Source organism: Cibotium barometz, chromosome 51 (assembly GCF_041138505.1).
Source record: "Cibotium barometz isolate CiBa-2024 chromosome 51, ASM4113850v1, whole genome shotgun sequence".
Classification (NCBI taxonomy): domain Eukaryota; kingdom Viridiplantae; phylum Streptophyta; class Polypodiopsida; order Cyatheales; family Cibotiaceae; genus Cibotium; species Cibotium barometz.
Window position 1 is genome coordinate 2,919,101 of NC_141096.1, and position 144,179 is coordinate 3,063,279.

A 144,179-nucleotide genomic window follows, 5' to 3' on the forward strand; every position below is an offset into this window, starting at 1 on the left:
GAAGAGAGCTTGAGCTCTTGCAAGCACACACACACTCACAAAACCCTAAAAGAGAACACACAAGGTGAGAGGCTGAAAATCTTCTTCTTCTTCACACAACACTCAACACACCATATACAAAGATAAGAGTACACACCATATGAAAAGGTACTCAACCAAATACATACTAGGGTTCTCTATAGTGTGAACCCAACTAAATGAGCTGGCGCTATAACTATGCCAGTCTCTAGAATGACTGTCACACAGCCTGTCATCCCACTGGCCGTATATCACACATGATCTCACCAACCATGCCAGTGGTGTAAGTGTGGGGCCTATCCCCCAGCCGGGTCATCAGTGTCCACTGCCTCACTAGATGAGCTCGATATCTCAACATGCTTTGCATGCTTGCTTCCGCTTGTTTTCGGAAGATCTACAATGATTTCTCATGAGCCATCCTCTTTTTGTTCACCTTGCCTTCTCTCTATTTCCTTAGTAGTTTGAATCCTCACCTTTTCCTATTCTTCCTAGTCCACAGCTGCCTTCTTGCAGGCTTTGGATGAGTCTTGATTATTAGCAGAGTTATTACTACACCAAATTCATTAGCTTTAGTCCTTGTTGTGACTGCCAAGATGTCATGAACCTCCATCTGTATGTCATCTGTTTGCATTATGTTAGCACTTGGTGGATTTTCTTTGAGCTGCATCAATTCTGCTTGTCTTTCTTTATCATGCTTTTTCTTCGTGTCACATTCCGCTTTGGTGTGTTTGGACTGTTTTGAAAATAGTAGCATGTGAAGGTTGTAGAACCATCGGCTCATCCTTGGCATCTTCTTTGTGAATAATTTTTGAAACCTCTATTTCCATACCTTCCTATTCCTAGGGGTCTTCTTTCCACTCCTTCCATGATGTTCACCATGGGAGCTTTATTTTTCATGCTGTACCTATAGTGCCATGTGCTATGATTGTACATAAGCTGGTGGCACTATGCATTCCTCCTTGCGGCGGTGACCTTCTTGTTTGCATTGGGAGCAAAACACATTTTTGTGAAAATCTAAGGCTTTTCTCTTTTTCATTTCTTGCATTAGCTACTTTACCTGTATCATCAATTCTCTGGGGAGCTTTCTTGTGCCTTCCCAGTTTTCTTCTTTTTTTCTTTCTTTTTCTTTACCACCACTGGAGTGTCTTGTGAGGAGTCGCTTGAATCGTCCTCTTTAGTGGTGACACTCTTCCTGGGCTTCCTCTTTTGTCTTCTTTCTCGATTTCTTATTTCTGCTATTTTGGCCAGCTTAACTAGTTCCTTAAACTCCTCTTCAGTTTTCGCTTGCTTTGTGCTGTGACTGCTGCGTGAATGTATGTCTTAAGCTCAGCAGCTTTATTGCATAGGATTCCACATCCATGTCCTCTTATCATCAGAGCTCTCTCATTTGATCACAGAATTGAGTTGCAGACTTTACCTTGCAAAATCTTTCCAAAAAAGAAGTCATGACTTCCTCATAGGTTTGGACATGGTTATCTTGATATCTTGACACCCACTTCGTGGCTCTGTCTTTGAAGGTATTCATGAAAGCATCTCTGTGGATTTCACTCAGCTCTGGCTCTTCCACATCCCGAGGTCTGGCTACTTTCCAGTATTGCTCAAACCTCCTCACATGCAGATTTGCATCTTCCCCTTTCTCTCCTGAGAACACCGGGAAATTTTTGGCTAATGATGCCATGGCTCCCTTGAACCTTTTCCGCGGGTTTTGTTGTGGTTGTTCTTCTTGGTTTTGTTGTTTCTCCACCTTTATTGGGCTTCCTGGATCTAGACTATGCATAGTTTCTCGCTCTTGGCACTCCTTTTCTTGGTCCAAATTGTGCATGAATTATAACACTTCCTCTTGCTCGTGCAGGGTTGCAGAAGTTTCCGTATACTGACCTCTTGATTATGATGGGTGGTGCGAGGCACTCCTAGCTGCGAGCTTCCTAGAGGATCTCTTGGAAGGCATTACTTTTTACCATCCTTAATTTCATGAACATGCAGAAAGCATGCCTGATTTTGGTTGGGTTGTGTGGTGAAAGGTTCTCCGTTCTGACTTTTTTGGAAATTTTCTTCCATGTTATGGTTTCTTTGCAGACTTGTTTTAAGTGGAGCCACAACTTTCCTTTGCCTCAAGGTGCAAAATGCTACTCAGCAGAGGTTTTTGTGCTTACGATTTCCTCAACTTGAGAGATTTCCAGCTAGGATGCTATAGAGTTTCTTCCTGATTCACATCACATCCATTCACATCTCATTTTATCCATTCACATCTATCCCGATTCACATCACATCCATTCACATCTACCCCGATCCACATCACATCACATCCATTCACATCACATCTCATCCATTCACATCTATCCCGATTCACATCACATCCATTCATATCTATCCCAATCCACATCACATCACATCCATTCACATCTATCCCGATTCAGATCACATCACATCCATTCACATCATATCTCATCCATTAACATCTATCCCGATTCACATCACATCTCATACATTCACATCTATTTACATCACATCACATTCACATCCATTCACATCTCATCGCATCCATTCACATCCATCACACTCATTGCATCCCCAACCCATCACATACATTCCATCCACATTACATCACGTCTACATCTATCCACATCCACATTACGTCACGTCCACATCTATCCACATTATATCTCATTCATTCCGTCCACATTACATCACATCACACCCATTCACATATCATGGTATCTCTTCACATTCACATCCACATATATTCACATCACATTAAATTTCATCCACATCTCTCATCACATTCACATCTCATCACATCACATCCACATCCACATCCATATCCATTTACATCACATCACATCTTATCCCATCCACATCCACATCCATTTACATTACATCGCATCCTTTCACATATCCTCACATCTCATTCTCATCTCTTCATTCACATCCACATCCACATCCATTTACATCACATCACATCCTTTCACATATCCTCACGTCTCATTCTCATCTCTTCATTCACATCCACATCCACATCCATTTACATCACCTCACATCCACATCCATTTACATCACCTCACATCCCATCCACATTCATTTACATCACACCACATCTTATGACATTGTATTCTCATTTTATTCACATCGTATTCACATCCATTTTACATCACCTCACATCCCATTGTATTCTCATTTTATTCACATCGTATTTACATCATTTTATTCACATCGTATTCACATCCACATCCACATCCATTTACATCACCTCACATCCCATCCACATTCATTTACATCACACCACATCTTATCACATTGTATTCTCATTTTATTCACATCTATTCACATTTAGTAACATTTTCTACTTTCGATACCGATAGGACTTTTTCTAAATTTCTGCCAATTGCTTGGTCTAGTTAAAGGTACTTTTTCTCGATGGATATTTTCATATTCTTTCTCAAATTTCTCAAGTGAAATATATTCAATATTCTTCTTTTGAGTAAAAGATTCATGGGATTTACAAAAATCAATTCTACCCATATTTTCCAATAATGCTCAAAATTTCACTTTTGATAAATACCTGTAATTTGAATTATGCTAAAAATTTCTTTTTTTCCATTTAATTTCTTAGATCTCAAATATCATGGGAATTTCTCTTTTTGCATTTAAATGATTGAATTCCAAATATCATGGGAGCTCCTCTTTTATCATAAAATAAATTTATCTAAAATTCTTCTTTTCTTTAATAAGAATATCCATTATTTCAAATATGCCAAGAATTCCATTTTTACCATTTAAATGATTGAATTCCAATTGTCATGGGAATTCCTCTTTTATCATTTAAATTTTCTCATGCATAAAATAAATTTATCTAAAATTTCTCTTTAAATAAAAATATTCATTATTTTAATATACCAAAATTTCTCTTTTTCCATTTAATTACATGGATCTCCATTATCATGGGAATTCCTCTTTTTGCATAAAAATAAAAATACCAAAAAGTTCTCTTTTCTTAATTTAATTATTTATGCATAAATACTAAAAATTAGTTTCCCATGAATTTGATGAAAATCATTCTTTTAGTATAGGATGTCCAATCCTAGAATATGGTAGGAAGTCCTCTTTTCACATTATGCATAAAAATGAGTTATGTATTAATTTTTAAAAAATTTACCATAGCTTTGCTACTGATAATTTTTAATATTTCTAGAAAGAATAAGACTTTGTAATACAATTAAGATAGAATAACTATCCTTAGACTTAAATCCAATTTATGGAATTAAATCATAAGTTTACCATAATTTTATTAGCATAAAAATCTATTTTCTTAACCTCTAGCTTAACAAGCTTAGAGATTGATTTTGAGTTAATAGGAATGACTATTCTTTTGGGAGAGAGAGAGAGATATACATAAAAAGCATTCTAATTAAGCATAAAGATTAACTTTTTTGTGATCAATCATTAGAATTCTTATAGAAAGCTTGATTTGCATTGAAAACAATTAATTTGAAACTTCTCAAGCTTGAGAGGGGTTGAGAAGTGAAATCATTGAGAATATTAATGAAAACCATGAAATTACTTCTTACCTCTAGATTTGGCTTGCTTCTTTATCTTAGAAGGAAGCCCCCAACCAATCAATTGGTTTAGTATTTTGAGAAGAAAGATCCAAGGATTGTTGAAGAGAGAGAGAAGCTACAATCTCTCCAAAAGTAGAGGATTTTTAAGGGATAATAGAAAATATCATTATTTTAATGTAATACTGGCATGGTATAGTTCACACATTTTTTTACAAAATCCTAAGGATCTATTTATAGGTGGGGGATGCCACTAACTGAGTCCAACTAAGTTCTAGAATTTTCTAGCTTCAATTTGGCTGAATTTGGACCAATTTAACTCTCCTTTTGATCCAATTTGATCGAGGAGAGAGGAGAGATAAAAATATCACAATTTTTTACATGTGTGAAATAGGCGCCTACGTCAAAGGTCTCCCCCTTCTTACCAAGGTGTCAAAAATTCATCATTTCTCTCAAAAATCTCATTTTTTAGTAATATCTCTTAATTTTTAACTAATAGGTGCCTATGTCAAAGGTCTCCCCCTCCTTACTAAGGTGTCAAAAATTCATCATTTCTCTCAAAAATCTCATTTTTTAGTAATATCTCTTAATTTTTAACTAATAAATCTTATACTCAGTCAACTCTTCATCTTATGTGTTTTGGGTCAATGAATGTTACATATAATACATGCAACCACCCATAGACATAGTTTTTGCAGGACCCCATACATCTGAATGCACCACATCTAGTACATTCCTACTCACATTTCTATCATGTGGAAACACATGCTTTGTTTGCCAAAGAGCCAAAGATCCAAAGCAAATCCACGTACAGGTATGTAATACATCTTTCTTATTTACATGACTCAATCACCAAAAGAAAGAAAGCATGCTAATATAAGCCTAATCTTAGATTAAATGACTTGCTAATAGATTATCGACAGTTTAATGAAATGCATTAATAAATAGTGATAGATTAAATGCATTAATCTCACAAGTTAGTCAAATTAGTGACTATGAATGAAAAGTTAGTATAATCAGTTTAATTAGTGATGAATCGATTTAATATATTAATTTTGAATAGTTAATAAAGATTAATTAAGTATAATTACTGATATAATGAACTTTAAATATAGATTACTTAATTAAGATTCATTAATGGTGCACAGCTTCCCTTGTTGCTGAAAGATCCCTACCTCCTCCGCGCAACGAATTCGGGGGTGCTAGCAGCAGGAGTAGCACTTCTTGCACGGGGTAGGGTCCCTCACTTGGGGCCTTTCCCATGGATATCCGGACAAGAGACTAATCCCTCGGTTCTTCCAAAACCGAACCCGGAAAAACTTCCCTCGCGCGGAAAGCATGGGCGATTCCTCCATGATATTTTTACTCTAACGTAGTCAAGGTCATCACCAACCAAACTGATCCGACCGAACTTGTAAAGACACTCGATCGGATCAAGGAAGAAACTTGCACTTGGATCATAGAGACCAACGCTTTTTTCCTCATTGAGAGGCACAGCCGTTGATTCTTTTCCATAGAACAATTTTTATCCGGGATTTACTTCATCTATCGTACCATAACAGAATTGAAAATCATTTTAGGGATCCATCAGTCCAGCCTAACCCCATCCACTCCCATGGGTTAGCCAACCGCCCAACCAGAGGTGAGCCTCTGTGGGTGAAAGGACAGAGAAGAGGACTTAAAGGACAGCCAATTTAAGCAAATTACAGCAATTTACAGCAAATTGCAACAAGGGTTATTGGTACATAACGATGTCTGAGTCCGGCTCCAATTCACTTGGGCAAGGGCCAAAGGATCCAAGGGATGCACCAGTTGTTGAGGTGTCCTCTGTTTTACGAGTTGTAGAGCCAAACATTGATTACTTACGTGAAGCACTTTATATTGATACCTTGTTCACCCTGCTATGTGGAGAAGGGCTAAGTGAAGATGAGGCAGATGAGCCAACAGAGTTGTTGCCATAGATGGATATGGTTGATGCTGAATTCGATGCACATGTTGATGGGACTGATGGTCAGGTAAGACTACAGGCCTTCCCTACACAATTTGGTTATTGTTATTCTCCTTCATGGTTTTCCTTAAGAATTTTGTAGATTTCTTCCTTCCAAGGTACCTGTCGCATTGTCAAGTCAATTCCCTTCAAATACAAAGCATCACCAACCATCACATACCTTGCAGCTTTCCTGATGAAACCATATTTTTTTGATTTTTCAATACCATTAGGAATCATTCCTGTTAACAAAAACTCTTCAATATCCTGCAAATTCTCCCTGCCACAATAAAATGATGCACGAGCTTTAAGAACAAAAACTTCACCAATCATTCCTTGGGCTGCTTCATGAGCCTCCTCATTATGGCCTCGATCCACATGCTTAAGACTCCAAGCTTCAAATTCCTTCAACAAACCTTTAATTTTGAAACACATTTCTTTGAGTAACATATTCTTTGACTTCCAAACTCCCAATACCTGTTTTACCACAAGCAATGCATCTCCTCGAATGCGAATCCTGTGTACACCATGCTTCAAACATATTTGCAACCCAACTTCCAAAGTCAGATACTCTGCTTCATTGTTGCTATGTGCATCCACCATAACACCCTTTTTAGAACCATCAAAATATAATAAGTGTGCATTCACTAACTCAGCCGCATCCTCAACTGGCTTCTTAATGGTCTCCTCCTTTATAAGAAAAGGACTCTCCTTATATGTCAGTAGATCAGCTAAGGTAGCCCTGGTACTCTCCTCCACCAAGAATGAGAAAGTAAATTCCTGCAACTCAATCACCCACTTCATCATAGCCTTAGATAAATTTGTGCCATTTATCAACTGAGGCAAAAAAGTGTAGCTCGTCAAAAACACAAAGGGGCGAGGCAACAAGTAGTGGCGGAACCGCCTACATGCATACATCACACTAACCATAACAAGTTTCACCTCTGATAACGACCTTTCTCTGGCAAGTTTTACCCTGCTAGCACAGTAGACTGGTTGCATATAATGTGATTCTTTTCCCTTCTGTAACAACATAGCTCCAATTGCATCTTCACCTACTGAAGGATTGACATAAAATACTTGTTCCCAATTAGGCGCCTGCATTGTAGGAATAGCACCCAACACCTCTTTCACTTTTTGGAAAACTACCTCACACTCCTCCGTCCAATGCAAAGGATCATGCTTTGCTGCTTGCTGCAAAGGATATAACAACTGTGAAGATAGAGAGATGAATCGAGCCATATACTTCACCTTTTGCACAAAAGTAGCCAGTTGCCTTGTATTCTTTGGTGTAGGAAAAAGAAGAAGAGACTTGACTTTATCAGGATCCGGATCAATACCATTCTCTGAAACAACATGGCCCAAGAGCTTCACCCTCGGTTGAGCCAAAAAACACTTTTTTGGATTTAATTGACCACCACACTCATCATCATAACGCTGAAAAACTGTAGCCAGCTTATCACAATGCTCTTGCCTGGAGCTGTATATACAAAAATCATCAATAAAATCCTTCACAAACTTGTTCAAAAAAGGAGATAATACCCAATTTGCCCTTTTCTGATAGTAGGCTGGTCCATTCATCAATCCAAAAGGAAGAACTTTGTAGCAGAAACACCCCCACGGTGTAATGAAAGTCGTCTTGCGCTGATCTTCTTTTGCAATTTTTAATTGAAAATAACCTGAATACCCATCACAAACACTATACCTTTCATATCCAGCTACAGTATCCAAGATCTCATCCAAAAAAGGTAGGGGGTAAGAATCCTTCTTTGTAGTAGCATTCAAAGGCTTGAAATCCACACATATATGCCACTTGCCATCCTTCTTTGGACTCACCACTATAGGACTTACCCACTCAGCTGTATCCACTGGTGTAATGAAACCTGCACTCAACAGCTTATCAACTTCCTCTCTCAGGGCCTGCATTTGTTCTCGTCCCATCCTGCGAAGCTTTTGCCTAACTGTTTTTACACCTTCTTTCAATTCAATTCTCAAATCTGGCCCTTTAAATCCTCGAATCTCTCTATAAGAGGTGATGAACAATTCTGGAAAATGAGACAGCATATTAACATATCTAACCTTTTCTCCACTCGAGAGATCCGGACTCAGCATTCCTTCAATCAGCTCCTGCTTCTTCTTCACTTCTATCTTTGGCTGCAGTAATTCCTCGATCACTTCATATGATCCCATAGTATCTTCTCCCTCAGTACCCACTTCATGCACTTCTTTATCTGCATTACCTTCTTGCTCTGATATCAGGAAAGCCACATCTGCCTCTTCTCCACTAGAAGCAGTGGTGGTCGATGAATCCATCTCTGATTCAGAAGTAGTGGTGGTAGTTTCCTCTTCACTTGAATCCTGTGGCCTCTCCCACACATCATTCAAAGATCTCCTACTATGCATCTCAAAAGATTTTTTATTACCCTGCTTATTATGCAAAGAAATGGTCCCATACCTCCAATCCTGTACTGCACCCACCACTCGCAACCAGGGTCGTCCAAGAATAATTGGAAAAGCACCAAGACCCGCAGGCATCACATGAAAATCTACGGTAGCTTTGACATTAAAAGCTTCAATTTCCAATTCCTTTATCATACCAAGACATTTTACCTTTTGATGATTAGCCATCCTGATTCGAAAACCAGAAACCCCAGACACTCTCAAGTCTGACTGCTCCACACATGATTGGGTAATTACACAGATTTGAGCTCCTCCATCTATATATGCTTGACCAAGGTTCTTACCTTTACTCCATACCTCCACAATAGGGCAAATATTTGGAAGCTCTTCTAAAGATAGTACTTTGACTGACTTCTTCTCTAACTCCTTTTCCATTGGATTCACAAGTCTCTTCCATTGCCTTCTTAATTTTGGCACCATCTCCACCAACTGCCCAAAGGTGATGTTGGCCTTCCTGTTCACCAAATCAGATTTCAAGTCATAGCTAGTTTGCCCATCCCCCAGTGGGAAGTCTGACACCTAGAACCTTCTACGAGGCTTCTGTTTCCTTTTAGCTTTCACATCTTCTCCTTCCTGTTGCTTCCCCTTCTTACGGCTAGGTCCAGCCACCCCTTTTCCCTCTCTTTCATCCGTTGCGCGCTTGCCAACAGGCATCACATCCCCTTCTTCTCTCACCTGAACATTCTCCAGAGTAACAACATTCATGACCTTTGTCTTCCCCTTCTCCTCAGCTGTGATTCCACTGGGGCTTGCTTGATCCCTGGTATCAATACCATAATCATTTGACCTGTCAGGTAATTGTGAAGGTAGTGGGTACATGTCACCACCCATTCGCTGAGGCTTATCACAATCTGTACTCAGATGACCAAGCTCACCACAGTTCCAGCATGTAGGGATAAAACGACGGCCCCTACCGCGACCACGTCCATACCCTACTTGTCCATCCCCCCCTTCATGATTATTGCCTCGGCCTCTACCACGTCCACCACCTATACTTCCCACTAAATTTAAGCTCAAATTCTTCATAAGATCAACCATCTGTTTCATATCCTGTCGCAATCCCTCATCAGAACCTGCAGGAACCATAGGTACTCCTTGACTAGCTTGTGGCACCATCTGCATAGCTTGGCAATCACTACTCATGGGTGTAGCCTCCACTCTACGAATCTCTGGCTGTGCTACAATTGGAATCATCCCCAGCTGATTCATCCGCTGCAGCTTCCAATCTTTTGATTTAGCAATTTCTACCACATCCTCATAAGACCTGGGCTTCTTCAATTCCACTTTCCAGCGAATACTCCTCTTAAGCCCAGCTACAAACTTGTTTTTCTTCATCATGTCAGGGGGTACTTGGTCTTCCCCTAAAGCCCTGCATAGAGTCTCCCATAGCAAAGAAAATTTCTTCATATAATCATCTAATGATTCAAACTCACCTTGTGTCAGAGCTTGCACCTCATGCCAAACCTTGTCAGGGTCTTCTACCTTCTTGAACCTGTTGCTTAGTGCTGTCTTTAATCCATTCTCAGTCATATCAAGATGTGGAACAGCAACCCTCAATGACTCCTCATAAGCTCTGTACCAGGTCCTTGCATCCCCTTTCAAACAAATGCTCAGTAGCCGCAACACCTGTACCGACTCATTAATATGGTTGCTTATGCATGCAACCTCCATTCTTTCCAAGAAGTCTGCCACATCCTCATCAGGGCTACCATAAAATTCTGGATAAGACATCATTTTAACCCCCAAACTTCACCTCAGATCCAAGGAAACTCCTTCCCTGAAACTCTCAATTCCTAGGGCACACACCCTGATAAACTGAAGAAAATAGCAGAGCAATCCTCAGTCAAACAATGCCAGAGCAACTCCTCAGTGGAACACACGCCCTTCTAGGCAAAGAACAACGCCAGAGCTATCCTCGGTGGGGGCACCAGAAAGATGTGAGGCAGCTCAGGAACACAAGAAGGCCACTATAGCTCGCCGACTCACCACCTTTGGAACACTCACAAGCACAAGGGGCACCACCAGTTCTCTAGCTGGAAAGAAAATCAGCAAACAAACCACACCTTTCCTCATATCCCTACTCCTATACCCTCATCCATTCACCACTATCACACACCACAGGCTCAAATCGAAAAGCAAGACACTTCTATTGCTTAATCTACAACTCAATCGGCGGAGTACAGAGGGAACTTACAATTGTCCAAACACAAACACAAAAAATAGTGATAGAAGCTTGTTGAGCTCCAGCTTGATCACATCAGCAGAGGCGAGCAATCACACAAAGACAAGTTCACAACTGCCACCACTTCTGTTATTAACACATCACACACTCCCTCTCATAGCTCACACAGCATCACTTGCCTTGCAATCTTGCAATAGATTTGTTTCCCTTGTCTGTGGCTGTAGCAGCCACAATCACCTTCAGTCCCCTAGCACACGCTACCCCAAACACCAGACAGCTTCTCTTGACGGCAGCCGCTGCACACTTCACCGAAGAAGCCTCCTGATACAAAGCGGGCACCTTCCATGCTAGACAGCCACAATGAACAGCCACAGGCGGCTCCCCCAGTCACCTCTTGTCCCTTAGAGCTCGCCAGTAGCCATACGCAAAAGCCTCTTGTCCTCTGGCAATTCTCCCCGTGTCAGTCAACTGTGCTACCCATTTCTCTTCTGCGCATCCAACTGTTGCTCTGCCCACAGTCACCTTTGCTACCATAGATGGCGCCCTCTGCGACTTCACCAAGGCGGCCTTTAATCCCTCACACGTTGGTCAGCTACACGACCACCAGTGCCAGCCCGTCACCAGTCCTTCTGCAGCAATCACGACGTCCGCACCCTCTCTCCGTGTGTTGCGAACAGCAGTTACGCCAACCATCAAAAAACCTGGGACCCTTCCTTTTCCTCCTTTCACCTTCTGGCCACCGTCAACCCACTGGCTCCCTCTTTTTTTGCGGCCACTCTTCTCTTTCTCTCCAATCGGCTCTCCCTCGTCTGTGCAAGGCCCTCTCTCAAGGCGGCTACTTCAGACCTTCTTTCACGCCTGCAGAGCCTCTGCAAGGTGGCTACTCACCACGTCGATACTCTTCGTTGCAGCCACACTGTCACACCCTGAGTGCCCTCAGCTGGTCCTCTCTCTTCGCCAGCCTCTCAACACACAAGGTAGCAACCTCCTCCCATGCGTCTAGGTCTGTGCAATCACCCGCCAGCCCTTCACGTACAAGGCGGGAACCCTCAGCTCTTCTGTAGAAACACCAGCAGCTTCACTCGCTTTTCTCCAGGCGGCTAGCTCTCCTCACGCCTGTCTGTTGTAGCGTCCCTCCAGGCAGCCCTCACTTACTGTGTTGTCTTTGCCTCACACACTCTGCAGCAAGCGTCTACACAAGGTCCTTTTTTTTTCCTCTGCTGCCCACGGTTCCCAGCTAGGCGGTCCTTCCTCCTTCCTTCACGCCTTCGCCACCTTCTGGATGGTGTGTTGGCATCCAATCAAGCTTCCACATGGCCATTTATAGGGTAGCCACCTAACCTTCATATATTTTTTATTTATTAAAGCTTCAAAGCCTCAATAATGTCCACCCACTAATGCTAAAAGAGCCCCTCCTTCCTTCACTTCGGATCATCACGCCGCGTCCACAGCTTTCCAAAACCAGTGCCAGAGCTGCCCACATCTTACTGGTCAGCAGCATCAACTTACCAAACCAGCCATTTCCCAGTCGGTGCCCTGCTTTTAGTAATAACCCGCACACCATATTGTTGCCATAAAACTTCTAGACTCTAGCATTCGCTCCCAAAAAAACACGTGCATATACCAGACTCACTGTAAAACCACTCGGCCTGTACACTTGCCAGGGCATTCAGGGCAAAGTTTTATTGCACACCACACATCCCATATGTACACGGACTCAAAACACCTTTACAGAAAAATGCCTGACAGTCAGCACCCTCTAGGATCCTTCGCAAGTCACCTAGCGCTTCACTCATAGGCTGCTTCCTTGGTCCCTCATCCACCGTATCGGAAGCTCACCATTTTAATCGAACCAAGGTTGGTCAAGACCTCGGTCGACCTTTCTACGCGAGACATCCTCCATTGACTCTCCATCAACTGTTGTATCTTTATTTGCTAGGTCTCCACGACCTCATTCATAAGACGGACAAAATGCTTCCCCAGCATTTTTGACATAAAACAGTCATTTAAAAATAGGTCATAAATACAGTTCCTATAATGAACTCTCGTCTTTCACATTGTTCCACATACGTCCACATTACTTAATCCATATCCAATTCATATGTATACCCATTCTCATCCAATCACATCATTTTGGACCATCTCATCATATCTTTTCTCATTTATTCTCATCACATCTCATCCACTCGCAGCATCAACCCATATTCACATCCCATCACACCTCATTCATTTCACATCTATCTCAATTTGTTGAGATATCGAGCTCATCTAGTGAGGCGGTGGTGGACACTGATGACTCGCCTGGGGGATAGGCCCCACGCTTACACCACTAGCATTGGTGAGATCATGGGTGATATGCGGCCAGTGCGATAACAGGCTATGTGACAGCTGTCAGGCTTTTTCTGTAAAGCTGTTTTGAGTCAGTGTACATATGGTGTGGATGGTGTGCAATAAAACTTTGCCCTGAATGCCCTGGCAAATGTACAGCCTGAATGATTTGGTTGAAGGTCGTTTTATGCACGTGTTTTTTTGTTGGGAGAAAATGCTGAAAATCTAGAGCTTTATAGCAATTGTGTGGTGTGCCGGTGGTTGCTAAAAGCAGAGCACCGAGACTGGGAATTTGATGGCTTGGTAGTTCTGAAGTTGATGATTATGGTTGTGAGCAACCCTAGCATTGTATTGGAGTGTTGTATGCACCATATACTTAGGTGAAACTAGTAGTAAGTGGTGTGGTGGCCGTTAGTGTGGTTTGGGGAAAGAAGTTTTAAAAAAATATATAAAAATAAGTGGCCAGCTTGAAGAGATACGTGGAGGCAAAAGAGGGCTGCCAGCTTGCTTCGAGAAGGTGGTGGAGAGCTGGAGGGCGAGAGAAAAACGGTCGTGGCCGCTTGGAGAATGAGGGAGTCGTCGCCTTCGCGAAGGGGGTAGCTAGAGAAAAAAAGAAAAAAGGAGCAGCTTCGAAGAGGAGAGAAGGGACGCCGTGTGCAGAGTGTGGAGGCGAAGACAGCACTGGTGTGGCCGCCTTGTGCGAGACGAAGTGTTCTCTGCTGGTGATCGTGTAGTGCCAACGACGAGGGGGAAGCCATCTTGGGGACGCACAGTGGCTGTTGGGGCAACTGGGAGACGCCGACCCGTTGGGAAGCCGACGGTGACTGAGCAGAGAGGGTGGTTTTTTTTATTCGTGTGTGGCTAGGCACACGCAGGCGCTCTTGTGAGCGGGCAGAGCAAACATAGAGAGGGTGGTCGAAGGTGTGAGTCGCCCAAGGAAGTCGAAGACGGTCGCCAGAGGTGGTCGCCAAAGTAGCCGAAGGTGACAGGCTGTAACAGAAGGGAGAGGAGCCGCTTTTGCTGATGTGCGGCCTGGAGTGTAGGTGCAAGAGGAGAACAGCCAACGTGAAAATGGGCTGAGCCCTCCGTGTGAAGAACTAGGGACCTGCACAGTAGACGACTGGGAGCAACGGGCTGGTAAAAAGGAAGCCTGGCTGAGGTTCTAGAGAGAGGTGGGGAAAGTAGGTGGCCGCCTCTGGTTTCTGTGCAGAGCCAACGCAGGTAGAGGCTTTGGGGTGATCTGCAGAGGAGGTGGGCGGCACTTGTGAAGAGCCAGAAGAGAAGCGGAGAGCGTGTGTTGCCGCTTGGGTTGATTTTGACGCTGGTGGTGGTTGGTGACGACGGTGAGAGAGGGAGAGCTTGGCAAAAATCAAGGGGAGGTAATGCTATTATGGTATTACTTATTGTTGCAATTGATACTAGGGTGATTCGTGGGGCAACAAGAAGGTGATGATGCTATGGTAGCATCTCCTATTAAGCTCAGGTTTTCTTTGAAAAGGCACTATGGCTCTGGGCATGGGCTCAAAACATGAAGCTATTCTGCTGGTGGGTCTTGTTACAACTTGTGGTATTTGGGGTCTTCCTCATACCCCGTCGCACACTCCATGATTCCTTTTGTTTGGTGATGTAGTATTGTGATCTATGCATCTATGTTGCTAAAATGAATGGGGGACAACCTTGTGAGTATACGTCCTTTGTGTTGATGTGAAGGTGTTGTGTATGTATGGTTGTGTGAGGTAAAGCTTCTGTGTCAGAAGAAGCTTGTATGAAAATGTCGATTGGAAATTCAAAGATGAATGATACTGGTGATGTATCTGGCTATGGTTGTGTGTTGGTATCCTGTGTGTTGATTTGTAGGAGAAGGCGTGATTGACGTGTTTGGTGGTGTAGTCCACGGGTTTACACTCTCACAGTGCACTTTGTGCCAGCTTTTGATTACCTCGTCATGCACACAGTGGAAGTGTAGGTGTTGCTGGGTGTTTACTTGATTATGGTGTCCCTGTTTTGTATTGTTTGTCTGCTAGTGTGGGTTGAGCAGTGAGTGCGGATTGTGTTCCAGCCAGAGAAGCTGGTGGTGCCCCTTGTGCTTATGAGTGTTCTGAAGGTGGTGAGTCGGCGAGCTATAGTGGCCTTCTTGTGTTTCTGAGCTGCCTCACATCTTTCTGGTGCCCCCACTGAGGAGTGGCTCTGGTATTTCCTTCAGTTATCAGGGTGTGTGCCCTAGGTGTTGAGAGTTTCAGAGAAGGTGCTTTCTTGGGATCTGAGGTGAAGTTTGGGGGGGGAAAATGATGTCTTATCCAGAGTTTTATGGTAGCCCTAATGAGGATGTGGCAGACTTTTTGGAAAGGATGGAGGTTGCATGCATCAGCAACCATATTAATGAGTCGGTACAGGTGTTGCAGCTTCTGAGCATCTGTTTGAAAGGGGATGCAAGGACCTGGTACAGGACTTATGAAGAATCATTGAGGGCTGCTGTTCCACATCTAGATATGACTGAAAATGGATTAAAGACAGCACTCAGCAACAGGTTCAAGAAGGTGGAAGACCCCGACAAGGTTTGGCATGAGGTGCAAGCTCTGACACAAGGTGAGTTTGAATCATTAGATGATTATATGAAGAAATTTTCTTTGCTTTGGGAAACTCTATGCAGGGCTTTAGGGGAAGACCAGGTGCCGCCTGATATGATGAAAAAGAATAAGTTTTTAGCTGGGCTTAAGAGGAGTATTCGCTGGAAAGTGGAATTGAAGAAGCCCAGGTCTTTTGAGGATGCGGTAGAAATTGCTAAGTCAAAAGACTGGAAGCTGCAACGAATGAATCAGCTAGGGATGATTCCAGTTGTAGCACAGCCAGAGATTCGTAGAGTGGAGGCTACACCCATGAGTACAGTGATCGAGAGGATGAAGCCCACTGAAGCTCAAGCTATACAGATGGTACCTCAAGCCAGTCAAGGAGTACCTATGGTTCCTGCAGGTTCTGATGAGGGATTGCGACAGGATATGAAACAGATGGTTGATCTTATGAAGAATTTGAGCTTAAATTTAATGGGAAGTGCAGGTGATGGACGTGGTAGAGGCCGTGGCCACAATCATGAGGGGGGAGATGGACAAGCAGGGTATGGACGTGGTCGCGGTAGGGGCCGTCGTTTCATCCCTACATGCTGGAACTGTGGTGAGCTTGGTCATCTGAGTACAGATTGTGATAAGCCTCAGCGTATGGGTGGTGATATGTACCCACTACCTTCACAGTTACCTGATAGGTCAAAAGATTATGGTATTGATATCAGGGATCAAGCAGGCCCCAGTGGAATCACAGCTGAGGAGAAGGGGAAGGCAAAGGTTATGAATGTTGTCACACTGGAGAATGTTCAAGTGAGAGAAGAAGGGGATGTGATGCCTGTTGGCAAGCGCACCACAGATGAAAGAGAAGGAAAAGGGGTGGCTGGACCCAGCCGTAAGAAGGGAAAGCAGCAGGTAGGAGAAGATGTGAAAGCTAAAAGGAAACGGAAGCCTCGTAGAAGGTTCCAAGTGTCAGACTTCCCACTGGGGGATGGGCAAACCAGCTATGACTTGAAATCTGATTTGGTGAACAGGAAGGCAAACATCACCTTTGGGCAGCTGGTGGAGATGGTGCCAAAATTGAGAAGACAATGGAAGAGACTGGTGAATCCAATGGAAAAGGAGTCAGAGAAGAGGTCAGTCAAGGTACTATCTTTAGAGGAGCTTCCAGATATTTGCCCTATTGTGGAGGTGTGGAGTAAGGGTAGAAACCTTGGTGAGGCCTATATAGATGGAGGGGCTCAAATCTGTGTGATTACCCAGTCATGTGTGGAGCAGTCAGGCTTGAGGGTGTCTGGGGTTTCTGGGTTTCGAATCAGGATGGCTAATCATCAAAAGGTAAAATGTCTTGGTATGATAAAGGAATTGGAAATTGAAGCTTTTAATGTCAAAGCTACTGTAGATTTCCATGTGATGCCTGCGGGTCTGGGTGCTTTTCCAATCATTCTTGGACGACCCTGGTTGCGAGTGGTGGGTGCAGTACAAGACTGGAGGTATGGGACCATTTCTTTGCATAATAAGCAGGGTAATAAAAAATCTTTTGAGATGCATAGTAGGAGATCTTTAAACGATGTGTGGGAGAGGCCACAGGATTCAAGTGAAGAGGAAACTACCACCACCACTTCTGAATCAGAGACGGATTCATCGACCACTGCTTCTAGTGGAGAAGGGGCAGATGTGGCTTTTCTTTTATCAGAGCAACAAAGTAATGAAGATAAAGAAGTGCATGAAGTGGGTGCTGAGGGAGAAGATACTATGGGGTCATATGAAGTAATCGAGGAATTACTGCAGCCAAAGATAGAAGTGAAGAAGAAGCAGGAGCTGATTGAAGGAATGCTGAGTCCGGATCTCTCAAGTGGAGAAAAGGTTAGATATGTTAATATGCTTTCTCATTTTCCAGAATTGTTCATCACTTCTTATAGAGAGATTCGAGGATTTAAAGGGTCAGACCTGAGGATTGAATTGAAGGAGGGTGTAAAAGCAGTTAGGCAGAAGCTTCGCAGGATGGGACGAGAACAAATGCAGGCCCTGAGAGAGGAAGTTGATAAGCTGTTGAGTGCAGGTTTCATTACACCAGTGGATACAGCTGAGTGGGTAAGTCCTACGGTGGTGAGTCCAAAGAAAGATGGCAGGTGGCGTATATGTGTGGATTTCAAGCCTTTGAATGCTGCTACGAAGAAGGATTCTTACCCCCTACCCTTTTTGGATGAAATCTTGGATACTGTAGCTGGATATGAAAGGTATAGTGTTTGTGATGGATATTCAGGTTATTTCCAGTTAAAGATTGCAGAAGAAGATCAGTGCAAGACGACTTTCATTACACCGTGGGGATGTTTCTGCTACAAAGTTCTTCCTTTTGGATTGATGAATGGACCAGCCTACTATCAAAGAAGGGCAAATTGGGTATTATCTCCTTTTTTGAATAAGTTTGTGAAGGATTTTATTGATGATTTTTGTATATACAGCTCCAGGCAAGAACATTGTGATAAGCTGGCTACAGTTTTTCAGCGTTATGATGAGTGTGGTGGTCAATTAAATCCAAAAAAGTGCTTTTTAGCTCAACCAAGGGTGAAGCTTTTGGGCCATATTATATCAGAGAATGGTATTGATCCAGATCCTGATAAAGTCAAGTCTCTTCTTCTTCTTCCTACACCAAAGAATACAAGGCAACTGGCTACTTTTGTGCAAAAGGTGAAGTATATGGCTCGATTCATTTCTCGATCTTCACAGTTGTTATATCCTTTGCAGCAAGCAGCAATGCATGATCCTTTGCATTGGACGGAGGAGTGTAAAGTGGCTTTCCAGAAAGTGAAAGAGGTGTTGGGAGCTATTCCTACAATGCAGGCACCTAATTTGGAACAGGTATTTTATGTTAATCTTTCAGTAGGTGAGGATGCAATTGGAGCCATGCTATTGCAGAAAGGGAAAGAATCACATTATATGCAACCAGTCTACTGTGCTAGCAGAGTAAAACTTGCCAGAGAGAGGTTGCTATCAGAGGTGGAACTTGTTATGGTCAGTGTACTTTATGCATGCAGGCGGTTCCGCCATTACTTATTGCCTCGCCCCTTTGTGTTTTTGACAAGCTACACTTTTTTGCCTCAGTTGATAAATGGTACAAATTTATCTAAGGCAATGATGAAGTGGGTGATTGAGTTGCAGGAATTTACTTTCTCATTCTTGGTGGAAGAGAGTACCAGGGCTACTTTAGCCGATCTACTGACATATAAGGAGAGTCCTCTTCTTATAAAGGAGGAAACCATCAAGAAGCCAGTTGAGGATGCGGCTGAGTTGGTGAATGCACACTTATTATATTTTGATGGTTCTTACAGGAAAAGCCATGATGCAGCCTCAGGGGGTTTGGTGCTTTATGATCCACAGGGTTGCCTGGTTTTTAAAAAGGGTGTTAAAGTGGATGCACATAGCAACAATGAAGCGGAGTATCTGACTCTGGAAGTTGGATTGCAAATATGCTTGAAGCATGGTGTACACAGGATTCGCATTCGAGGAGATGCATTGCTGGTGGTAAAACAGGTATTGGGAGTTTGGAAGTCAAAGAATTTGTTACTCAAAGAAATGTGTTTCAAGATTAAGGGTCTACTGAAGGGATTTGAAGCTTGGAGCCTGAAGCATGTGGATCGAGGCCATAATGAGGAGGCTCATGAAGCAGCCCAGGGAATGATTGGTGAAGTATTTGTTCTTAAAGCTCATGCATCATTTTATTGTGGCAGGGAGAACTTACAGGATGTGGAAAAGTTTTTGTTAACCGGGATGATTCCCAATGGTATTGACAGATCAAAAAAATATGGTTTCATCAGGAAAGCTACAAGGTATGTGATGATTGGTGATGCTTTGTATTTGAAAGGAATTGATTTGATAATGCGACGAGTACCTTGGAAGGAAGAAATCTACAAAATTCTCAAGGAAAACCATGAAGGAGCATGCGGTGGACATTTTGCATCAAAGATTACCTTGCATAAGGTGTTACAGGAAGGTTATGTGTGGCCAAGTGTGCATAAGGATATCAATCATTGGTGCAGGTCATGCAAACAATGCCAAGCTCACAGTAAACGGATTTTAAAGCCTGAGATGAGGAAGACAATTCTTGCTTATGATGTTTTTGAAAAATGGGGAATTGATGCTGTGGGACCATTACCTATTACCAGCCGAGGGAAGTGTTATATCTTAACTGCAGTTGATTACCTTTCTAGATGGGCGGAAGCAAAGGCAGTTAAACAAATTACTGCTAAGGAGGTAGCAAAATTTGTATATCAAGATATCTGTTGTAAATTTGGTGTGCCATTGGAATTGCTTTCTGATCAGGGTCCAGGATTCAGAGCAGAGCTTATGGATTATTTGTGTACAAAAATGAAGATCAGCCGCGCAGCTTTACTACACCTTACTATCCACAGTGTAATGGCCTGAATGAGCGGTTCAATGGTGAATTGATCAAGATTTTATCTAAAGTGACAGAGCAACAAGGGAAGATTTGGGATCTGGAGTTGCCTGCTGCCTTGTGGGCATACCGAACAGCCATTAAAACTGGTACGGGTTTCACTCCATTTTGTCTTGTTTTTGGAAAGGAAGCCTTATTGCCTATTGAGGTGGAGATACCAGCTATTAAAATGTTGGGAAAGCTTTTGGAAAAACCTGAAGATGCCTTTAAAGAGCGGCTGTTATATTTACAAGAAGCACAGCTGAACAGAGATAATGCTTTGAAGCATTATGAAGATATGCAGGCAAGGACGCTGGAGAAGTTCAACAAGAAGATTAAAAGCAAAGGAATTATGAAGAATGATCTGGTGTTACGCTATAATAGCAGACTGGATAATGCCTTTCATAAAAAGTTTCAAATTAAGTGGGAAGGACCTTTCTTGGTGATGCAAGGATTTACAAATGGCACTTATCAATTGGCAGATTTAGATGGGACTTTACATGCTTCCAGGGTAAATGGATACAGGTTGAAGAAGTATTATGCACGTCTGATGGTAATTGTGCAGGATGCAGTGTCTGAAGATGTTATTCCAGATGAAGGGCAGTTTTTGGATATGGATTTAAGTCTGGAAATGCTTTTTGCTGCTGATCATGAATGATTCAGCAGGCTGGGGTTTGGGCAAAGTATGTCAGGCTTTTTCTGTAAAGCTGTTTTGAGTCAGTGTACATATGGTGTGGATGTGTGCAATAAAACTTTGCCCTGAATGCCCTGGCAAATGTACAGCCTGAATGATTTGGTTGAAGGTCGTTTTATGCACGTGTTTTTTTGTTGGGAGAAAATGCTGAAAATCTAGAGCTTTATAGCAATTGTGTGGTGTGCCGGTGGTTGCTAAAAGCAGAGCACCGAGACTGGGAATTTGATGGCTTGGTAGTTCTGAAGTTGATGATTATGGTTGTGAGCAACCCTAGCATTGTATTGGAGTGTTGTATGCACCATATACTTAGGTGAAACTAGTAGTAAGTGGTGTGGTGGCCGTTAGTGTGGTTTGGGGAAAGAAGTTTTAAAAAAATATATAAAAATAAGTGGCCAGCTTGAAGAGATACGTGGAGGCAAAAGAGGGCTGCCAGCTTGCTTCGAGAAGGTGGTGGAGAGCTGGAGGGCGAGAGAAAAACGGTCGTGGCCGCTTGGAGAATGAGGGAGTCGTCGCCTTCGCGAAGGGGGTAGCTAGAGAAAAAAAGAAAAAAGGAGCAGCTTCGAAGAGGAGAGAAGGGACGCCGTGTGCAGAGTGTGGAGGCGAAGACAGCACTGGTGTGGCCGCCTTGTGCGAGACGAAGTGTTCTCTGCTGGTGATCGTGTAGTGCCAACGACGAGGGGGAAGCCATCTTGGGGACGCACAGTGGCTGCTGGGGCAACTGGGAGACGCCGACCCGTTGGGAAGCCGACGGTGACTGAGCAGAGAGGGTGGTTTTTTTTATTCGTGTGTGGCTAGGCACACGCAGGCGCTCTTGTAAGCGGGCAGAGCAAACATAGAGAGGGTGGTCGAAGGTGTGAGTCGCCCAAGGAAGTCGAAGACGGTCGCCAGAGGTGGTCGCCAAAGTAGCCGAAGGTGACAGGCTGTAACAGAAGGGAGAGGAGCCGCTTTTGCTGATGTGCGGCCTGGAGTGTAGGTGCAAGAGGAGAACAGCCAACGTGAAAATGGGCTGAGCCCTCCGTGTGAAGAACTAGGGACCTGCACAGTAGACGACTGGGAGCAACGGGCTGGTAAAAAGGAAGCCTGGCTGAGGTTCTAGAGAGAGGTGGGGAAAGTAGGTGGCCGCCTCTGGTTTCTGTGCAGAGCCAACGCAGGTAGAGGCTTTGGGGTGATCTGCAGAGGAGGTGGGCGGCACTTGTGAAGAGCCAGAAGAGAAGCGGAGAGCGTGTGTTGCCGCTTGGGTTGATTTTGACGCTGGTGGTGGTTGGTGACGACGGTGAGAGAGGGAGAGCTTGGCAAAAATCAAGGGGAGGTAATGCTATTATGGTATTACTTATTGTTGCAATTGATACTAGGGTGATTCGTGGGGCAACAAGAAGGTGATGATGCTATGGTAGCATCTCCTATTAAGCTCAGGTTTTCTTTGAAAAGGCACTATGGCTCTGGGCATGGGCTCAAAACATGAAGCTATTCTGCTGGTGGGTCTTGTTACAACTTGTGGTATTTGGGGTCTTCCTCATACCCCGTCGCACACTCCATGATTCCTTTTGTTTGGTGATGTAGTATTGTGATCTATGCATCTATGTTGCTAAAATGAATGGGGGACAACCTTGTGAGTATACGTCCTTTGTGTTGATGTGAAGGTGTTGTGTATGTATGGTTGTGTGAGGTAAAGCTTCTGTGTCAGAAGAAGCTTGTATGAAAATGTCGATTGGAAATTCAAAGATGAATGATACTGGTGATGTATCTGGCTATGGTTGTGTGTTGGTATCCTGTGTGTGTTGATTTGTAGGAGAAGGCGTGATTGACGTGTTTGGTGGTGTAGTCCACGGGTTTACACTCTCACAGTGCACTTTGTGCCAGCTTTTGATTACCTCGTCATGCACACAGTGGAAGTGTAGGTGTTGCTGGGTGTTTACTTGATTATGGTGTCCCTGTTTTGTATTGTTTGTCTGCTAGTGTGGGTTGAGCAGTGAGTGCGGATTGTGTTCCAGCCAGAGAAGCTGGTGGTGCCCCTTGTGCTTATGAGTGTTCTGAAGGTGGTGAGTCGGCGAGCTATAGTGGCCTTCTTGTGTTTCTGAGCTGCCTCACAACAGCCATTCTAGAGACTGGCATAGTTATAGCGCCAGCTCATTTAGTTGGGTTCACACTATAGAGAACCCTAGTATGTATTTGGTTGAGTACCTTTTCATATTGTGTGTACTCTTATCTTTGTATATGGTGTGTTGTGTGTTGTGTGAAGAAGAAGAGGATTTTCAGCCTCTCACCTTGTGTGTTCTCTTTTAGGGTTTTGTGAGTGTGTGTGTGCTTGCAAGAGCTCAAGCTCTCTTCTCCCCTGCATCTTTTCATGGTAGCAGAGCCTGGTTCATGCTTAGGGATGAGCTGCAAGCAAGAGAAGCACAGGAAGCAGTACGAGGGTAAGAGCTTCAACTACTCTTCCCTGTTTGTGTTGGTGACTACACCCTTGTCGGGAGCTCTACGGGAGGCACCGGCAAACGATCTCTGATTGAGGAGCTTTCTTTGCGGGAGTAAAGCTATAGGGCAACTGTGCTATCGGACAGAATTTTTCAAGCCGAAAATGTGTTTTGGGCACGTTAGGACCTCTGTTTTTCAGAAAGCAGGTGATTTCGAGCACTGTGGGGGTAAGTCATCGTTTCTATGCAGAACTCTATTTTAAGAACTGCGAATAGGTAATCAGAATTATTGCCAGCAGCAACAACAATCCCAAAATTCACAACAACAACAACACGCAGGTGAAAGAGGCCAATTCAGAGGCAGGGGGAGTCAAAGAGGTCATGGAAATTGGCAAAGCAGTATAATGATACACGTGGATGCTTTTATTGTGGTAAGCCTGGACATGTGCAGGCAGATTGTTATAAGAAGTAGGCTGACATGCAAAATGGAAAATTGCAGCAAAGGCAGTATAATGATACACGTGGATGCTTTTATTGTGGTAAGCCTGGACATGTGCAGGCAGATTGTTATAAGAAGTAGGCTGATATGCAAAATGGAAAATTGCAGCAAAACAACTATGCATCCTCGAGCAGAAACAATGAGGATAATGAAAGGTTGTTTATTATGCAGCATGTCGTTAATGCTATGTGTGAAAATGTTGAAGCAGCACATAAAGATGATGTATGGTATGTTGATTCACGTGCTTCGAACCACATGACAAGTCATGGGGGAGTGGTTTAAGGAGATGAAAAACCTTGAAAGACCAGGTTTTGTGGAAATAGGGGATGACACTGCTCATCTAATTGCCCATGTTGGAGATGTGCCATTGTCTATGCAGGATGGCAAAGTGAAGTACCTTGTAGATGTACTTCATGTTCCGAATATAACAAAGAATTTGGTTTCAGTTGGCTAGATGATTGAGTAGGGTTTGCAGGTTCAGTTTAACCCTGATGGTTGTTATGTTGAAGACTTTAAAGACAAGTGCAGGTTGGTTGCAAAAGGCAATAGAGTGGGTAGAATGTTTACATTGAATGTAAACATGCCTGAAGTGAGTGCTGCAATGTTTGCAAATGGTTCAGGAATTATTGCAGACACAGACATTTGGCATAAAAGAATTGGACATGTGAATGTGCAGAGAATGAAGTCTATGCAAACTAAAGGAATTGTGACAGGGCTGCCAAAGTTTAAAGTTGAAGGTATGCAAAAAAATATGTGAAGCATGCCAATTTGGAAAGCAAACAAAGCATCTATTTCCACGTGATAGAAATGTGAGCAGAAATGCACTACATGTTGTGCATTCAGATGCATGGGGTCCTACAAAGACCATGTCTATGGGAGGCTACAGGTATTATGTGACATTTATTGATGACCACACAAGGAAAGTGTGGGTATACTTCATAAAGGAGAAGGGTGAGGTGTTCACTTATTTTCAGAATTTCAGAGTTATGGTTGAAAAGCAAACAGGGAAATATGTAAAGTGCCTAAGGTCAGATGGAGGGGGAGAATACTTCTCCAATGAGTTCTCTGAATTTTTGAAGAAGAATGGTATTCAGAGACAGTTTACATGCAGATACACTCCGCAACAAAATGGAGTTGATGAGCAAAAAAACAGGCACATTGCTGAGATTGCGCAAGCATTGATGGGAGAGAAGAATATGCCACATAGCTATTGGGCTCAGGCTATTTCTACAGTAGTTTACATCATGAACAGGACTCCAACTGCAGCCATACATGATGTAACTCCAGAGGAGAGGTTTACTGGGGCAGTAAACCTGATTTGTCTCATCTGAAAGTCTTTAGATGCATTGCATATGTGCATGTGCCAGATGAGCTGAGAACTAAGCTAGATCCAAAAGCTGAAAAATGTATGTTTATTGGGTATTCCCTTGAGCAAAAGGGATACAGGTGTTATAACCCTGCTACTACACATGAGTTGAAGGTAAGCAGGGATGATGTTTTTGATGAGATGAGCAGTTGGTATGCTGCTGAAAAAGAAGCTGTTGGGACTGATGTGAGTGGAAATGTGGTTGCACAGAATGCAAGTTAGCAATCATAGTCTTTGAGTGGACCAAGAGAGTCCTCATCTAGTGGTTCAATTGATAGACCATGGAGTGGCAGGCTGCGTCATAATACCAGTCTTGCAAATGTGATTAGTACATCACATAAAGGCAAAGAGAAAGTGATTGAGCCCCTTAGTATGCCTGACGTTTCTGCAAGGCATTCTCATGTTGATGGAGAGTCTAGTGGCTCAGAGATGAGCCTTGATGAGGATCTTGGGATACCAGCTATGAGAACACCTAGTGTAAAGAAGGATATGGAAGCCATGAATTCAAAGCTGCGAAGATCTGGGAGAGTGAAGAATCATGTGGAGAGGTTTACCTATGTTGGTTATGTGGCACATCACTATGCACAAAAGTTAAACAGGTTGTAGAGCCCACATGCATTGATGAGGCTGTGTGTTGGGAGAAAGCTATGGATGAGGAGATAGATGCACTATATGGAAATGAGACTTGGGATTTAGTGCAATTGCTTGAAGGCAAGAAAGCCATTGGATGCAAGTGGGTGTACAAAGTAAAACATAACAGTGATGGAAGCATAAGCAGGTACAAGGCTAGATTGGTAGCCAAAGGATATGCGCAGACATATGGCATTGATTATGAGGAAACTTTCAGCCCAGTTGCCAAGATGGCAACAGTGAGAGTTGTGATAGCAGTGGCTGCGTCAAAGCAATGGTCTTTACATCAGATGGATGTAAAGAATGCATTCTTGCATGGGGATTTGCAGGAAGAGGTGTATATGTTATAGCCACGTGGTTATGAGGATGTGAGTCACCCCGAGCATGTTTGCAGGTTGAAGAAAGCCTTGTATGGCTTAAAACAAGCACCAAGAGCATGGTCTGACAAGATTTTTGAATATCTTATCACTATTGGCTTTCATGTAGCCAATGCAGATTTCTCGTTGTATGTGAGACATAGTGATAGAGGGGTTGTGCTTGTTGTCATCTATGTAGATGACCTGATCATTACGGGGGACCATGATGCAGAGATCTTTGATGTAAAAATCTTGCTTAGACAAAAGTTTGAGATGAAGGATCTAGGGGAGCTCAGATATTTCTTGGGTATTGAGGTGATTAGGTCACCACATGGTATTGGATTACTGCAGAGACAGTATGGCTTGGACATGTTGTCCAAGTATGGTATGATAGGCTGTAAGGCTATCTCAGTGTCATTGGATCAGAATGGCAAGCTGAGTGCAGAATGAGGAGAGATTTTGGAGGATCCTACTATGTATAGACACATAGTAGGAAGCTTGATCTACATGACGATCACTAGGCCAGATTTGAGCTATGCTATTGGGTTGGTGAGTCAGTTTATGCAGGTTCCTCGAAAACTGCATTTGGATGCATCATACTAAGGTATGTCAGGTCTACTTTGCATTGTGGACTATTTTATGAAACTGGGACAGAGATATGTGTACATAAGTACACAGATGCTGATTGAGCTGATAGTATCTGAGATAGAAGATCTACTAGTGGCTTCATGTTTTCTTTGGGGAGTGCTGCTGTGACTTGGGGCAGCAAGAAGCAGCCCTACTATTTAAATTTATCTATGCAAAAAGATAAATTTAACTAAAATTCTTTTTTAATTTTTAAATAAAATATACATTATTTTAGCATCCCAAGTTTTCTCTTACTTCATTTCAATATAGGGATTTCCATTGTCATGGGGATTACTCTTTTAACATAAAAATGGATTACTAGAAATTTCTCTTTTTCCTAATTAACTATTTATGCATAAACATAAAAATCAAATTTTCCATGATTATAATGAGAATCATTCAATTAATCTAGGATGATTAATCCTAGAATATGGTAGGAAGTCCTCTTTTCATATTATGAGTGAAAATGATTTATGTATTAATCAAAAATTTTACCATAGCTCCTCTGCTATTACTGATAATTCTCAAAAATTTGAAAACATAAAGCTTAGTAATATCCCTATTTGGATCAATATCCAACTATGGACTTTATTCTTAATTTTTCCATAAATTAAATAGCATAAAAGCGTTAAAAAGCCACTTATTTGGCCTCTAATTTGACAAGCATAGAAATTACTTTTAGATTAGAGAATTGCTTCATGAGAAGCTTCATTTGAATATAGAATAGGTCATAGGAATGACCATTCTTTAGGGGAGAGAGAGACATGCTTTAAAAAACATTTAATTTAAGCATAAATAGAAATTTATGTGTTTTATCACCACAATTCATTAAAGAACTTCAATTGTATTAAAAATCCATTCAATTGAATGCTTCTCAAGTTTGAGAGGGGTTGAGAAGAGAGAAATATTTGGAGATTAAAGAAAAAAGACCATAAACTACATTTTACCTCCTTTGGAGATTAAAGAAAAAAGACCATAAACCACATTTTACCTCCTAGATTGCTTGATCAAAGTAGAGGCCCCCAACCAATCAATTGGTTTGGTATGTTGATGAAGTCTCCAAGGAAGATTGAAGAGAGAGAGAAGCTCCAATCTCTTCAATTTGTAGAGGATTTTTAGAGGATAATAGAAAATATCATTATTTCAATATAATACTGGCATGGTATAGTTCTCATAATTTTTTTACAAAGGGCTAAGGATCTATTTATAGGTGAGGGAGGCCTCTAACCAAGTCCAACTAGTTTCTAGAATTTTCCAGGTTCAGTTTGGCTGAATTTGGACAAGATTTGGACCTCGTTTGGCTCCCTTTTGATTTGGTTTGATCTAGGAGAGAGGAGAGATAAAAATATCACAATATTTTTGAGTTTAAAACTCCACCACACATGTGAAATAGGTGCCTTCTTGAAGAGCCCTCCTTCCCTTACCAAGGTGTCAAAATTGAATCATTATACCCAAAATATCTCATTTTTTTAGTAATACTCATAGTTTTTTACTAATAAACCTTGTCCTTAGTAAACTCTTCATCTTATGTGAGCATTTACTCATTTTTGGGGAGTTTTTCTTTTATAAATTGGATTTATCTCCTCCCCACACTTGGATTGATCCTATTAGTCCATAGGAACCTTAATTGGAGCATAATTCAAAAATTTCTAAAAATCTGGACCCTTAGGCTAAGGTCCTTTTTACCTATTTTCAATTAATTCCAATTACATATTGGAAAGTTCTTTTTGAATTTTTATTTCAGGGGAAACCATTTTAGACACTAGGAGGATTTTTTATATCCAAAAATATCTCAATTTTAGATTGCCTCTCTCTAGACATTTTTTTCTCTCTAGGTCAAAACAGGGTAAAAGAGAATCTTTCTTTTATTTCAAAGAGGGAAATAATTACAAGATCAGAAGGGGAGGTAATTACACCTCAAAAGCTCGAGGGAGGAATCTTACAGAAGAGGGAAATGTCAATAGAACTTACTGTTTGACATGATCATGATATCCTTGAAAAAATAACATGTATTTTGGCTAATATCATAATGAAGCAAACTCCAATGGTTGCTGAAAAAAAGAAATAGGACATGTGTTATAAAAAAAACACATATAAATTACCTAATATATTTCAATCTATAACTTAACATGAAACTCACTCTTCATGATAAGACACGACAATTATTCTTGCCAGATCAAGGTGCCAGATCAAGGTTGACAGTTTGGAACTAGCCCATGAGATCCAAAAATGATGTTTGGTTATTTTTCAAGTGGGCCAATATGAGGGGATCAATGACACAAGTACAATTTTGTACCACTTCTAGTAGAAGTGATAAAACATACCTAAAGGAAAAAGCGAATAAAAAATAAAATTAGAATTTGTGAAAAATTAGTCCACTGATACTTACAACATAATCATGCATCATACCATAGTGTCACAACAAGTACAACTTTGTCTGTAACTTCTATGAACCCACAACAATGCATAACATGCAAATCCTATGAATCAATGCTGGTAACAACTCGTGTGTCCTAAATTGTAAACACCACTCTCACCAACATAGCTCTTTGTAGATGATTTAATTCTCTGGCATTCTCTACTTCTATGGCATTAATTTCAATCCGTCTCCTATAAACTTCTCGGGCTGCATCAAGATCTGCAGGATCTTCATTAACATTTTCACCTTCATTGGCATCTTCCTTTGGTTGTGGCTGTGCGGCATCTGCCTCCGATTGTGGTTGTACCTCCGTTTGTGGTTGTGCAGCATCTTGCTATACAGTTGTTGTGCGTCTACTCTTCTCCTTGTCTGAGATTGAGTGTCCCTATCCTAAGCAGCTTGGTTGTTCTCAACTGCCCTTACAGGAGGATGGAGAGGCGAGACAATCAGGATCTCCCATGATCGCTAACAAAAATAGGTACTAATTTCCAATCAAATTTGTACCTCAATGTCCAAAGTGTGTTAAAATCCCTTGGCATTATTGTAAGCCTATAGGCATGGGCAGTGAGGAAGTATGAATCTTCAAAAAATTCGATTAGCCAATCTTTAGTAATTTCTTGGAGACACAAAATTGCATATGCTTGCCAACGCATGCCAATACCCCACTGTTCACAAATATCACGAGAAAGCCTCTGAAATGGGAGCCTAGATATTGCAGACTACATATGATGCTCTATCTGCCATAGCTCTTGCAAAACTGGTGTGTGGGCTTGATATCTTCTCCTCCTATCTTGCATGTCAGCGACTCTGTAGTTTGATCACTTGTCCCTTGCCTTCGAGAAATTTTCTTGGCACGCCATCTTTTAGCTTAACTCAGTTAGAATGACAACGAAAAACATTGCTCAGAGTCAGTACGAAGCGATAACGGACTAGCCGGATGCCCACGAGTAATGTATCGCTTTTGGTACTGAGCCCCGCTAACAAGATCTTATTGGGGGTCCTCGAGCAACATGACCCTAAGGGGGGGTCAATTCCAAGTGATATGGGGCCAACAAGATGCCAACGAGCACTTGTTAGTACTGACCCAGTGAGCAACATAGCCCTAAGGGGGGTTATTACCAAGAGATATGGGGATAGCAAGATGCCAACAAACCTCTTATCGCCGCTTGATACTGACCCAATGAGTAACATGATGCTAAGGGGGGTCAATACCACGCAATATGGGGTTAGTAGGATCACAATGAGCCTCTTATCTCTTGGTATTGACCTCATGAACAACATGACCCTAAGGGGGGTTAGTGCCAAGCAATATGGGGCCAACAAGATGCCAATGAGCCTCTTATTGCTTGGTACTAACCCGGTGAGCAACATGACGCTACGAGGGGTCAGTACCAAGCCATATGGGGCTAGAAGGATGCCAATAAGCCTCTTATCACTTGCTACTAATCCCGTTAGCAACATGACCCTAAGGGGGGTCAATTCCAAGCAATAATGTACTAGTAGGGTGCCTGTGAACAACTTATCGCTTGGTACTAACCCCCACTAATAAGATGTTATGGGGGGGTCCATTCCAAGCAATAATGTACTAGTAGGGTGCCTGTGAACAACTTATCGCTTGGTACTAACCCCCACTAATAAGATGTTATGGGGGGGTCCATGAGCAACATGATCCTAAGGGGGTCAATTCCTAGCTATATGGGGTGAGGCGGATGCCAACGAGCCTCTTATCGCTTGGTATTGACCCCGTGTGCAAAATGACCCTAAGGGGGGTCAGTACCAAGTGATATGGGGCTAGCAAGATGCCAACAAGCCTCATATCACTTGGTACTAATCTGGTGAGAATCATGACACTAAGGGGGGGTCAGTACCAAGTAATACGAGGCCAACAGGATGCCAATGAGCCTCTTATCTCTTGGTACTGACTTTGTTAGCAACATGACCCTAAGGGGGGTCGATTGCAAGCGATGATGGACTAGCGGGATGCCCGTAAGCAACTTATTGCTTGGTACTAACCCCCACTAACAAGATGTAATGGGGGGTTTGTGAGCAACATGAACCTAAGGGGGTCAATTCTCCAAGCAATATGGGGCTAAAGCCTCTTATCTCACTTGGTACTGACCCTCTATGCAACATGACACTAAGGGGGCCAGTTCCAAGCCATAAGTTGCCAACAAGTCCCTTATCACTTGGTACTCACCTCGTTATTAGCATGTGAACTTAACAGATTGTGATACCTTTAAATAAGTTCAGTACCAAAGCAATAAAGAGCTCGTAGAATGCCTCTATGAGCCCCTAATCGCATGGTATTAAGTCTTGAACGACCCCTAAATCCTAAGTCAAAATTTTTTAACAATACCTACAGATTCGAGATGTAGAGGGGTCAGTGCAGGAGACCACGAAGGAGATGCTAGCAATGAACCCTCAAAGCCAGAGGAGACTGTTGGCAACGGTGATGCAATGGTGTCTGATGGCAATGGCATTGGCTGATATAGGGGAGGTTGCTGAGGAGGCAAATGGCAATGGCAATCAATGCAAAGACAAAAGAAATAGGGCACCGTCCATAAATAAATCAAACACATGCTGGAGAGGAGTGAGTAACTACCATTCTAACGTGCCATTCATGTGTTGCCACTTATGATCAGTGTACGAGTGGTTCTAAGACCACGTGGTATGAAAAAAAAAATCAAACACATGCAGGAGAGGAGTACCTACCATATTTACATGTCATTGATGCATTCGTTCATACTCTCTCTCTCTCTCTCTCTCTCTCTCTCTCTCTCTCTCTCTCTCTCTCTCGCTCTATTGCATATTAATGATCTCTCTTTAACTAATAGGAGCCAATAGGAGAGGAGTACCTACCATATTGATGTGTCATTCATGTGTGAGACCTTATAAATGCCATTTTTGATAAGTACACACTACACGTGTGGTTCTAAGACCACCACAAGGGTCCAGAACGGCCCAAATCTCCCTCAATACATTCATTCATGTCGATTTTCCTAAGAGCCCTCCCATTGCCTTGGTGTCGATTTTCCTAAGAGCCCTCCTATCGCCTTGGTGTCGATTTTCCTAAGAGCCCTCCCATCGCCTTGCTGTCGATTTTCCTAAGAGCCCTCCCATCGCCTTGCTGTCGATTTTCCTAAGAGCCCTCCTATCGCCTTGGTGTCGAGCTCTCTACCCTTCACGTCATCCCTCTGCATCACCGTCCCTCTACATCGTCATCCCTTTGCATCACCATCGTCGCTCTGCATGGCCATTGTCTAACCTCTTTCTTGCCATTGCCTTGATGTGGAGCTCCCCTGCCACCATTGTTGTCACCATCACCAAAGCAGATATTCTTGTAGTACCTTATAGCTTGTTAAACTGACCCCCTTTTCTTTTGTTTTGTTATGGAGGTCAGTACCAGGCGGTCAAGGGCTCGCAAGCATCGCATAAGCCCCGTATCACTAGATACTGACCCCATTTGTTTCCTTGTTTTTGAGGTTCGTACCAAGCAATAAGGGGATGACCCCTTTAAGTCTCTTTTGTAAAAGGGCTAAGTAGCACCAAGCGGTGAGGGGCTTGCGGACATCGCGTAATCCCCCTACCACTTGGTACTGACCCCTTGAAGTCTCTTTTAAGTGCTAAAGGGATATTGACCCCCTTTTCTTTGCTTTAATACACAAGGTGTCAGTACTAAGTGGTAGGTGGCTCGCACCATCGTGTAAGCCCCTTATTGATACTAACCCCCTTTTGTTTTCAGGGTCAGTACCAAGCGACAAGAGGCTCACAAGCATCGTGTAAGCCCCTTATCCTCGCTGATGCTGACCCCCTTTTATGTTATTTTGTTTTCGAGGTCACTACTAAGCTACAAGGGGCTTACAGGCATCGTGTAAGCCCCTTGTCACTTGATACTGACCCCTTTTGTTTTCTTTTGTTCTTAGGGTTAGTACCAAGAAACAATGGGCTTGTAAGCGTCACGTAAGCCCCTTTATCGCTTGGTATTGAACCCATTTTATTTTCTTTTATTTTTGGGGTCAGTACCAAGTGACAAGGGGCTCACAGACATCGTGTAAGCCCCTTATCGCTTGGTACTGACCCTTTGTGTATTAAGTGTGCTTGTCCTAATTGACTGAAATGTTTCTTTAGGCATGTGAGCAAATGAGTTGGAGATTCTCTTGTATTCGGATGACGAGGCCAAAGAAACTTGCATAGAAAAGCTATATATGTTCTTATATAATGCTCATGCCCACCATCGTACTTCTAAACTATCCTTAATGTTCAATGCATAATTTCCTTTTGAGAACATCATCAAGACCTCTCAGATTGTTCTTGGTGACCGGGAGCAGGATTATGAAGAGATTATTTTTGGCAATATTGTGACGTCAGATGGTGAATGATATATTCATCCATCTGATTTTGTGACAGACAAAGTCATGAGGAGAAGGGTTAACCATTATCTTGAAAAGATCCTACACCATTAGAGTAGAGGAGAAATGCCCAATACACTCAAAGAAGTGTTACCTTCTCCAACCTCAAAAGACCCAAGTGAAAATATGTTATTCTTTGACTGAACACTAAAATATCTTGTATCATCCTTTTTCATTAGAGTGATAGTAACCCTCTCCATTTTTTTGTTCTTTAAAATCTCACATTCATCCAGTTTTAAAACAAATTTCAGAACTCCGTTGCATTTTTCTTGCATTCTGTTTGAGCTTGCTTTCCTGGTTGTATGCTTGCAGCCATTCGTGGCTCGCATACGGTGTTCGGCAGCAAACTGAACTACATACCTTTGCAAAGCTTCATGATCAAAGATGTTGTTGTGATGGTTAAAGACTACCTCTCTATCTTTAGCTGTTGCTTCAATATGTATTGGTGAACCAAGCTTCTCAAACACCTTTGAGTTCACATATTGGCTTGTAGACTTTACTTGCATTGGTTTTGGTAGTACCGAGCCTTTATGCTTTTTACTTTGACATTTATCTGCTAGTGCTTTAAAAAAAAATTTATATCCTTTCTGAGATGCCAATCTCATCCAAAATCACATGCACCTGAGTTGCATTAAGATTGTTCTTATTCATAAAGAAAGACACGTGCTTCTCATTGATTTTTTGAAACTTCTTTTGATCTAGCATCTCTTCCACTATTCTTTCTGGTACCAAATGACTGTAATGCACTCCTGCTTTGGAATGTACATTGGACTCTGGATGAAGTAATGCACTCCTGCTTCAGAATGTACATTGGACTCTTATTCATAAAGAAAGACACATGCTTCTCATTGATTTTTTGAAACTTCTTTTGATCTAGCATCTCTTCCACTATTCTTTCTGGTACCAAATGACTGTAATGCACTCCTGCTTCGGAATGTACATTGGACTCTAGATGAAGTAAAGATCTATAAATAGAACAACATCACTGATTAATAATACATACTTTCAAACAAACAACCTAATTAAAAAATAGTAATATATATGAAATGATAGTCTACATTACCTCGCAGAAGTCTGTACTCACTTCTTCATCCCTCCACTTCCAACTTTCATTTTCTCTATGTTGCTAAGACGCCTTCTCCTGTTACATGGCCCTAATGCTATGTCCTTTGTCCTCAAAGTATTGATTCTTCTACAAGTCTTGAATTGTTTCTTTGTTTGCCATAAGCTTCTGTACATACAACCCATTTAGTTATTTTATTTTGGTACTTTTCTTCTATAGTAAATCCCTCTATTTTTCTATAACTATTGCTTTTGCTTCCAAGTGTTAATCGTAACCCAATAAACCATGTCTACCATTACCCATGAAATGTAGTAGGTTAGTAATGTTGGAAAATGAAGGTTGTGCATTTGTAAATGGATCCTTGGGATACATTGATCCATTAGTCCACAAGTCCAAATGGCGGTCTCCATGGTTCCTCCTTTGTTATTTTTTCTCATGGGATAAATAAAATGTCTTGTTGCATTTCTGTAATGGTGGCTAGTACTCAGATTGTATGTCTACATGAAGATGGTAAGTATCATATCTTCTTCTTTGTGCACCATTTCTACTAATGTTAGTAAGTACTTAAGTGTCTCCATGTGTCGATGTTGGATTAATTGGAATCCCCAAATTAGGATTAATGTTCTCATTTGCAAAGCTAGTGTCCTCTATTCGCAATTTTTAAGATTAGCGAGTTGAAAAGGGAATTAGTTCAATCAGTAATAAGGACGCTTTTTGAAAAAAACCCCATGGGTGCAAAATTCTTTTTTGGCAGATGAATCATTGAAGCTTCCATGCATGACTATCTCAAATCTATGAAATCTTCATTCTGACAAGGTTTACGTACATCCAATCAAACATTCAAGAGAATTGAATCATTGAAGCTACATTTTCACATTATGAATGCAACCAGATCAAAAAACTAATAGAAAGTAGTAGTATTCTATGTGTATTTTAATGTATGGAAAATATTTATTATAATATTAAAAATTTTGATGAAAATGAGCCAAAAATGAGCTGAATTTTTTGATGAAAATGAGCCGAAATGCAATTTTGGATTTTTTTTACCTTTTCAATTACCTCTCTCTAAGCTGAGCCGGCACTTCTTAGAGGGCCCAAAATTGACTCCAAGTTTCTCCTAATGAGGGCTTGATGATCTACATGAAACACAAAGTGATTTCCTAGCAAATAATGACAAAATTTATTGACTGAGTAAATCAGTCCCAGGGCTTCTCTTTTAGTGGTACTGTAATTTTTATCTTCATTCAACATCTGACTAGCATAATAAATGGGTATGTACCACCCTTCTTTTATCTATATCATCAAGCACACTTCTAATTGTTGTGTTTGATGCATCCAACGAATACATGGAACGCCTTGTCCCATTCTAGATGTTGGATTATCAATGCCTTGGCAAGAATTTTTTTCAAACTTTAGAAGGCACTTTTGCGCTCTTTAGTCCAGAGGAATTCTGCCTCCTTCTTTGTTGTGAGGTTGTACAGTGGTTGTGCCACATCAACAAGGTACCGAGGAATTGGTTGTTGTGACATTTGATTCATCCTAGGAATCTAGTGAGCTCCTTTAGGCTTTGCAATGGATTCAGCTTGCTTATCATCTTGACCTTGGCCAGATCGACAGCAATCCCATCTTTAGAAACTATGTGTGTGCTGGTGCAAATGCACCACACACCTCCCGAAGACACTGAAATCATCTACAAGCACACACATGAATTCAATTAAGTAATCAAATAAAATTTCTTGTACCATGCGTTGGAATATTGTGGGTGCATTCCGGAGTCCAAAGGTCATGATGTTTGACACAAATGCTCCCAAGTCCATGATGAATGCAGTCTTCTCCATGTCTTTAGGTGCCATTCTGACCTGGTTGTATCCACTAAATCCATCGAGGAAAGATTAAATTTCATGGCATGCTAAACATCCAGCATAGAGTTTGTGAAGGGAAAAGTAAATGGGTCTGGTATGGTCGTTGCATTCAACTTCCTGTAATCCACACAGACTCTAAGCTTGCCATTATTTTTGGGCATGATCACAATGGGGTTAAGCCACTTTTTCTATTGGTTTTTTGAAGAATCCAACAGTTTGTTGATTTCCTCCTTGACTTGCTTAGTATAGTTGGGATTCATCCTGTACCATTGTTGCTTGATCGAAACTGCATCTTCCTTTAGGTTTATTTTGTGTTTGTCACACAAGACCCTTTTGTACTTCTTGAAAAAATACTTAAAAACTCATAAAATATATCAAAATTTAAAAAAAGACTTCAATTAAATTGAAATCAAATAACAGTGCATAACACAAAGCAAAGGAAATAAAATAACATCACCATCAAGACAAAATTGGGTGTAATCTCCCCCCCCCCATGCCATGTAGCTCCCACTTCCACGACATGAGTATTTAGAGAATTTTTATTCATAAAAATAGCCCAAGGCTCTAATAATAGATGTGCCTACAAATTGGGCTTGCTTGTCCTACTTTTGGGGTATTTTTTTTACATATTTTTAACCATATGAAGTCTCCTAAGGTTTGTACATATCAAAAACCTTTGCCCAAATATAATTGCTAATGGGCCTTGTTACATAAAATAACTTTGTGCACATTTGCACATATAATAATCTTGTGCTCATTTGCACATTCCATTAAGCTGAATCCTGCACAAATAAAATTAAGCATATTTTTCTACGATTATTAATTCATCAAAAATATGATAAAATATATACCTGTACAGTCCTCCCGTTTGAGGAAGCAACTGTCCTCAGTTGTATAAGAAAAATATCAAGAGAACAAGATTATTAATGTCATAACCTACAAGGTAAACTCAGAGGTACGAACATGGCTCAGAGGCACAAAGGCATGGCTTAGAGGTTCTTATGGACATGGAATACCAACAAGAAAAACTCGTGTGACACCAAAATTGGTGATAGTCACACTAATAAAAAATAATAAGTCTAATACATAATTCATTAAAGAAAAATGATCATGATCTTCACACCACCGCTCAATCCACCAGCCATACGATACCTCAATCGGTACCCTCGCACATCTCATGCACTGCAACACCTCAATCGGTACCCTCGCACTTCTCGTTGCTATTCTCAGACATTGTTCACGTTAGTTAAATAATTAATTGAACACATCAATTAATCCCAACATCGTCTTGAGATATAGACAACCCATAAATATTCAAATAACAGTCACACATATATTTGCCAAGCATAAGTACCCCGTGAATCACCCCTCCATACGAACCAACTGAAACAAAAAGTGGAGGCCACAAAGTATGCCATCATATACAGGCGCATCCCCGATATACAGTTGCATAAATGCATGAGAGGATGGCTTCATGATTGGTGTGGAAGACTAGAGCACATAATGCATATGCAAAATGCATATGCAATGAACCAATCAAATGAATGTATGTAAGACTAGTCTAAGTGTCCCATACCACATAGGTGCGTTACACATACACACATAGGATGGTAAAAGATAGAAGACATAAATGTGTCTGGGTTAAGTATATGAAACCAATTTGATGTCCCATACCACCAAATTAATTCCATACATCACTTCCTTCAGAATAGAAGTTTGAGGCGGAGTGGCCAATTTCCTCTGAAACTTAAATTCTGACACAAATTTTCTCTATCTAGAAATTTTATTTAAGTTATTGAACTTGAACTAGTCTTAATGTTGAATCTAAGGTTTATTAATTAGGTTCTTAGTTTTTAAAAGTATTATAAAAACTCATATGAAAAAGTCTTGTATATAAAAGTGAGTATATACATACACATACCTCCATCGTTGGTGTCATAGAAATAATCTGTCAAAAACAATATTAACACTTGAAAGATATGTGAATCGTTATTCTTCTATGGATAGGGTATATATAAAGTTATTAAACAGAATCTTATGAGAAACTTAACATTATAAGAATAAAAGTTAAATTGGTTGTGGATATAAGGATAGGAAATACTAACCTTGAGTTGAAAAGTTGTTTAAGTAATGGATAAATTTGATAAAACACGAATGACTAGTAATGATTCTAACCATCTTGATTAAGTGAACAAGTCGAGATGATGAAAAATTAATTTGTATTTGTAGTTGAAATAGATTTAAATAATAAATATGAAATTGAAGCGTAAGAGGGTTGTACCTTTTATATATCCGATTGTAATGATGTTCTACATTGAGAAAAATGAGAAACAATGCGAACGGATTGAAATATAATTATTCTTCCAAGCGTAACTAGGGTTATATTAAATTACGATTTTATAAGAAATAGAACTTAGAGTAGTATGAATTGAAATTATATGCGTAATTATTTAAGCATGATCATTAGTATAAAGATGTAAAGGAGAAACTTACTTGGAGGGTATTTGAATCACTATCTGAAAGATAAAAACTTACATAGAGATGTTGGAAGAATTATTTACTAAATTATGGAGGTTAGCAACTTACTTGCAAGTGTCGAATAGCTCTACTACAAAATACATCATTAAAAGGTCACAAATATCGCAAGTATATGTGATGTTTTAATTATGGAAAATGGAGAAACTTACTTGGGAGTGCTGGAATCATTTTGAAAGAGAAATATTACTACACATGCTATATGGTACCAAACAACTTAAAAGTAGTTCTAGGATTCATATACCTTGAATTAATTATTGTTAATTTTAAGCACATAATGCAATTTATGAATGGATTGAATACATACTCATATGATGTTGGGGAAACACATCTACATGGTAAAGTCTTAGATAAACAAATGTAGATATGACTGGTGCAATTAATATTCACCGATAAGAAAAATTTACCACAATGTATGATGAGTTGAGGATAAAACAATAAAAGTGGTGTTCAAATATCATTAAAAAAATATGAAAACTCTTAAAGTTTCGCGCATTGTTGTAGATATCCTGAAAATATTATAATCTTTGCATCACAAAAATAATTAGACTCTGGAACAAAGAATTTAGGGTCTCTTCTAAGCCTGGAAGGAAGGTCTCTTCTAAGCCTGGAAGGAAGGTCTTGGAGCAACTTTGGCATTTTGTGAAAAAATAATAATACTATAATCATGGGAGATTTAAGTTAGATAAAAGTTAAGAAATAAAAACATTTGAAAGCCCTTGAATTTAATTTAAAGAAATTGCAATATAAAACTCTAAGGCTTTAAAACTCTGATTATAAATACATACATATATATTTCAAACAATGAAAAGAGGAGATAGAAGCTTTTATCAAAGCCTTAACCAAACCTTATCAAAGCTTTAACTAAAGGCTCCATTTCAAGTGAATTGCAGATGGCCATGCACGACGCACAACACACCCAAAAAAAAGGAGAATTCTACCGAACGATGGATTATTATTATTATTATTTCCAAACCTTTTAGCAAGGAGTGAAGGTGAGGGTAGGTATTTGAAGCTTGTAAAATCTTTCAAGTCTAAGATGTAGGTTGAAAAGCTTCTATTGTAAGCTAAAGCCCCGATATATCTAGGGTTTAGATAGCTACTTTATGGAACAAATTATATAACTATATTATAGGTTTAAAATTTAAGCTTTTACGAATATAATAGAGGACAAGGCTTAAACTAAAGCTTTATCTTAAAGAAAACTAAGGTTTAACTAAAATCTAAATTTAAGGTCTTTTTTTTTCTTTTTGAAGATGTTAAATAAAAGATTTCTTGTAGAACCCATAAGAAGGAGCATGAGGCTTATATATCTATGAGCTAAGCTTTAACTAAGTTTAGTATAAGGCTTTTAAACCAAGCCTCTTCCCAGTACGACAAGATCGTGCAGCACTCAGACAAAATTAAAGCTTATTTTAATCAAAGCATTAATCAAGGCTTTATAATAAAGTTATATATATATATATATATATATATATATATAAGAAACCATAAAATTAAATATATATATATATATATATATATAACTTGGATCTTTCTCCCCTTTCATGAAATGGACACGCGACGTTTTCTCGCAGAAGGATAAGTTTAAAATTCTATAATTTGCAGTATTTATATTAGCCTTCCATTATGGAATTCAAACACTGCTACTAGTTTAGCAATCCAATTGTGGGTCTCTATGCTTCTTCCCTTGCTGATTCAATCCGTACCGACGGATTATGAAGAGAATTAGTGGTTTTATGGTTTTGCAAACCCACGAATGGTTTTCCATTATGGAATTCAAACACTGCTACTAGTTTAGCAATGATTTGTTGGTCTCTATGCTTCTTCCCTTGCTGATTCGATCCGTACCGATGGATTATGAAGAGAATTAGTAAAATTAAAGGTGGTTTTATGGTTTTGCAAACCCACTAATGGTTTTCCAGGTTGCTTTATCCTTTGGGAATTAGATTGATGGAGATTTTTTATCTAATGGTTAAAAACAAGCCTTCTTTCAACCAAAAAACAAGCCTTCTTTCAACCAAAAAAAATTACCAAAATTACATGTGCCTTTGTCTCTTTCACCTCTTTGTCCACAAGTCTTGATGGCTTCAAGAAGATTTAATTAAACCAAAGCTCTGATACCACTATCACACTTCAAGAAGATTAAATTAAACCAAAGCTGTGATACCACTATCACAATGGACCCTTTTGTACTTCTTGAAGAAATATTTAAAAACTTATAAAATATATCAAAATTTAAAACAAAGCCTTGAATTAAATTGAAATCAAATAACATAGCATAACACAAAGCAAAGAAAATAAAATAACATCACCCACATCAAGACAAGATTAGATGCAATCTCCCCCCCATGCCTTGTAGCTCCCACTTCCACGACATGAGTATTTAGAGAATTTTTATTCATACATAGTCCAAGGAGATAATAATAGATGTGCGTACAAATTGGGCTTGCTTGTCCCACTTTTGGGGTATTGCTTTACATATTTTTAACCATATGAAGTCTCCTAAGGTTTGTACATATCAAAAGCCTTTGCCAATTCCATCACTGTCTCAAGATGGAAAAAAATTTCAAGAATTTTTTCCTTGTTTCGTAACACGTTTTTGAGGATGTTCCAAAAGAAATTTTGAAAAACTCTGTATGAGGAAGTTGTAGTATTTTTGGAGTACTACAACTTTGTTTTCCTAAGTCATCCGTGATTTTATCGTTTGGACCCTCAAAAAGTAGCCCGAGTATGGCTCGTCGTCGTTTTCGCACTGTTTTTGGTGATTTTTTCGTAGTTAGGTTGTTTTTTGCCTTGATTTTCGGGTCGAATTTTGAGGCTGTTGGTCAGAGGCCAAAATGGTCAATTTTGACTTCGGACAGCTAGGTCCAAAGTTGAAGAGCTCGATGTCAACTTTCCGATGAGTCCTAGAGCGCCTTCATTGGATATACGGTTTAGGAGATATGGGCCTCCAAACATGGGGTGTTTTCCAGAGTCCCCTTTTTTTTGGCCGAGACGGACCCCTTTTCACGCTAACGGACTTCACGGGTTTTATAAATTTTGATTTTTTTAAAAAAAGGCCACGTGAATGAAGAGTCTCATGCCATGAACCCTTATTGGTTCACGTTGTGAATGAAGAGTCTCATGCCATGAATGAAGAGTCTCATGCTGTGAACCCTTATTGGTTCACGTTGTGAACCGGACTTCACGAAAAAGTTAAATTCGTTTTTTTTTCGCACGGTTCTCGAGGACGTGAAACCTTGGCCCGTGAAGTTGTAGAAAATGGTTCACACCGTGAACCGGACTTCACGGATATTTTTTTTAACGCGCGGTTCTCGAGGGCGTGAAACCTTAGGCGTCGTAACGTTGTAGAAAATGGTTCACACCGTGAACTCTGCAGACTTCACAGACCTATTAAATTTGATTTTTTTTGCGCAGTTTTCGAGGGTGTGAACCCTTAGGTTGTGAAGTTGTAGAAAATGGTTCACGTCGTGAACCGTACTTCACGGACTATTAAATTTGATTTATTATTATTTTTTGTGCGCGATTCTCGAGGGCGTGAACCCTTAGGCGTACTTCACAGACTATTAAATTCAATTTATTATTATTTTTTGTGCGCGATTCTCGAGGGCATGAACCCTTAGGCTATGAAGTTGCAGAAAACGGTTCACGCTGCTTCACGGAACTATTAAATTTGATTTTTTTTTGGGAGTCTAGTGCGGGAAATACGAATTTCTCTTTTTGGGGAGGATATTTTTTGAATTTAAAATGAAAGGGATATGGCCATTTTCCCAAAAAGGTAAGTGTGAATCAAAAAAGTCAACCTTTTAATGACACCCCTTACACCCTTCATAAATGACCCCCAAAAAGGACAAATTGACAACTCATGAGCATCTACTCATTGAATGCTCATTAGCCTTAATGAGTTATATAAAAAAGTGATTAAAGATTAATCTAAGATTAATCTTTTCACTAATCTTTCCCTCTTTTACACTAATCAAGGACTCTAATTAACCACACTAATCCCAAATTAATTCACACAATTGAGCATATCATTGGATAGAGCAAGGGGAATGCTAATCTTTATGCATCAACAAATGTGTAAATTAATCTAAAATAGGAGATTAATTCGACTCTTAGTTATGGTCTCCTCTTTTAAGGTAAAATTAAGCAAAGAGAGTTAAATTTTTCCAATTAATGAAAAAAATGATGTAATTAGGTGTTTTGATGCATCTAGATGCTCTCAAAACACTCAAAAACACCAATTTCACTACTCATATGATCAATTTAGACCCCGATTAACACATTTTCTAATTTTTTACCTCTTGAGTAAGATTAATCACCCTTAATGATAAAAACTAGTCCATTAAAAGAAATTAGTCAAATTCAAGGGTTTTTTGATGGTTTTAAGAAATTTTTTGAAAGATTAAGCTACTCCTAATGCTTGCTAACACTCTAATCCAAACAATTTTAACAAAAAACAAACAATTAAACTAAAATTAATGATCTTAGTTCTATGTTTAACATTAAAGAGAGCTAATATTCACTAAAAATTGCATTCTATTACATTGTTTGATGCAATGGATGCAAACTTAATCTAATACAAACTATGTGCAAGCCCTAAGAACATGAAAAACCATAATTTTAATAAAAAACAAACAATTAAACTAAAATTAATGAGCTTAGTTCTATGTTTAACATTAAAGAGAGCTAATATTCACTAAAAATTGCATTCTATTGCATTGTTTGATACAATGGATGCAAACTAAATCTAATACAAACTATGTGCAAGCCCTAAGAACATGAAAAACCATAATAAAAACAACAAAAACAACAAATTAAGCTAAAAATTAAGCAAAAAGCATTCTTTACCAAAACAAAAAGAGAGCTTTTCTATACCAAATCACACACAAATCACCATCAAGTCCACATCTTTTTCATGGGAAACCATTAATCAAGATAATGGGCAATGGGTAATGCGTAGATTAGAGGAAAAACGATGGAAAAAGCCAAGGGGGATGGCTCCTCGGTAGCGGTGCCAAAAATGTTATGGGTCACCCTAACCCTCCTTAAAACACATCCAATAAGAGATTACTTGGTGAACCGCAACTGTTGTGAGGATCTTTCCAATGGCCGAGCTCATAACCCTTCAGGTCTCCAAGCTCTATAACTCCTTGAGAAGCAATTCCACCGCGCCTCTCGTGAGCGTTGTCACATCGTCGCGTTACACTACAGGTACTCGTCCCTCCTCTCACCTCACCTCACTCACACATACTCACTAGCATGCATTAAGGAGATAGATTAGCAAGAGCAAGACTCAATTGCACAATGGGAAAGTATGTTATATTATGAGAGATATTCACTTATGTACATAGTTATAAGTGTTCACACTCACTTAAATTGTGGCCAACCGGGCACTTTAGGCTCATAAGAGGTTTGATGGTATTACAATGACTACTCTCATAATATATCCATGAAGTAAATCACTTAGGAATTCATCCTAACTTGCTACCACACGCTCTTGAAGCGCGAATCACCATAAATACTCCGTCACACCATTACAGGAGCCCGTCCAAGTTGTAGCTTTGGACACTATTGCTTCATATCTTGAATGTATGACCCTTTGGTGTAACCCTAGAATTGGGTTAACAATGTTTTCCAAGTATGGTATGACACGTTGTAAGCTTATTTCAGTGCTATCGGAGCAAAACACTAAGCTTCCTATAGATTCAGATAAGCTTTTGGAGGACCCAATATGTACAGGCAAATAGTCGGTGGCTTGATCTATTGGCGAATAGTCGATACCTTGATCTACATAACCATTACTAGGCTAGATTTGAGATATGTTATTGGACTTGTGAGTCAGTTTATGTAGGCCCCTAGGAAGCTACAATTGGATATGGCTAGATAGATTCTTCGATACATAAAGTCCACTGTTGATTCTGGACTTTTTCTATGAAGCTTGCATAGAGATACAATTACATGGACAGATGCCGATTGGGCTGTTAGTGTCTCAGACAGGAGATCAACCAACAGCTTTATGTTTTCTTTTGGGAGTGATGTTGTGAGTTGGAGAAACAAGAAACATTTGGCAGCTACCTTGTTGAGTATAGAGACAAAGTACAGGGTGTTGCTAAGGTAGCTTGGATTCAGACGTTACTTAGTGATATAGGTGAGCCTATGGTGGATAGGACAGTTATCATTTACTATGACAACATGAGTAGCATACAGTGTTGCGCCTACTAACCTAACCTATCATGTGCTAGGACGAAGCACATTGAGATACATTATCATTTTTTGAGGAAGAAGGTTCTAGCACGTGATGTGGATTTGGTATATGTCAACATAATGGATCATGTGACTGAAATCTTCATGAAGGCATTAGGTACAGAGCAGCTCCGTAAGTTTAAGAGCTTACTTGGAGTGTAGTCTGTGGAGTTGAGCTTACTTGGAGTGCAATGTGTGGAGTTTAGCTTGAGGGGGGAGCTCAACTAATGTTGTGGACATTAAGCTTCTACACTTACACCACTAGCGTGGTTAAGATATCGAGCTCAACTTGTGATGACCCGCTTGGGGAATAGCTTATGCACTTTATGCCACTGGCAAGTCTTATCTTTCTTATCTCACTATTCTAAATTAATTATACTTGAACTCTATTAGTGCAATAACTTGATATAGTGTTGAGATAGTTACTATAGTGCTTTGTTTTATTGAATGTCATGTGTTTTTACTCTTGTTCCCCTTAGCATGGGACTACCTATCCTGGGTGGATATTTGATAATCCAAAATTGATGCCATTGTACTTGACTAAACCCAAGTAATAGTAGGAAGGAAAATGGTCCTAAAATCAGATAACTAACTTTCGAGGACTTGCTCCAATTTGGTAGACTGCATTGTCAACATAAGGTACTGACTATAACCTTTTTGAAATACAATTTTGATTCATGAAATTTAATATAGCACAAGAATTTTTATGAATTAATTGAAATAGACTAGAAAAATAACCATGCAATATAAAAATGACTTGAACAAGGTACGGGTACACATCGTGATGCATCTTTTCCAACTTGTGCTATTGCATGATGTTAAATTTATGAAGTGGTTTCACCTTTGTAAAAAAGCACATCTATTTCTCGTGTAATAAAGTTTAAAGTGTATAGTAAAAAAGTATTCCTTTTGTAATATACAAATGAATCTCCAAATGTAATAATAGCTTATTCATAACTATAACATGTGCACAATGTAAGAAAAATAGGAGTAATAATAAGAGGGCATGATGAATAAAGTGTCCATGTATATTTTTTAGGATCTTATCAAAAAGCAATGGTGAGATCTTCTTTTTGCATTTAAAGAGCCCTTTCTTAAACCTGATCCATACAAAGAAGTTTGACCTATACTAGGATAAAGCTTGGAAATTTTGGCCTTAACTTGTTCGCATTTCCTTCTTTAGGCCTCATAAACTTAAAAGAATTCATGACATATAAATTTTTGCTTCACCTAGGATTTGACTTCACCAAATAATGGTGAAAATATTTTATTTTGTTAAAATGTTCAAACACACATTCTTGAGAGGAGGTCATCATGAAATAGTCAAATAAACTTGCCTACTCCATGCACATAAGTTTCAAGAATCCAAACATTAGGGTTGCTAAAAAATGTTAAATGTGAGGGGAAAAGAAGTAATACTTACAAAAATAGACATTTTAAGGCTTGTGAGTTAGCAAAGGCTATAAATATTTATGCTTGTTAAAGTAACACCTATGTTAAGAACCAAGACAAAGCTTTTTAGTGGAACGGAGAAACTCAAATTGATTATTCCTATCAAACCATGTGATAGAGTAGGTAGTGATATAAGACTTAATCCTGGAAAAAATTTGTGTGGAAAACAAGCTGATTTTGAATGACTGGAATTTTATAATTGTGAATGATTAATTCTAATTTTGAATGATTGGATTTTGATAACTGTGAATGACTTAAAAGTTTTCACAACTCCATGCACCTCTTCTCTTTATACACACAAGGGAAACCCATAAATAAATGTTACAGTTGAGGATTAGCTTAGGTTGTGCCATCTTTGCATATACAAGGCTTTCTCATGTTTGAAAATGGCTCTTACTTTTCCTTATCGACATTTCTTATTTTATCCTTGCAAGGGGTGCATTATTGTAAAGCTCAAAATCTACAAAGAAAGCCAAACTTAAGGTAAATTTTTGGCAGAACAAGGTTATTAACATCTACATGAAGAGTTCTAATGGTTTGCATTGTGCTTTTGCACCCATCATGGGCAAACCTTGTTGTAACATCCATAACCCAATTAAGCGGGAAAGAAATGCTCAAATCAATAATTTGACTAGGCTTAATTCCCCTCTTAGTACATAATACAAATTTACTCTTTCATTTAAATTTGGGGCTTGATTGTTCTTGTATGCATATCTCGATGTACTCTTGCAATGGTGCAGCATTGGAGTAATTCCTATGGTAGACCTTTAAGGTAATTATTTAGAGAATACTAAAAACATGGGCAGTTAGAAGTCTTATGGAGCTTCACACACAAATGTGTTTGATACCAAGGTGTGCCCAACATTACCTCAAATTGTTTTGGTGTAACATGTAAAATTGAGCAAAAGCAATTTGGAAGGGTTGAAAGTTTGGAGGTGTGCTATTCTCACAAAAGAAGGTCTTTATGCCTCCTCAAGTTTTGCAAATAGTGATTCTCTTCCTTAATCAAGGGCGAGCCTTGCTTATTCTTGTTAACCAAGTCTAGAGCTCATACAATCATTCCAGTGTGCACTCTTTCCTTACAACAAATGAGATGGTTGGCATGCCCAGGCAAAGAGTATGAAACCTTCGAAGTGTAGATTTAAGACATACATGCCGGAGAAACAAAAAACCAACATTCTTATGAAATGAAAGTAAGAATGTATAGACTTCAAAAACCCTAACAACTGGGCCATGCGCTGTTCAAACCCCGGACTTCAAAAACCCTAACAACTGGGCTATGCGTTGTTCAAACCGAGGCGGCCGCTTGAGATGGTGCCTTGTAAAGATGGGGTGTGAGAGTTGTAATTTCTAATTGGCCAGACTTGAAGAAAAAGGAAATAAGAATGTAGGATTGAAAAGTGGTGCCGTTGGGCCATGTGACCCACTTATGTGTGAGAGAGACCGGCTACACTTTTGCCTGCTATGGTGTGTGCATACACATTATTCTTAAAGGGACTGACGTTCTGTGCCGCCGCCGCCTCCTCCTCCTCCTCCTCCTCCTCCTCCTCCTCTTTGTTCTTCTTCTTGCTGTTGAGACAATCACACTCCCCGCCCCCAATTGTGATCTTCCCAGGTAATTTTTCGTCCAATTCGGAGGAGTGGGGGTGGTGGGTGAACCCCCCACAACCACCCCCCTCCGCCCCCCCCCTTCTTGTAGCAAAGAAGGAAATTCTCTTCTATCAAACTGTTTGATCTCACCTTCCTTGTTTGTGTAGCTCTTCTCAAGAAAATATCAATCGCCCAAGTGTTTAGCTCCTCTCTTTGTTGCACCGAGCTCACACGAGGGCGATCTTCAGTGGGTGCTTTTTGCTTTTTTGTTGTTTGCCCCAGTTCCATTGGAAAGTCTTAATCAATTCTTATTGCATAATCTCTTCTGTATCATCTGAAACGGTCTTAAACACCATGCTTTGCAGAAAGCTAATCTGTTCCTCATACCAGCTTTATCTGAGCCATCCTTTAGACTAAGCAATGGCATCTGGAGACCAACTTTCCAAAGAGATGCATGATATGAAGTTGCAGGATGACAAAGGAGACGCTCATGGTGATGATAAGGTCTTCTATCACATATTCATACCTTGCATAACTCATTCTGTGCGTCTTTCATTTCGTCTCTTACAAGGATTTTTTTTTTTGCATGTGTTCAGGAATCAGAAGCGACTGTCATTGAAGGCAATGGGACAGAAACGGGCCACATAATTGTCACAACTATTGCAGGCTCACATGGACACCCAAAGCAGGTAAATCTACACAAGTGCAGATGGCTCATTTAGTGGAGGAAAGTGTGTTTTAAGTTTGTTGTTGAGGACTTTGACTATGTTACCACTCCTCCCGAAACAAAATGCCTTGGGCCCTGATTCTCTCTTGTCAGAGCAACAGAGACTTCCTTGTAGAAGAGATGGGGGTAGGGGAAATGCATCAACATGATACCAATGGAAGAACAAGCTCTTGTCTGAGATGTGGAGAAAGGTTGCCTTGTGTTTCTAAGCAGCCCTGAAGTCTCCTTACATGTGTTCCTGTGCCTGCGGTGGGAGTCAGGGAGATTGATCCTAATTGCACTGGGCTTTGCAGGGGGAGTAAGCTGGCCCTCTATGATATATGTGCATATGATAAGTATTGATGCTGCAAACCATCTCATAATTAGAATCATGCTGACATTTAGATTGCCAAACTGTACCCTGGAACTAGTGCTGGCATCCAGTAGGAAGAGAAGTGAACAACCGCTGACATTGTCTCCATGACCAAGGCAATGGGGTCATAAATAAGGTGCTACAAGAGTTCCATTCATGGAGAATGGCAGGGCATCCACTTGGCAGCCTGGTGATTCCATGGACAATGTCGCAAGGATGGCCCTCGGGCTTGCAGCAGTAGCAATGCTTTACATGCGCAGAATGGTTAGTCAGCAACTAAACACTTAAAATTGACAAAGGCTCACTTACATAAGCGACACTAGGGCTAAGTCCCAATGTTGCCCCCCTCCTCCACGCTTGCTGAGTATTTACCTCACCATTACAAGAATACAAATGTACAAAGCTTGGTGCCTCAGGCTGGGAGCAGAGGAACAAACTGAAGTTTTTCTCCTTCAAATTGGAATTAAGAAGAAGGTATTGAGGATTTACTGGGTTTTGGGGCTGATCTTGGAGGTCTTTTGGCTGTCGAATTTTGCTCAATGAAGGGCTGAAGGCTGAATGAGACATGAATGCTCAGACGAGGGTCTGAGGCTCCTTTTATAGGAAGTTCTCTCATCTGCTTCATCCATACAGCTGGTTGACTTGTTGGCCTGCTGTAGGTGACCCCCTAATTGGTTTTGGCCCCTGGTTGGGGCTGCCGTATGGCTGCCAAGGCTTCCCAACTCCCAAACCTGCACATCGTTTTCCAGGCCAAAATCTGCCTGTGACACAGTTCACCTTTGGTGCCATGTGGCAGCCACATGGCAGGCGGGTAGGAAAGAGGGCAAAGAGTGTCATGTGCACACACGTGACTTTGTCTGTTTGGTGCTTATGACCTGGGCGACTGGTGGGCTGAATTTGGGGTCTTCTTCTTTACCTGCCATAACCTAAATCTAACCTAGATTTTCTGCCTAATCAGGGATTAACTAGGAGACCAGCCATGTCCACAGGTGTGCACACGTGACAAAGAGGGCAGTGGGGCAGCAGTTGGACAGATGTGCGTCTGGTTGGACAGGCCCTGGGCAGCCCCACACGCATGAGCACATAATGTTTTATTGCTCGTGGATAGTTATAACAGGCCGACAGTGATTAGGGTGGCCGACCAGCACAAATGTATCATATATATACATGGGCAGAAAATTTGATCCATTGGTTGCTGGGCGTCCAAGGCCCCTCGCCGGGTGAGAAGCTGCGGAGAGATATAGCTAATCAAGAAATCCTTTGACCGGTTGGAGACCGCACACAATCAACTTGCCCAAGAGGGCTCTGCTTTGATTGGTTCCTCTCCATCCTCAACTGCAAGACGACACCGGCTTCTTCGAGTTCAGGGAACCCTTTTCCAAAGAGGGTGACCTTTAGAGAGTATGATGGTGTGAGGCTGAGAAAGAAAACAAAAAAACATGTAGATATGTATAGAGCCTTGGCATTTTTGTGCCAAGCAATGATAGTTGGCTTGTGTCTAGAATAGGTGTTATGGCATGTTTGTTTTACAATGTAGGGAGCATAGTAGCAACGAAACCCGTTTCAAATCATATGAAACCAATTGAAACTTTTAAGAAACGTTTCAGAATATGAAACTCGTTTTTTATTCACCTAAAATTTTTAAGGCCCAAAAACCTTACATGCCAGTTTCATACATACGCATTTCCGAAGTGCATTTTTTCTTGTTGCTTGCTACTTGACTCGCACATGCACGTCCTTTCTTGCCTGCCGATGACTGGCCAACTATCTTGAGAAGGACGCTTCAGCCTTGGCCATGGCCTAAATACATATTTTCATGTATATTATGAACATATATTTTTTGCATTTTTTGTATGAAACTTTTTTTTGACGTTTCTTTTTTGCTTGGTAGTGACTAATTGACCATCTCAGCAAGGACGCTTGAGCCTTGGTCATGGCCTAAATACATATTTTCATGTATATTCTATATTGTAAAATATATATATTTTTGCATTTTTTGTATGAAACTTTTTCTGGACGTTTCAAAAAAATATGAAACTTCTGAAACCTTTTTGAAACCCGTTTCAAATCAGGCGTTTTTGAAACTCCTGGTAACTATGGTAGGGGGGTGTGTGCTTTGATTTGCATCATTACATTTTGTATATTCATATCATGGTGTTTGATGCTTTGTGTGTGTGAGTGTCACAGCTCAAGAAATGATGATGTGTTTTGCCAAGAGCTCTCCATGTGCTTTGAGCTCAGTGGTATTGGCAATTTGGCACCTTGGTAACACTACTTAGAGATAGCAAACTCTAGAAATGGTTGCCCGTGAAGATTGGGTGCAATGGCTCAACGCCTTGGAAACTTGTCAATACGGAGGCTTTTTTGATTTTGACTGATGTGATGAGGAGTTGGAGATGGCCGAGCATAGGTAGCATGAAGGTATGGTCAAATTGTTATAGGCTAGTGGTGGCATAGGAACAAGTGGCTAGTAGTGGTAGTGGGGAGGCCCTCTTAACATGTGAGTAGGCGCATGATATGAAACATCAAAAATTTTAAAACTAAGGTTTTAAAACCTTAGTGGCCCATGGAATAAGGAAGGTGGAGCATCCAACGGCTGACGTGGAAATCAGTATAGCATGGCGTATCAAGGTTGATGTGAGCAGGGAAATAGTCATAGAGGAGTTTCTCGATTGCTGAAAGGAGGCGAAGAGGCAACATTTAGTAAGCACGTGGATACATCTTGAGGATGAGCCAGTCGCCTATTGAGGGTTGGATCAGAACAGCATGGCGTGGGTGTGAGGAAGCTGGGGCAGCCAACGATATAAATAGCAAGAGATGAACGAGTCGCAGCAGAAAGATCTCGATTGTGGGAAGGAGGCGAGAAGATGTTATTTTTAGCAATCACATGGGCTGAACGTCAGCAGCGAACCTGTCGTAGCAGAAGGGACTTGAGTTGGATCACCATTTAAGGACATGAAGGGTGAAGCTTTGAAGAGCTTTTTGCCATAAATTAGAAGGAGATGTTGCTGGTTTCACTCCAAAGTGATGAGTGTGAGTGTAGTATTAGTATAGTTTGACATTGTTTCATGCTGCTCACACCATAGTCACATGGGATGCGAAATGGGGACGGGGACGGAAAAGATTGAGAATGGCCATTCCCTGTGACTATAGAGTGACATGGGATGGGAATGGGAACGGGAAGATGCTGCCATCCCCAACATTCCCGAGTCTAAAAATGCCCATTCCCTGTGACTGGCTCACACCGAAGAGTGAAGCGAAGAGGCTCTGATGCTGTCATAGTGAAGGTGGTGGCTTTTTAGAGTACTATCGCTGATGATCAATGGGTGAAGGTCGGGATGCTGTTGGAGAGAGGGCAAAAGGCTAAGATAAAGACCTCTTTGTGAGGATAATGAAGATGATGAACACCATGGAAACCTGAGGAGTTCGTGAAGCTCTGATCAACCTCAACTTGTCAAGGAGCTATCTTAATTCTAGCTAGCAATATTCTTGTTTGGTGATGTTTTTGTGAGCTGAGTACTATCATTCTCATATTTACTAGTATAAGGGTTAGCACTAGCAAGAATTTATGGTGCTATTTTGGCTTGCTCATTCATAGCCGGTGGAGCTTGTGTTTGTGGAAGAAGCTTGTTTCCTGAGCTTGAATCTAGCTGTTTGTGTGATGTGTTGTGTGGTGTTGTGAGAGTGCATTCTCTGTGTAACCACTTCTAACCATTGTATTGAGCGTAGTATGGGTTAGCAAAGCCAAAGCCAATTCAAGGAGTGAATGGTTTGGCAATTATTAGAGTTCATGGTGAAGGTGAATGTGTGGGTTTTTAAGAGATTGTGTTATAAATGTGTTCTTAATGTGGAAGTGAAGGGACAAGGGCAAGTTTGCACTTAAGTTGGAGTCACATCCTACTGAATTTTCTCAACTTGTAACCAATAAAGTCTTATATGTTGTATGGGTGTGTGGGGGTGATCAAAATATTGGCATCATGATTTTGTCCCTTGTATTAGAACCATGGATACAATATATCTCAACTGTGGGTTTTCCACTTGTAACATGCAGCGGAAGTATTCGTATTGGAGGATCCTGTCACAAAAATGCTCACATTGTCTTATGTATACTGAGTTTCGCGAGTTTAGCAATCCACTTTAAGACTTTAAACTTTAAGGAGAGACGAGAGAGAGAGATGAGAACTATACACCGGATGGGGTCTTGAATTACCCATTGAAGGGCTCCTGTCCCGTTACCGAGATAGTATTTGCTTTATTATCTTTAAAGAGACTCACAGTGTGACTGACGATAAGCCAAACGCAAGACCTCTGACGACCAAGTGTTGGGCTGAACTGTACATTGTTGTAGAAGCACCAAAGATGTCCAATCTCGAGTCTATGCACTCTTCCCAATGGAATGAGAAGGGGATACAAAGCTGAGGCTGAGAGAGGGGCTGTTTGGGACTGTTCTAGACTGAGTATGAATGCTGTAAATGCTTATGAATGTTGCGTTTTACCTTCACCAAGTGGTTGGAGCAAAACGATGAGTAGATGAATGCTGAAAACTGTATGGATGCAGAAAACGCTAGATGAAATGTTGGCTGAATGCTGAACTGATGTGTTTTGCTGATGAAGAAGTGTTGAATGCTCATGCATTTGAGGCGCCTAGGCCTGTAGGAGATAAACGCCGAGGGCTGGTGGCTGAAACTGCAATCGCTTTGCTCCTTGTATTGAAGATGCCAAGCGCTTGATTGCTCTTATTCTGAATATGATTGAATGAATAAATGAATATGCTAGGGCTCTATTTATATGGACACAATGAGCTAGTCGGTTGGCTATAGAGCTGGCCGACTGCTCATGTCCACATTAAATGCATAAATGATGTGTAAAATGCTGAAAATTATGCGAAAAATACCAGAAAAATCCTAGTAAATATCCTGATAAATACTAGATGATATCTGGGGTGTTTGCCATGGTCTAGATGCAATGGATGAATGATGTGCGATATGCAGAGTGCTTTCTAATGCAAACCCTAAGGTTTCTACCGACTGTATATGCATGAATGCGTCTCCTTAAGTGGGTTAAGGGACTTAGACTGACTGACTTGCTATGGCTCAGAATGACCTACGTTGCTCGTGCCTGACTTATCCTAGACTGAGGATTACAATGGGGTCACGACGTACGACAAATATCATCCTGAATGGTACTAAGATTGTTACAATGTTGCACTGATGATGATGAGCCTTTAGAAGATGCATTACCTTTCCCTGGCTGTGCAGTGGATTGCTGCTGCTGGGGTTTGGTACTTGACTGGGATGACTGCTTGGGCTTGCCTCCGTTCATCTTTATTTCTTCATTCTGAGTGAGAGTTAGAGCCCGGTCATATGTATTGGGTTCAAAGTTACGAACTGTGAACCGAATGTTAGGATCCAATCTACGAATGAATTGCTCCATCTTGGCATGCACAGATAGTCCTAACTGTTGTGCTAAAGTAATAACCTTGCCGGAAAATTGCAGCATTGGGGATCTGTTCTGTTTGAGTCCATAGAACTCATCTGCCAGACCAGTCATGTACCGGGGCGGGAGGAATCTGGTCTTCAGGTCATGGACAAACGTGTCCCAGCAAAAAGCTGTGACACCTATGGTCTGGTCTATATAAAGATTAGACCAATGCTGCCACTAAGTGACTGCCTCACCAGTGAGATGGGGAGCCGCTACATGGACTCTATCTTGAGGATCTGTGATCCTAGCTAATGGAAAGTGAGTAGTAAATTGATGAATAAACTGATTAACTGCTAAATGATCACACTTACCATCATACTTACTGAAATTTGGTTGACTGCGAATGACGGTAGTTGATGTTGTGGACTGCTGGCTGGTGGCACCTGAGGCGGGGGACGCTGAAGAGAGGTGCTGGTATCTAAGATGAATGGCCTCCTTTTCCCTTTGGTGCTCGAGTAACATACGTTCTCGATCGAGCTCTCGTTGGTGCTCCCGAGCGGCGAGTTCAGCCTAATGCCGGTCTTCGTCGATTCTGCGTTGGGCTTCCTCATAGTCCCGTCTTTTTGCTTTTTCTTGTTGTTTTCTCGCGTCTGCTTTTGCTTTTTCTTCTCTCCTTCGGGCCTTGTGTTCTCTTCTTTGTTGTTCCATCTGAAAGAAGAGGGAGATGTAGTCGGGGGCTGCTGGAGGCGGAGGAGGACGTGCTGCTGTTGCCTCCAAGAGTTGGAGATGCTCCATAAGCAGCTGGTTTTGAGCTCTAAAAAGAGCTATGGTGTCTGCTGTAGTCAGAAGAGCAAGGTCTCCTTCGAGAGAGACTTCTTCCGGCTAATGGGTATTCTCCTCTGTAGACATGATGCTGAAGTCGGTGGTCGTGCCGGAACGCAATCGGACCATCCAAGGATGCCCTCACGCTAGGATACGGTGCGTGTGGACAAGGTGAATCTGATACCAATGTAACATGCAGCGGAAGTATTCGTATTGGAGGATCCTATCACACAAATGCTCACACCGTCTTTTGTATCCTGAGTTTCACGAGTTTAGCAATCCACTTTAAGACTTCAAACTTTAAGGAGATATGAGAGAGAGAGATGAGAACTGTACACCGTATGGGGTCCCGAATTACCCACTGAAGGGCCCCCTATCCCGTTATCGAGATAGTATTTGCTTTATTATCTTTAAAGAGACTGACAATAAGCCAAACGTAAGACCTTTGTGACGACCAAGTGTTGGGTTGAACTATACACTGTTGTAGAAGCACCAAAGATGTCTAATCTCGAGCCTATGCACTCTTCCCAATGGAATGAGAAGGGGATGCAAAGCTGAGGCTGAGAGAGGGGCTGTTTGGGACTGTTCTAGACTGAGTATGAATGCTATAAATGCTTATGAATGCTGCGTTTTACCTTCACCAAGTGGCTGGAGCAAAATGACGAGTAGATGAATGCTGAAAACTGTATGGATGCAGAAAGCGCTAGATGAACTGTTGGCTGAATGCTGAACTGATGCGTTTTGTTGATGAAGAAGTGCTGAATGCTCATGCGTTTGAGGCGCCTAGGGCTGTAGGAGATAAACGCTGAGGGCTGGTGGCTGAAACTGCAATTGCTTTGCTCCTTGTGGTGAAGATGCCAAGCGCTTGATTGCTCTTATGCTCAATATGATTGAATGAATGAATGAATATGCTAGGGCTCTATTTATATGGACACAATGAGCCAGTCGGCTGGCTACAGAGCTGGCCGACTGCTCATGTCCACATTAAATCCATAAATGATGTGTAAAATGCTGAAAATGATGGGAAAAATACCAAAAAAATCCTAGTAAATATCCTGATAAATACTAGATGACATTTTCAACTTGGAGGTGAGAGAATAGTTGAAGGTAGCAAGCAGAAGCAGAGGAGAGACTTGGAGCAGTCAGCAATGATCCAACACTTGAGCAAAAATGATGAATAAATTATATGGCCAAAAGCTTGTTCTTATATACATCATGAAAGGGCTGGTCGGCCAGCATAAAAACCCATGACTGAGGACAAAGTCCACGACTAAGAAAAAAACACCTAATAAAAGGTGGGAAAAATACCCTCACTGGCCGGTCTATTAGATGGATGTCAAGTTGGCCTTTCTCAACGGTGACTTTCTCAATGGAATGATCATCTCTAGCTCCGTTTGATCCATTTTATCTCCCCTTTTATTCAGCATATTTATCTGATATTTTTGGGTATTTTTCTCGCCTTTTATCAGGCGTTTTTTCTAGTCGTGGACTTTGTCCTCAGTCGTGGCTTTTTATGCTGGGCGACCAACCCCTTCATGATGTATATAAGAACAAGCTTTTTGCCATTTAATTCATTCATAATTTTTGCTCAAGTGTTGGATCATTGCTGGCTGCTCCAAGTCTCTCTGCTGCTTCCGCTTGCTACCTTCAACTATTACGAGAGCATAATACTTAAAGGCAACAAGCAAAAACTGAGGAGAGACTAGGAGCAACCAGCAATGATCCAATACTTTAGCAAAAATGATGGATGAATTAAATGGCAAAAAGCTTGCTCTTATATACATCATGAAGGGGCTGGTCGGCTAGCATAAAAACCCACAACTGAGGACAAAGTCCACGACTAGGAAAAAAACACCTAATAAGAGGTGGGAAAAATACCCAAAATATCATATAAATATGTTGAGTAAAAGGGCATAAAAGGGATGAAACGGGGTTGGAGATGATCTTATTCCAACACCTCCTCCTCTCAGCTATTGCACAGTGGTCCGACTACCATACGAGTAAGGAGCTGATCAATAGTATCTCGAGGAAGAGGTTTGGTGAAGAGATCAACTAGGTTGTCTTGAGAGGGACAATACTCCAGAGAAATGATGCCATCAGTGACAAGCTCATGAACAAAGTGAAAATGAACCTCAATGTGCTTGGTCCTGCCATGAAAAGATGAAGTACGTGCCAATGCCAAGGCACTCTGGCTGTCTATAAGAATGCAAATGGGAGAGTCCGAAAGAAAGCTTACTCAGCATCTGCATCAACCATAATAGGTTGCAACAAGTATCCAAATAAGCATGGTACTCAGCCTTAGTGGAAGAAAGAGAAATTGTAGTTTGCTTCTTGGATCTCCAAGAAATGAGGCCGGAACCTAAAGTGAAGCAGTAATCAGAAGTGGAACGCATGGTATCTTGATCACCTGCCCAATTAGCGTCAGAGCATCCAACAAGTTCAGTACCTCCTGTGAAAGGGAGACCATAGTCCAAGGTACCATATAAGTATCAAAGAACCCTGAGAGCAGCCTGCCAATGAGAGTGTCAAGGAATGGAAGAGAATTGACTGAGATTACTGACATTGTATGAAATATTGGGCATGGTATAAGTCTAGTGAATAAGAGAATCGACAAGCCTTTGGTAATGCGTATTGTCCTCAAATATGGGGGTACAATCTTCTCGGGAAAGCTTGGAGTTAGGATCCATTGGACAGGAAAGAGGACAACACTGTCGTCCCAAATGTCTCGAGGAGCTGCTGTAGATATCGGTAGTAGCTAAGGAAAACTCTATCAGGATTGTGATAGACCTCCATACCAAGAAAGTAGTGGAGAAGTCCTAAATCAATCATCTCAAAAGTGAGCTAAATCTTGCCGGAGCTGTTCAATCTTGGCAAGATGAGAGCCAGTGATCAACAAATCATCAACATATAAGACGATCAAACATATCAAAGCGTCCTGAGCAAAGACATAGAGATTGTTGTCTGCAAAGCATCTCTGAAAGCCAAGGGAAAGAAAGAATGCATCAATCTTATCATACCACGCTTTGGGTGCTTGTTTTAAACCATAAAAGGCTTTGTGTAATCTGTATACCTTACCCTCGGAGATCGGGAATCATTGGACGAGGGCTCAACAAAGTGAACATCGCAGGAAATCACTAAGGACTTTGTCTTCGGATCCCATAATTTGTAAACTTTGGATTGAGAGCTATAACCAAGGAATTTGCACTTCTTGGATTTGGGATCAAATTTGGATGTGGTAGAATCAAGGATATGAGCATAGGCATCACAGTTGAAAACCCTAAGATGTGAAACTAAAGATTTTTGTCATGTAAAAGCCTCCTTTGGTGTCATATTAGCAACCACCTTTGTGGGAGAACGGTTGACAATTTGGACAATGAAAGAGAAAGCACATGCGGAAGCATAAAAAGTAAACATATGAGAGAGTGCAAAGGAGATAGAGAGAGTTGGACAAGATCACCTTTTATAACAGCAGTAAAGCTTTACAATGGCAATGGCCAGCAACTGAATGTTGAACTATGTGCAAGTGGATTGGATGAAGAAGTGAATAAAGGGAAACTCCTTATATAGTGCCTCAGTGAGCTGGCCGACTGCTCACAGGACAAAATAGGAGAAATACAATAAAATGACCAGATAAATGGTAAAAGCCCTAGAACACTGAGATGCACAATTCTAACACTCCCTCTGCAGCTCATAGTGTGCAAGAGTCAGAAGAAGATAAGTCGATGAAGATGCAACCATGGACCCTCTAGCACCGCGAACACTGGAATCACCTTGGAGAGAGTACCCACCAACCTGTTTCCTCGCAACGAGATGCCACCACGAACAACAAGGAACTTTGCTTGGCCACGAATTCCCACACAAGTGTGCAATGAACTCCAAAATAGATGATGAGCTGCAGGACACACCGTGCCCATAATCCCTAACAGTGGACGGAACACATCACGTCCCAAAAGCCTCAAACAATGAACTTGGAACAGATCCAGTTCATAATCTTTGCTGTACCAAAGATAACCATGTCCTGCTAGATGTCTAATGCTTGGAACTCCGAATCACGGTCCCCATGCACGAGTAAGTGGAGCTGTAATCAGCCCCCTCTCCCGCTCACAAGCCTCTTCTGGCTGGAAGCACATGGGGGGAAACTACATGTGTACTAGAGAAGCACACCATGTGGGGTCTCTTGAGCCGGAAGCGCCTTGGGTACCCTAGAAGTGGTACTAGAATCTGTATCACTATCCTGTGTCGTGTCTTTGCCTTTTCTTGAGATGAAGCCTTGCCCTTGGTCTTGTCCTTCTTCTTGGACAAACAATCCTTGGACAGATGTCCTCTTTTCTCGCAAGAGAAACGACTCCGACCTTTCTTCTGAACTGAGGAAAGTGCCTGGTCAGAACTGTTGACTGACGCCTTCAACTTACCCTGTGAGATGAGAACGGACTCCTCCAAAAGTAGGGAGCTAAGATCATCAAAATCCAACTGAGTGGAAGTGACCTGGCACCGCAAAGATCGAGAAATAACATCACAGTCCGGAGGAAGCTTGGTGAGGATAAGAGCAGTCAGCTAAGAAGAGGACAAAGCAACACCCATAGCCAGTAACTGGTCATGGATAACCTTGGCCTTCATGAGAAAAGACTGCATGGAATTGCCTTCAGGAAATAACAAACCGTAGAGTTGCCCTTGCAAGGTAACTACCCTCATCGATGAATCTCGTGCGAAGAGATCCTCCAACTTTGACCATACCTCATGAGCACTGGTGAGAGTTTGCACTGCCAGTGAGACCACCTCGGTGATGGTCCTCGCAAGCACAGAATGCCCCTTCGAGTCCCGATTCTCCCAGTCTTGTAATTCCACAGCAAATCCATCCTTCTTATCTCGAGTCCACCGCCTAGAGTTTTGAGGACGCTCGGGCTTCCTTTCAGTGCCCTGAACAATGTCCCACAAACCCTTGTGGATGAACCAGACCCGCATCTGAAGCTTCCAATGAGCGTAGTTGGGTCCTTTCAACTCGTCATCTTTGTTCATACAGGGGGAGCCCTATCACATCAGCAAAGAACAAATCTCAGCTCTCAAACACTTCTCTCAAGTGCTTTCCAATGAAGTGAGGCACCAGGAACAATCAGCCCCCTCTCAAACCGTAGAGAGAAAGAGGCAGGACAGCAGCAAAACAGTCCAAGATCCACTGGGAACCTCCTACTGGAAGGGCAAGGACTCGTGGAGGAAGAAGAAAATGTACAGCCACTTGTCTGGCAACTCCACATACAAGAGAACTCACTAAATCTGATGCCGGTGCAGAAAACACAGCCACAACTCCAACGTTTGCCTCTGTAGAAGAAAACGCACCCACCAAAACTGGCCGGATAGCCTCTGTAGGAGAAAACACAGCCAAAACACTTCAAGATCTGCCTCTGAAGACCAAAACACAGCCTGTAGGGCTGGCCGACAGCAACTAGAAGAGGGCTGGACCAGAAATGCAGCAAGGTACTGAAAACGCAGCAGCTGTATGGACTGATCTGCAGACGGAGAAGTGATGGAGGAAAAACGCACAGCAGAAGTGGGCAGATTTGCAGGGTTTGGAGCAGCTTGGACCTAAGCGTATGATACCATGAAGGAGAAAGCACAGGCGGAAGCATAAACAGTAAACATATGAGAGAGTGCAAAGGAGATAGAGAGAGTTGGACAAGATCACCTTTTATAATAGCAGTAGAGCTTTACAATGGCTATGGCTAGCAACCGAATGTTGAACTAGGTGCAAGTGGATTGGATGAAGAAGTGAATAAAGGTGAACTCCTTATATAGTGCCTCAATGAGCTAGCCGACTGCCTCTAGGGCTGGCCGACTGCTCACAGGACAAATACAATAAAATGACCTGATAAATGGTAAAAGCCCCAGAACACTGAGATGCACAATTCTAACAGACAACAGTGGTCATAGCTTCTCCCCAGAAAGAAAGAGGAAGATCGGAAGAAGAAAGCATGGTACGGGCCATCTCCTGAACAATCCTATTTTTCGGTCAACCACACCATTCTGCTGTGGAGTGCCAGATGTGGAGAACTGATGGCTAATACCTTTTTGTGAACAAAAGTTGTGGAAGGCTTTGGAGATGAATTCTCCTTCCTTGTTTGAACGGACTCGTTGAACCCTTTGTGTGGTCGCATTCTCGACCAGAGCCAGCCACTCTTGGAAGCGGGAGAAAGCCTGAGATTTTTCTCCCAAGAGATACACCCAAACTTTCCGTGAGAATTCATCAATAATAAGCATGAAGTATCTGGCACCACCCTGCGTAGTACTCCGCATGGGACCACACAAGTCCATATGGATAAGCTCCAGGATGTGAGAAGCCCGATGAGTAGCCAAGTGAGGAATAGACGCTCTGTGTTGCTTGCTATGCAAACAAGCCACAGAAGTGGAGTGGGAGGGTTTCAGTTGCGAAGACCCTCGACCATCTGTTTGCTGAGAATGTGTGAAAATATACCCAAAACAGGCATTTATTCAGCCCAAAAAGAGCCGACTTCTATGTTGGCTGACTTCTATGCTGGCCACTAAAAATCTCATATAAATATGAGGCCCTTCTCGTGTTCACCACCACCAACCTATGTGGACTGGGCGCATCTGCATTTTTCGTCATATCAGTCTTTCATTGCTTGTGCCCTGGTCGCCTCACATCAGCGTTTCATCGCTTGTGCCCTGGTCGCCTCGCATCAGTGTTTCATTGCTTGTGGACTGGTCGCCTAACTCAACACATCTTCCACGTGGACTTTGGCGCCCTGCAACCAGGTTGCGTTTCTCTTCTGCATTTTCATCACCTGCTGGACTATTCGTGGACTGCGCCTCACTGTGTGCAGCACCACCTCCTGCTGGTCAGAATACGCTGCCTTACTACAGGTTCATCTGCTGCGTCAACTACTGCTGAATTGGCCTCCTAGATCAGCCTCATATCAGTGTTTTCGCAGCCCACTTCAGGTTCGCCTACAGCGCCTACTGCTGCTGGACTTCATCGCCTACATCAGCGTTTACATTGCCTACATCAGGCTGACTTCATCGTCTACATCAGGTTGTCTTCAGCGTTTGCATCAGGCTTATATCAGTGCTTTCATCAGGGTCACTCCAGCTCTGTTAACTGCGTTTTATGGGATAGCAGCTCTCTCTGCTTATTCGGAGTCTCACATAGAGCTCCTGTACTGGACTTCATCTTTTATATTCACATCACCATTGCATACTTTTATGGAATACTGCCTGTCATGTGCACAGTGTGTATCTACCGTGTGCTACATGCACACAAGACTAGCTTCGAGGTTGGGGAAGCTTGGAGCTAGGCAGGCTGATTGGCGAGCTGAGTTAGGGATAGACTAACGGGCGGGCACCCAAGTATGGACGGGCAGGCGTCCAAGTGTGGATGCCCGATGACCGGCCAAGAGCCTATAAAAGGGTGGCCAAGGTTAGTCATTATTCATTTAGAGTCTCGTGTGTCTTTGTGAGAGCTCTATGGTCAGGAGCCTGGATCTAGTGCAGACGTGCACCTGCTTCATGCAGCCGAGGCCGGCAGTAGTCTCGAGGCCCGCGAGGGTAGCTTCGTGGCGGTATGGGACGTCATGAGGTAGAGATTGGTCGGTATGTGCATCTAGTTAGCTCAGCTCGTGGCTCGGTGGGGACAGCCAAGACTTGTGGGCTTGCCCACGGCTGTCAAGGTTGGGAGGTGAGTCAGGCCTGCACCCCCGTCATGTTTGCTTCGTTTGTTTGCAGGTTTCGAGTCTTGTACCAGGAGCGTTCTACGAGGAGATCCTACGGGGATTTGACAGTGGTATCAGAGCAAGCCTCGTGAATGAGCAAGTCGGTCCTCAACTGCTTTTACCATGGCGTCAATTCCTCTATGACCTGCATACGGTGGAGCATGACTTTCAATCATAACCTTGAGTCGTAATTGCCTGGTAACACACAATCTACCATGCATCAACAAAAACCCATCTCTGAGAGTATAATGATCATGCCGCTGACCCTCAGACATCTGATCATACAACCTTCCAAAGTCCTCATCATGGGCATACTGCTCTTTCATCTCATCAAGCTCATGATGATAAGCAAGTGAAATTGCTGAGACCTGTGGCTTGCGTGACAAAGCATCTGCCACAACATTCTTTTTGCCTTCCACATGCACAATCTGGAAGTGGAACATAGACAAAAAGTTGGCCCATCGTATATGCTTCTCAGAAAGTTTAGTTTGCGTGAGGAAATAACGCAAGGTCTGATGATATGTCTGCACAGTGAAATCAGCCCCAAGCAAATAGTGTTTCCATGTAGAAAGAGCATGAATTACAGCCAACATCTCTTTCTCATAAACCTATAAATGCTTCTCGGCATTCTGCAATATTCGACTCTCATAGGCTATCACATGTCCTTCCTGCATGAGAACTGCCCCAATGTTTCCACATGCATCACATTGGACAACAAAAGCCTTTCGGAGATCCGGTAATACCAATACTGGATCCGAAGTAAGCTTTTCTTTAAGCTTTTTAAAGGCTGTAATTTCTTGATCAGCCCATCTAAACGGAGTTGCCTTCTTTGTTAAGGCATGAAGAGGCGAAGCAATCTCAGCAAAATACCGTATGTACCGCCTGTAGTAGGAACACAATCCCAAAAAGCTGCGTACATCATGCACAGTCCTCAAATCTGGCCAGTTAAGAATTGCTTCCACCTTAGAAGGATCCATACGGACTCCATGCGTAGACACAATATGTCCCAAGAAGTGTATCTCTTCCAAGAAGAACTCACTCTTCTTGCCATTAATGACCAGCCTATGCGTCCGGAGTTCTTCAAACACAATGGCCAAATGCTTTCTATGCTCCTCCTCAGTGTGTGAATGCACAATCATATCATCAAAGAATGTGCCCACAAACGCTCTATGAGGCCGGAAAATCCTATCCATCATTCTGTTAAATGTGGCAGGTGCATTTGTCAAACCAAAGGGCATAACCAAGAACTCATATAACCCAAAAGTGGTTCGAAATGCTGTCTTATGCACATCCTCGGGTCTAATACGTATCTGATGATATCCGCTTTTCAAGTCTATCGGACTAAAGACTGTGGAGCCCCGTAAGCGGTCCAAAATGTCATTGATCCTCGGAATAGGGAATCGATTCTTGATGGTATTCTTGTTTAGCGCCCTGTAATCAATACACATGCGCCAAGAACCATCTTTCTTTTGCACTAAGAGTACAGGTGAGCAAAAGGGTGATGAGCTAGGCTGTATCAACCCTTTATTCAACAGCTCCTGTACCTGACTCATAATTTCTTCTTGTTGGGCTACACTAACACGGTACGGCGGTCTATTTGGTGGAGTACTCCCCAGGATTAGATCAATAGCATGATCTTCTGGCCTTTCCGGAGGAAGTTCCCCTGGCAATGACTCGGAAAAACAATCTTGGAACTCACATAAGAAATCAATCCTGTCCTTATCTAACGTAGACAGATTAGATTTAGACTCATCATCTTTTGCATCCTTTACATAAATCAAGTACGTGGAAAGATGCTTTTTCATTACTGATGAAATTGCCGAAGCTGATACAATAGGAACAGATTCCCCTTTTAGCTTTACATCCAAAATATGTTCTTTCCCTCTATGAGTCAAAGTAATCTTCCTATTGTATGTATCCACCACCGCATGTACTCTATGGCACTATGGCATACCCAACAAAACATCACATCCATCAAGTGGCATGATGAAAAACTCCTCGCTGTCCACATAACCCTGCACATGAAGCCTGAGCTTCCCAATAATAGGAGTGACGGGTTCTGCATACCCAGGACAAGCCATATTGGCCTCATACAAAGGCCCCATCTCCTCTGCACGGATCCCCAATCGGCCAGCCAAATCTGGTGGAATAAAGTTGCTCTAGCACCTGTGTCAAAGAGAATCAAGGCATTTTGATCTCTCACTTTGCCCCATGCCCTGCACAACTCAGTCTCTTCACCATCTGGCTGTTCCCCAACAAGATCAGGAACTAACCCTGCAGAAGGTTTTGGTTTCTTAGACTTGGGCTCCCCTTTAGTGTCAGAGTCCTTTTGGGACTTACGCTTGGGACAATTAAAAGACATATGTCCCTCCTCTGTATAGTAAAAACATTTCCGAGCATCCATCACAGCCTGTCTCTCCTCAGGAGTTCTCTTGGGCATTGGTAGTTTCTTATACCACTTCTCTGTAGACCCTTTTGCATCACGCGAAGCATGCCTTGACTTTTCAGATTTCTTGCTTGAGCTTTTACTTCCTTTAAATCCAGATGAGACCCTAGTGAGTAACGCATTTGCTGTCATAGCATTCTCTATCGTTTGTGACATATTTGTTACTCGAGTCTTTATGCAATAGTCACGCACTTCCTTGGGCAACCCACAACAATACTTCTCCACCTGCTCAGACAAAGGCATTGCATGATAAGAAGTAACTGGGAGTAAAGCTTCCCAAAACTTCTTATTATAATCCTCAAGATTTTCACACTTTGATGCATCCAATTTGTGCCATGCTGTCATTACATCCACCTCAAAAGTAGATGTGAGCCATACGGAAGAGAGCACCTACTTAAACTGTACCCAAGTAGATGGTGCTATGCCTTGTAAAAGAAGAGTGGACCACCACTGCAATGCATTGCCCTGAGAAAAGTCGCAGCTTTTCTCACCTTAGAGGATTCCGTGTAATTACCACCAGAAAAAGCAGCATCAAACTACTGTAAGAAGGTAAGTGCCTTTCGCTTATCTTTGGCCCCACTGAATGTGTCAAATTTCACAGCAGCTCCTCCTTCCTTATAATCCTTCGCCTTACCCATAGGTGTTAGATTATCGTAAGGAAGTGGCTTCACAAGGTTGCTACCCCCAGCATTTGTTCTTCCTCTTCATTATAAAAATATTCGTCTTCTGTGTCTGACATGGTGCTGAATTTTTCAGCAATGACTTTCCTTGAGGCAACCACAAGCTCACCCCCTTAAGAAAGTTGATGATGGGTCCCAGCAACGGAACCTTGAAACCGGCCTCTGGTAGAAACCAAAGTGCGGTAGACTAGCAGTCACCCTTCCAATTGTAGTCCAAATAAAATAACAAATCAACAGGAGCTAGAATGCCCCAGAACTGAAAGGAAATCGACACCTGTTGGCCCCAAAGCTTGGTGCCCCTTTCGATATTTCTTTATTCAAATTCAATGAAATGTATAACTGAGTACAACAACGCCAGTCCAGGAAAGTAAACCTGCATGTCCAATCTGGCAGCCCTCAAGACCTCTTAGCACAGAGGATTCACACACAGATCTGTGTCCCACAAAAGCAACACACTGTGCTTCCCTCTAATCAACCAAGACAATTCAACAGGGCAGCCTTGAGCACACATCTGGCTGTTCCATGAACATGGTTTCAACTCAGTTCAAATACACATCCACTGTCCAATCTCTGTTTCCACCCTTCAAACTGCCATACCCCTCCTCTCACAAGGGGCCAGATGACACAACTTTGCAGCAGACATAAGCCAGTGGAAAGAAAGAAAGATTGATATGTTCAGAGCTTACCAATTTTAATGCGTGGTTCTGCACCAGAGGGACTGACCGTACTCGCCTAAACCTGCAGCCGCCTGCTGTCCATACCCTGGTCGCCAGCGCCGCCTGAACCAATCGGTGTGCAGCAGCCTGTACCTGCTGTCGTACAGCAGCCGCCGCCTGCACTAGCTGTACGGAACTGCAGCCACTTGCTCTGTCCGTACAGTTTTCGCCGCGTGTACCTGCTAGACAGGGTTGTCCTTGTCAGCCTGCTCTGTACGACCTGCAACCACCAGCTCTGTACGGCCTGCAGCCACGTGGTCTGTACGGCCAGTTCTGTACGGCTTGTTCTGTACGCAACAAAACCAGCAAAAATACACCCTCTCCAGCTAGCTTTCACGACTCCTCCAAAAGCAAGAGAGAAAGAAAGAAAGAAAGAAAGATTTTATTAACGTCTTCCAAAAGATCGAACTCGGCCTATGAGACAAATCGGAGTACCTGTATGGGGTATCCTCTGTCATCCCAACAAAATGAAAAAGTACTGAACAAAAAAAAGCTGAATCTGGGTGTGTAGGGGATGGAGCTCTACTACTAGGAGAATGCAGAGCTATATGCATGGAGTATACAATCATGATATGCAACCTAGCTAGCTCCATCCTGTACCATACTGGGGGTATAAAATGGTATACATCAATGAAGGGGGTGTCCACAGCTCCCTGAAGAACATGCCTGGGTGTGCTCTAAAGCGAGCCAGTCGCTCCGCACCCTCTCTGTGAAACTGAGCTCTGATCTCTGTCATCTCTCTCTGGTATAGGCGTGGTGTCCGAAAGCCAGGTGTCCTCTGTCTCCTGCGGGCTCTAAGTGTCTCTGCTCTCTGGAGAGTAATTCCCTGCCGTGTAGGGGCTGGGAGGGGGATGGATCTCTGAAAAAATGTAGTAATCTGTGTCTGTCGTCCCCCCTCTGGAGCTATCTGAGCCTGTAATAATGTCTCTCTGTGGCGCTGTGTGTCTAGAATGTATCTCCCCAGTATGCGCTGGTCTGCTGCCTTAAAGATCTTTGTGGGATCTAGGTTAGCGCGCAGTTCGGCACCGTAACCCGGCTTTCGGTTCATCCTGCATCGCCAGTTCTGCTTACCATGGCGTAGGGAATGTGGCTCTCTGAATAAAATGGGATATCTCTCTCTGATGGCTGTATATGCTCTGCATCTGCATACATAATGCTCCTCACTCTCCACCTCCTCTCTGCACAATCTGCATACCCTCTCCTCTCGGGGGATCCGTGCTGCTCTGCCAGTCTCAATCTCCAATCGGTGTGATGAGACTTTGAGCTGACCAATAGCCACTCGGGAGCTGTGATGAGACTCTGAGCTGACCAATAGCCACTCGGGAGCTGTGTGGTAAAAAGCCCTCCATGTATCTAGGCCTCTCTATAAATCCATCATCAGTGATACTCATGAAGTGATCTCTGTAGTATAGCATCTTCGGTGGAAGAGGCTGTGTAGGCGATATCCATGTCTCTCGTGTATAGAGCTGCCATAGATCCTGTCTCAATACTCTGTTCCTCTCACTATGAGAGAGACGGATATGTGGTGCATCCCTGTCATACTGGAATGGTGGTAGATGATCCATGTCTAGGCCATGCTGTGAGAACCAATGTGTGACCTGTGCATACCATGATCCTCTGTCTCTTGCCTCAGCCAGCTGTCTAAATGCCTCAAAAGCTCTGTATGACAATCTGTCCTGTGGCATCTCTCTAAGCGTGTGGCTGCTGAGAAGGTAACCCCTAGGTACACGTATGATGTCACCACCTCCACCTGGCATCCTGTGAGAGTGATTGTCAGCTGACTCCTGCCCTGTCTCGATGTATGAAAGACCATAACCTTGGTTTTCCCAAGGTTCACAGTAAGACCCCTCTGTGTGTAGAAATCATCGAGTGCATGTAGATGCTGCTGTAGACCACCTGGAGACTCAGACACTAATACAATATCATCAGCATAGAGCATAATATGTACTGAGGTACCTGCTAAATCAACTCCATCTCCGCCTCCCCGTGTAATGAAGTCAGCCACCTCATCAATGTATAACCCAAATAGCGTGGGGGAAAGTGGGCATCCTTGCTTCACACCAATGGTGCTAGCAATAGTCTCGGACATACCTCCTGGACATCTGACTCGCCCAAAAACCTGCTCATATAATGCATAGATGCCCCATGTCATATTTGCTGGTATGCCAAGAGACTGCAGGCGCTGAAAGAGCCTCTCTCGTGGTACTGTGTCAAATGCCTTGCGGAAATCCACAAAGCAGCAATAGAGCTTTCTCTTCCTCACTCTGGCGTGATCAATCATACATCTCAAAGTGAATACATGGTCAGTGGTAGAGAAAGCTCTCCTGAAGCCTGCCTGCCCTGATGAGCGTAAACCTGCTCACTCAGCATATAAGCTAAGCTCTTGCTCCAGCACTGCACCATAGAGTTTGGCCAACCATAACCGTCCTGTAGTTGCTCGGATCGAGCATATCTCCTGTTTTGTGAATCAACACAATGGTGTGCATCGTCCACTCCGCAGGCAAACCCTCTGCTAGTGCCCTGTTAAACAGGTGTGCAAGAAAAGGAGCTAAAGAATCTACTGCATATATGAGATGCTCACCCTGCAGGCCCATATGGTCAGCGGCCTGTCCATGCTGTAGGCGGCGGATAGCTTCCTGTACCATCGAGTGGGTAAAGAAGCTAGCTGTGGTAGGTCGAGGCTCCTGTGGTGGCTGAGGTATAGGTGGCTGCTGTGGGGCATGGTATAGACCCTCTGCATATGTGTGCCATGTCTGTGGGTCTGCAATAGGTGTCGGGGTCCGGGGCTCTCTGAAGTGCCGCCATGAGACAGGGCTATCTCTACTCATGAAGAAATGAAAGATCTCTAGCTCTTGTATCTCTGCGAAGGCCCGCCTTTTGCGGCGAGTAAGTCTCCTCATCTCTCTCCTCGACTCCTGCTCTGTGATGGCTCCCAAGGCTCTCTGTATGCGGAGCCGTGAGTATAGGGCTCTACACTCGTCATCATACCATCTGTTCTGGGGCATAGTCCCAGGTCTCGCAGGCTCTCCTGAGTGTACACGATGTGGGAAGCTCTGTAATGCAGCCGTGTGTAGGAGTGATGCCAGCTGGGCTGTAATGGTATCCATAGATGCCAGGGGATCCATGAGTAAGAGCCCATCCTCTACTCTGCTAGTGTATATGTCTGCCATGTCATGTGTGAAGTAGATGGTAGTGTGTGGCATTGGTATGTGGGGGGCTGGTGATACTGGTGATCCGGCTAGTGAAAATGCCAAGTATGTATGATCTGCCCCAATAGGACGAGGTGGAATGGAGAATGAGGTGACAAGCTATGATGCCTCCAAAGACCCCATAATGTAGTCTACCACCGTGCCTCTGGTCCGTGTATGACCCCCATGTGGGAAGCATGTCAGCCCTCCTGATCCCGGCCACTGTAGCATCCCGTTATAAATAACGAGATGAGAGAGAGAGAGAAGAGAGGCATATAATTCCCAAAGTGGAGTTGCCCCTTTTCCCAAAAATATCCTAGTGGCCCCTTTCTAAAGTTTATCAAACTTACTAAGGGTCACTTATGCCTAGGGGCCACCCAAGGTTAAAAACATTAAAAATATTAATGTCCTTGGTCCCCCTTCACACTTGAGCATAATACCATTTGTCCGGGCACCCAAATATGAATCATTAAATATTTATCTTGCTCACCAACCACCATGCCCACACTTGTGCTGTTCCACTTTCACAGGGTCATGACAGGTTTGCAGTGGGTGCACTACTCACATGACTCATGACAAGTCCATTCTGCGTGATATTCGGCCTAGCTCTTCAAAGGCGTCCATTGGCAGTGCTTCCAACCTTGAGGCCTCTTGTTTGGGTAATGTGCGACTTTAACTCTTCTCTTGGCCAGCCTTCTACTATCAGGGATGTGCCTTATGTTCCCAAGCTCTCTAGCAATTTGCTCTCACTGTTGTGCGCTGCTATGATATAGTTAGGATTAATGTGTTTAATCAGTTATGTACGTTGGTATGATATAGTTAGGATTAATGTGTTTAATCAGTTATGTACGCTGGTATGATATAGTTAGAATTAATGTGTTTAATTGGCTATGTGCAGTGACTAATTGTTACCAAAGGTGTACAAGAAGGCAGTCTTTACAGGTTGAAGGACTTTGGTGGCTCTTTGAATGAGTCACAATCTCATTTGCTACAACTTCTTCAAAGCTATCATGCCTTGGTAGCTCAAGAGGATATAACGTTGTAGCATGCTCGCACGGGCACTTGAACTATGCTTCTCTTCAGCAATTGTCTTCTCTGTGAGGGCAAAAGAGACCAAAGGACCAAATATATGAAAGATCAGAGTAAAACACACAGTATGCAATGGTGATGTGAATATAAAAGATGAAGTCCAGTACAGGAGCTCTATGTGAGACTCCGAGTAAGTAGAGAGAACTGCTATCCCATAAAACGCAGTTAACAGAGCTGGAGTGACCCTGATGAAAGCACTGATATAAGCCTGATACAAAGGCTGAAGACAACCTAATGTAGACGATGAAGTCAGCCTGATGTAGGCAATGTAAACGCTGCTGTGAGCCTGATGTAGGCGATAAAGTCCAGCAGCAGTAGGCCCTGTAGGCGAACCTGAAGTGGGCTGCGAAAACACTGATGTGAGGCTGATCTAGGCGGCCAGTTCAGCAGTAGTTGACACAGCAGTTGAACCTGTAAAAGGGCAGCGTATTCTGACCAGCAGGAGGTGGTGCTGCACACAGTCCACGAATAGTCCAGCAGGTGATGAAACGCAGAAGAGAAACGCAGCCTGGTTGCAGGGCGCCAAAGTCCACGTGGAAGATGTGCTGAGTTAGGCGACCAGTCCACAGGCGATGAAACGCTGATGTGAGGCGACCAGGGCACAAGCGATGAAACGCTGATGTGACGAAAAACGCAGATGCGCCCAATCCACGTAGGTTGGTGGTGGTGAACACGAGAAGGGCTTCATATTTATATGAGATTTTTAGTGGCCAGCATAGAAGTCGGCCAACATAGAAGTTGGCCCTTTTTGGGTTGAATAAATGCCTGTTTTGGGTATATTTTCACACACCCCCTCTCAGACCAAAAAGGGATCATGAGAGAAGATGAGGGGAAAGTGTTGGTTGTCGAAGATGAGGATTTCTGTGATTTGACCAGGGTATAGGCATCTGGGATTGAGAAGTACTGGAAGAATGCCACAATGCAAGAGGTTTTCACATGCATGAATACCCATTTTTGGGTTTTCATTCATACATGCGCCCCAAACACATAAAACAAAATGCTGTGCATAGGGAATGCAGGATGGAAAAAAAAGCAATGCAGTGGGTTTTCACAGGAGCCGTGCCCTCATGGGGTTTTCACAGACTCATGTGCCCAATACAAAAATGGTAAAAAAATGAAAGGAGAGGTAGATCCCCCTCTCAATGAGCGGAGGGTGTTGGTGGTGGACGGATGCCAATCCAATTGCGAAGACGCTCGAGAATGGGGCGGTTGACGGACTTCGTAAGGATGTCTGCTCCGTAGAAATGTACTGGGGTCGGATGGTACCAAGCTCAACCTGTTCCCTCTTAAAGTGAAAATGGACACCCACATGCTTGGTACGGTTAGAAAAAATAGGGTTGCCAACAATGAAAATTGCACTCTGACTGTCGACGAAGATGATAGAGGCGGTGTCGATGGAGACGCGCATGTCGAAAAGAAGTTGATGAAGATACATAACCTCAGTGGTGGCATCATAGAGGGCCCGGTATTTGGCCTTAAGAACCTGCAACAGTGTCCTGCTTTTTGCTAGACCAAGAGAAAGGGGCAGATCCGAGGGAGAACAAATAACCACCATGAGAACGTCGGGAATCGAGATCACCAGCCCAGTCGGAGTCCGTGTAACCGTGCAAGGAGATCCCACGACTGTAGCAAAGTCCATACAAATAGGTACTTGCTAGATAGCGAACAACCCTCATTGCTCAACTCCAATGTGGCTCCTTGGGAGCATTGAAATACTGACTTAAAATGGAGGTGCAATAGGAAATATCAGGACGAGAATTTATGAGCCAAATAAGTTTTCCAACCACTTGTCAGTAGGCTCGCTCTTCATGTGGAGGTGAACTTCCTTTGATAGTTTAACGGTGGGATCCAGTGGAGTGGCCACGGGGATAGCACCATCAGGAAAATAGGAAGTAATGAGTTGGAGACAGTATTTCTGTTGAGACACGAAAATACCATCAGGATGTTGGATCACCTCCATGCCAAGGAAATATGAGAGAAGACCAAGATCAGTCATCTCAAAAGTTTGTCTGAGCTGTGCCATGATATCAACCATTTTGGCTTGATGGGAACCTGAAATAATTAGGTCATCGACATACAGTACAAGGTAGCAAAACATCACCTGATCAGTGTGAATATAGAGATTGGGATCATAGTGTGATGGGTGAAAACCTTGGCTGTGAAAAAAATTGTCGATACGATGATACCACGCCCGAGGTGCTTGCTTAGGCCCATAAAGAGCTTTATGTAGGCGAAAAACTTTGTCCTCAAGACCGGGGAGAGGGAATCCCGGAGGTTGGTCAACGTAGACCTCCTCGTTAAGAATGCCATTTAAAAAGGCACTCTTAACATCCATCTGATAGATTGGCCATTTATGGTAGGCAACCAGATTGAGTAAAAGACAGATTGTGGTCATTTGAGCAGTGGGAGCAAAAGTCTCATCGAAATCAATGCCTTCTTTTTGGCGAAAGCCTTGCACGACAAGCCGGGCTTTGTATTTGTCCAAGGTACCATCGGTGTTAAATTTGGTGCGGAAAATCCATTTGGTTCCAATAACCTTCTTATGACGAGGGCGATTCACAAGGGACCATGTGCCATTACGGTCAATGCTTTCGAGTTCGAGTTCCATGGCTTGTTTCCAGGATGGAATTTTAATAGCATCTTTCCACGAAGTTGGCTCATCATGTGCCACATAGTCTCCGGAAGAAACAGAGGCAAATGAGGCACAAGGGGCGAGTCTGGTGGATCGACGAGGACCGTCCAAAGGGATATCAAAGGGAAGTATACCAGAATCACGCATGGTTTGTTGATACCAACGAGGTGAAGGGTCCCTGGGTAGTTGTCGAGAAGAGGAAGCCTCCTCAAGAGGTGGAGTTGTAGGTAACTGATGGGGTTCATTTGGCACAATCTGAGATTCTTGTTCAGTTGGTACGGGCAGCGGAAGGCCAAGTAAAGGGAAGTATACCAGAATCACGCATGGTTTGTTGATACCAACGAGGTGAAGGGTCCCTGGGTAGTTGTCGAGAAGAGGAAGCCTCCTCAAGAGGTGGAGTTGTAGGTAACTGATGGGGTTCATTTGGCACAATCTGAGATTCTTGTTCAGTTGGTACGGGCAGCGGAAGGCCAAGTAAGTCTTGCTCATCAAAGACAATGTCTCGACAAACGAAAACTTTGTTTGATCGTGGATCAAAAACTTTGTAAGCCTTTGATTCAGAAAAGTAACCCACAAAAATGAGCCACTCACTCCTTGGCTCAAGCTTGCCCCTTGTATCATTCGGAGTGTGAGTATATGCTCGACATCCAAAGACATGGAAGTGGGAAACGGTTGGCTTTTCGCCAAAGAAAGCCTCAAATGGGATCCTGTGGGAAACAGCAACCGTGGTGCAACGGTTCAGAAGATACACCACAGTGTTGACTGATTCTTACCAGAGGCGTTCAAGCAGCTCGGTTGCAAAAAGCATGGAGCGTGCCATATCCATGACTGTTCGGTTCTTGCGCTTGACCACTCCATTCTGTGAGGGAGAGTTGGTGGAGGTGAGTTGGCATTGAATGCCATGATCTTGCAAGAACTGAGAAAATTGATGGGAGATAAATTCACCCCCATTGTCACTACGAGCAATCCCAATTGAGACGCCCATTTGATTGGTGACTAACCGAACCCATGTGGAAAAGTATTAAAAAGCGTCGGATATGCTTTAGAAAATATACCCACATGTACCTTGAATAATCATCAACAATCAGCATGTAGTATAGAGATCCATTCAAGGAAGGGGTTGGGGATTGGCCACTCAAGTTGAAATGAATCAACCGGAGGATTCTCGAAGCCCGATGAGTAGCGTGTTGTGGGAATGGGGAGCAATGTTGTTTACCCAGTTGACAGGGCTGACAGACATCCTTTGTCAATTTGAGGCTGAGTATACCTTCAACTAACTTTTCTCGAGATAGCTCATAGAGAGTGGAATAGGGTAGATGACCATAGCGAAAGTGCCATAGTCGTTCAACGTCGGAGGGGGCTTGGGTCACATAGGCCCGAACCCGATGAAACTCTGAGTCAACAGAAGATGGCTCAGTTAGAAAAGTGGACATTTGGTACAAACCATCCTTTTGAGCTTGTTCTTTGGCAACACCTGGTTGGGACCAGTGTTGGTGTCAAATAAGACAGTGCCAATGGATTTTATGGGCATCATTGTGTTGTTGCCACATCGAACTTCTCCCTTAACGGGACGTTGAGAAATGAAAATGTCAACATTACGTGCCATATGGTGAGTAGCGCCACTGTCAACTACCCAAGTGACAAGATGACCACTGGGAAGAGTTGGATGGGCCTCAATAATGGGCACAGAGGGATTATCAGATAACTGACAAATCTGAATGAGGGCAGAGGCCTTTCCCTGCGGATGGCTTTGTTTAGGCCTTCGTTCGTTCCTTTTTGTGGAGTGGTGGCCGGAATCAATCTTAAGGGTGACCTGAGCAATATTGGCTGAGGGGCCAAGATGAGGTGTGAGGGAAGACCAGTCAGACATCTCTTCAGGAGTGGTGAAAGAAACTGACTGGGAAGGTGGGGCATGAGCAACCTGACTATTAGCTCGCCAGTGGGAGGAACGTGGCCAAGTAGAACCATTTCCTTGTTGTTGGGTCCTTGGAGGGGAGCTTGGTAGAGTAGGTGCTAGATGGCTACCCTCTCTGGATCGCCAATTTGGGGCATTGCTACCACCTTGGTTGTTTTGGCGGGTGGAGGTAGTGAGGTTGGAGTTGTTGCCTCTATTTTCCTTGTTTTTAAAAACACACTCATCATCAACATGGCCAGGTATTTGGCAAGAAGTGCAAAATCTATTCTTTTTGGGAATATTTTGCCAATAGGAAATGGGTGTGGAGGTAGGATTTTTGGAATCAGTGTGGTTGCCGAGAGATTTGCCTTGATTTCCTAAGTTGCTGTTCCCTTTCCCTTGCTGTCCTTTTTGAGTAGAGGTTGTATTGGACACAAGGGTCCCCTCCTGAGTGGAGGGAGAGGATGACTTCTTGGGATGAAATTAATCATGCAACCTAGCGAAACGCAAGAGTTGGCATTCACACTCATATAGATTAGGCATAGGCTTTAAACTAATGGTCTGTGTGACAAAAGTAAAGAAGCTAGGAGGCAACTTGTTTAGAAGAGTGATAACTTGATCTTCCTGGGAGTTGGCAGAGCCAGTGGTGGCAAACTCGACGTTAAGGCGCCGATATTCAGCAACTTTGACAGTCAGGTCATCCCCTTCTTTGATAGAGAAAATTTGAATTTGATGCTCAAGATCAATGCGACGCATACGATCACGTGCGGCATCTCTCTCTGCGAGGTGTGCCCATCTATCAGAGACATAGGGGAACTGCTAGAGTTGAGAATGGAACTCGGGCAGGAGGCCTTGCATGAGCTCCACTATAGCAATGGCATTTCTAGCCTCCCAATGGCTGATGACTTCAGGAGGTACTAGAGAAGGGTGGGGTTTTGGTTCAAGGCCCTTTACTAGGTTCCAGGAACCTTGGGATGTGAAAACTTGTTCCATAAGATTAGCCCAGGTTGTATAATTAGACCCGTTAAAACGAGTCTTTTCTGTGAAAGCATTTCTAGACATAGAAACATAAAAGGAAGATGGTGGGGGAGTCCAGGAAGGCTAGTGTCCATATCCAGAGTGTAAGTGTTGAGGAGAGAAACCTGACAGTCCACCAAGACCAAGCATGGATGGACGTGTCGAAAGTGCTCCATAAGATGGAATCAAGTTTTGGGTACTCAGCATACTAGGTTGAGGTACGAAACCTGTAGAGGGCACATAATTGGGAAAAACACCAGTGCCAGAGATGGGTTGGTAAACCACCTGATACCTGGCCTCCTTCTACCTGATCTCCAAGTCCCATACAGCCCAAAACAGTCTCCAATCAGCACCTAAATCAGCAAACCCTCGACATCCCACTGTCTCCAAGCTTCAAGCCACCTGGGGCTCTGATACCATGTCAAAATGCACAACAAAAATGAAGACAACTGCTGTAGAGAGCAATACACAGATGCAAGAGAGAGAAGATGGTGTAACTCTGCTATATATACACCAAGAAACTCAATGACAAGTTGGGGGGGTATGGGGCCATTTTATATGGCCCTAGGCTGTTGGTCGGCCAGCACTAAAACAACCGACATCAGCCCCAGATGCCCACAACCAATGCTGGGTGGGACCGCAGTGCCAGAGGGCGTCGTGTTAAAAGATAACTGGGATGGGTAGAAACCATACGCAGGACCCAAAAGAGGTGCAAGCAGTGATGACTGCATGCCAACACTAGTAGGAAGAGGTATGGGTTGGGAGGGAGGGTTTTGAGTTTGAATTTGGGTAGTGTCAAATCCCCGTAGGATCTCCTCGTAGAACACTCGAAACCTGCAAACAAACGAAACAAACATGACAGGAGGGCAGGCCTGACTCACCTCCCAACCTTGACAGTCGTGGGCAAGCCCACAAGTCTAGGCTGTCCCCACCGAGCCACGAGCTGAGCTAACTAGATGGACATACCGACCAATCTCTACCTCGTGACGTCCCCTACCACCACGAAGCTACCCTCACGGGCCTCGAGACTACTGCTGGCCTCGACTGCATGAAGCAGGTGCATGTCTGCACTAGATCCAGGCTCCTGACCATAGAGCTCTCACAAAAACACACGAGACTCTATATGACTAATGACTAACCTTGGCCACCCTTTTATAGGCTCTTGGCCGGTCATCGGGCGTCCACACTTGGACGCCCGCCCATCCATACTTGGGTGCCCGCCCGTTAGTCTATCCCTAACTCAGCTCGCCAATCAGCGTGCCTAGCTCCAAGCTTCCCCAATCTCGAAGCTCGTCTTGTGTGCGTGTAGCACACGGTAGATACACACTGTGCACATGACATACTCCCCTTCCTCTCTAAGAGCTCACTCCTGAGCTCACTAAAAAGCCAGGATAATCTCTTTGAAGAGTAGTCAATGTTTCCCATGTAGCGTCCTCCTCAACACGATCCTTCCACTTGATCTTGTATTCCGTGATAAGCGTATTACGCAATCTTCTTTCACGAAATCCAAGAATCTTTTCAGGTTTGTGTGGAAGAAATGTCATGTCCTCGACATCTATGATTTCTTGAGGAGTAACTAACTGGTCTGTTCCACAGGCAAATCCAATTCAGATGCAACTGAACCAATCCGTCGTGTAATACGAAACGGTCCACAGTATCTAGGGGATAATTTCGTCTTCTTTCACGAAATCCAAGAATCTTTTCAGGTTCGTGTGGAAGAAATGTCATGTCCTCGACATCTATGATTTCTTGAGGACTAACTAACTGGTCTGTTTCACCCAGTACTTCCTTAAGTCTACTGACATGAAATACAGGATGAACTTTCACATACGAAGGCAAATCCAATTCATATGCAACTGAACCAATCCGTCGTGTAATACGAAATGATCCACAGTATCTAGGGGATAATTTCGGAGATCGACCTGTCCGTAAGGTCTAGGAATCTTTCGAAACTCGCAAATACACCATCGTTCCTTCAGAGAACTCTCTGGGTGAACGATGTCTACTAGAATAAAATCTTTCTCGGTCTTGAGCACTTCTAATAGATTCCTTCGCAACTTGTAACATTTCTTGCTGCATCATGCTGAAGTCCTGAGACTCCCACTGTAACAGGTGATCTAGGTTAAAAACCATACATAAGCATGAAAGGACTAAAACCTGTACTCGTATGCTTAGTACTGTTATATGCAAATTCTAACATAGGAAGATAATCCTCCCATGAACTCTGTCTTTTGGATACATATGCTCGAAGCATATCCTCCAAAATCTGATTCACTCTTTCAGTCTGGCCATTAGATTGAGGATGATCCGAGGAACTCAAATTCAAAGTTGTTTCCAACTTCTCAAAAACAAGTTTCCAAAAATCGAAACAACTTCTCAAAAACAAGTTTCCAAAAATCACTCGTGAACTTAGAGTCCCTATCACTGACTATGTCCTGCGGTAACCCGTACAGTCTAAACAATTGCTTGATAAACTGCCTTGCTAATTGCGTAGCTATAATGACCTTCCAAGACGGTAAAAATCTAGCCATATTTGTCAAGCGATCTACCACAACCCAAATAGAATCGTAGCCTTAATGTGTTCTTGGTAATCCGGTAATAAAATCCATGGAAATACTTTCCCATTAATTACCTGGGATTTGCAAAGGATGCAACAACCCAGCCTGTCTAAAGCGTTCAGCTTTATTTACTTGACAAACTTGACACTTAAGAACATAATCTTCTACATACCCTTTCATCTTTGGCCAATAAAAAGTGTGTTTCACTAACGATAATGTCTTGTGTATCCTAGGGTGTCCAGCAGAAGGAACGTCGTGACACTCCTTAAGAATCTTGGACCTAATGTCCGAGATCTGTGGTACACAAATTTTGTCATTACGGAATAGTAAACCATTCCGAATCATCCACTAGCCTCCTGTAGCCTGAATGGTAGGCTGCTCAGTCATCGAGTCTTGGTCAATCAATGAGCTCCTGTCCTAGATCTTCTGCCAAAATGGACCAAAATAACTATCAGTCCTGCAAAGCCCTCTCAATGACTAAAATAAGTCAGTAGAAATCTCGGTGAACGATAAAGTATTCACCTCTCTAATTCGACTAAGCGCATCTGCAACACTATTCATGGACCCTTTTCTATAACGAATCTCAAAATCAAAATCTTGTATTAATTCAACCCATCGAGCTTTTCTTTCTCTCAAATCATCCGCATCACACACATACTTGATTGACTGATGATTAGTCAATACCACAAACTTAGAGCCATATAAATAATGTCTCCAAACCTTGAGAGCGTGAATCACAGCATAAAGCTCCTTCTCAAGGGTTGGCAGATTGAGTGTCGTCTAGCTTTTTACTTTAAAAAAAAACAGGTCTACCATCTTGAAATAGAGCAGCCCCGATGGCATAGTCACTAGCATTAGTTTCAAGAACATAAGGCCGACTAGGATCGGGTAATGCTAAGATAGGTGCTTCCTTGACTTTATCTTTCAAAAGTCTGAAGACCATATCCAGATCGTTATTCCAAGTGATAGGCTGATTTGACTTACGTCCACGACCTTTCAATAAGTCGGTCATCAGTAGTGTGTGCTGAGAGTACTTCCGCACAGATTTCCGAAGAAAAACAACAAAACCAAGAAAAAAACGAAGTTGTTTCACTGTTCGCGGTATAGGCCAGTCCAGAACCTTCTGAACTCGGTCATAGTCAATGCTCAATCCATCTCTAGTGATCTTGTGTCCCAATTAAATGATGTCTGTCATGAAAAACTCACATTTACTGAATTTAGCATATAGTCGATAACTCACATTTACTGATTTTAGCATATAGTCGATTCTGTCTTAAAATAGTTAAGACAATCGTGAGGTGTCTAGCGTGATCCTCAAGAGTACGACTATATATCAAAATATCATCCATGAACATAACCACAAATTTTTCCAAATGTTCACGAAAAAGATCGTTCATCATTTGCTGAAAAGTGGCTAAAGCATTGGTTAACTCAAAAGGTAATACGAGAAACTCGTAATGGCCATACCTAGTCCGAAAGGCGGTTCTTTCGACATGCCTTTCATGAATACGTATCTCGTGATAGCCAGTACGTAAATCTATCTTCGTGAAATATTTCGCTCCGACTAACCAGTCAATTTGGTCATCTGATCTAGGGAGAGGATAACGGTTCTTTTATTCAATCTCTTGTAATCTATACACATTCTCCAGGTGTTGTCCTTCTTTCTCCTAAGGAACACAGGTGCACCCCAAGGTGATTTACTTGGACGGATCGGGCCCATCTTCAAATAATCTTCGAGTTGTTGAGCCAACTCATCTTCCTCAGCTTGGCTCATCCTGTAAGGTGGAATACTAACAGGGTGAGCACCAAGGATCAGGTCGATACGATGATCTACTACCCTTTAAGGTGGTAAGCCCGATGCCAATTTCTTAGGAAATACATCTTGAAACGAATCAAGTATCTTCTGTAATTCTTTGCTTTCAAATACACTTAATTCATTGACATCCATAGAAGGTATGAGAAATGAAGAAAGTGGAATCAATACACAATGGAAAGCAGTATACAAAGAAGAATCCATTATATTACCAAAATCAACTGTATTTACAAGAGGTCCCTGAGAGAGATGCATACAATCACCTAAGATACTATACTGGGTGTTCCTATGTTCAAAAGAAAAAATATGACTAGACCAATCTATCTGGACTTGAAGAGTCTTAAACCACTCAATCCCTAATAACAAGTCTACATGTTCTAGGTTCATAATATAGCATTCCAGAGTATCTTTGTAGTCCTGAATCCGGATCGGTAGCGTCTCCATCTTTCGATCCCATACTTGCCGACCCGCAGGTAGGCGTACCTCATAGGTATGATCGCTGGGTGTTGTGTCAAGAACCAATTTCTGCACAAGTTTGTAATTAACAAAGTTGTGTGAGCTGCCAAGGTCTAGCAGAATGTGGATTCTATGGCCATTCACTTCTCCATAAACTCGGAGAAGATCATGCAAGCCAAAAACTTTAGAGTTGAACAGACAATCAGAACATGTACTAGGGCGAGAAAGTAAAGTAACTGACGTACCTGTCAAGGACAACTGGTTAGCTGTCTTTGGCTTGGGTCATGCGTTGGTCTTTGCACCCTTTAACTTCGGGCACTCGTTGTGCATATGTCCTTTTTCTTCGCAAATGAAGCAACATCCCTCCTCCTTGAGCTTCAAAGCCTTAAGGAGACGTTTCTTCTTCGCTGGTGTCGAAGTTGAATTCTTCGAAGGTTGGTCCGAAGACTTTCCTTCAGTCGTGCTAGCCATTGGTGCGGAGAACTTCCTTTTGTGCTTGTTTCCTGCTCGGTAACGGGTTTAGACTTGGAAGAGACCATTGTATCATCATAGATACGAGCGGAATGAATGGCCGCGTTCAAAGTTTTGCATTTGTTGTTCTTAACGTGTAAACGGTATGAGTCGGGTAAACCGGCTACGAAGAAACCCAAAAGAGTTATGGGATCCATCTTCATAGCTTTTATCTGCAAGTCCCTAAATTTCTGGAGGTAGACCTCATAAGTGAGGTTCTGCGAGGTCATGGTCAAAGTAGTAAACCGGGCAACAACATCATAGTCATCCTCTTTCTTGAGAAATTCTTTCTTGAAGACGTCTGGTAGAGAAAAGAGGTCGAAGAAAAGGTATGAGTTCGAGAAGCTTGCTGTTTTTCTGTGCATACTGCTGTTTTTTCAATTTCAGCATGTTATTTTTTCGTCGTGGGAACCCGTGATGAAGGTGTGGTCTTGTAAGGGTTGGTTTGCTTAGCAAGAAGAGGGGCTGTATGTTCTTGAACTGTATGAACAGTTTGAAGAGAGAGAAAAAAGAAAAGCCAGTTGGCTGTTTATAAGAGAGAGAGAGAGAGAGAGAGAGAGAGTAACGCCTGGATGGTGGTAGCGCAGCCTTATGTGCAAAAAAGCCAGCCTGTACATGCAGCCAGGCGAGTAAAACAGATGGCCAGGTGTATGCGTAGGCGTGTTTGTGCACGCAGACGAGCATACGTAGGCAGGCGGGTACCCATTGTGCGCAGACATGTGAAGCATCCCTGCAGGCGACTCTTGCACTCAGGCCAGTACGTGCAGGCCAGCGTAGGTGCGTCGGGTGTACACAAGCGCAGGTGCGCAAGTACAGGTGACAGCGAGTCACATGCGCACTTCAGCGGGCGACAAGGTACGATTGCAGGCGGCCAGGTACATGTGCAGGCGGCGCACGTAGGCAGGCGAAGAACAGGGGCGCATAAAATAGCGAAAAGTGAAAAGCATAGTCGGGTGTTTTTTCTTGCTTTTGTTTTTTTTAATAAAACAAAAAAAAACCCACACCTTGTTTTTTTTTTTGTTTTTTTTTTGGTTTTTTGCTAAACCTTAGTAAAGGGTTTAAAAACCCAAGTATTGCTTTATAAGTGTTTTTTCTTTTTTTAAAAAAGAAAATAGAATATATATATATATATTGCCAAAAAAAAAACACACACAAAAGCAAAAGCTAAAGTTAGCTTTTGGGGAAGCCTATATATTCCCCTTAAGCGGGCTTCTTGCCACACATCTCTCAAGTTCTCATGCTCTCAAGCCGAAGGTACTGATGGCTGACAGTACATCTGGTTATGGGACTTCTATGATATATGTGTACTAGTCACATTGGATATTGTGGTTGGGTATGGTTCACAGTGGTATACAACTTGGACTACTACTGCACCATTGGTTTGCAGTAAATGTTGTTACATATGCATGACTTAGAGAGATTGGGACGCTGATCTTGCCATAGTGTATATTTCACTTTGGATATTTTGCTATATCACCAGATTGCAATCGAGGACGCTTGCCACTTTTCAAGAGGGGGGTATGTCATGACCTTGTGAAAGTGGAACAGCACAAGTGTGGGCATGGTGGTTGGTGAGCAAGATAAATATTTAATGATTCATATTTGGGTGCCCGGACAAATGGTATTATGCTCAAGTGTGAAGGGGGACCAAGGACATTAATATTTTTAATGTTTTTAACCTTGGGTGGTCCCTAGGCATAAGTGACCCTTAGTAAGTTTGATAAACTTTAGAAAGGGGCCACTAGGATATTTTTGGGAAAAGGGGCAACTCCACTTTGGGAATTATACGCCTCTCTTCTCTCTCTCTCTCTCTCTCTCTCTCTCTCTCTCTCTCTCGCTTTTGGAGGAGTCGTGGAAGCTAGCTGGGGAGGGTGTATTTTTGCTGGTTTTGCTGCGTACAGAACAGGCCGTATAGAACAGGCCGTACAGACCACGTGGCTGCAGGCCGTACAGAGCTGGTGGTTGCAGGTCGTACAGAGCAGGCTGACAAGGACAACCCTGTCCAACAAGTACAGGCGGCGGAAACAGTACGGACAGAGCAGGTGGCTGCTGTTCCGTACAGCTAGTGCAGGCGGCGGCTGCTGTACGACAGCAGGTACAAGTTGCTGCACACCGATTGGTTCAGGTGGCGCTGGCGACCAGGGTATGGACAGCAGGCGGCTGCAGGTTCAGGCGACTGCAAGTACAGTCCTGTACGAACAGGTACAGTCGGGTACTGAGGACCTGTACGGACAGGTTCACGCAGGTACAATCTTGTTCAGTCTTGAACAGTTGTAGGCAGCGCATCTTCAGCTGCAGGTGGCATTTTATCAGAGTATAGTTGGTGCATCAGTCAGGCGGCTGTGCAGGGAGAAAAGTACAGACAGTCTGTTGCAAGTACAGACTGGTACGGTCAGTCCCTCTGGTGCAGAACCACGCATTAAAATTGGTAAGCTCTGAACATATCAATCTTTCTTTCTTTCCACTGGCTTATGTCTGCTCTGCAGAGTTGTGTCATCTGGCCCCTTGTGAGAGGAGGGGTATGGCAGTTTGAAGGGTGGAAATAGAGATTGGACAGTGGATGTGTATTTGAACTGAGTCGAAACCATGTTCATGGAACAGCCAGATGTGTGCTCAAGGCTGCCCTGTTGAATTGTCTTGGTTGATTAGAGGGAAGCACAATGTGTTGCTTTTGTGGGACACAGATCTGTGTGCGAATCCTCTGTGCTAAGAGGTCTTGAGGGCTGCCAGATTGGACATGCAGGTTTACTTTCTTGGACTGGCTTTGTTGTACTCAGTTATACATTTCATTGAATTTGAATAAAGAAATACCGAAAGGGGCGCGAAGCTTTGGGGCCAACAGGTGTCGATTTCCTTTCAGTTCTGGGGCATTCTAGCTCCTGTTGATTTGTTATTTTATTTGGACTACAATTGGAAGGGTGACTGCTAGTCTACCGCACTTTGGTTTCTACCAGAGGCCGGTTTCACAACCACCGAATCCGTAAGACGTGAGGTGGTAGGAACAAGTGAGTCGGCGGGAAGCTCCTCAATGCTAGTGGAAGAGGAACTTTGGGATTGTTTGGTAGGCGGAGAGGTTTGATTGGTGGGATTCTTTGTAGAACCACCTTCTCTCTTCTTCGTGTGACAATCAGGCTGAATGTAACCTTTGTTACTACAATAATGACAAGTAAGATCCTTATGAGCAGGATTGCTAGGAGGTTTAGAGTCAATTTTGTTGCTGGTTGAACCCTTAGACTACTATTTGCCTTTGCCTTTGCCCTTGATCTGAAGAAGGGTCTCGGAAGCACCCTGGCTTGTTTTCTTCCTCGTAGGTCTATCCTAAAGCATGCCAACAACAGTATGCAGATCGGGAGTAGAGGGAAGAAGTGAAATAGTATCACAAAAAGATGACAAATTTTCGGGCAATTTGGCGAGGAGCCGATGAACAAAGTCATCATTAGTAGCCTTGCTCCCCAAAGAGACCAGCGGGCAATTTGGCGAGGAGCCGATGAACAAAGTCATCATCAGTAGCCTTGCTCCCCAAAGAGACCAGCTGCTTTTGGATGGTTACAAACTATGTGATGGAATCCATGATGTTGGCAGTATCGGAAATCTTCATGTTGGCAAGTTGATTCTCCAAGGCAATCTTTTGAGTAGAGTTCTCTCTATGATACCTCCTCTGAATGGTATCCCATAGTTCTTATGCGGTCTCCTCACCATTGTCATCAAATTGACGAGCAACAAAGGGTTTCATAGTGAAGATGATAAACGCATGTGCCCGAGCATCCTTATCAAGCCAGGCATCAATCTCAGCCTGAGGAGAAGTTGCAGTTGGCTAGGTGTCGGCCCCGGTAACAATACCCCATAGCCGATGATACTGGAGTAAAGTCTTCCTTTGCAAAGACCAATCAAGGTAGTTGGTCCCATCTAGGATGGATTCCTTGGGAAGTTGGGAATAGATGAAGAGATGACAGTCGGTGTAGAAGCCATGGAATCCTCCTCTTGAATTTACAACGGAAAGATTGCAAGTAGGTACCTGGGGGGTGCCCACTCCTCCCTAGATGCTAGGTGAGCTGAAAGAAAGATGTAGAACTGTACTCCAGAGATGAAGGCACACGGGTGAAGATGGGAGTCGACCCGATACGCGATGAAGTAAGGGAGGGAGAGGCTGATGGAGCAATTGTACGGTGTTGCTAGTATGGGGTAGTGACATAATTGCGATTTGCGTTAAACTGCAAGGAGAGTGGGTTGGAAAAAAAAACATTGGCTGATAGTCTTTGTGTAGCATGTAGAAGCAAAAGCTTGAGAACCTCAATGCCTTGATACCATGAGAGAATAGTTGAAGGCAGCAAGTAGAAGCAAAGGAGAGACTTGAAGCAGCTAGCAATGATCCAACACTCGAGCAAAAATGATGAATGAATTGTATGGCAAAAAGCCTATTCTTATATTGCCATGTACTTCCATTAATCCCGATGCACACAGACATGTATATTCTCATTAGCAAATATGTGGCCGATTTAGCGGCAGATATAGAGCGGCTTTTGTAGCCCTACAGGCTCCCGGAAGTGCCCAAGGCATAGCCCAATGGTTGGGACACCTTTTGGGCATAGTGTGAATATATGCTCTTATATGTGTGTGTGTGTGTGTGTGTGTGTGTGGAGTGCGTGTGAGAGCATATCTTGATACAGAGTTCTACACCCACTATTGGGCACTGATGACGTTAGTGGGGATGTCGTAGTATCTAGTCCATACTATGCATAATGGAGTTGATAGTTATATATTCTTGTGGGTTGACTACCATGAGTATATAACATGCACGTTCCTAAAAGGTGAATTTGGGCATGTTCATGGATTCATCTAGGTATATATATATAGTTTGGACACAAAATATGACTTTTTGGACAATGTTTTGTGGGAAAAATAGGCATAACCGACTTGATTACGAATTTCTACTCTATAAATAGGACCATTAGACATTCATTAGAATCATCATTCCAAGATCAAGAGGATCCATTTTGTCAGAGTCTGCAAGGCAGCAAGGACATAGTGTTGGATCATCACAGGAGCTTCTCTTGTCTGATTGCAAGTAGAGGGTTGCAGCGATCTTTGGTGTGCATCATGAAGCTATGAATCAGCAAGATCATTGTATATATAGCATGTTTTGGCAATATACAGTAGATTAGGTCTATCTCTCCTTCTCTTCTGTCTTTGCTAAACATAGGATTAGCGTTAATCTTCTTTGCTTAGTGTTAATCATGAACATGCTTCTGCAATGCATGTTACATTGGTCTATCTCTCCTTCTCTTCTGTGTCTTTGCTAAACATAGGATTAGTGTTAATCTTCTTTGCTTAGTGTTAATCATGAACATGCTTCTGCAATGCATGTTACATTGGTATTAGAGCTTTAGGCTGGTTGTGAGATATTACTAGTGCCCATGATATTGTTGCCACCCATGTCCCATCCACCCTTTATGCATTGCGCATGGATGAAACCATTACACGTGTCTTGATCTTTTGGTGGTGTGGTGACCAGGCAACATTGGTATTAGAGCATCAGGCTTAGTATGGCTAAACATTGATTCAATCCTAGATGACGGTGCACAATCCAAGGAAATGAACACAAGACATGGAAGAAGTTCCCAAGAGGTGGGTTGGTGGTGTTCCACAAGGCCCAAGGGGAATGGCAGTCTTGTGAGTCGGGTGCCACTTGGGGCACTTCAGGAAAGGCTTTTAGGCCATAGTCACATGGGACGCAAAATGGGAACGGGGACGGAAAAGATTGAGAATGGCCATTCCCTGTGACTATAGAGTGACATGAGACGGGAATGGGAACGGGAAGATGCTACCATCCCCAACATTCTCGAGTCTAAAAATGCCCATTCCCTGTGACTGTGTTTCAGGCAACGGTTTTGAGGATGATCCTCCAAGGGGTGGAGTGAGAGTGCCAAAATCAATACTCAGGCAAAGAAGACCAGAGAAAGTGTTCAGGGACAGGGCATGAAGGGAAAGGGGATAGGATGGAATAAATGCATAGATCTTCATCAGATTTGGAGTGGATTTGGGGACTGGGCAAGGTTTTCAGTGAAAAGGTTGCTAGGAAGGGAAGGATGACAGGTTTGGGACTCCAGGAAGAGACTAAGGGATGATGGTAGTCATCCAAGAATAGAAGTTGGAATCCCGTCATCAAGTTTAGCAGAGGGGGATGTCATGTGCATGCACATGTACATGCTTATGTCGGAATACGCAGCGGATATGAGACAAACTGTTGAGAGCATAACGTAGCAAGACACCATGAAGAGGATGAGAAAATGCAAGAGAACCACCAGCTTGAAAAACGTAGAGCTGTGTCGAGAAAAGCAAACGCAGAAGAGAGAGAGTGAAGCTGAATGAACTCTGCACTATATACAAGATCCGGTACAATACCCAATACATGAGGTGTGGGGGGCAGCCCCTCTATATATATGGTCTAGGACTGTTGGTCGGCCAGCCCAACACAGGCCGACAACAGCGAGATGTCCATGACCAGCAAAAAACCACCAATCGGCCATAAAAAACACAGTCGGCCAGAATATGTAGGTCGGCCAGGACATAATCAGGAGGCCAGAACTGACAACCCCCCCACGACTAGAAATAGGAAAAAAATACGGGGAGATGGGAAAAAATGAGAAAAGGTACAAGGCGGGCACACCCACAACAAAGGCCCTTTGTGAGATAATGTATAGACAAGAGATGACTGTTAACACCCCCTCTGAGCTCATGGATGTGGAACCGACCCCAATCAGCCGAAGTGCTGCCGGAGCATAGCCTGAGGTAGAGACTTCGTGAAGAGGTCTGCAGCGTTGTCCTCTATCGAACAAAACTCTAGCAAGATGTCATCAGCAAAAAACTTCTCACGAACAAAGTGACTTTGGATGACCGTGATAGAATGTGCAGCGGAGGAAGGGAAAGTGGAAACACAGGAGAGAGTGAGAGAGAGATGGAGAGGAAACACAGGTGAGAACCTGTTCTCAATATCATCACCAAAAGGAATACATGTCCTGAGCAAGATGGGAGAAAACCTCGTATGTGAGGGACTGCAACAAACACTGCTAAGCAAGTAGTGAAGAATGAGGGAGGCAAGCCAGCTATATATATGCCCAAAAGTAGGCAGTCGACTAGCATCCACATGACTAGGATAAATTTCCAAAACTAGAATAAATATCCAAGACACCATAAAAATAAGGATAAAATAGGGAAAAAATATGTGAGGGGTGACCAGCCCCTCTAGCTAACATGGTCAGCCCTAGAGGGTAAAATAGGACACCAAACATGAAGCTAGCAACAAGGAGATGATGTCTAACACCCCCTCTTAGCACCGGATGCTGAGTGAACTCCAAGAAGCCAGAGACGTTGTCCTCGATCAAAGATGAAAGATTGCAAAAACAGGTACCAAGAAAGCTCCACAAGCAATCTGTAACTTGGTTGAACACAATGCTAATCAATACACTTAAATACACTAAGATTTGATGGATACTTGCTCAAATACAAGAAGTAAATTGCTGAATTGACAAGAGACACACAATGAGCCGGAACGGCCGACCCTTCCCTCAAATAAAGTATATTGATCTTGGGAGAATCAAGCACATAGTGTCATGGGCATTTCTGACCAGATTTCCTACCAATGCATATGAATACAGTATTGCAAACAAGTGGTTGTCGATGTAGACTTGCAATCCACACTACCCTCTCAAGTGCCCATGTTCCCTACCATTTGCTCTCTATTGTTCCACCAACACATGGTAGCAACAATCTGCAAGAGGGCACGTAGGACAAGAGAACACTACACAGGGTATGTGATCTTGTGATTGCATGTAGAGTCGATGACAGCGAAAGTCTTCGCGATGGAAGTCCTTGGAGTGAAGAGATCTTCGATTTGTCACAATTCTTCGCGACAAAAGTCTTCAAGAGGATGAAGGGAACCTTGGGAAAGCTTCCCCTATGGTTCAACTTGAGAAAAGAGGGCTGGAGAAAAGAGGGCTGAAATTAGGGTTTTCAGCAAAAAGACCAGAAATTATAGCAATAAAGAGAGCTGTTTTGTTGAATTTCAGTCATTGGGAGTGTGCAAGAGAGTGATTAGCATCCGGATACACTCTTGGAAGCTTGAAAATCACCTTAGCAAGCTTGGAAATGGAGTTGGGAAGGAGAATGTGCAGAAAATGCAGCCCAACAGCCCTCGTGAAGGAGGCGGCAATCTCTAGAGAGAGGAGTGAGGTGGTGAGTTGTCTAGTGTAGGTCGCAGGCAGGTGCTTTGTGGAGCAAGCTAGAGTGGACACATGGCTGGTTACTCCCTTTGTACAAAGGGGATAAGGTCTGGGCGGTGGACATTGGGTTATGTCCGCCTCGGGACATCAGTGTGTGTAAACACCGGGCTGGTCATAATCTATAAGTGAGTTTTGGTCGCCCAAAACTTAATGAAGTGTGTAAACACTCACTTATCCTAAGGCTAGGTTTATGACCAATACTTACCACCTGTCACATGCCACATAACCATGTCAGCAGACTGTTTCAGCCACTTCATTGATCTTCTCGATCACTGGAAAAGGCCCATAGTACCTGGTTGCAAGCTTAGGATATGCACCCTCTTTGCCAGGCCTCTTTGCAAGTCTTGCTTTCTCAAATTTCAGCAATACCCAATCATTCTCTTTAACATCCAATTGCCTTCTATGCTTGTCGGCAACCTTTTTATGCTTGTCTTGTGACCTTGCAATGGCTGTCCGCACCTGAGCAAAAGCAATATCCAAGTCTCTTACATACTCATCGGCTGCAAATATCTCATCCTTTGTGCGAAGGATGGGTGGCAAAACCACCTTACCATAAACAATGTTAAACAGGGCCTTTCTTGTAGATACATGCACCGTGTTGTTGTATGCAAATTCCACAAGCGGTAAGTACTTCTCCCAAAGAAGACTTCTGATCCGCCACATAACATTTCAAGAGATCCAACACGGTTGAATTTGCACCCTCACTTTGCCCATCCGTTTGAGGGTGATAAGCTGATGAGAAGTCCAATTTGGTGCCCATATTATCAAATAAGGCCCGCCAAAAGAGACTTGTAGTCCTGGGATCTCTATCCCCCACAATGGACTTCGGCATTCCATGATGCTTGAACACTTGTGCAAGATATATTTTAACCATATGCTTAGCTTTGATGGTCTTTTTGACCGGCAAGAAATGGCTTGCTTGCTAAACCTGTCCACAATTGTCCAAATTGCATCATTACCCTGTTGGGTCCGTGGCAAGTCCATAATGAAATCCATCGTAATACTTTCCCATGGCTGCGTGGGAATAGGCAATGGCTGAAGCAAACCTGGTGCCTTTTGCCTATCAAATTTCACCTTTTGACAGGTGATACATGCACGTACATGTGCCTCTATGTCCTTCCGCATACCTGGCCAAAAGAAATACCGCTCAATCATGTGCGTAGTAGGCATTATGCCTCTATGACTGGCATATGGAGGAGCATGGACTCATCCAAAACCTTTTGCCTTATGTTAGACACCACACATAGGCAATTATCTTTCATGAGATAACCCTCTTTGATCACATATGAGGCATGTGCATGACTAGCCATCAAATCAGCCCAAATAGTGGCAAAATCAGCATCCGTATGATACAAATCACGCATGGTAGACAAGTCCCCATGAGAGGCAACGGAGATAGCTGCTACATTGGCTTTCGTGACAATGCATCTGCCACTACATTCTTCTTTCCTGGGGTGTGCAAGATTTGAAAATGAAACATAGAGAGGAAGTTGGCCATCCTGATATGCTTCTTTGACAACTTAGTTTGGGTAAGAAAATACCTCAAACTGTGGTGATCTGTCTTCACGGTGAAATCAGCCCCAAGAAGGTAATGTTTCCATATAGTAAGTGCATGAATTACAGCCAAGAGCTCTTTCTCATAAATGCCAAGAGATAGCTCTCCATCATGCAGTCTACGGCTCTCATAAGCCACGGCATGTCCCTCTTGATTAAGGATAGCTCCTATGCAATTTTCAGATGCATCACATTCCACACTAAAGAGCTTTTGGGAATCCGGAATGATCAACACTGGACCATGAGTAGTTGCATCTTTCAATTTGAGGAATTCATCCCTCTCTACATTAGTCCATTTAAACACGGCCTTCTTCTTTGTCAAATCATGCAAAGGAGAAGCAATCCATGCAAAGTGCCGAATGAACCTGCGGTAGTAAGAGCATAATCCAAGAAAGCTACGGATCTCATGCACCGAACTCAATTCGGACCAATTCCGAATTGCATCAATCTTTGCAGGATCTATCCACACTTCATCTTTGGACACAATATGCCCAAGATAATGTATCTCTGACAAGAAAAACTCACTCTTCTTTGCATTTATGAAGAGTTTATGCTTACGGAGTTCTTCAAAAACAATGGCCAAATGAGCTTTATGCTCTTCTTCGATCTTCGAGAAGACTAGGATGTCATCAAAGAAGACACCGGTAAATTTCCTGTAGCCACGGGATATGCGATCCATCATTCTATTGAATGTAGCCGGGGCATTTGTAAGACCAAAAGGCATAATAAGATACTCATAAAGCCCAAATGCTGTCCTGAAAGCAGTTTTGTGTACATCCTCAGGCACTACACGCACTTGATGATATCCACTCTTGAGATCAATTCGGCTAAAGCATGCCGATCCATCCAACTTGTCAAGGATGTCATCTGGAATCGGAAACCGATTCTTGATAGTAAGCTTATTCAAAGCTCTATAATCCACACATACGAAAGGATCCATCCTTCTTTTGAACCAAGAGGACGGGTGAACAATATGGGGAAGAGCTTGGCTGAACCAAACCCTTCTCAAGAAGCTCATTCACTTGCTTCATGATCTCCTCTTTTTGGGATGCACTTACACGATAGGCTGGCCTATTAGGTGGTGAGCTACCCGGCACAAGATCAATGTGATGATCTTCCGGTCGTATAGGTAGCAACTCATTTGGTAACTCATCAGCAAAATAATCATTGTGCTCTTGCAAAAATTTCAGCCTATCATTACTAAGAGTGTTTACATGTACATTATTTTCCTCAACATGATCTCGTACAAAAATCAAGTACGCAAAAATACTCTTTTTCATTACTTTCTTGATTTGTACATGAGATACAAGGAGAATGGTATCACCCTCTTCACCAGCATCAATTACATGCTCTCGGCTTTTATGCATGAAGGTGATCTTGTTGGTCTTGTAAGCCTTGCACGGATCAATACGTGTATGCCAAGGCTTTCCTAGCAATACATCACAACCATTCAAAGGTGCCACAAGAAAATCCTCATGATCCACATAGCCTTGAATGTGTATGCGCAACTTGCCAAAAATAGGCATGACCAGCACTTCTCTACCAACAAAGGCAGCCCTTGCTTCAATTTGAGGACCCATGTCCTCCACTTCAATACCCAAAGCGCAGCTGCCATCTGTGTGGATATGAAATTTTCAGATGCACAATCATCAAACATGAACAAAGCGGGCTTATCTTTGAGCTGTCCCCAAGCTTTATATACAACCTTGTCTTTGCAATCATGTGAAGTGTTACCGTGCACATCCGGAACCATATGCACATTAGGCTTTGATACATTTGCATTATCACGCTTCTTCTTGGTTGGGCATGCCTTTGCAATATGCTCGGTGCTACCACAAGTAAAGTATTTCTCCTCACTCATATATTGCTTTTTCTGCTCCGGAGTGAGACCATAGTCTCTCAGTTTGAAGGGACGCTTCTTGGTAGTGTTATTTTCAGCCTTTGGACCATTTTTATCTTGTTTTTGGTCCTTTTTAGGTGGTTGTCCATTATTTTGCAGGTTTTGGATAGCCCTCTCTTGGCCTTGAAACGAGGGTTTAGCCTTATTGGATCGACTCAATTTGAGTTCCAATTGCTCGGTGGCGGTGTTGGCTGGGATTAGTTGGTGTAAGGTATGACCAGGATACATTTGTAGTCCCGCTTTGTACACGGGTTGCAATCCCGATTGAAACCTTCTCTTCCTTTCCGCCTCGGTGACATGCATAAATGGAGACATCTCCAAAAGCACTTTCCAAAACTTTTGTACATATGCATTTACCGATTCCCCCTCATTTTGCTTCACCCAATCTCACTTCATTGTTATCTCATTCAATGCATTAAGAGGCAAGAATTTAGCATAGAACCTCTCCTTGAACTCTTCCCATGATCTAACAAGATTCGGTGAGAGCTTCTTCGTGAGCCACCAATGGGCAGCAGTGCCTTTCATGAACATGCTTACATGCCGGATCATGGATTTCTGAGTGAAATCCTCATCACTGAAAGCAATATCAAACTGGGCAATAACAGCAAGTGCCTTTGATGCATCATATTCCCCATGATATGTGTCAAACTTCACAGATTTGTCTCCAGCTTTGAAGTCACGAGACTTTGATGCATGTGCCTGCATCTCAACATGTTTGTCCATTGGGACAGCCCCTGTGTGACTGGCATCATTTTTGGACCAAAAGGTGATGCATAAGGCATAGATACATGTGCCCTGTAAGCATGAGGCATGGCTGGCCCCTCAACATGCATTGATACATTTTCAGCCATAGCTTCTCCCTCACGAGCACACGCGAATGCATGAGTGGCATGAGAGATACGCAGAATACCTGCACCAACAGAAAATTGCAGCCCATGTTGCCAGTGACATTCAACAAAATGATGTCTCGGGTATTTATTGAGCTAATTGGGAAGTGTGTATTCATCTTCTTGGATGATGTACTCATCTTTTCTGCTATAGCAAAGCAGCATGAGCGGGATGTGGAGAAGGTCTTGCAAGTTTTACACGACAATAAGCTCTTCTCTTCATTAACGAAAAGAAGAGCACATTTGCCCTCTTAGAGGTCCATTATTTGGGTACATTATCAGACCTTGACAAGGTACAAGCTATATTGGATTGGGATGTACCCAAGACTGCCAAGGAAATGAGATTATTTGTGGGTCTTTGCTAGGCCTACAACACCCACATGGACAAATTTTCCGACCTTGTAGCACCTCTTATAGATTTGCTCAAGGGCATGAAGACGCGTTGCCAGAAAGTGTCCGTTACAAGCAAAGCACTTGAGGCCTTCCATGCATTACAGAAAGTGGCCTCAGAAGTACCATTTCTCAAGTTGGCATCATGCGATGACCCATTCGTGGTCACCGATGCTAGCAACCATGCCATTGGCGCTGTTTTACATCAAGAAGATAGACCAATGGCTTATTATTGGAAACCTTTCCTTTACGAGAGGGAATTCATAGTAAAGATTGATCATCAGGTACTTAAATGGTTGCAAACCATGCCTAGTGCTCAATGGAGTGGCAGGCAAGATAGATGGAGTGAGATCTTCCAACAATTTGGAGGTATGATAGAATATGTCCCTAGCAATGATAACCCTTTTGTTGACGCTCTTAGTTGTAAGTAAACCATTCAGATGTTACAGGAGTCTATAACTGTGCAAGAGATTCAATAAAAAGATTTGGATAGCATGAAAGCACAATTTGCAGATTCAGTAGAGTCGGACTTCACACAGTTTGGCCCTCAAGGTCATTACACCATCCAAGATGGCTAGTTGTTTTACAAGAACCGGCTATGCATACTAAAAGATAGACACTTTTTCATGATGCCCATGCCTCTCTAGTTGGGGGTCATCGAAGTATCAGTAGCACCTTGGAGAAGTTAGAGCGGTTCTTTTATTAGCCAAAAACGTGAAGGGAAGTCTACGAGTATGTCCAAGCATGTCAATCTGTCAAAAAGTGAAGGTTCCATACTTGAAGTAGGCTGGGTTGTTACAATCTTTGCCGATTTTCGAGGGAACTTTTCGGGACCTTAGTATGGATTTCATAGGTCCTCTTCCAGCGGCTAGCCGCTATGGGAACTAGGAATACAGAGTGTTTGACGATTGTGGACCGGTTCAACAAATTTTGCATGCTCATTCCGTTTAAACAAACCGCCATAGCCAAAGATATTTCTTGCTTGTTCATTTGCCTTTGGTACCTAGTTTGTGGTTTGCCAAGGACAATTACTTTAGATAGAGATCCAAAGTTTACTTCTCATTTTTGGAGAACATTGTTTGATAAGTTTGGAACTAAATTGCAGTTGTCTAGGTGCTTTTCATCCATAGACAAATGGCCAAACATAAATTTACAATTAGCTGGCCTTGATGTTCTCAAATCATATTGCCATGACAAGCGGTCAAAGTGGGAACAATATCCTGCGTTGGTGCAGGCGATCCTCAACTATACTCATTCATCTAGCATTGGCAGCACTCCATATGAGGCAACATTTGGTTGCCATTTTTCGTCACTTCTTACAAGGATGGTGCCACCATCCTTGGAGGCCAACAAGACCATAGAGATAGATCATTGAGTTAGAGAAGGAGTGCCTAACGAAAGCACAGGAAGTATATACCAAGCAAGTCAACAAGTCTAGACGAGATGTCAACTACAAGGAGGGAGATTGGGTATTTCTCTGCATCATGAAGCAACGGTCAAAACAAGTGGACAAGCGTTGTCCCAAGTTCTCTTTTTGAAGTTTCGGCCCGTTCTCTTTTGTAAAGAAGCTTAGTGATATCTCCATGAAGTTGAAATCACCAGACAGTTGGACTATGCATGATGTCTTCCATGTCTCATGGTTAAAGTTGTATGTTGGACCATCCCCACAAGAGGTTCCGAACGAGCAGTAGCGTGAAGTGGTCGACTAATCAAAAGTCATCGAGCTCGAGCAAATGCTCCTCCATAAGTGCAAGCATGGTTTCGATCGAAGAATCAGATAGTTCTACACAAAGTTCAAGGACCGAGGGATTTCTTCCAGGAGTACTTGGAGGCAGACTACTTGGAGGCCATGCAACTACCGCTAAGGAGGAGGGAATGCCACATGCACCATGCATTGAGGTGTAGTGTGACACATTGGCTCATCAACTGTGCTATACTTATACAGAAATTTAGTACCTTTTTTAGGAATATTTGTCGTACACCATGACCCCATTGTGAGCCCCAATCCAAGACATGTCAGGCACGAGCTACGTAGGTTAGTCTCCTAGCCTTAGGTGTCAGACTCAATCCCTTAACCCACTTGGAGAACAAGCATTTAGGTTATCTAAGGGTACGACGTCCTTTTATAAGTATACACTAAGTAGATATTTTTCACCAATTTGGGCATGTTCCTGTGTGAAAGGACTCTCCAATTCTAGGGTGCCCAAAAAATAGTACAAGTATTGAGAAGGGGGGATTTCCTTTCCGCATGCATGTGCATAAATCATGGATGCATGTGAATGCATTAGTGGATTTTTGCTAAAGAATGACATGTTCTTGTGTTCTGTCTGCATGGATGTGCGAAGGAATTGGTAGTGCCGGGGATGCCTGGCATTGCATGCTGCCTATCCCCAGTGGAGTGCCCTTGTCTGTTGACGAATTTATGGTATTTTAATGGGTTTAAAGTATGTGAAAAGAGGCCAAAAAGGGTACATTTATTACGGTGATCAAGTTATAAGCTTTTGTGTTCAAATTCATTTAAATGAAGGCGGGCATTATTAATAATATTGGGCACCACACGTGGACAACTTATTTGGCAATTAAGGCTCGTGTAGAGAAGGAAACGAATAGAGGCTGCCAGGCATCTTCAAGGGAAAAAAAAACTTCCATTTACGTGGACTTTCCAAGAATCGACCACCCTGAACCCAGAAAGAAGGTCGACAGGGCCCTCTCTTGCTAGGATCGCACTGAAATTTGCTATACAACGTTTTTCCCCAGCGATTGCTCTTGTGTGTGTTTCCTTCTCTCTCTTTTCAAGGGGCCGACTGTATGATTGATTCCAAGCATAGTAGTTGCTGTGTGACTGCTCTAGACTTTTTACCTACTGCTCTAGACTTTCTTGCTCAACTATAGCTGTTGTTTGTCAGTTGAAGGCCAGAGTGTATGTGTTTGAGAAAGACTTGTCTCTTTCTTTCCTCTTTAGCTCTCACACGAACCGGAGCTCTGATACCATAAAGAGACTGGAGGCAGAATTGAGCACACACGCTGAGAGGGAGGGGCTTCGTGCCCCTGGTTAGGCAGGTTTTCGGTGAGCCTTCTCTACTATTGATCACATTTTCACCCTGAGATGCCTGATTGACCAAACTCGGGCACGGAGACAGAGACTCTATTGCTGTTTTGTGGACTTCCGCAAAGCCTTTGACACAATCTCGAGAGAGCGCCTCTTCCACTGCTTACAGACACTGGGCATACCCCCCGACATGATGTGGGGGATTTACAGATTATATGAGCAAGTGTTTGGACGAGTTAGATGCCCAGGGGGACTATCAGATATGATTGCCAGCACCATTGGTGTGAAGCAGGGCTGCCCTCTCTCCCCGACACTCTTTGGCTTATACATCGACGAGGTAGCAGACTACATCATACACGGAGGAGGCTCTGGGATTGACATCTCAGGTACGACTGTACACATCCTATTATATGCTGATGATATCATTCTTGTGTCGGATACTCGGACAGCGCTACAAAGGCATCTACAGGCCCTGGATACTTTCTGTGCGGAGTGAGGACTCACAGCGAACCTTGGGAAAACCAAGGTTATGGTCTTTCATACATCAGCAGCAGTCAGATGCTAGACTATCCTTACACTAGCCCGGGGACAGGTAGAGGTGGTGGGCTCATATGTATACCTTGGGGTCACATTTACCAGCTCATCAGGGAGATTCTCTATGGCACAGGCAGCCAGAGACAGAGTGACACGAGGGTACGCAGCACTAGCAATTTTGGAACGCCAGTGTCACCAGGCACACTTCCAGGAGCCCCGTACTAAGGGGTGGCTATTTGATACACTAGTTACTCCAGCATTGATGTATGCAGCAACAGTATGGGCACTAGGTTTGGCTACATCCTCATGGACACAGATAGAGCGCCCTCAGATTTTGATGCTCTCACGAATGATCCGCAGCAAACCTTCAGTACCACATGATATCCTTCGAGCGGAGTTTGCTGTACCACCTATGTTAGTAGAGGCCATGGTCCAGACTATATCTTTTATACACAGGATGCGGGAGCTCCCACTAAATCGGGTATCTCGGGCTGCTTTTGAGGCATCCAGATAGCTTGCTGAGGAGGGACATACCTGGTCATGGTACTCCCAGGTGGTACAGTGGATATCATCACACAGGATTGATATTGACAGATTACCACCCTTACAGTATGACCTAGCTGCACCACACAGACGCCTCTCTCAGACAGAGAGGAACAGAGTCATGAGACATGACATTTGGCAGGGCCACATACACGAGACTTGACTATCTCCCAGTCAGCCACTCCCGACGAAGATGCTCTACTACAGAGACCACTTCTTGAGCACCTCCACAGACGGCTTCATCCAGCGACCACGATACTTGGAGGTCCACTTATCACATGGAGCCAGAGTAGCCATTGGGCGACTAAGGGTCTCATCACACCAACTAGAGATCGAGACTGGGAGAGCAGCACGCATCCCTCGAGGAGAGCGCATTTGCAGATTATGCCAGACGGGGGTAGAGACAGAGGAGCATTTTGTTTGCCAGTGTGGTGCTTTGCAGGATATCAGGGCATGCTATCCTGGGGTTTTCAGAGGGACCACATCACTTAGACAGATCTGGGAGAGATCGGACCAGAGACAGCTAGGCAGACTACTACTAGCACTACAAAGACACAGGGAGATCTTACTTCAGACACCCGCACATCATAGCGGAGGAAGACAGTCCCAGTTGACTGACTTCTTCCAGAGATTGGCACCAGTAGCCGAGCCACACACATTAGGAGTGACATCTTAGCGAGCGAAGGAGATTCGAGCTAGGCGACGACCCAGACTAGCCGGCTACCAGACACCACGGCTACACCACAGAGAGATCGTGGCCATCCGGTCTCGACACCAGCAGGAGGTCGAGGAGCAGCTGGCACATTTTCGCTTTGATCCAAGACGCATGTTCCAGACATTTACGGCATCCTCAGATCGGATGTATGACATATTGTACCCAGACTATGGGAGTGGATGGAGTTAGGAGTAGATAACATATCATACTTGTATCACCCCTTTAGCATATAGAGATGCATTAGTAGCCCTAGTACTCCATCCATACCCTCTCGTTTGTACACCACCATTGAGTCCCCTATGGTCGTGTTGTCATACTTGTACATTTTATTCTCACTCCACATTTTCCTCTTGATGACTGGAGGAACATCATTGTACTACTTGTTTGTCTCATAGGCCAATTTTGGCCTTTTGCAGACGTTAATATATCTTTCTTTCTTTCTTTTCTCTCTCTTTTTTTTTTTTGTGAACTTTCTTTTCTCTCTCTCTCTCTCTCTCTCTCTCTCTCTCTCTACAGCTCGCTTCTCTCTCTCTATACCATGGAGTTCATCCACCTTAGCTCTGCAGGAAACCTAACCCTAATCTACCAACATTGCATACTGAGCTGTACGTACTAAGCTTGGTCCATATGCCCCGATCCTTACGGAAGTCTAATTCGAAGCTTCTTTGTTTTAATGATTTCTTGACAATTCAAAATTCTTTAAGTGTCTTTTCAGGATCTTATGTTGTGCATCTTGATGATTCATTGATTTTTTGCAGACCATCAGCTACATGGCTGAACGTGTGGTTGGGACTGGATCATTTGGTATAGTCTTCCAAGTAAGCACAACTTACAACCTGGAAGTATATGTGAATCATATGCTTTTCAAGTCCTGCCCCTGAAAATGATATATGGCGAGATAGATGCTTGACGTCTATCATAGGCTAATTGTATGTTAAATTTCTAAATGTAGGCAAAGTGTCTTGAGACAGGTGAAACGGTGGCCATCAAGAAAGTCTTACAAGACAAGCGCTATAAAAACCGCGAGCTGCAAATCATGCAAATGCTTGATCATCCAAACATAGTGACTCTAAAGCATTGCTTCTACTCAAACACGGAGAAAGATGAGTTGTACCTTAACTTGGTACTGGATTATGTCCCAGAGACTGTATACCGGATTGCCAAGCATTACAACCGTCTGAACCAACGCATGCATCTTATCTACGTGAAGTTGTATGCTTATCAGGTGTTATTTGCCTCTACCCTGTGTTTCTTTGAGTAGTGTTACACACACACACACACACACACACACACACACACACACACACACACACACATACACATACACATACACACACACATACACATACATACTTACATGCAGATGTCTGTAAATACACACAGGTACATACATATGTACGTAAGCATGTATGTACATACCACATAGATACATATGTACGTACATATATAAATACATATGTACATATGTATGCACATACATTTATTCATGCATACATACATACATACATGTCACCACACAAGCTATCCATTTTGACATCTATTCCTCTTTTATGTATGTATGTATGTAGATTTGCCGAGCATTGGCTTATATCCATGGTGGTCATGGTGTGTGCCATCGGGACATCAAACCACAAAACCTTCTAGTAAATTTTCTAATTCATGTGGGCTTTGATTAAATTGATTATATTTGATTTGTTATTCATGTTCCATAGCTATTAAGATGAAAGGTTGAGCTACCAGTAATTTTTCTTCTTTTTCTTATTAAATCACCACACTGTAGGTCAATCCACGTAGTCATCAGTTGAAGCTCTGTGATTTTGGAAGCGCCAAGATGCTGGTGAGTCAAGTTTCCCTGTTTGCTCACCTGAATACAAGGCCGGAATGTTGGCAGAGCCTACATACCTGCTCAAAACCTCCCTGGAGCTGGGGAGCCAGGTGGAGCATGGGCCCTTGCTGACATTTCCGGTTGCCATGCCAAGTGGGAGAGGATATATTTTTGTAGCAAGCACTATACTTTAATAATGCACTAAGAGTAATCAAAACAACATGAAGCCTGCAGGTCAAAGGCGAACAAAACATTGCATATATATGTTCACGATACTACAGAGCCCCAGAGCTCATCTTTGGAGCTGTTCATTACTCAACAGCCATTGACATCTGGTCACTTGGGTGTGTTTTGGCCGAGCTTCTCCTTGGACAGGTATGGGGTTTTAAAAGGAAATACATAAGAGGTGTCGGGGCTTGCACTCATGACCTCTTGGATAGGTTGGGTTGTGAGTTAATCACTTGGGCAAGAGCCCACCCAATTCATCATCACTAGGCTGGCTTTTGGCAGCTTGCAGTTTTCCTTCTTTGTTTGCAATACTGAGCTTTCACATGATGTTGCTGAGGCCTGTTTTTCCAGCCGCTTTTTCCAGGAGAAAGTGGTGTCGATCAACTTGTAGAGATTATCAAGGTTAGTTTGCTTCAAACACTGCTTCAAAATCTCCATAACATAGGATATTCGATATCAAAGACCTTGTCAAAACCTTAGGTATTCTTTTGGTTGCAGGTCCTTGGTACTCCTACAAGGGAGGAGATCAAATGCATGAATCCAAATTACACAGATTACAAGTTTCCACAAATCAAAGCACATCCTTGGCACAAGGTTTGCATCCCAAGCGGAATCAATTTAGCTAAAGTTAACAGTTAACTCTGCTGCTGCACACGGCTTACACTGTTATTTCAGGTTTTTCCAATGCGGACACCACCAGAAGCTGTTGATCTTGTCTCTAGGCTGCTTCAATATTCACCCAATTTGCGATACACAGCTGTAATTCTTTATCTTTACTTGTTACCCTTTCAATAATCCAATTGTTTATAAGAATGTATTAGAACATTTGTATGGATTGTTGCACATATAGTTTGAACATAGCATGTGTAGTTATAAGCAGGGCAAGCTAAACTGCTGCAAAGAGACGACTCAGCCTTGTGGCTAGCAGGCTTGGCCCAACAAGCTCCAGCAGTGAGACCTCTTCTGGATTCAGATATGCTTGAGGATAGCCCTTGATCTGAAACTAGCTGTTTCAAGTCATCCTGTCATGTGCTGCTACCTGCGTGGTTTACGCCTATCCTTCAATTTCCGGCAGAGTTGCAGTGGCAGCACATAACCAATTTCACGGGGCTTGTGACCACACTTTCGCCTTCAAGTCAATTGTTTTGAGGGAATAAATGTAGCTTATCCACTTGTCTGTGACTTTTAGTTCGGATCTCTCAAAAGGTATCCCATCCTGGGTTATGAGGCTTCAGCTTCTGCCCCTCCATGGTCTATACCTTTGGCCCCAGGTTAGGCTTTTTGGCATGCAAGTGGCTGTCATTGAGGACGTATGGTCCCGTGTGTAGTCGGTCATGGTGATGGGCTACCTTGGGCGTACTTGGCACATTGTCCCCTTGCTAATATCTGTCACTAACCTCTCGCTTATGTGGTACATGTCTGGCCTGGGTACTATGGATCATACGGGTGTGTTAACCACTTTCGACTAACGTGGTTCTTCATCGACAACGTCTGCTGACATTGTACCAAGTGTCTTACACTCATAGTTGCTCTCGTACTTCGTATGACACTGCCATACGGAACGGTATGGTGTGATACTGTACGGACCGGCTTCCCCCCCTCCCCCCCTTCTTTCATTGTTTTGGACTATTGCTGTTTTGACCTTTTTTTTTTTTGGGGGGGGGGGGGGGGGGGGGGGGGGGGGGGAAATGGCTGTTTATTGCTGTTTTTTACTGTTATGGGGCTTGCGTGCTTTTGGTGTCCTTTTAGGCTCAGCAACCAAGGATCTGTGGATGTTGACTTTTGTGCAAAGGATCTGTTCTCTCTATCCTTGTGATCATTGCTCCGTATTTGAAGGGTTGAGGTGAGGCACCTTCCGTAGTTAGGGCAACAAGAAGCAAAGGCTTCTCCTCAACTACCTCCCTCTCTTTGTGTCTTTGTAGACTGTCTTCCGATAGTTGGGCCTTGGCCCTTGGCCTTGGGTGGGTGCCTTGGACTCTTTGGCCTCCTTTTAAAAAGCTCTCCTCCAACCTTCTCTCCATCACAAGTTTCAAGCTCTCAAGCTCAAGCTCTCATAGCTCTAGCCTCTCAAGCTCAAGCTCCCATTGCTCGCAAGCTTTGTAACAACCTCTAAGCTCTCTATCCTTTCAAATTGATAATCCATAAATTTATAAGCTGTTTTTAAAAAAAACTGTACTTCACCGTATCGTATTCCAAAATTTCATACGGTACGGTAAATTTCCATACGATATTGTCCCGTACGACCGTACGGCAACAACTATGCTTACACTTATATTGTAAGCGCTCTTAAGACGGTCCTGAGTCTTGCAAAGTTGCACCTCAAGGTCATATCATGAGAAACTTGGCTAGAAAGGCCAAACACTTGTAACAGCCATGTTATTGGTAATAGGCATCTCGGGTCACTTACTCCGTGGTGGCATAATGAAAAAAGGCTTTTAAAGTATACAAGCCAACTTCTCATGTTTGTACTCATTATCCCCGTTCATGCAATAGAGTTTAGTGTTCTCTCTAATTTCTCTTGTAACTCTAGTGGACATGATTAGTGTAGCCATATATATAGTAGTGATGTGTGTGAACACACTCAGGACCATGTGTGGACACACATGATGTGTGTGAACACATATGATGTGTGTGAACACATGTGTGGACATGATTAGTGTAGCCATATATATGGTAGTGAACCAGGACACTTTTTTCCTCTTTAGGAGGTTTTTTCCCCGTGCATGTGAATACGCTTTTATCCACTTACTGGGCGTCTGTATCTTTTGTACTTGGCACTCATTTCATTATTACATAATCTACATCGAGTTGTGTGCCTCTCTCTCTCCCCTACTCACTACTACGTTCAATGTGTGTCTCTCCGTGTGTGTGTAGTTACTGCTCCAAACTCTAGCTTCAACATTTGGTATGAGAGCAGATTCTCCCTCTTGCCCCGTCGCCTTGGTACTGCTCGTTGTCTCCCTCTTGACAGTGTCACGTGCACCCTACCTACACTATGGTGCTATGTGACACATTGGTTCAAACATTTCACAGCATTAATACACATTGACTCAAACATTTCACCATTAAAAGCATTGAACTTGACACTCTTCTCTGCCAGCTTGAAGTCCACTTTGCCGATTGTTGAAGGCTCCTCTGCCTTCCTTTCCCTTATTTGTCCTGAAGAGGTTGCATCTGAGAGAGCAGGCCTAGGGTTCCCTCCTGTCTCTTCCATGAGAAGCAGACTTGGTGGCTCTAAATCCTTCTGCAATGGTGACTCCTTTGGCACGAAGATAGGCTTTGGCAGCTTCAACTTCTTTGGCTTCGGTGGCTCTATCGTTGATGAAATCTTCAAGCATTTGAGCCCTTCTTTGGTCTTGTTCCCTCTTGGCTCTCCAAGCAAGGAACTCTTCATCTCTGAGCAAACTCGTGAAGTGCTGGAAATCATGGTACTCTTCTGATGATATGGCCGTGGTCTCATGAGTAATGGATCGACGACCCTAGTTCCTCTTGTGAGAGGAGTCTAGAACTGAAATCAAATATGATGTATGTGAACATACAAGGTATATATGAAGGAGAGTAGTGAATCCTAGGTGGCAGAGACAGTGTGGTGACCAAAGTCGATAAGAGCAGGTGCAAAAAAACAAAAATAGAAGGTGTATGGGAGGACAAGGTGTTGAAATACACTAAACACATCCCTAGTAGGATGGGACCAAAATTGTCCAAGCACATGTGAAAGAGTCCAAATGGATAGCTTGTGTCTGAAGCTTCCTTAACACATAGGTTTGAGAAAAACCTCCTGTAAGATGAAACCACTAGGTGGTATTTGATTGTAAGAAAATCTATAAAAGGGCACTTGTCTATGACCTAATATAAGTTCTACTCTTTGCCCATATCATTGTGTATTCTTCTTCATTTGCTTTTTTTCCTAGAATTTCTTCTCACCATGAATATTAAATTCATCCTTATCTTTGAGCCTCCATAGTCCCTTGAATTGTTCAATCACTTTTTCAACTTGGTATCTCGATCTAGGTTATATTTCCTTGGTAGATGTCCATCTTTAGTAGCTGTTTGACTTTCTCTCCACAAAGCTCCAAACTGCCAGCCTGACCCCTGGAGGCTTCAGTGCTTTCAGCTCCTTCAACCATTACCCACCACACTTGGTGGGCCCCTCCTCTGGATCTAGGCGCCCAAGCCCACACCCTCAATTGCGTTGAAACGGTCACGCCAGCCGCGCCAGCTAGGTTTCCCCCAAATCGTCTGTCCTTTCTGCACTGGCCTGGTCGTACATCTCGGTCCCGCATCTACAGTTCTCCATTCTCTAATTTCTCTTATCTTGCCTTAAAAGGGCTTGGCAAATGGTCCTTCCATTGAGGAGAACCAATTAATTCCTTGGCTAAATAAGCTCTCTCTCTATCACTAATCCTAATGTTGGTGTTGGCCTCCCTTGTAAGGCCCAACAAATCTCCAGAAAGCACCTCAAAGCCCCTTCCAAGCTTGCTCAAGGCTTCTACCCCAAGTCTCTTCTTCTTTAGCAAGAGCAAGAGCCTTCAAAGGGAGTCAAGGTTGTGTCAAATCTTCTTCAGTACTTGCTCTCAAGTGTGTTTCTGAACACTCTCAACCCTAATGGCGTAACATGATACTACCTTCTGCTTCAAAGGACAAAACTTCCACACTACTCCTAACTAGCCTCAAGCTTAAATTGTCATCCTAAACTTGTATGGTTATGGTAAACAATCATAGTGAGAGGGAAATCATCTAGCATGGTTGTTAGTCAAGCATAAGTTTGTGGTGGTCATCAATACCATTGTAATGATTATGTGTTTGAAGGGGGGCGTTGAAATACACCAAACACATCCCTGGTAGGATGGGGCCAAAATTGTCCAAGCACATGTGAAAGAGTCCAAATGGATAGCTTGTTTGTGACGCTTCCTTAGCACCTAGTTTTGAGAAAAACCTCTTGTAAGATGAAACGACTAGGTGGTATTTGATTGTAAGAAAATCTCTAAAAGGGAACTTGCCTATGAACTAATATAAGTTCTACTCTTGCCAATATCATTGTATATTCTTCTTCATTTGCTTTTTTCCCTAGAATTTCTTCTCACCATGACTATTACACTCATCCTTATCTTTGAGCCTTCATACCTCCCTTTAATTGTTCAACCACTTTTTCAACTCAAGGGGACTAGGCAATGTAACAATCCAGAAGGTGGCGAGGTGTCGACGGGCCTAAGAAGGCATTTTTGTAGATTTTTAAATATATTGGTCATTCAGGATCAACTGTGAGTTGATTGTAATCAGTTGAATGTCTCTAGGGCTGAATTCTTGTATGGTTTAAATGTTTAGAGGGTCTAGAGGTGTTAGGACTCAGAGCTAAGGAAATTTGATCTAGTTGCGTCAACCGTTAGTTGTCAGCAATTCGGTTAGTCAGATCAGTCAATTGTAAGCCAATTGTGGACAGCAGAGAGTCTTTGGTGTCAAATTAGGGCAGCCTAAGGGTTAGGAAGATTTGGTAGACAAGTAAGAGAAAGTTCCTCATCCAGGTAAGGCATCTGATTCGGCTGGTTTTGTCTCTGTTAGCTGAGTCAGAATCCGTCAAGACCAGTCGGATTGATGTCAGCAGAAGATCCCACAGAGCATGAGGAAGGTGTTTAGTGTGGTTCTGGGGTAGAAGGATTGAGGTCAGCTGAAACAGGAGGACAATAAGAGAGCTAGGAGGACTCACATCGGATTGAATTCTATGTCAGTCTTCCGAATCAGTTTACAGATAGCTAGGTGAGATTAATGTCGGCAGGGTGTCAGCAAAGGGGAACTGATAGGTTCTGAGAAGTTATGGGTCAAGTATTTGAAGTTGGCTGATGTTAGAAGACATTCTGAGAGTTAGGCGGACACATTTCTCACTGGGATCGGTAGTAGGCATGTGTTTTAGACTACAGTCAGATTTTGATCATTTTTGTGCCAGCTGGGAGGGATTCAGGTCGGCTACTTGTCAAAGGAAGTCAATTGAGGTCTTGGGAGTTAGATTTGACCTGGGAGGATAGTTAGAGGTATCAACCAAGCTGGGTTGGAGAGTGTTGAAGGGTGTAGAGGTGTCTGTTTGTGTCAGCTGGAGGTCAGAGGATAGGTTCCTGATTGATTGGTGCCTTTTGAGCTAGGATCCTAGTGTCCCCAAGTTTTGATCCTTATATATTCTCTTATTGTGTGCCTGCTGGTGGTGTAGTAGAGGCCATCACCCAGCAACCTCACATGCTTTGGTGCCCCCACTGAGGACGAGAAAGGTCTTGCAGACTTTGATCAATAGGTTGGAAGCCACTTACAGATCAACTTAGGATCTATGGCTGATTTTGCTTATGATATTTTTAGAGGTTAGAGGGGGCAAGATGTCACTCAATTCTTGAGGAGGGTTGAGTTGACAGAGTTGACAGCATTGAGGAATAATAGGGATGATGATGCGTATAAAGCTCGGATGATGGGATTGCTTTTGGAGGGAGCGGCCCGGGAATGGTATGAAGATGTGTTGACAGAGGAACAGATGGATAATTGGGAGTACTTGAGAAATGCACTAAGGAGAAAACACGGGAAGATTGAGAGTCCAGAGGACCTTTGGAAGGATCTCAATAGGTTGTACCAAGGGGAGGGAGGAGATTGTTGCTTTTGTAAACAGATTTGAAGGGGTCTGGAGAAGGATTGTGAGGGTATTAGGGGAAAATCAGATACCTCCTGATTTCTTAAAGAAGGATAGATTTATAGGACTGCTGCACGGGATTATTAAGGATAAGGTTGAACTGAAGGACCCTGATATCTATGCTGAGGTAGTGAGGCTGGCATTAGAACAATGGAAGAAGAAGGTGTGGAAGTAGGAGCTGGCTCGGAAAGAAAGGGAGGCATGTATGTCAGCTAGATATGACCATGGTACTGGTGGACATATGCTTGAGCCTTTACCTATTGATGTTCATGTAGAAAGAGATCAACGTGTTGAGATTCCAAGAGCTGCTGCGACAGACAGGGATCAGGAAGGTTTGCATAAGGAGATTCGAGACTGACTGAGCAGATTGGGAATCTAAAACTTGCTGTGCAGGTCATTTAGAACCAGGTCCGAAGACCACAGGGAGAGAGACCACCAAGGAATAGGATGGAGCACTTTCTGTGCTATAATTGTGGGGAGAGGGGGCATATAGGTCCACAGTGTACTTAGCCAAGGAGGGAGCTAGGAGGCGTATACTCGATTATTCAAAGGCTTGAAGGAAACAGAGGAGTCGGTAATAGGGAAGTGAATAATGGAAATCAGGGGCCGGTACAAGGGGAGATACCACCTCAAGGCCCTTTGGGGAATGTACACATGCTTGAGACCATTGAAGAAGAGGAGGAAGATGAAGTGGACATGTTGGCTAATAAAAGAACTAGGTTGCAGAGGTTGGAGTCAGAAGGTGCTAGTAAGGAAACAAGGGCCAAGAAGAAAAGAGAAAAAGGGAAGACATCCATGGAGAAGCCAGAGTCTAGTAAGCAAGGGAGAGCTAGAGCTAGGAGGAGGGAAATTGGTATGGAGGACTTTCAGGTGGGTGAGGGGGAATCTCCTTACAGTCTTCTTTCAGATGTGAAGCACAAGAAAGCAGATATTACATATGGTCAGCTTTTGCAGCTAAACTCTAACATAAGAAGATAGTGGCATAAACTTGCTAGTGTCAGATGGGTCAAGGGTGTTTTTTTAGCTGAGTAGAGTGTCTGACATTTAATCTATAGTGGATGTTTGGATTTAGGGCCGGAAAGTAAGTAAGGTGTATATAGATGGTGGAGCCAGGTGTGTGTTATGACAGAGGAAGCCGTTCATGATTTGGTTTTGGAAGTGACAGGAAGTCCATATTCAGTGTTAAGATGGCCAACAGTTCAAAAGTTAAGTGTCTGGGTGTGATTGAGGGTATGGAGATGAATCTACTTGGTCAAAAGGTAGTAATTGATGTACATGTCATGCCAGCAGGGGTTGGGGCATATCCCATCATCTTGGGAGGGCCCTGGCTTATTGCAATGAGGTCTAGGCAAGACTGGTACAGAGGATGTATAGATCTGTTTGTTGACAGGCCCAAAGGAAGAAGAATAAGATATGATCTAAAAATAGGTAAGATTTTGGAGATTGGAGAGAAGTTGGAGACAGAGAGAGGAGCTGATTTAGCTTCACTTGAGAGTTATGATGACTACTCTACTAGTTCCTCTGATGAAACTGACGGGGAATCAAAAGTGGATCAGAGTTTGTATAGAATTGGAAGCAGATATTTGTGGTGTGCAGATGATTAACCATACAACAGAGTCAGTTTGTACTCAAGCTGTGAAGCCCCAAAGGATGAGCTTATGCAGATGCTTGCAGATGATTTGACCAATGAGGAAAAACAACAATCTGGTAAACTGCTTGACAGGTACTCCAAGTTGTTTGCTAAGGGGTATATCTAGTGTTGTTCATGAGATCAAATTGAAGGAGGGGGCTAAACCAATAGCTAAAAAATTAAGGAGATTAGGGACAATAAAGAGGCAGATTTTGGAGACAGAGGGGTCACTAAGTTGCTACAGGTTGATTTTATATATCCAGTTGATGATGTTGAGTGGTTGTCTCCTATTGTTATTGTTCCTAAGAAGGGTAATAAGTGGAGAATCTGTGTGGACTACAATGTTGCTACAAAGAGACATCATTACCCTCTTCCTTTTCAAGATGAAATTTTGGATCAGGTGGCAGGGCATGAAAGGTATTCAGTTTGTGATGGTTTTAGTGGATATTATCAGATTAGAATAGGTCATGAGGACCAGAAGAAGACCAGTTTTATTACTCCATGCGGAGTGTTTTGCTACAGAGTGATGCCTTTTGGACTGCTCAATGCCTATGGCAGTTTTTAGAATTGGGTGGATAAGATCTTTGCCCCTTACCTGGGAACTGTTGTCAGAATATTCATGGATGATTTCTATGTATACAGTGACAGGCTGTTACATGTAGAGAGGCTGGACATTGTCTTTAGACATCTTGATGATGATGGAGCCCAGCTCAACCCAGCAAAAGGCAAGATAGCAAGGGCTAGGGTAGTGCTCTTGGGACATGAGGTGAGTGAGAATGGAATAGCCCTAGACTCTTCAAAGGTAGAGAGTTTGCTGCAGATGGAAAGCCCCAGGACAACCAAAGAGTTAATAAGCTTTGTTCAAAAGCTCAGGTATCTATCTAGATCTTTCTGTATGCTGGCCGAGTATGTTTACCCTTTGCAAAAAGCTAGTCAGTAAGATCCATTCAAGTGGAGTCAAGTAGAAGAGGATGCTTTTGAGAGTAGTTACTGCTGACTGAATTCCAGGAATTCCTCCTCCTAGGAACTTAACTATTTTCTGACTGCAGTCTCTCACCTTCCTATCACTCCTGTCTTCTCAGACTTGAGTGAAAAGAGCAGAGTGTTGGGTCCAGGATTGCCAGTGAGCAGTTCACTAGAAAGTGGAGTACTTACAAAGAAGCCTAGTCTCAGGATGTTTTGCAGGATGGCACTGGGAAGGCTTGTTTTAGGTAAACTAAAATTCGAGGAGGTCCTTTGAATTATTGATTATGCCTTAGGAATTTTTTTGAGTGTTACACATATGACTTAATCCTCTACTAGATTGGCTAAATCAGTAAAGGTTAGTCGAGAAGTAGATCAGGCTAGTTCCAAGCTACGCCTAACAATGAAAGACTTACTACTCACATAAACTGGAATTGAGAATATAACATAAGACTGCACAATATACTGGAAAATGTATTCTTGTATTACGGTAAAAGAGTTACATTGTTCTGTGAAATTTGAAGCAAAAGTATACAATGTTCTGGACTCAATGCTAAACAATCATCTGAATATACATTGTCTCGAATAATATAAAAATAGTCTTATATAGCCGCAATTACCAGGGCGTTGGCTCTCAGTGCTCCACTCAAGTCTGGAACAATGTATCCGCTTTTAACCACCAAGTTTCTAGCTAGCTGCAGATCTAGGGCTTACAGCTGTCCGTACAGCTGATGTGGCAATCCATACAGTCCGTACAGCAGGTACAGGTCGTACAACAGTGCTGGGGCTGATTTGCAGCTTAGGGAATGGACCTTCTTTCTGGGAGAGATATTAGAGACGGTGGTGGACCATGCAGAGCACAGGGGCTGGGCAGCCCACACATGCTTATTATGAACCTGGGTATCCCACACAAGGTACAAATAAGGTTGCATGGTGCAAATAGGAGTGCCTGGTCCCCATATTTAAGTGTTCACACATACTTAGTAATGCGTGTGAACACTTTGAGCTGAAAACTTGTTCAAGTCTTCAAACAAGGTCTTTGGGTTGAATTCTGGCACAACTTTGGAGTCCCGCAAAATGACAACCGCCCGTCAGCAACAGGAACACATGCACATGCCAGCATGCACAAAAACAAGTCAGACCTCTAGCAAAATCCACTACTCAAGCATGACTGTATGATATCACCTGTATGCAGAGGCAAGGGTCTCTTAGTAAGGCATTCGCCGTCCCCTGTGAGAAACGTCCCGTGGGGGACGTCCATCCGTCCCCGTCCCTACGCCGTCCCGATTCGCCGTCCCGGTGTTCCAAGCCTCCGTCCCCTCCGTCCCTGTGACTATGATGAAATGTTTAAACATGAGCATGAATTACGTTCACACTAAGAGGCATTAACACATGCTAGGAAGGGGAAAAACTCACATCCTTTCCTTTTGATTGTATAGTTTTGTTTAAGTCACTGGCTGCTCTGGCATGGAGTGAGGTAGTACTACATATTGTATTTGGAAGGTTCTATATTAATGCGTGTTAAACATGAGCATGAATTACGTTCACACTAAGAGGCATTAACACATGCTAGGAAGGGGAAAAACTCACGTCCTTTCCTTTTGATTGTATAGTTTTGTTTCACAGGCTGCTCTGGCATGGAGTGAGGTAGTCCTACATATTGTATTTGCTTAGGCATGGTTGATAGAGTCTAATAGTGTTGCTTTGTGTTGTTCATAAATTTATTTTGCATGCTCATGATGTGCATATCGGATGGTTGATGGAGTCTAACAGTGTTGGTTTGTGTTGTTCAAAAATTTATTTTGCATGCTCACGATGTGCATATCGGATGTCATATTATTATTATTTTGGCAAGTATATCGGATGTCATATTATTATTATTTTGTCAAGTATTTTCTTCTTTTTTTTGCCTTTTTTGGTGTGTGTGTGTGTGTGTGTGGGGCGGGGGGGGGGGGGGGGGTGGTGGGGGGTTTGCGGCGGTTGTCACTAATTATGAGAGATTTAGGGGCAGGCACTTTGGTCTTGTTGTCTGTCTACCTTCCTGAATCTACATATCAACACTTGTGATTTCTTGCAGCTGGAAGCATGTGTGCATCCCTTTTTTGATGAGCTTCGTGATCCTAACACCCGGTTGCCCACCGGACGGCCTCTTCCTCCTTTATTCAATTTCAAACCTCAAGGTGAGTCTTCAAATCGGTTAATGGCAGTGGCAGTGTTCAATTGTTCTGATCTTGCACTGATGGGTGTGCTGACTTTTTTTTCTTTCAGAACTGAAGGGTGCAACTCCAGACCTACTTGAAAAGCTTCTACCTGAGCACACGCGAAGGCAAAACCAATTGATGCCTATGTAATGCTGGCAGTTAGCAGCTATCAAAATTTTATTGCAAACCATGACTACGTGATTGTTCATAACAGATTACTTTCTACATAGTGTGCTTTTTGTCTTCTATTAGGATTGAAAGATGCAAAGAGACTGCCTATGAGACCTCTTGATTAAGTAATCAATAGTTGTAGCTTTTATGTTTTCTCTACCCTTGGAATTGCAATGAGCTTGAGGAATTATTCATGTGTGCATCAATGTTTGAGCACTTGGTTGTTCCCGTGTAAGCACAACTTCATTATGCTGTGCTGGATGTTTATAGGGCAATGCATGTATGTTAACAGTTTCAGGACACTGGCCCATTAACTGTAGAGGAAAGTGTAGAGAAGAAAATCCTTGTTTTGGTTCAATTAAGAAAATAATCTCTATGTGGGAGGAAGGGTGCAGGACGCTCCTGCATGACCTTTAAGCCACCCTGGAGATGTTGCCAATGGATGTGGAGAGAGTGTATAAGGTGCATCCATATGGATCTGATAGACTCCATCAGGGGATTAGCTATGCCCTCAATGGACCTTTGGCCTCTCGAAGTCAATGGATTCTGCAGTACCATTGTGCTGCTGATGCAACAGTGCATAAGTGGAATTGCAAGTCCTGTGCCATCATCCTTGTAGTGAACCGCCCGTCTTGCCTTCATCACTTAGACAAAGCCCCAGGTAACTAAACAGGACTAGGAGCGTGGAAGAAGTCAAAGGTTCCTGTTCATTTGGGCGAATCCCAAAGGCGATGTTGGGTCTCTTCCTGTGTCGAGCAACGGCTGTAGCTTGTGAGTTGGCCCAGGATTTCAAACAAAGCTGTAGCTGTTGGTGAAGAAGAGTGGGTGAAGCTACGGGAGTCCGTGACTCTTGCGGTATCATAACATGGAGACGGGAGAAACAAAGCTTGGAACTAATGGCTGGAGTGCAATCTTCCCAAGAGATGTAATGTGATATGCCAGTCCAAACTGAGTAGAAAAATAAAGGTGGACTAATCATTTGAGATCAATTGCTCTCCTCCCCAAACAATGGGGGGAGGGTGGAAGAGCATTGGTTTCAAGTCTTCCCCCATGCATGGAGGATGTAAGATGCCATTAATATGGGAGTGATGTATGGACGTAGGCTAATAATGGACCGAAGGTACTTTTTTCTCTTTAGAAGGTTTTTTCTCCAAGCGTTATGTACACTCTTATTAAAGCGTGTGTACACACTCTTATTAAAGCATGTTTACGCAATCTTATTAGTGAGTGTGTAAATGACCTTATCATGTCACTTGACTTGTGTACTTCATTTATTTTCGTATCACTCTACTTTCAGTGTTGTGTTTTTCTCTATCTTTGGTTGTTTGTTGCATATGTGTGTGTGTGTGTGTGTGTGTGTGTGTGTGTGTGTGTGTATTTGTTGCTACCTTTCTCTCCACTCCAACAATTGGTATTAGAGCATGTTCACCCCTTTGTCATCACCTCCTTGAGCTTCTCTTCTGATTGCCTCATATTGAGCTATCCATCGACTTTTGCATTCTTGTCAGTAAACATTTCTACACTACACTGTCATTTTTCATGCTCTTAGGTGTGTTTCTTCATCATCAATGATCTACTGGGGTAGCCATCTTGGTTGCATTCATTGGGCATTGATAGTACTTGCAAGTTGGGATATTTGTATTTTGTGTTAGAGATTCGTTTGTTGCAAGATGAAATAATTGGCAATGATGTATTTAGGATGCTTTTCACTGAAGATAAGCAAGTTGGGATATTTGTATTTTGTGTTAGAGATTCGTTTGTTGCAAGATGAAATAATTGGCAATGATGTATTTAGGATGCTTTTCACTGAAGATAAGCTTGATGGGATCAATTACCCATTGTGGTCTTACGTGATGCGTCATGTATTGGTTGTCAAAGGGCTTTGGAATGTTGTTATTGGCATGGAGGCACACCTTGTCTCACCAACACAAGATAGTATAAGTACTTTGGATGGTGATACTAGTTTAAATGTAATTGTAGTACCTCCCATAGCAATGAGGCACACACACATGCATTGTTGACAGTATTCGTGAAAAGGAACATTATTCCTCATACTCGTTTATGTAGAATTGTTAAGTAGGCTTGGAATGCGCTTGCTGCGCTTTACCAGGTGCATAAGGAGGCATGAGTGGTCTACTTGCGTAAGCAGATACAGTTCGATGAATCTCTCATAAGGATCAAAGATATCAAAGCGTAGCTTGCGTGTATCAAAGATATCAAAGCGTAGCTTCCAAATAATTCATTGGTGTCTACTGTTCTCTCATAGCTTTTTCGGATTCATGCTAGGGTTTTGCAACCACACTTCGATTTACGATGAAGAGTAATCTCGATGCCCTTACGTTTATGAGTTGGTTGCAGTTACAAGAAGAGTAATCTCGACAAAACCGAATTGTCATGCGTGTGGGAGATCATGTATTCGTTGCTAGTTAAAAAGGTAAAGGCAAAGTCTTCTTTCAAGGTGGTTACAAGCGAGTCTTCTAGTAATGATGTCGAGAAAGGGGAGGAAGCCAAGCCATTATATCAATGAATGTAGCAAACGACTGAAGAAGGAGAAGAAGAAAAAGTAAGGCATGGTTGTGCCTGATGCATTAGCACCAAGTGTTCAAAAGGAGTCAGCAAACTATGTACATAATAATTGGGCATTCATTGTGTACTACAGTTATGATCCTTCTGTCCATGACGTATGCATGTCAGTGATTGGGTATTCATTGTACACTGTAGTTATGACCCTTTAGTCCATGATGTATCCATGTTAGAGAGAGATTAGCATGTTTGGTACTTTGATCGTGGTACTAGTAAGGACATTACTTCTCAGCATGATTTGTTTTTCTCCCTTGAGTCACTCCTCAAGGAGGCACAATCATATGTGCAAACAACTCCTCATATCCAGTGAAAGGAGTTGACAAGGTTGTGTTCACTGTTACAAATGGTGGGATAATCACTCTCAGAAGTCTTGTTTGTGCCACGCTTAAAAAAGAACTCGTTATTAATCTCTGCCATTGTTAGGGCATGCCTAATGGTGGTTAGATTTGTCCATCTTAAAGGTGTATAATTCATGATTAGAGTAATGGAGATATCACTATGATATTCGGTACTCTTAGCCATGGGCTTTACATGTTGGACATGTATGAGAGATTGGCACATGATGCTTTACCCTCACAGGTGCTATGAGTAACGTGGACCTATGGTATGTCCACTTTGGTCACTTGAATTTTAGCAGTTTCTTACGCCTTGAAAGACAAGAGATGGTGTCAGAGTTGCCAAAGGTTGAGGCTCCTATAAAACATGTATGCGGGATGCATTTTGGGCAAGATGTAACGTGCATCATTCTCGAAAGATAGATTAGTAAGGGATTTCTAGAAATTACAGCTTATATATGTGATTCTATGATGACACTATCGATCAGGTGATACCTCTCCTTTAAGACTTTTATTGATAACTACTCTAGGCACAACTTGGTGTATCTGTTGAAAGCAAAGTTAGGTTTTTACATGCTCTAGACACTTTTGTTTCTATCTGCATGTAAAGTTGGCACCCTTCATATAGATCGAGGGGAGGAGGGGAGGGGAAGGGAAGGGAAGGGGAGAGGGGGGGGGAGGTAGGGGGGAGGAGTTTCATGCATATATAGCTGAAAGAGACATAAAACATCAATGCATGGTGCCTTACACACATGAGTGCGAGGTTCGAGCTTTTGTGGAAGTGGGGGGGTGGGGGGGCTCTTGACTTCTTGGGAGTGGACTTGCGTTGGTGTTAAGGCCTCCCACTTCCTTCCTGGGACTCTTGGGCCTTACCCTTCTTCCCATTATCTTTTTGTTATTAAGGCCATTGTGCCTCACCATTCTTTTCACCCAATGCTTCCTCTTTCTATCATTGTTGGGACTCTTGGGTCTTGCTCTTGCACCCTCTGGTTCACCTTCTTGAGTATTCTTTCTCTTTTTGGGTGGTTAGGTCTCTCTAGCTTCTCATGTTCAGCAGGATCTCGTTCAGGAGAATTGAAAATCCCACGGTGGGAATGCCATTCTTTCTGCTCTCTTGGGGAGACTTCTTGGTAAAATGGTGTCACTTAGAGGAAAATCAAATCTCTGCTCATGGAGATGGCACATTGCATGATTGAAGGTCAGTATTTGTCCGATGTTTTTTGGTTGGAGGCAGTTATGTGTACCACTTATGTGCTTTAACAAATGTTTCCACCAAGGCCTTGCGGGGACAATTACTCGTTTATGAAGCTTGGAATGGCAAGAAGCTCATTGTGGCTTATTTGTGTGTTTTTGGTTGCCTTACTTATTCTCTTGTGTTCGAGCAGCAACATAATAAGCTAGATGATAAAGCGGTAAAATGCATTTTTGTGGGATATAGTTCAAAAAGCAAAGAGTATAGACTCTACCATTTGGCCCCACAAGGCAGATTTTAGTGAGTAGAGATATTGTCTTTGTTGAGAACTTAGTTTAATCCGTGATTTTATGTAAAAAATAGTAAAATGTATGCTCACATGACATCTTTCATACACTCCTGCCTTTGTATAATGTCGGGTAGCATCCATATGTGGAGCAAATGAATACTCAACAAGGTCTTGCAAATGAGCCCATATTGGTTGAAAATTAGCTTGGATTTTAGTTCACAGATCAGCCTATTGATGAGAAAAGTATGAATAATGTAGTGGATGAGGGAAAGCCAACGACACAAGCATCTAAGTATGTCAAAGTGCCTCGTGAAGACATTGCATGATAGTAAATTATCTTCTTCTTTGCTTAGTAGGACACGTGCATGTTCTCATCGTACATCTTCTTCTTTCGTGAATCATGCTCTCATTGCCAGTATATGCAATGAAAAGGAACCTGTTTTCTTTAAGGAAGCACTTGAAAATGATCATTAGACGTAGGCCATACAAGATGAGTACGACTCTATCCAAAAAAATAACACTTAGTATTTGATAAATTTTTCTTAAAATGGAAAAAAGGCCACTGGTACCAAGTGGGTTTATAAGATTAAGTGTAAAGTTGATGGCAGCATTATGACCGCTATAAGGTAAGAAGTATGGTTTCAAAGGGTTATGCTTAGGATGAGACATTTGATCCACGTCTCGTATATGATTATAATCCGATGTATTATTGTATTGTCAATGCGTCAAGGATGGAGTGTACATTAGTTGGATATCAAGATTGTCTTCTTTGAATGGTGATTTGCATGAGGAGGCTTATGTATCTCAGTCACGTGGTTTTGTTCAAAAGGGACAGAGTCTAAAGTATGTAGGTTGATAAAAGCTTTATATAGCTTTAAGCAAGTTCCCAGGGCATGGTATGAGAAGATAATAAATGCTTGGGTGTAAATGGTTTTTGTAACAGTCCAACTAAGAGTACCCTATATGTAAAGGAGTAAGAATTGTTTTTTGGTCCATCGTTTTATATGTTGATGGCATGCTACTCATGGGCCCTAAATTTTAGTCTTATAGATGAAATATTTGGGCTCGTTGTTGCATTATTATTTGGGCAGCAGTTTATGCGGTGTAATGATGGTATTGTGATGCTAGAGTAAATTACATACAGACTACTTACACGGTTTGCTTTTGAAGGTTGTAAGTACAATCTTGTTGCTATATAGACACTTCTTACACGCTTTTCTTTTGAAGATTGTAAGTACAATCTTGTTGCTATACCAATAGCGAGAGGTGCCAAGCTTAGTCTCCAAGATGCAAATGAACCATTTGATGCATCACTTTATTAATAGGTTGTTGGGTGTCTTAGCTATCTATACAATATAAGGCCATTCAATTTTTGGTCTCCCAGTTGAGTAGGGTTATGTGCAATCCTAGAAGTAAGAGTATTTTGACACTTACAAGGGGGGACTCAGTCCCTTGGGCTATTCTATGCTAAGAGGGGTGATATTCAACTCCATACTTTCAGTGACTTCAATTGTGCTAGATGTTATGACTTCAATTGTGCTAGATGTTATGACACCCGAGTATCCACTTGTGGATTTTGCTTTCATCTTAGTGCTTCATGTATATCATGGCTCAACAAGTAGTAGTCGTTGAGACAGTGGCCACTTTGAGATGTGGAGTGTGTATGGCTTAGATGCATTTTGGTATATCTTCGTGTTTGAGAGCAATCCTTCATTTCCATCTTCATTGTGACAACTAGAGTGCATTAGCCATTGTGAGGAACCCAATGTTTCATGCTCACATAAAGCACCTTGAGGTGCATTATCATTATGTTAGGGAAAGGCATGAGAGATTAGCCTAGATTATGTCTCTACACACAACAATGTGGCAGATATGTTCACGAAGACTCTCTCAGAAGAGAAGTTCAAAGCTTTGGCCTTACTGTCATTAGGGGGATTGATCAGCCACATGTTCACATCATCATTACATGTGGGAGACGCGGACGTAAGTGAAAATGAATCGGGCCACTTTTTACCTCCTTAGGAGAGTTTTTTCTCCAAGCGGATATACACACACTCTTATGAGTGACTGTGTCAGTGACCTTATCCTTATCATGTCACTTCACTTATTATTTTTTATCAATCTACTTTAAGTATTGTCCTTGTCTCTATTTCTTGTACTTCACTTATTCTCTCATCAATCGACTTTGAGTGTTGTGCTTCTCTCTATCTCTGCTTGCTTGCTGCATGTGTGTGTGTGTGTGTGTGTGTGTGTGTTGCTACCTAAGTCTCCTCTCCAACATGAATTTTCTTATAGTAAAGATATCATGTCGATGGGATGGAGGGCGTCTTTGTCGATGGGATGGAGGGCATCTTTGTGGTAGCTAGGGATCTAGGGACCACCAAGGGAGGGGGTGCATGTAGCAAGGTGGGAGTGGAAAAATTCCTTCCATGACTCTCTGCCGTGCAGAAGGCCATGGACTAAGGGCTTTTAAAGGAGAACCCATTTTTGAAATATGGGGTCTATGATACTGACGCCTCCTAGCAGTGAGGCAAGATGATAATGTCACACCACTTTTGTGCGACCATTATCCTTAACTAAAGGAAGCTCCTAATGAGTCATTGAACTTGCCAATGCAAGATCTTGACGACCAACAAGATTTGATGCATTTCATGGAAATTGGAAGAACCTAGTTAGCCACCACTACTCGTCTCGCCAAAGAGAGTTTCACTATGCTCCAATGCAATTTTTTTTTCGCAAAAAAAGAGGGATAATTTATATGCTTGAAAAGATCTCTATGTGCATCTTACATTTGAGGTAGAAGACCGCCTCTAGTGGTCCATTTAAACCCCACCCTTACTTCCGAAGAAAGGGTGGATTATTGCTTATCTAGAAGCCACAAGGTTTTTTTAAAATAGATTCATGTATTTGAGACTAGAAAGAACCTTCTAATGGGCTAGTCAATGAGAGTGCTAGGATTCCAGATCCACGTAGCGTAGATATTTTTGGCAGATTTAGCCCCAAATCTCTCAAGATCAAGTAATTGGAATATAATGTTAGAGCCCCACATTAACAAAATAGAGAGATGTCAGATGTACCTTGTGGTCCTCGCAAAAAGTCACATGGAAGTTTGAATTATGAATTTCATTTCATATCCATTTTTCATTACTTAACTTTCCACTTTTTGTCCTTTTGCATTTCTCTTTTTCTTGGAATTTCATTTCATATCCATTTTTCATTGCTTAACTTTCCACTTTTTGTCCTTTTGCATTTCTCTTTTTCTTGGAAAAAACTTAATTTCACCATATCTCATGTTTCTTTTCTTCTTTGTCCACCAAACTTTACAAGTCGCTTCATCTCTACTGTAGCTGTCTTGTGATAAAGTTTCATTCCATTTGGTCAAAACTTGTGCAAGTTATGCCTCCCTTACAAAGCAAGTGTCCGGGGGGACCTATCCAGCTCGGTTCGGAGAGCACTTTACCATGCTACCTTGTTGAGCCTTTTTTATCAATGTAAAAACTCCAGTAATTATGCTCCATGACCTTCGGTTCGACAATGCTTATTCCTTCATCTTGCTCGAGCATTTTTGCATTTCATCCATGTAGTTACTCTATGTAAGGCTTTATAAGGGAAGCTTTTAGACAGAGCTTTCTCTCTACTATTTTGATCTTCTTATATATTTTCATCTCATTTAGATAAAACTCTAATGAGTTCTTGCTCATAGCATCCATGAGTTTTAATGCTTGGTTCTTAATGCCCTTCTATATTCAAAATTTATATGTTATATATTGTGGGTACTAATGTATTGTTGTTGATTATGCTAGATTCTAATGCATTATTGTTGATTATGTTGTAGGATACGTTCAATTAGATTATTTCATTAGTTTAGGATTGGTAAACACATAATCAAAGTTTGATTTGATTATTTTGTTAAAGTTTTACTATTTGTTATAGATACTTAGTTACATGTATTGAAACTAAGTATTGTACTAGTGTAGATTTGATAGTTAGGATTGTTATTTTGGTCTAATGTTGTCATGATTTTTATTTTTTAATTTGATCATATACTAGTTCACTATATGGATATTGCTCTTTGCTTTGTGCTTTTGTGCTTGTAGATGGCTAATAGCAGACAAAGGGCAATAAGTAGTATACGACTTCCATGGAGGTTGTCAATTGGATAGATGATGAAGGGAGATGGGTTAAATATCTTTATAGGAAGTATGAATGGGTGCTAATATATCCAAGCACCAAAGGATCTAGAATTTATTTCTTTTGCTACATCTCTCTTACCTTAGCCTTGAAGTTTCATTTTCTCTCTTGGCATTGTGTGGAATGGCTCCCCTTGTGCTTAGACCTTTCCATGTCTTGGACTTCCTTGGGGCGGCATATGTATTGCCATACGTTGTTTGATCTGTTTGTGATAGCATTTGTTGACTAGGGGCATCTCACGAAACCTAAGGTTTCCATTGGCATCCCTTTACATAATTACAATGCCAAATAGGTTGCCAAAGGCATCCTTATAGTGACCTACGTCACCTTGATTGACTCAAGAAGAATTTATGCACTATTTTTGGAGACTAAGTTTTGATAGGCTCAGTGTTAGCATTGGATGTCTCATGGACCCAGTGAGGTGCTTCTCCCTTAGTAGGTAGCTCACATGACTTAATGTGGATAAAGCCTTGTATGGGTACATACAAGCTTCCTTCTTTGTCCGCATAGACTTCATGGCCATTTCTTGAGACAATCACTACTCTTGGGTTATCCAAGATCAACAATTAACATGCAAGCAAGTGACCTTCATTCTAGAAGTAGCCCATTGAGCTCTATATAGATTGGGTTTTGAGTAGTATCATGATAACCATAAAGTTGTAACACATAGGTCTCACTTGAGGTATGGGTTGCACTTTTAAAGGAGAATATTGTGAATACAAAAAGGACAAACGATTTGTGACTTTATCATGTGTTACAACAAAACACAAGTAAGATAAATTTGTGACATCAAAAATAAATAAACATTTAAACAAAACCATCCAATCACAACCTTTGGCAGTGTTTGGGAGAAATAGGTGCCTCACCTTGAAGGAATGTGAGATGATTCTGACATTCCATTACATCGATCTCGATTCTATTCTATCATAGTCATGACTTATGATCAAATACTCTCTAATGGAAATCATACCAATCAGGACAGTCCTTTTTCTAGTCGGCGGCCCAATCAAGGTTAAATGTTCACATAGATGATTTAGGTTTGGACGATTCACGATCCATGACTCATGCTGCTGCTACGATTCATGATTTAGGGTTAAATGTTGACCTAGACGATTTAGGTTTGGACCATTCATAATCCACGAATTCATATGCTACTACGATTTATAATTCCTATGCACACTATCATAATGATTTGATAGTCCTTAGAGTTTGTGCTCCTCATTATATTTGATGCATTAAATGAATGAAATTCCTTGATTATTATTTGGTCACATCATGGTACCAAGTGGATAAATCCACTTTACAACTCACTTTGATGCTTTATTGCCTATTGAAGGTAATTGACCTAGTTTCTATAGACAATTGAGGATTCATCTCATGATTCAGGAGTTGAATCATGCCATTTAAGATGTCAAGATTCAGCTCTCTACATAATTCACCCTAGAATCGACATTCTAGAGAGCTATTTTTCAACTGTTTTGGACTTGTTGACTTGTATAGAGCTTCTAATCACCACTCAACTACTTCTTAAACTCAATTTCTCCTTCAATGGTTTGCAATTACTTGATTTATTCCTTCAGTTGAATTAAAAAAAAACCAATGTTTGCATTTGTGAATGCCTAGTTAGCCTAATCAACCTAATCTAATGGCTCAATGTGATGATGGACTTACCAAATGGGAGAGATACCTCGACCTCACTTAGGAGATTGTTACCCTTTCATCCACCAGTGCAATGATTCAATGAATAAGAAAACAACAAGAAAAGAGTTAGGTTTAGAGAAAACTTACACCAAGCAACCAAATCCCACACATTCACACACTTAAGTCACATACAAACACCCTCCCATACAATAAAATCCACACTTAAATACTCATGCTTGTTTTAAAAACCAAGGATTTGCATCCAAGGAAAAGCTTATGTGCTAATGGAAGAAAATAAAATGGAACATAAATACTAGCTATTGTTAATGCGCAAAGAAAGGAGAAGGTCTATGAGTTGAATTTTTCCACAGCATGCAAAATGACTCGAGCTTCTACTCAATGTATTAGCTATAAAATTTTCTTTACTAGGCTCATATTGAATAAGAGGAGAAAAACTTTGAATCAATAATACCCATGCATATTATGCATAGGCCTCATGCATACTATGCATAACGCTTATGCATAGCATTCATAGCATGCACGAGGCTATGCATAAGACTATGCATTCATAACTTGTATAAGACTCTGCATAAGCCTCATGCATAAACCTTATACATAAGCCGTTGCATGCATAAGGCTTATGTATTAGCTATATGCATAAGCCTAATACGTAAGGCTCATGTATGCGATTTCTACATAAGGTTTATGCATGAGCTTATATAGAAGCCTCATGTATGCGGCTTATGCATAAGGCTTTATACATGAGGCTTATACATGTGGCTAATGCATAAGTCTCATGCATAAGGTTTATGCATGAGGCTTCATGCATAAGCTTTATGCATAAGCCTCATCCATAAACCTTATGCATAAGATACATACATGAGACTTATGCATATGGCTAATGCATTAGCCTCATGCATGAGGCTTATTCATATGGCTAATGCATAAGCTTTAGGCATTAGCCTCATGTAAATGTAAATGCATAAGGCTATTGCATGAGGCATATGGCCACCTCTTAAGAGATGCATAGCTCTCTAGAGGCTATGCATAGAGGCACAAAGGCTGGCACAGAGGCTTATGGCTAATGCATAGAGGCATATGGCTAATGCATAAGCTTTATATATGAGGCTTTATACACATGTCTTATGCATGTGGCTTATTCATAAGACCCATACATAAACCTTATGAGGGAATAAGCCTCATGTATGAGGCTTATGCATACGGCTAATGCATAAGTCCCATGCATGAGGCTTATGCACTAGCCTTATGCATATGGCTAATGCATAAGCTTTATGCACTAGCCTCATGCATGAGGCTAAGAAATATGGCCATCTCTTTAAGAGCATCATAGCTCTCAAAAGGCTATCCACCATAGAGGGAAGAAAAAATAAAAAACCTTATTAATCTTAAAAACCCTAAAACTTACAAATCCTATAACATGAAAAAACATAAGAGAGGAAACATAAAAGAGAGAGTTCTCTTATCTTATAAGGCTTGTATGTGTGGATAACCTACAAAATCAAACCAAAAAAATAAAAGAAAGTATTAGTAATCCAAATCCTAACCCTAATAGAAAGCATATATAAAACCCTAATCTTAATAAAAATCTTAATGAAAGCTTTTGCATAACATAGAAAACTTTTTGAGTACTTTTTTTCTTCTTCTTTTTAAAGCTTAACCCTACCCTTAGCTTCTACGTAGAAACCCTAATAGAGAGCTTTAATGGGAGAGCACTCTATCAAAGCTCTCTATTAAGGTTTTTATGTAGAAGCTAGGGTTCAATGAGAAATCTTAATGAAAGCTTTTGCATAACATAGAAAACTTATTGAATCCTTTTTTGGTTTTTATTTATGTAGAAGCTAGGGTTGGGATTAATCTTCAATGAGAAGAGAAAAAGAAGAAAACAAAAACTTCAAAGAGGAAAGAGAAGGGAAATACTCACAAGAAAGTTTTCATATGCAAAGCTTGTTTGCATAGGAGATGAAGGAAAACAGCATACATACCTTGCTTGAGCTTGAGGAGGATAGGGGGCAAGAGAGAGGTAGAAGTGATAGATTAGACATAAACCTACAAAATCCCCAAGGTATCAAGTTTAGGACATTCAAATGTTAAAGTCGGTGTGGCAAAAGAAGAACCAGGAGTACTTTTTCCAGACCATACTATTAAGCAGTGTTTTGTTTCCTTACATAGCAGAGTTTTTTTCTGCTAGAAATGCTTACAGTGTAGCAGAGTTTTTTTGTTTCCTTACAGTGAGCAACATTTTTTTGCTACTGAGCAGTGTTAAAATCCCATATAATCCCCTTCCAAAAATGTTGCTGCTAAAAAACACCATTGTTTCCCCAATGTGTTGTAGTGTTAGAGTATGGAAGGCCCTTGTTATTGGGAAAAGTGGTGAGAGAATCCTAGAGGTGTGTCAATCCCTCTAGTTAGAGCCCTCAATCCCCCTTTAGTCTTCCATGACAACCCTTACATAGACCATGGCTAAGCTAGCAAGCTTGAAGCCACCCCCTACTCTCCTAATCCAAGCAGCTATGAGCTACTCGAATGAAAGCAAGCATGCACAAATCTCTCATCACACACAAGCAATCAGATATTACCTTAATCTGTAATAATCCATATTGTTGTAGTTCCCTACTACCCTCCTAGATTAAGTGGTTCACATTATGTATGCCCACCATAGGCCCACTGGTGCAATGGAAGGCCAACCATATAAGGCTTGTATTTACATGAGAGTCTATTTTGGGCACCTCATAAGTGTTAGTGGGTGGTCTTGGGAAAAGCCCTTTGTATATAAGCAACTTATCATAATGTGAAATATGCATCATCTTCTAGGTGAACAAGCTTCTTCCTTATTCTTTAAAGCTTCTACCTTCTTGCTTATGCTTGCTCATATGCATGTGTGTGGTGATGGATTGCTTGTGTGTGATGAGAGCGATTTCTACATGCTTGATTTCATTTAAGAAGCATATAGATGCTTGGATTAGGAGTAGGGGGTGGCTTCAAGTTTGCTAGCTTAGCCATGGTCTATGGAAGGGTTATTATGGAGGATTAAAGGGGGATTGAAGGCTCTAGCTAGAGGGATTGACACACCTCTAGGCTTCTATCATCACTCTTCCTAATAATAAGGGACTTCACAAAAAGCACCATGGAAAGCCAACTAGCTTGGAGACTCATATAGTTTGTTAGAGTCCCAAATATAGGAACACATACTGCAAGAGCAGTGAATAGGTCCACAAAACATGCCAATCAAAAGGATCTATTTGTGGAGGACATACTTCAAGCTCCAAGAAACAAATTCTTTTTTGAAGCTACTATCTTTGCTTGCCAAGTGAAGCCATCACTGAATGCTCAAAGTCATGAGCATGTTCATGGGTGAATGTAAAGATTATAAGAATCTACACATCTAAGTCACTTGAAAAATATTCCACAAAAAATTGTCAATTTTCCTCGAAGATTTCAATAAAGTAAAGAGAAAGGCATGTACTACAAGCCTGAACACTTCACACATGAACACTTTGGGACCACTTCCTGACGTGTTCCTGAACACTTCGGGACCACTACCATTGAGGATCCTACAAATCTCACACCCATATTATGCAAAATCACACAGAGCTACTTTTTGATACCACTCCCAAGGCATGAACACTCTAGCCAACCAATGCACATTAGTTCATAAGTGTCTGACACTCAGATCCAAGTCCCAAAACACTCACTACCCAGGTATAATAGGAGACGCCTCTTGTCCATCATCACACCAATTGTGTCAAGAGCATACGTATGACCACTGAGATGGATCAAGGTCTCAGATGACCATCTTCTTTGCGAGATAGAACTCACTGCTTGGATGATATCCACTCGACATCACATATGCTTGTATGGTACCTTCATAGGCTTCTATAATAATAGCATATAATGAATACAATATTCAAAAAGTAGAAAACATGGTCAAGCCAAGGGAAGCTGTGAGAAGGTAAGCCTCACAAGGTACAAGAATTAGCTGAAAAATCGAAGGAAGAAGAGGAGCCTAGGCAGCCAATAGTCAGTAGAAAACAGTACGCTTAAGAAGTAGGTATAGCATGCCCAAAAGTAACAGAATGGAGTGTGGACAGAAATATCCATAGAAACAACTCAATTAGCAACAAGAACCAATAGTGAGCCGAAATCCCCAGGCGCTGTGGAAAGAAAACAATAGGAAAGCATTAGCTCTTGATCAAAATTGAAAATATCCCCTGATCAACTCCTACCCTTTGTTCATATGTCAAGCTCAACATGAGCTGACACACACGAGGTGCATGTGTGACCATTCGACATTTACATCACTAGCACGTTTGGTAGCTGGCACCGATATATCTTTGCCGCCAGAGATTCAACAGCTGGACTACACTGACTAGTCCACACTTACCCACTCCAGTTTAGCGTGTTCACATTATGGACCGCTTGTATATACTCTAGTATGTGTGTTAGTCACTTTATCTCCTTTTTGTAGACCTCTTTGTTGAAGAAGAAGAAGAACAATTCTCAGCCTCTCATATTGTGTTCTCTTCTAGGGTTTGTGTGAGTGTAGATCTAAGCTCCCTTCTCCCCTGCATCTTTTCATGGTATCAGAGCATGGTTCATGCTAAGAAGTTGAGCGGCAAGCAAGAGAAGCATAGGAAGCGGTACGAGGGTAAGAGCTTCATCTACTCTTCCCTCTTTGTGTTGGCTACTACACCCTTGTGTCGGGAGCTCTTCGTCGAGAGGCACCGGTGGCAAACAAACTTCGATTGAGGAGCTATCTTTGTGGGAGTGAGTGGAGCTGCAAGGAAACTATATTATATTTTTTGGGACCAAAATGCGTCTCGAGCACGTCTTGACCTCCATTTTTTAGTTCATAAGCGTTCGCACATGCACTACGGGTAAGTTTTGATTCTTTGCTTTTTGGAACTACAATCCTAAGGGCAATTGGTTGTGTAGACATTGTGTGTACTGCAAAAGAGGTCTTACAATTGATATCACTAGTTGTGATAGTTTGGGTGCAATATAGTACTGCTCCAGAGAATACACCAGTTGTGCAAGTCAAACAAGAGTGCTGTTTTTGGTGAGTTTGGGTTGTAGAGAAGATGTTGAATGATGGAATTAATAAAATTGCTGCAGAAAAGCTTGATAAGAACAACTTCCATGCTTGGAGGTTTAGATTAACAAACTTTCTAATGGAAAAAGGGTATTGGGACTACATTGAAGGTGAACATGAGGAGGCACCAGAGATACAGAAGATTAATCCAACTACTGCAGATGTAAAAGAATACAAGGATTAGAATCAAGGAACAAGGAAAGTCATGTATTAGCTTTCTATTAGCATACAAGACACTATGATTGGGCATATACAAGATGCCACATCACCCAAAGAGGTATGGGACACCTTGGTGAAGCTGTATGATGAAACTAACATCAAGGCACAAAAGATTCAGTTGAAGAATGAGCTTCATACTGTGGAGAAGAAAAATATGTCTGTGAGTGATTATGCCTTGAAGATCAAGGGAATTGTGGAATCCCTTGCATATATTGGTGTTTCTATTGATGATGATAATAAGGTGTAAGTATTAGGAAATTTTGGAGGTCATTTGTAGAGCCTTGTAAGAAATTTTGGAGGTCATTTGTAGGGCCTTGTAAGAAATTCACAAACTCTTATTTTCTCTCTCTAGAAAAAATGTTCAAAAGATACCATCATTAAATATGTACTTGACAAGAAACTATCACAAGTTACAAAAAAGTGGTTATGACAAGGTATTGAAATATGTGCACTAGCTACACATCGCTCTCACGTTTTTGGGTTCGCAAAAGCCACTCACGTCATCATAAGGCACCTTTTTAAAAAATTCCATGCTACTCTTCTAGCAATCTACACTTAGTGGTAGTTTGGTGTAGAATTTGGTGCTTTTGACATCACCATTGCGTCCGGAGCGGCCAAAAACTTTCTAAATGTCTTTTGAATCACTTAAATCGGACACACGAAAGGTAGAAACCACCAAAACAAGGGGAGAATTGACTCATAGATGCATAGAGTCCTTGGCCACTTGGCCAAGGCCTCTATGCGGCATGTCAATTGGCTATGAGTCAATTCTCCTCTTGTTTTGGTCGTTTCTACCTCTTCGGGTGTCCAATTTAAGTGATTCAAAAGTCAGTTTGGGGGTTTTGGGCTGCTCTAGATACGGAATGGTGATGTCAAAAGCACCAAATTCTACACGAAAATACTATCAGAAGAATTGTATAGATTCAGGTGTCTACAAAGTTAACTTCGAAGGGCTTTTTCTTATCTAACATAAGCCATATTTAATAAAGTAACTCTACCTCATTTGAAACAGATACCCGCATTGAATGTGTACTCGACCTTTTAAAAAAAAGATACCCTCATTGAATGTGAATGTGACAAATTTTTTAGAAATTTTCAATGAATTGAGATATTTTTCAACGTTACGTTGGCTTCTTTCTCATTGGTTGTGCTCTATTTTCTCTCTCCTCTAAAAGGCCCTCCAAATGACCTCCGAAATGTCCTAATGTATGCCTATGTCGTCTCGGGCCACAATACAAAGGCATTGAAGGCATCTATTTAGACTCGGGAGAACATTCCCAACTTTACAGATTTGGTGTCAATGCTGATCATTGAAGAAAAGAGTTTGGGTGAAGAAACACTCTTCATAAAACAAAGGCAGTTCGGAGCAACATGCCTTCTCTACAAGTGCAAGTAGAGGACAAGGTAGAGGCTGAGGCTGTGGCCAAGGTGGTGGTGGCCAAACAAGTAATCAAAATTATGGTCAACAATAACAATAATCCTAGGATTGACAACAACAACACATAGGTGGAAGAGACTAGTTTAGAGGTAGGGAGAGTCAAAGAGGTCGTGGTAATTGGCAAAGGTAGTATAATGATACACGAGACCATTTTTATTATGGTAAGCCTAAACATGTATAGGAAGATTGCTATAAGAAACAGAATCACATGCGAAATGAAAAAGTGTAGCAAAATAACTAGGCGTCCTATAGCAGAAAAAATAAGGATAATGAGAGGTTATTTGTTATGCAACATGTAGTTAATGTTGTGTCTGGAAATGATGTAGGAGCATGTAAGGATGATGTATGGTATGTTGATTCAGGTGCTTCGAACCACATGATTGACAAGTCATGGTGGTGAGTGGTTCAAAAAAATGAAGAGTCTTGAAAGACCAGGTTTTATTGAAACAGCACAGGGGATGACACAGCTCATCCGATTGCCCATGTTGGAGATGTGCCATTGTCTATGCAGACGGTAAGGTGAAGCACCTTGTAGATGTACTTCATATTCCGAACATTACAAAGAATCTGGTTTCTGTTGGCCATATGATTGAGCAGGGTTTGTAGGTGCAGTTTAACCCTGATGGTTATTATGTAGAAGACTTTAAAGATAAGTGTAAGTTCGTTCCAAAAGGCAACAGAGTGGACATGATGTTTACATTAAATGTAAAGATGCTTGAAGTGAGTGCTGCAATGTTTGCATATAGTTCAGGAGTTGTTTCAGATACATACATTTGGCATAAGAGAATTGGGCATGTAAATGTGCAAAGAATGAAGTCTATGCAGACTAAAGAAATTGTGATAGGGCTGCCTTAGTTTTTAAGGTTGAAGGTATGTAGAAAGTATGTGAAACATGTCAATTTGGAAAGCAAACAAAGCATGTATTTAAACATGACATAAATGTGAGCAGGAATGTACTAGATGATGTGCATTCAGATGTATGGGGTCCTGCAAAAATTATGTCTATGGGTGGCTGTAGGTACTATGTAGCATTCACTGATGACACAAGGAAAGTGTGGGTGTATTTCATGAAGGACAAGAGTGAAGTTTTCACTCATTTTCAGAATTTTAGAGCGATGGTGGCTGAAAAGTAGACAGGAAAGCATGTGAAGTGTCTAAGGTCAGATGGAGGGGGAGAGTACTCCTCTAATGAGTTCTTTGATTTCTTGCGGAAGAATGGCAAACAGAGCGATGGTGGCTGAAAAGCAGATAGGAAAACATGTGAAGTGTCTAAGGTTAGATGGAGGGGGAGAGTACTCCTCTTATGAGTTCTCTGATTTCTTGCAAAAGAATGGCATTCAGAGATGGTTTGCATGTAGATACACTCCACAGAAAAATGGAGTTGCTGACTGAAAAAATAGGCACATTGTTGAGATTGCACAAGCATTGATGGAAGAGAAGAATATGCCACATAGCTATTGGGCTGAGGATGTGTTTAAAACACTTTATATCATGAAGCGGAATCCTACTACAACCATACATGATGTAACACCAGAGGAGAAGTTTACTGGCAAGAAACTTGATTTGTCTCATTTGAAAGTTTTTGGATGTATTGCATATGTGCATGTGCCAGATGAGGTTCGTAATCTAGAAGAGTTAAAAATCCTATGCATACATTGACTTACGATGGTTATGTGGCACATCACTATGCTTACATGGCAAAAGTTGTGCAGATTATAGAGCCCACATGGTTATGTGGCACATCACTATGCTTACATGGCAAAAGTTGTGCAGATTATAGAGCCCACATGGTTATGTGGCACATCACTATGCTTACATGGCAAAAGTTGTGTAGGTTGTAGAGCCCACATGTTTTGATGAGGCTATTGGAAATGTGTATTGGGAGAAAGCTATGGATGAGGAGATGGATGCATTGTATAGAAATGAGACTTGGGATTTGGTGCCATTGCCTGAAGGCAAGAAAGCTATTGGATATAAGTAGGTGTATGTATAAGGTGAAACATAACAGTGATGGTAGCATAAGCAGGTACAAGGCTAGATTGGTCACTAGAGGATATGCGCTGACACATGGGATTGTTTATGAGGAGACATTTGCCCCGGTTCCAAAGATGGAAACTGTGAGAGCTGTGATTGCAGTGGCTGCAGCTAAAGGCTGGGTTTTACATCAGATGGATGTTAAAAATGCATTCTTACACGGTGACTTGCAAGAAGAAGTGTATATGGATCAACCACTTGGTTTTGAGGGTACAGGTCACTCAGAGTCTGTATATAAGCTTTGTAAGGCATTGTATGGGCTGAAGCAAGCTCCATGAGCATGGCATAACAAGATTGCTGAGTATCTTGTCATTATTGGTTTTCATATGGAAGATGTAGATTACTCTTTGTATGTGCACAAGAGTGATAAGGGTATTGTGATCATCACCATCTATGTCTTTACCCGTGGTGGGTGGCGACGACGACGACAGAGATTCCCAGGGCTGCGCGCTTTTACGGGCTGCGGATTCCCAGCCATGAAGAAGCGCTGAAATTTTTATTTTAAAAGAACTAAATCCAAACTATATATATATATATATATATATAGACCCTCATTTTCCCTCTACGTTGTCGGCTGGAGATTTAGATTAAAAAGCTTATAAATTAAGATTTGATTAAAGCTTATGAAACAAAAGCTTTAATTTTATGGTTTCTTTTATATATATATATATATATATATATATATATATATAACTTTATTAGAAAGCCTTGATTAATGCTTTGATTAAAATAAGCTTTAATTTTGTCTGAGTGCTAGACGATCTTGTCTAACTAGGAAGAGGCTTGGTTTAAAAGCCTTATACTAAACTTAGTTAAAGCTTAGCTCATAGATATATAAGCGTCATGCTCCCTCTTATGGGTTCTACAAGAAATCTTTTATTTAAGATCTTCAAAAAGAAAAAAAAAAGACCTTAAATTTAGATTTTAGTTAAACCTTAGTTTTTAAGATAAAGCTTTCTCTCTCTATCACGATAGGTGTGTAGATGAGGAGTTCTTTAGGAATACAAAACATTATTTTCCTCTCTTTAGGAACTCACAAAACTATTAAAAATGTCATCTAATGTTTCCTCTCTCTCTATCTGTCACACCTCTCTCTCTTCCTCCCCCCCTCTCTCTCTCTCTCTCTCATAATACCCTTCACAACTCTCTCTTTCTCTCTCTGTCACGATAGATGTGTAGATGATGAGTGCAACATGTATACACTTGATAAGTAATAATGCACTTGTTGCGGTTGTCTCACGTTCGATAATGTATTACATGATGTTGAGTTCAGTAATATTGTTTGATATTCCGTTTTTGTTTGATCATTGATAAGTAATGATACACTTGTTGCTGTTCTCTCACGTTTGATGATGTATTGGAGAAAGTTGATTTCAGTAAAATTAATTGATATTTCGTTTTTGTTTGGACATTGATAAGTAATGATACACTTGTTGCTGCTCTCCCAGTCATGAAATGCCATGCATGTAAATGTTTCGCAAACTGCATCTTTATTTCTAAGAAGAGACTCAAAAGTGTAAAAGTGAGTGCAAAACCTAGTCTCCGCTGGAAGCTTTAACATAACTGACATGCGAGGTCGAAAAATATCTAACACTCTCTGTCTCTTGAGCATGAATCTCACAAGCTGGCGACCGAGCAGTGTCGACGATTGAGGCAAACCATTTGGTATCATCACTTTTATACCAATCTTTTAATACAAGATTCAAACTATGAGTATTACAGCCTACCGAAAAAACATGTGGATATTGTCGCTGTAGGATTTTGGATGCATCTTTGCAATTCTTTGCATTGTCCATGACGACTTGGACTACATTTTTGGCACCCACTTCCTCTATCACAGAGCCAATGACTTGAGCAATGTAAGCCCCAGCTTTGATTGAACCAGCTGAATCCACGGCACGGATGAAAGTCTCACCTCTAGGTGAAATAACCATTATATTAATTAATGGTTTTCTTTGTACATTAGACCATCCATCACTTACTATACTACATCCAGAAAGCTCTATATTGCTAAGAATTATTCTTTGTACACATTCTTTTACTTGGGCATAACATTTCTCTAATAGATCATTTTGCATAGCATGGTACGTAGGCGGTGAAAACCCTGGTCCAAACTCACCAATTTGCGTCCATGCTCTCTTCCAATGCTCACTGTCCACCATCATCATAGCACTCCCAGAAAAGTAAATCGCTTCAGCAAGGGCGAGTTGTGCATCATCGAGTCGACCTTAACGTAGGCTTTCTTGCAATGAAGTTTGACGCATGGGTATATTTCTTACGTCAAAGTTTCGCTTGCAAGAAGATGCACTGGGTAGATTACTTTCTGGTTGCACATTGCCGTTCGGGGTACAAGCAAGCGATGAAGCGAGAGTTTGATGATTAGAACAACGATGTTCTTGCTGCCTTGATACATTAACGATAGGAGTGTCATGTTTTCTTGAATCTTTCTTTTGAATTTCTTCTCTTATGCGTTTGGCCACTACAAGTGCAGAGGGGTGGGTACATGACTTTTTCTTCGGTCCGCCTAAAAAGTGTTCTCTTAGTCGAGGCGCCCCACCTGATTTTACTGCATGGCATAGCTTACACTCCCAATCTATGAATCGATCACCAACGTTAATTGCATATTGCCACTCTATCCCAGGTGCCTTTTTTTTCCTGCTATTTGAAATTTGGACTCTATTGGAGGTATCACTGGATCCAACATTGTCCTCCATCTCAACAAATAACCTATTCAACCAAGCATATAACAATGAATACACAAATGAAAAAACAACAGTCACTCACGTATTACAAAACATACATTAGCAGACAAAGTACTTCGAAACTATCTTGACAAATACAAAAGATCATCACATAACACAAAACTACTTCGAAACTATCTTGCAAGGTCTTACTACAAAACTACTTCGAAACTATCATGCACATTGCACCCCCAATGAAGGATGCCTTTTGTACCCAATTAAGGATACTTTACACAATCAAAGATCTATGCTTGCCCAATACTCTAGTATAAGACAATAGACCTTCTCTTCTAACATACACAAAGAAAATCAAAGATCTATGCTTGCCCAATACTCTAGTATAGGACAATAGACCCTTGTCTACTCTAAACTATATCAAGTATCAAGAACCAATACAAGCCCCTAAGCAGGACTCTTGGCTCCATCCAACCATTCATAAAGCAGAATGAGATAGATTACCTACGTAGCTCAAATGCAAAGCTGAATGACTCCAAATTTGTCCCTAAATCTCTGCAAGTATTAGCTACGAACCACACCCTGCCCCCAATTCAAAGAACTAAGGACGAGTGGCTCGATAGCCTTAGGAGTGCCTACAAAAGGAAAGACGACAGCCCCTAAGATAAGGACGTTCTTCCCAAGAGGACACTTCTAGCAACTCGAGAGCTCTACAAGTACTTTGAGGAGAGATATCACGCCCCCAAAACAAGGACTATCTCCCCAAAAGTTCCACGATGGGTGTTGGGCAGTGTTTATAAACAGAATAGAACCCCGCTTGTGTTCTTTGCTTTTCTCAGCGGGCCCGCTGGGATAAGCAGTTATTCCGACGGGCCCGCCGGGAAAGCAAAAGCCCGGAGGTGTTACGGGACTGGTGGGTTCTGGCAGGTCATTGCTCAGGTCATGTGAATATACAATGTGATCACAAGTTTTAATATGTTAACAATAGGTTTTATTAACGTGATCACGAAATTGTGAAGACGTTAATGAAATCCCTGGCGGGCTCCAGCATACGATCATATCTGAACCTAAGCAAACGAAGCGAGTTCATGTCTTTCAGCATCACAGTGATTCTGTGTGCATGCGTAGCAAGGACATAGCTATCCTGAAAAAACTCGACAAGCCAATCTTCCGCAGCCTCTTGCAAACATCCTAGAACAGAGGCCTGCCAACGCATATTAATGCCAAAATTCTCACATATAGACCGGACTACACGCTGGAATGGCAAATTTGAAACCGTGCAATGCATATGTTTATCCACCTTCCTTAGTTCAAGAAGGATGGATCTATGTTGGTCGTATCTGCGTGTCCTCATTGAGCGCAGTGCAGAAATTTCCTTTCCCGAACTAGCTTCTTTACCTAATTGAGGATCATCTGTAAATGAGAGCCTTGCAGTCTTCTTTGTACACGCCATCTAAAAATAGTCATAATGTTACATGATAAGCTTCTCACAATAAATACATAGGACAATAATACAAAAACTACTAAAAAAGTTAGCTTGGATAACGAATTAGCTTCAAATCACTACAATGCGATATGGGTACTTCAGACAAAATCTACATCAACTCCTTGCGTTGTATTGATTTCTCAAAGAGACCCTTTCATTTGACAAAATAACACAAGAACAATACACCTAACAACACCTATGATGATAAAATAGGTCCAAATCACTACATCGCGATAGAGATATATCAGACCTAATCGTCATATCCTCAACGTGCTGTAGTGATTTCTTGCACAGAGCATTTCATTTCACAAAGTAGGTCATGGAAATAAGTAATAGATAACATACATGACACAGAACAATGTATAGGACAAGAAAGTATGTCCAAAACACTATAACGTGATATGGCTACATCAGAAAAAATCGTAATTCATTCTTCAAGTCGTGGTGGCTTGTCAGACATTGCCTTTCATTTGACCCAATATCTAATGAACATAGGTAAAACATGATATATATGATTAAATATAACATTTAAGACATTGCCTTTCGTTTGACCCAATATAACCTAACAACACCTATGACGATAAAATAGGTCCAAATCACTACATCGAGGCATATCAGACCTAATCGTCATACCCTCAACGCACTGTAGTGATTTCTTGCACAGAGCATTTCATTTCACAAAGTAGGTCATGGAAATAAGTAATAGATAACATACATGACATAGAACAATGTATAGGACAAGAAACCAAAACACTATAACGCGATATGGCTACATCAGAAAAAATCATAATTCATTCTTTGCGTCGTGGTGACTTGTCAGACATTGCCTTTCGCTTGACCCAATATCTAATGAACGTAGGTAAAACATGATATATATGATTGAATATAACATTTAAGACATTGCCTTTCGTTTGACCTAATATAACCTAACAACACCTTTGACAATAAAATAGGTCAAAATCACTACATCGCGATAGAGGCATATCACACCTAATCATCATACCCTCAACACGCTGTAGTGATTTCTTGCACAGAGCATTTCATTTCACAAAGTAGGTCATGGAAATAAGTAATAGATAACATACAAGATACAGAACAATGTATAGGACAAGAAAGTATGTCCAAAACACTATAACACGATATGGCTACATCAGAAAAAATCATAATTCATTCTTCGCGTCGTGGTGACTTGTCAGACATTGCCTTTTGTTTGGCCCAATATCTAATGAACGTAGGTAAAACATGATATATATGATTGAATATAACATTTAAGACTAGGAGTGATTGCTTGAATATAACATTTAAGACTAGGAGTGATTGCTTGATAACTTACCAAAGAATTACGCGGAAAAATGTTGAAGTGATAGATGCTTGCTTGTGATAAATCGCAGAGATGGCGTAGATGAGGCACGGCGGAGGAATACATGTAGCGGAAGGAGGTAGAACGAAACGGCGGCAAAAGACAAGGACACTTGATATTTACTGTGAGGACGAGTATCACATTTACCGAGGACAAGCACGACACACGTGCAAAAGAGCATGTCCACATGTGCCAAAGAGCATGTCCACACGTGCCAAGGAGGACGTGGGGCCGTACTCATGATGATTATGATCAATTAAATTTTGACACATGTCATCATATGTGCGCAGAGCACATGGTGTGCCATCATGCATGTCTGCCACGTGAACAGACCGTTAGTTTCCGTGGATAAAGGTGACCAACATTCATTATTCGTTGCTTCTTGCTCTCGTGCAATTTTTCTCGCAGTCATCTCATGTAATTTTTCTCACAGTCATCACCTTCACCCTGCTTCTTGCTCTCCTACAGTCAACTTCATTGGTTGCTTCTTGCTCTCCTAGTGAATTTCGCAGTATGTTTTCGAATATTTCTGTGTTTCAATTTGGCAGTAGTTGTATAATTATTTTATAATTATTCCATCAAAGATTACTGCTTTTAGATTTTTAAGAATTTAATTTATTTCTCCAAAATATTTCATCAAATCACTACAACGCGAAGAGGGATCTCAGTGAGAACTAACATACCCAAATCGCGTTGTAGTGATTTTTTCCACAATGGTAATTTGCTTGCATAAATTTCTTGAAAGCACTACAACGCGAGGAGAGGTCTTGGTGCGAACTCTCTCAAGTATGTCGCGTTATAGTGATTTGTCCTATTGTCATTCTTTTTTTACTTTTTCAAAAATTTCATCGTTTGGATTTTTAAGAAATTAATTTTTTCCTTATCAAATTACTAGAGGCGTGAAGAGGGAGGTCGGTGAGAACTCTCCCACCCATATAGCACTATAGTGATTTGTCCTACTGTCGTTCTTGTAGTGATTTTTCTTACAATCGTCATTGCCTTTGAAATATTGCATCAAATCACTATAACGTGAAGAGAGAGATCCTTGAGAATTCTCCCACACGTATCATGTTGCAATGATTTTGGCACATTTTTCCTTGTAATTTTATTTTCTCACTAATATTTCATCAAATTACTACAACGTGACTAGAGATGTCGGTGAGATTTCTCCAACGCGTATCGCGTTATACTGATCTTGGCTAATCCTTTATTATCTTACACAGAACTTTCGTTGTCCTGACATAATTCCTGGCTTGTAGATGGAACCTTTCGGGATTGAGGTTGAGTCTAATGCTGGCCTTCAAGAAACCCTAGATGAAAAGTTGTTCGGCTTCCTATATAAAGTTCGACAGCATCATCGCCATCTTGAAATCTCACGCATGTTTAATTTCAATTTCTCCATCAAAGACATGATTGTTTCTGCTCGTTCGTATCTTGAGGAGAAAGGGCAGCAATTTCAGTAGACCACTTTGAGTGGTACAATCATGTTTGACGACGTCCAGTATGTGCACGTGAATGATATCGTGCCTTCAACAACCCTGAGACAAAATTTGAAAAGGGATGTTTTAAAGGTGCCAGATGATAAGACGACGACACATAGTAAGTGTCCCATTCACAATCACAAGTGTCGTCTCGTTGCTTACCACTATGGATTTATCTGCTACTTGCATGTGCTGCTTGAGGATGAAGAAGTTGCAAATAAAAAAATTGAGGAGAAGCCAGAGGAACCTCCAAGAGCAGAAGATGAAGTTCAAGAGATTGCGGAGGAGATAAACTTGGCTGCAGTGAGCAGTTAGATATTGATGCACTCAGAAGAGAAGACACCTTAGTGGTTATAAGTGACGAGCAGCCCTCTATGATAGAGGAAGCAGGGGACATTCCAACCCCAGTACTCCCCACATTTCCTATTGGTAACAAAGAATATTTGTTAATTACAGATATTCGAGCTCTCTTTGACATAAGGGACTATTGTCTAGCCATCATTGCACAGAATCTTGAGAAAGATGAAGATTTTGTGGATCCAGATTCGGATAAGTATCTCTTATTGGATGCAAATGTCAAGGACAGTGAGTTCCATTCTGCTCTGCTGACACATTATCCATGATGTACAAGGATGCAAAAAGCTATGAATCCAATCTTCCCACTGAAGGGGAATTTCAGGCTATTCAATTTCAGGCTATTCAGCAAAGACTTAATATTTCACACATGGGAAGGGAAGGGGCGTCCTCATCGACGGTCCAAGACACTAACTCAACAATCAATATATGGACAAACGATTTACTTGTTAATGACGAAAATCAAAAGGTGTGTTTACTTGTTAATTACTTTTTATCGTATTGAGTAGCTTATTCTATTTGTTGTGTTGGCTCATTGACAATATTGTTTTGCAGCTGGTTGTGTTTGAGGATGAGTTTCTCAGTCACACGGAGCAGACAAACGCGTGGAAGGACTCGGAATGGACTCAGCACTGGGAGAGTACATAAACTGATTGAAGTTTCCACAATTCATTATATTCCACAAGAAATTCTTGAAAGACAATGCAGAATTTCCTTTGTTTGCAATCAAGACATTATCTAGATACCTTGGGGCATGTCCCGTCAGGTGGAATGCAGACAAAGTCATGCTTTTGGAGAAGCAGTTAGCATTGCAAATCTTTGGGCAGAGCCCTGGAGTCTATGCACTAAGGAGTAAATATTACTTAGCCTATACTGCTGCTTATGGATTGGTGTGTGGGATTAAGGATCCCAATATGCTAAGTGATTATGGTAAAAGGGAGCTTCTGAGATTCACAAAACCGAGGGTTCCTCCAGTTTGCCGGTTATAGGATGTTGTAGAGCCATCTTCAAAAAGGGCAAGGCTTCATGCATCCGAGGATGTTAGTGAGCAGGTTAAGGAGTAGTAGTATATTCCTATCTCTTGTAATAATATTCTTTCTCATGTAATGTCATGACAGTTTTGCATATGATCATTTCTGAATTTGAAATGTTAATCATGGATCTATGGACCCGTATCCAAATCTTCCCATTTCTTTGTTTTGTTACTCGCCATTCTGTATGCTTAATACTTGCATTAGGTCTCCTCCATATATCTTGTTTTCTTTCTTTATTCACAAGTTTTACTGCTTGATAAATTGGGGATGCTTTGAACTGCTGATTCTTTTTGGCTTTGTGTACAAGCTTCCTATATGTCCACTGATGTAATTCCTCTAAACTGTTAGCTTTTTCTGCTCCTCCACCATGTCTTGTATGATTGAAATACCCGGAGCGTGCTTGATAATGTGTTTTCTCCATTCCCTGGGTTGACCATATTGATAAACTACCATACTTCTTTGCAAAACAAGGGGTATGATGGTATATAATATGCTTCAAGAGAATAAAAGAATACATTAATTAGTATATTTTTTAATATACAGTATAAAAACTAGTGGGTGATGTGTATAAAAACTAGTTCAATGCATAATCAATCTAATACCCATAGATCCATGATAGACCCATATATTTTTTAATATACAGTATAAAAACTAGTTCAATGCATAATCAATCTAATACCATATAGTGGGTGATGTGTTGATCTGTCCATGCATCAATCATTGATCTCTTGAACTCATCTAGCACTGTTTGAAATATCTCATGGTCCTCCTTCGTCCACACTTTCTTGTCACAGAACTTAATAGTTCCACACTTTGGCTTTCCATGTTCTTGCTTGACCATTGTCTGCATGGTCTACTACTGCATTGTGAACGCACTTCCATCTGTTGTATTTTACGATATGCACTGATCATCTTTTTCTACGATCTTCTGGTGTTGGTTCAAATAGAAACCTTCTTGCTTTAACACCCCCAATATGGAAGGTTTCTTAGGTACATTCTTCCTATCCTTAGACCTTTTTTCATCTTGTTCAATTTTTGCATGTCCACCATGCAAACCAATGTCTGATAGAACTTTCTCTAGTGCTTTGATGGATGTAACCTTTGTTGTATTGGGTTGTAGAGTCCATGCAAAACATATGTATAAAAACAAGAGTTTCTCAATGATTCTGCAAAGAGCATGCATTGTACAAATGTGGACACTTGACAATGGAATATCGAGAATTGGCTTGAAGTTTGGGTCTTTCAAGTGCCTATTCGGTGCCTTCTTCCAATTCCTCTTATCAAATGTGGACACTTGACAATGGAATATCGAGAATTGGCTTGAAGTTTGGGTCTTTCAACCGGTGCCTTCTTCCAATACCTCTTATCAAACATGTTTGTACTGCACATGCAATATAAGTAAGGACTTTTTGAATTGGCACCCTTTGACACATTGTGCATACATTTTAGAGTTTTAAGATCACCCGCCATATGCCACTCCACCTTATATTGTCCCATGCCTTCCACATCCAAGATTTTACCATTTCTCTGCTATGATCTCGAGTATCGATGTCTTATCAAAGACCCAATGCAGAACATCAAAATTCTCTGATTCTACCTGCAATACATAAGAAACATAGGAATGCAACACCCATTAGTGTTTTTTATATGTAATTCTTTTTTCACAAACATACCTGAGTCTAATAAATTTTACCTCAAACAATCCCAACGATAATATATTGTTTTCAGATTGAACACTAAACCATCTAGGATCATCTTTTAGAATAGATGTATCAAGTGCCCTATTCATCAGTGTGATGGTAACCCTTTCTAACTTTCTCTCCTTCACAATTTGACACTCATCAAGCTTTAGCACAAATTTGAGGACACCACATTCTTCAGGAGTAACTTCAAACAACTAAACAGCATATGATTGTAAGGCCTCCAAGTCGTAGAAAATATTATTGTATCTATTATAGACCACATCTCCTGTTGGTGCAGCATAGGTGTCTTCAATATGAAATGGGGTTCCTAGTGCTTGCAGTACCTCTTTGTTTACTTGTTTATGCATTTTTTTTAAAACCAAAGAAGGATTTGGCAATAATGATCCTTTCATACTAGAATCCTTCATCTTTCCTGCAAAGTCTTATAAATGGCTGAGTACCCTCTGTGTGATATACCAGCCTCATCAAGTATTGCCTGGATGTCTTGTGGATTGAGTTGATTATCTTTGAAAAAGTCATCTATTTGCTTTTCTGAGACCTTCTTATATTTCTTCTCGTTCATTAGTGCTTTTGCATACTAGCGATGTAAAAGAGGACTTAAATGTGCGCCAGAAGATTCTGTCGTTGATTCTTTATCAGGGTGCAATAATGATCTGATATCATATTGAAATGTAGAAATTGATATACATGAACATATGCAATAATGATTGCTATTCATAAAATATCACAATAGAAACAATAAACCAGTTAATAGAAAGGAGCTTACTTGATTGCATGT

General features: G+C 42.1%; 1 protein-coding gene and 1 pseudogene across 2 annotated transcripts; both read left to right on the forward strand.

The window, feature by feature from the left end:
* The first annotated feature begins 48,563 nt into the window (after positions 1 to 48,563).
* On the forward strand, positions 48,564 to 114,471 carry LOC147609218 (shaggy-related protein kinase epsilon-like). Of its 2 annotated transcripts, none has more exons than XM_086787932.1 (14): positions 48,564 to 48,705; positions 48,848 to 48,927; positions 49,046 to 49,184; positions 49,277 to 49,369; positions 101,332 to 101,391; positions 101,526 to 101,798; positions 102,142 to 102,216; positions 102,354 to 102,410; positions 102,633 to 102,773; positions 102,978 to 103,028; positions 103,125 to 103,220; positions 103,302 to 103,385; positions 113,961 to 114,063; positions 114,152 to 114,471. In XM_086787932.1, exons 3-14 carry the CDS (start codon positions 49,101 to 49,103, stop codon positions 114,232 to 114,234), a joined length of 1,200 nt encoding a protein of 399 aa, XP_086644058.1. In that variant the 5' UTR covers positions 48,564 to 48,705; positions 48,848 to 48,927; positions 49,046 to 49,100; the 3' UTR covers positions 114,235 to 114,471. The 2 variants fall into 2 exon arrangements, with proteins under 2 accessions (XP_086644058.1, XP_086644059.1); XM_086787933.1 differs by having other exon boundaries at positions 49,071 to 49,184.
* On the forward strand, positions 98,649 to 100,534 carry LOC147609219 (uncharacterized; annotated as a pseudogene).
* Positions 114,472 to 144,179: the final 29,708 nt, after the last annotated feature.

Bases quoted from the DNA above. Each gene is read 5' to 3' on its own strand.
- LOC147609218 (XM_086787932.1), top strand. From the start codon at position 49,101: ATGGCATCTGGAGACCAACTTTCCAAAGAGATGCATGATATGAAGTTG. The intron at 102,774-102,977 runs GTATGGGGTTTT...CTGTTTTTCCAG, and splicing joins CCGAGCTTCTCCTTGGACAG to CCGCTTTTTCCAGGAGAAAG. The intron at 103,386-113,960 runs GTAATTCTTTAT...GATTTCTTGCAG, and splicing joins CCAATTTGCGATACACAGCT to CTGGAAGCATGTGTGCATCC.